Source organism: Xenopus laevis, chromosome 3L (genome assembly GCF_017654675.1).
Source record: "Xenopus laevis strain J_2021 chromosome 3L, Xenopus_laevis_v10.1, whole genome shotgun sequence".
Taxonomy (NCBI): domain Eukaryota; kingdom Metazoa; phylum Chordata; class Amphibia; order Anura; family Pipidae; genus Xenopus; species Xenopus laevis.
The window spans coordinates 53,355,495-53,499,673 of record NC_054375.1 but is presented as its reverse complement, the minus strand read 5'-3'; the positions used below and the strand labels follow the sequence as shown (position 1 = coordinate 53,499,673).

Below are 144,179 nucleotides of genomic sequence, written 5' to 3'. Positions count from 1 at the left end.
TTTCTTTTTTCCCCTACAAAGAGTAGCCAGGGAAATGCTGCTTCCTGCCCTGTACTTTCATTTATCACATCCAGTATTGTATTAACAAACTACCAGAGCAACACACTAATTACAGCAAGATTATATGAGAAATACTAAGCTCTCCTTTCTAGTTGGGAAATAAATGAGCACAGTGCACAAAGTAATGTAATGGGATTAATAGATGTCATCATGGCTTCCCCAGAGAATGTATAATGTATATAATGTATAGTCAGGGATCTACAACAAACACATGTCCATATGTATATTTGCCCAGTACAATACCTTAGACTAAGTTTACATATTTAGACAAAAGAAAGTGAATCCCAGATGGAAAGATTTTCAGAACTTTCATTAGTGCCTGGTTATATGGAAATAATCCCAAGCATGAAGGCAATGTGCATTTTATGTCCCAAGCTTGGCAATGGTTTATAGTTTGGATCAGGGATTTTTAAGGGGAAGGGGGCAAGATTTTGCTGTCAACAGGGACTAGGTGACTCTGCTTGTGTCTGTCCAATCATTTTATTAGGTGCTGCATCCAAATATCTACAGACATCCAAACAGGCATTTTGACCAATACTTATCATAAAAGTGGAAATCCCAACATTGTTTCACCCCTGTTATTTAATCTTTTGCCTGCCTTGATTATACCTACACCAGGAAAGTGTAGGTGGTATAACAGGAAGGTGTAAGCATATAACAAGAAGGTGTAGGCATATAACAGGAAGGTGTTAGCGGTATAACAGGAAGGTGTAGGCAGTATAACAGGAAGGTGTAGCCAGTATCACAGGAAGGTGTAGGCAGTATAACCGGTAGTATAACAGGAAGGTGTAGGCAGTATAACAGGAAGGTGTAGGCGGTATAACAGGAAGGTGTAGGCAGTATAACAGGAAGGTGTAGGCATATAACAGGAAGGTATAGGCAATTTAACAGGAAGGTGTAGGCGGTATAACAGGAAGGTGTAGGCGGTATAACAGGAAGGTATAGTCTTATAACAGGAAGGTGTAGGCATATAACAGGAAGGTGTAGGCAGTATAACAGGAAGGTGTAGTCATGTAACAGGAAGGTGTAGGCATATAACAGGAAGGTGTAGGCAGTATAACAGGAAGGTGTAGTCATATAACAGGAAGGTGTAGGCATATAACAGGAAGGTGTAGGCATATAACAGGAAGGTGTAGGCAGTATAACAGGAAGGTGTAGTCATATAACAGGAAGGTTTAGGCATATAACAGGAAGGTGTAGGTGGTATAACAGGAAGGTGTAGGTATATAACAGGAAGGTGTAGGCGGTATAACAGGAAGGTGTAGGTGGTATAACAGGAGGTGTAGGCATATAACAGGAAGGTGTAGGCATATAACAGGAAGGTGTAGGCATATAACAGGAAGGTGTAGGCGGTATAACAGGAAGGTGTAGGTGGTATAACAGGAGGTGTAGGCATATAACAGGAAGGTGTAGGCATATAACAGGAAGGTGTAGGCAGTATAACAGGAAGGTGTAGGTGGTATAACAGGAAGGTGTATGCATATAACAGGAAGGTATAGGAGGTATAACAGGAAGGTGTAGAAGGTATAACTGGAAGAAGAGCCTAGAGTTGCAAGCCATTTTGCTTAGAAATGAAAGTAGAGGGATTTTCATAGGGTTGTTTGTGAAATGTATGCCTGGGATAAGTTATCCACTAAATTAAACTTCCTGTAAATAACTGTATTTCCAGTGCATGAATACAATGGAAATATTCCAGATGGCCTCATGAGAGGGTTGGTTAAACATTTATACTAGAAACACAAGGATTTTTATTAACCCTAAGGACTTTTCTGTAACAGTACATTTTCTCTTTTTACATTGGCCTCTTATTTTTAGAGCTTAGCTCTAGCGCTGTACAGCTAATGTTTCTACTTGTTTTAGTACCCCTAGTATTAATCTAATGAATTATTTATCATGTACTATGCATGTAAGGCACACTGTCATGGCCAAAAGTATGTGGAAACCATTTCTAATTATTGGAATTGGCTATTTAAGCTAGCTGCTTAGGGACAACATTGTTGGGATTGTGGTTAGAACTGGAGTGACGAGTAATATTTTAAAACAAGCAGAGAACAATAAAACTTTGCTCAGAGCTTGGGCTGACATGTTTATTTCCCTGAATTATTCACTATTTTGAAATCCTTTGAGGCTTGAGTGGGACAGAGAAGGTTAGAATTAGCAGGAATTGGGGGAAGAAAACTAGAGTATTACAAATTTACCAGCCGTATATAACCAGTAAATAATCGTCCCTGCCTTGGCTGCTATATTACCAGCTGGCCAGTTACATACCAGAGGATGGCAACCAGAGAGATAAAAAGTCTTCATTTAAGGGCACTTCTTGTTATTGCACATGTGCAGTACAGACCTATCTAAGAATTTTCGTACCACATATGTACTCACCCAGGGCAGTGTGAAGGACGCCGGGGCACTGGAAGTGTATGGCAGTGCGATGCTGAACTGGCCCAGAATCTGAAGTAAATGGCTAGAATCCCTGGGGGGTAACTAACAACTTGGCACCCCCCCCAATGATTCTACCTTTCCTTGACCTTTAAAGGAGAAACAAACCCCTTATTTAAAAAAACCCTACCCCCCACCCCACATAGACCCCCTCCTCACCACAGCCTAGCTGCTACCCCGGGCAAATTCCCCAAACTTTTTACTTACCTCTCAGTGCAGATTCAGGGATCGGAGTTCACGGCAGCCATCTTCCGGGTCTTCGGTAATCTGAGAATGAGACCGGCGGAGCGGCGCATGTGCAGTTGGAGCAATTTCCCGTTTTTTGGGTGTATGTTTGTACAAACATTTTTTTTTCATGAAAGAGTCCTCCACCCAAAACCCTTTTGAATAATGAAAGAAAAATGCAGTTGTAAGCAACTTTCCACTATGCATTCATTAAAGGGCAGCTATAAAGAAAAGCTCGCTTCCCTTACTGAAGGTATGTCATCAATTATCCAGAAAGCTCAGAATTACAGAAAGTTTGTCTCCCATAGACCCCCCGGGCCTAGGGGGGCAGAATTTTAGGGGTGGTGGCAAGCACACCCACATTGGTTCGGAAGCACTGGTGATTCGCAGGAGATACAATAATAAGAATAATTTCTTTGTACCTGCTCCCAACTAAAACAACTAAACATATTTAGAACATCAGAACAATCCTATTGGGTTTAATTGTTGTTTCAGTGGGGTCCCTCAGCATTCTGGATAATAGGTCCCATACCTGTAATAGGGGAAACATTTTTTTCATGATCGGTGCCCTTTAAATAATTTCAATAGTTTTAAACGTATTTTGTAAATGCTTTTCGTAAATTGCTATTATAAGCAGTATTTGTCTCTTGCACTGCGGTCTACATTGCTTCAAGAGTCAAAACCAGCAGTGCATAAAATAACAGGTATAGACACATATTGGTTTCAATAGCTAATACATTTACTATACTGAGATGAAATTTGGCTTTAAGTCAATAGATTTTAAGGGAACTTGTATAAACACACACAGACACACATCTACTTCTTTCCCCCGTCAGTTTGCTTCAAATTGATACTTTAGTGTACAGGAGGCAGCCTGAACATATTCATATATCCATATAACACTGACCCCCAGGTATGGTGTAAATAAAGAATATTAAGTATGGTTTTGTATTACCTGTATAGTAAAGGTAAAATGAAACCATTCTCAACATAAACACATTTTCCAAAGAAAAAAAAAATTCCCCACAAGCCCCAGATACCAGTTTTTTTTTACTGGAATAATGTGTATATAGACTTTTACAGTATCAGGCGTTTAACAGTCCCCAGTTACCTCGGCATGAGAGAAGTTGGATGCTCGGCTATGGAACTGATGAGTTGCAGACAGATCTGTATGTGGATAACAACCATAGAGACACTTATGTGTCTCAGCCCTTACAAGGGAAAACAGAATATGTTGAAACTGGAGGATTTATAGGCTCTGGCAGTTCCATCTAGTTGTAAACATGTTATAAAATGTTATGTTCCTGTGATCACTAATAGAAAGGAGTAGAGCTTATCTAATGTCCCAAGAATAAAAGACAATACAGTGCCCTTGCTAACCTCTTCCAGCATTTCCTAGGAAATAATCAGTCATGCAATCAACATTACAACATCACTTTCCCAGTACAAACCTATATATATTTAAACACGATTGATTTACATTCGATTTTATGTGTCTTGACTAAACTATGCTCAGATATGCAGGCCTAGATTTGTGGAAAGGCCAGAAAGGCCCGGGCCTAGGGGGGCAGAATTTTAGGGGTGGTGGCAAGCACAGCCACATTGGTTCGGAAGCACTGGTGATTCGCAGGAGATACAATAATAAAATGTGCATTAATCCCCAGTACTCCGGACCACATGTGCACAAAGGAAGAGGAGGGGGCAGGGGCAATGAACGGCAGAGGGCCTAGGGGCGCCTGCTATGTAAATTTCGGCCCTGCAGATATGTGTTACAAGCCTGTACTTAAAGGATATTCCGAATATACCTGCCAACCACAAATACACCATAGGGCTAATTTACAGTTGTCCCTGCTGCAAGTTTGGGCTCATTGATGCTGGACTTGCGTCAGGGGCAGTGTTCCACACCACTTGCCATATGGTGGTAAGTACAGGGCCCCATTGCAGACTGTACCCACTGTCCATTCTGCGAGGCTGTATTACAAATGTTTCGGGGGCCTCAGTCACATTCCCTTTCTCAATCAATGTAACAGTCTGAGACTGTTACATTGAGAAAGGGGGTGTCAGGTTTTACATTGGTATATTCTGCCGAAAGCTACGGCATCTTGGTATGTATTTACTGTACTAGAGACTGTCCAAACAAGAATTTAAATGCACATCAATCATGAATTGCATTCAGCAGCACTGGCTTCATAGAGGTAGATTTAAATCTCTGTAGTCAAGAGATGTGGTTCTGCTGGCAGTTATCAGTCTTTGACACCTTTCCTCCAACCTCCAATCAGTGTAAGGCATTCACCCAGTTTTTCACATTGACACCTTCCTAAAACAAACGCAGATTAGGAACCCGTGTGTCACCGTGTTGACCATAGTTTACCAAAATGGATGCTAATGTGCACCATTATATGGCGGACAAGGGCTCACAAGTTGTGGTATATACAGCTTAACTTGTGGCTTCAATTATGTCGCATTGTGAATAAAGATGGCCATAGACGCAAAGATCTGATTGTACGAATCGAGGATTCGTACGATTTTCGGAACGTGTGTGGAGAGTCCCGACATTTTTCGTCCGGCGGAGATCGGTCGTTTGGTCGATCGGACAGGTTAGAAAATTTCTGTCGGCTGCCGATAATATCTCTGCGTGTATTGCCGATCGTACGATTTTCATTGGGAGACTGTCACTAGCTTTGGTTGGACATAGATATCGTACGATTGCTGTCAGGGGCAGAACATTGCTGATCTGTTCTTTAACTAATCTGACTGGTAAGACTTTGATCTGAATGGTTAGTGGCGGGTCGGGAGATGGGATAGTCCGATCGTACGATGATTCATACGATCAGATCTTTACATCTATGGCCAGCTTAAAAGCCAGCCAACAACTGCACTTTTTGCATTTGGAAATAAGCCTTCATGTGAGTCAGTCAGGGTGCTCTCCAACAGGAGTGGTGATGGAGAACATTGCACCAGGGGTTACAAATTCATAGTGGAGGTTAACGACTCAACTTGAACACTGCGAAGATCGCAATGGAGTTGCCCTACTTGAAGCAAACACCTTCAGCAAACCAGCACGTTCATTTGCTTTGATAAATATATCACTTCATTAAAACAGTTCTAAGTGTCAGGAAAGTGTCCATACTGATCTGTTAAGATGAGTCTAAACAAAATTCTTAGAACCACAGCCCCAGCACAGCCTGGGGGTGGTATAATCCAGTGAAATGCCATTTTAGAATTTTAGCTTGTTTAAGGGTTTTAATCAACATAAATAGTCCAAATGTAATAAGGACAGTTAATGACTATTTCCTGCTTGATTTATGGCCTGTATTAGAATAAACTACAGGCCTGGTTGACAGCTGCTTAAGCATACACTCAGGTCCAGATTGTGTTTATATAGGCAATAATGTTTCCCAATTGTGAAATACAAGGAGTTTACAAATCAAGAGTAGTTCTATGACCATATTGGAGACATATCATAGAACTCTTTAGTGACTTCTAATATCCTCATTTTTTTATAACGGGGTATACTATTTTATTAAATTTTAGGACTGGTGCAAATTCAGTCACTGAGCACTGACTTTAACTGATAACATCACTAGTGTCAGGGAGCCGGGAGCTCCCTCCAGGGAGGTTGTCTGGATCAAGGAGGAAGCCCTCTTGAGGGAACAAGATCGCGGTATCCAAAGGGTTAAACGGAGAATAGTCAGGATCAGGCAAGAGTTCACAGGCAGGCAGAATACAATCAAAGTCCAAAGTCCAGGCAAAAGGGTCAGGATACAAGGCAGGAACAATATTAGGCAATAAGGCACACAGGAAACCCAGGACATGCTTCAGGAAAGTAATCCTATTCTTGGGCGCCATTCTGGCGTCTAGTTGGAGTTTTTATTTTCAAATTTGGCACCATTCTGACGTCATTGACGCACTTGCGCCGACGTCGGCGCGCTGACGTCATCACCCGGCGCCGCTACCCACGTGGCGGCCATGGGCGCCGCCATTTTGGGAGCGACGCCGGCGAAGATGGACGCGCCGCCCGGAGCTCCTGGGCCTGCTCCGGGCGGCGATCGTTACAGTACCCCCCCCCTCACGGGGGGCCTCTGGACCACCAGGACTTGGCTTCTGGGGAAACTTGGAATGGAACTCCCTCACCAGACGAGGAGCGTGAACATCACGGTGTCCTTCCCAGGAGCATTCTTCAGGGCCAAAGCCCTTCCACTGAATGAGGTACTGAAGGGACCCTCTGGAGATTCTGGAGTCTAGGATTTTCTCCACCTCGTATTCGAGTTGACCCTCCACTGAGATGGCAGGAGGAGGAGACTGACCGCCAGAGAACCGGTTGGTGATGGCGGGTTTCACCAGAGACACGTGGAACACGTTGGGGATTCTCATCTCTGGTGGAAGCTGGAGTCTGACAGCCACAGGGTTGATTATCTCCAAGATGGGAAATGGTCCCACGAATTTTGGACCCAACTTGGGAGATGGTATCTTCAACCGGATATTCCTGGAAGAGAGCCAGACATTATCACCCACCTTGTAGAGAGGAGAGGATCTTCGACGACGATCCGCGAAAGTCTTATGAACCAGAGCACTCTTCTCTAGGTTCAACTTGGTCGCAGCCCAAATAGCAGACATATGGGCTGCGGAGTCGTCGGCAGCCGGGACGTCAGATAGCACAAAGTCTTGGGGAAAAGCTTGAGGATGCTGACCATACACCGACATGAACGGAGACCTTCCTGTAGAGGAATGACAAGCATTATTATGAGCGAATTCCGCCCATGGGAGGAGATCAGACCAGTCATCCTGGCAGAGGGATACGTGGTTCCTCAGGAACTGCTCCAGGGCTTGGTTGACACGTTCAGCTGCCCCATTCGTTTGCGGGTGGTATGCAGATGAAAACTGAAGAACAATTCCCAGGTCTTTGCATAAGGAACGCCAGAACTTGGCAGTAAACTGGGTGCCTCTATCGGAGACGATCTCCACCGGGAAACCATGCAGGCGGAAGATGTACTGGATAAAAAGCTGGGACAACTCCACCGCAGAGGGCAACTTCTTCAGAGGGATGAAATGGGCCATTTTGGAGAAGCGATCAATAACAACCCAGATCACAGTATTCCCACCGGAGGGAGGAAGTTCGACAATAAAGTCCATAGAGAGGTGCGTCCATGGACGAGAGGGTACCGGCAAAGGCTGTAACAACCCACTGGGGCGGGAATGGCTAGGCTTAGAAGTGGCGCAGACATTACAAGCAGCCACAAAGTCCTTTACATCCTTGCGGATATCAGGCCACCAGACTAGGCGTCTCAGGAGTTCAAGGGTCTTAGCCGAACCAGGATGTCCAGCTTGCCTGGAGCAGTGGGTTTGTTGCAGGATGGCCAGGCGAAGTTCTGGAGGGACGAAGGCCATGCCAATCGGAGTATCTTGAGGAGCCGAGGATTGCCCAGCCAGAATCTGGTCGGCAAATTGAGGATACAGAGAGGCAATGATCTTGACTGGTGGAATGATTGGTTCCTGTCTCTCAGGGTCACGGTCCACCGGAGTGAAGCTACGAGACAAGGCGTCGGCCTTCAGATTTTTGGAACCTGGGCGATAAGTCAAAACAAAGTTAAATCGGGAAAAGAAAAGGGCCCACCTGGCTTGTCTGGGATTTAGCCTCTTGAGGGACTGTATGAACTCCAGATTCTTGTGATCAGTGAAAATCTGGACAGGAATTTCAGAACCCTCCAGGAGGTGACGCCATTCTTCAAGGGCAAGCTTGACTGCCAAGAGTTCTCGATTCCCGACGTCATAGTTCTGCTCTGCGGATGAGAACTTCTTGGAGAAAAACGCACAGGGGTGCAATTTTCCATCAGAGGAATGTCTCTGAGACAGGATAGCTCCGGCTCCGACTTCAGAAGCATCAACTTCGATGCAGAAGGGTAGTGCAGGATTGGGATGTCGAAGAACAGGAGCGGACGTGAAGGCCTCTTTCAAGGACTGAAAGGCTTCTATAGCAGATGGAGGCCACAGGCTGGGTTTACCCCCTTTTCGGATGAGGGCCAGGATAGGTGCAATGCGGGAAGAGAACCCCCGGATGAACTGTCGATAATAATTAGCAAATCCGATGAATCTCTGGATTGCTTTGGTACTCAGTGGGAGAGGCCACTCCTGGATGGCCGACACTTTCACGGGGTCCATCTCAAATCCCTCTGGAGAGATAATGTATCCTAGGAAGGGGATCTTGGATACCTCGAAAACACACTTCTCCAACTTGGCGAAAAGAGAGTTCTTCCTCAGACGAGAGAGTACCTCCTTCACCTGGGAGCGATGACTTTCAAGGTCCTTGGAAAAGATCAGGATGTCGTCCAAGTATACGACTACGAACCTTCCTAGGAGATCTCGGAACACATCATTCACAAACTCCTGGAAGACGGCAGGGGCATTGCATAGGCCGAAGGGCATAACGAGATATTCATAGTGCCCATCCCGAGTGTTGAATGCCGTCTTCCATTCGTCACCCTCCCGGATGCGAATGAGGTTGTAGGCCCCCCGGAGATCCAACTTGGAGAAAATCTTGGCCCCTTTCAGCTGGTCAAAGAGCTCGGCAATCAGGGGCAGAGGGTATCTGTTTTTCACGGTGATCTTATTCAGACCCCGATAGTCTATACAAGGCCGAAGGCCTCCGTCCTTCTTCTCCACGAAGAAGAACCCAGCCCCTGCAGGAGAGGTAGAAGGGCGGATAAACCCCCGCTGGAGATTTTCTTGGATGTACTCCTTCATAGCGGTAGTCTCTGCAGGAGAGAGAGGGTAGGTACGCCCTCTGGGGGGCATAGCTCCAGGCAGGAGTTCAACCGGACAGTCGTAGGAGCGATGTGGGGGAAGGAACTCTGCAGACTTTTTACAAAACACATCGGAAAATCCCTTGTAAGTGGAGGGCAAAGTCTTTAATTCCGCAGAGGAGACATTCACTTTCTCGAGGGGTTTTGGCGGAAGGCAATGTTGCAGGCAAAATAAACTCCAACGAGAGATCTGCCCAGTGGACCAGTCTATGGTGGGGTTATGCAGACGTAACCATGGAAGACCCAATATCACTGGAGTAGAAGGACAGGGGATGATGAAGAATGAAAGTTTTTCTTGATGCAGCGCCCCAACTTGTACAGATAGTTCCGCCGTGAACTTTGTGACGAATTCAAACTCCAGGGGTTTGTCATCTATGGCAGTAATTCGCAGGGGAGAAGACAATGGAAGCAGAGGAATCTTCATGCGTTCGGCAAAAAAGGCATCCATGAAATTGCCATCCGCTCCGGAGTCGAGGAAGGCCCTTTCGAAGATAGACTTACTTGCCAGGTGAATCTGCAAAGGAAGGAGAAGCCTGCGTGAATTTTCTTGATACTTCTCCAGAGAACCTCGAGTGATGCCCCCTACATAAGAAACCTGAGACATACCTCGGGGTACAAAACTCTTGGCTTTGGCAGGACAGGCGTTGGCAAAATGGGAATGCCCACCACAGTATAAACAGAGACCTGCCATACGTCTTCGGAGTCTTTCCTGCTCGGAGAGGCGAGTCTTTCCTACTTGCATGGGTTCCTCCAAGGGAGACATCGACACATGGGTCACAGGAACAGCGGGTGTTTGCAGAATCGGCCTTTGAAAGCGAGGGGCCAACATGGGAGAAAATCGTCTACTGCGCTCTCTCTCCACCTGGTGCTCTCTGAGACGAGTGTCCACCTTAATGGATAGAGCGATCAACCCTTCCAGGGTGTCAGGAGTCTCTCTGGAGACGAGATCATCTTTGATGCGAATGGATAGGCCTTGGTAGTATACAGCCTTGTAAGCGTCATCACACCAGGAAGTCTCCGCCATCAGTGTTCGGAAGTCTATAGCATACTCATTGACACTGCGGCTTCCTTGCCGGAGCTGCAAGAGACGGGCAGGGGCGTTCGTAACCCGACCTGGAGCATCAAAGACTATACGAAAAGCTTGGAGAAAGTCTTTAACATCAAAAGTCAGCGGGGAATTCTTCTCCCAAAGAGACGTTGCCCACTCCAGTGGCTTGCCTTCCAATCGAGACATCACATACCCCACCTTGGAACGCTCGCTTGGAAACTGTGTGGGTTGGAACTCAAATTGAATTTGGCATTGCGTGGCAAATCCCCTGCAGGCTTGTGGGTCCCCACTGAAACGAGGGGGAGGTGGAATGCGAGGCTCACCTGTCGGGTAGCTTGTGTTCGTGGGGGCTGCCGCCATGGGGGGATCCCCAGTAGGTGGAGCAGTAGAGGACGCAGAAGGCACTTGAGCCAGCAGGACATCGAGTGCTTGCCCAATGCGAACTTGCTGGTTTTCGTAGTCCTCCATGCGGGATGCCAGTCCGCGGAGCGCTCGTCCGACATGAGGTGTGGCTTCCTCAGAAGGATCCATGGCCCAAGAATAATGTCAGGGAGCCGGGAGCTCCCTCCAGGGAGGTTGTCTGGATCAAGGAGGAAGCCCTCTTGAGGGAACAAGATCGCGGTATCCAAAGGGTTAAACGGAGAATAGTCAGGATCAGGCAAGAGTTCACAGGCAGGCAGAATACAATCAAAGTCCAAAGTCCAGGCAAAAGGGTCAGGATACAAGGCAGGAACAATATTAGGCAATAAGGCACACAGGAAACCCAGGACATGCTTCAGGAAAGTAATCCTATTCTTGGGCGCCATTCTGGCGTCTAGTTGGAGTTTTTATTTTCAAATTTGGCGCCATTCTGACGTCATTGACGCACTTGCGCCGACGTCGGCGCGCTGACGTCATCACCCGGCGCCGCTACCCACGTGGCGGCCATGGGCGCCGCCATTTTGGGAGCGACGCTGGCGAAGATGGACGTGCCGCCCGGAGCTCCTGGGCCTGCTCCGGGCGGCGATCGTTACAACTAGGCACCACTTTATTTGAATATAATACACAAAAGTCATGGATATCCTGTAAATTATATCCTTATAATACACAAAAGCCGTGAATATCTTGTAAATTATATCCTTATAAACGGTGAGTTCAGATGTCATCAGTTATAAACGGTGAGTTCTGATGTCATTTCTGTCACAAGACTGAAACTTGTGCATTATAATAAATAAAGTACCCCCAGTTGCAAAATATGAGGATATTAGAAGCTCCCTCAGAGTTCCAGGACGTGTTCCATCTCATGAAACTCCTCGGTAACTTATAATATTCTTATATTTTACAAGACGGGGTACTTTATTCACTATATAAACAGCACTTAGTGATGTCATTGCTTATAGTCGGAGCTTAATGATATCATTTCTGTCACATGACTCACTAAAACTTGTGTATTATATTAAATAAAGTGCCTTTTGTTGAAAAATATGAGGATGTTAAAAGTCACCTCTGAGTTTCTGTGTAAAAATACTGTTCGTGTTTTTATATGGTCATGGAACTCCTTGGTAACTTATAATATCCCTATATTTAACAGCAGGGGGTACTTTATTCACTATATAATTTACAGGATATCTCTATATATATTATATAAAGCTATAAATCAGTTATGTTTTGTACTGGAGACTGCAGAATAGCTTAATGAACTCCAGTAAAATAACAAACAAAGTTTAGAGCTGCTTAGTTCCTGTTGGAGCTTGGGGGCTATTTAGCCTGAAATGATTGGCTTATCAAGCTCAGAGTATTCACGTCACAGTGGCTGAAGCCTTGGTATGTTTCTTTAGCCATATTTATTGCTACAGTACCAGATCTATCAAACAAAAGACATATTGTTTAGATTTATAGCCTGACTGGGAGGATTTAAATTATTTTTTTCAGGCTAAATTAAAACATTTTGGTGCCATTGTGCTTCAGCATGATAACTTACAAAAAATCCCTCCAAGTAATATGGGATTTGTATTGGTTTATCCAGTTTAAATGTACGTAGCAGTAAGTACTAAGCTAAGATCAGTCAGATGTTACAAAATAAATGGCTTTCTTTTAGGATAATATTTGTGGAACTTGTATACCAAAGGGGTAAAGAGGGGGATTTATGCTTGTTCATAAGTCTACAAATCATAAGAGCTCACTTACCGTCTGACTGACTACATTGTAGGTAATAGTTGTACTGCTCTGCCAGTAAATTGTTTGGTAACTCCCAAAATTACGTTATTTTGATAAACAGGATAAAAGTAAAGTAGAAGCTGAATTGCATATGCTCTCTTTAGGGCAGATCTGTAACAAAACAGATTTTGTTTGGAAGAAGACACTGCAGTAGAAATTTCTAGTAGGAAAGTTTTGTGCCATCCGGGACTCTTCTGTTGCTGCACTCAGGGCACCATCAGGGGGCACCGGGTGTACTGTTGTACCACTCCTAAAGGGGGGGGGCTGTGACAAATTAGTCGGATCCCCTTGACAGCGCTGAATTCACGCGCCAAAGATCTGAAGTGCCGAAGGCCCAAAGCTGAGAATGGTTCCAAAGCCACAAAAAGATCCAAAGCTACGAAACAACCCAAAGTTGAAGTCCTGAAGCCGCTAAAAGACCCAAAGCCACGAAAGGAGCCGAAGCCCCAAAGCTGCAAAAAAAACCGAAACCACAAAAGAAGCTTAAGGTAAGTTCCACTGAACACTAATGTGTTTTTTTTTTTTTTATTAAACCCCTGGCCACCAATGCATTATTTTAATATTACATAGGCCCCTGGCCACCAATGTTTTTCTTAAATATTCTATGGGGCCCCTGACCACCAATGTTTCCATTTAACTAGTATAGGGAGGGGGCCATGGCCACCAATGGTTTATTTTAAAAACTTTTATGGGGGGCCCTGGCGCCAAAGTTTTTTGTTTTAATTATGGGGGGCCCTGGCACCAATGTTTTGGTTTTTTTTACTGATGGGGGTCCCTGACCACCAATGTTTTTTTTAAAAACTTTTATGTGGGACCCTGTCCGCCAATGGTTTTTGTTTTTAACTTATAATGGGGTCCTGACCACCAAGGGCTTTTAATAACTTGTGTGTGTGGGTTTACTGTTTTTAACCATGATGTCTGTGTAACCTTTTTACTGTGGTGTGGGAGGGATCTGGGCTGGGGCTTGGGGGTGGGTGGGGTCCAGGGGGCCCAGAAAGTTTTCCTGTCCTGTGATTTCTGATGGCGGCCCTGCATACATACTTTCTACACATACAGTTACTGTCAGTATCCATTTCACTGAAGGAAAGGACCAAATTACCTTTACTGGTGATTTTCTGCCATTTTAATTGATAGCTGTATTCCAAATGCAATTATTCACACGCATGGTGTTAATTACCTCCCTATGTGTTTATTGTTAGAACCAAATTGGGCTGGTATCATATTAGTGTGTTGTTCTTGGTGTGACTATATATTGTTTATATGGAATTATACCTACTAATTTGCAAGGAGATAACACAGAGATGTCGCAATGTCCCCTTAATGAAGTCCTGGGAGCAACCATATAAATTGGGGTTAAAAGATCAAGCCAACAGTTGGTTTGCTGATTTAACTTTGGAAGACCTACAGAATAATCATAGTCACAAGTAGAATATTACTTTAGTGGAATTATGTACTTGTCATGGATCATTTCTTCCTCATGGTGGAGGCTCAGTGTTAGGAAAGGACCAGTCATGATGGCAGAGCTCACCAAAGAAACTGAGCCGAAGAGAAAGGAATCATCAGAAAATTCCCACACCCAGGATCATAAAAGAGAGACTAATCTCTGTAACCAACATAAGGAAGACCACTTTACCATAGTTACCTTTTAGTATGTTATATGGCTGATTTTAAGTAACTTTTCAATTGGTTTTCATTATTTATTTTTTTATCGTTTTCTTTTTTAATTATTTGCCTTCTTCTTCTTCTGACTCATTCCGGCTTTCAAATGCCCCAAATAATAAAAAAAAAAAATGAAAATCAACTGGAAATTATCTCAGAATATCACTCTGTACATTATACTAAAAGTTAACTCAAAGGTGAACAACCCCTGTAAGAGAAAGAAACATTTTTAACTATTTCTATTCATAGTCATCTCTGATATGTTTAGAGAGACAGACACCTTCATTCTGCAATCTTAACCTACACAATAAACTTGCCCACAAGAGATGTCACTTTCTTCCTGTGTCAACAACCCTGAATACGTTTTTAAACTTTCCCAGATGTTCAATATTGCAGTTTATAAAGACCTTATCTTTACTAGCAGAGCTATCAGGAGTTATTCTACACCAACGTGTGCTAGTGTCCATCGCTTTAAGGAGCTTTGGAAATGTTCCATCTTCTGAGCATGCAGCTCATTATAGGGATTTGTGTCTGGGGGAAATCATTTATTTCACCATATTCTTTACAGATATCTCAGGGGTAATAGTGGCGGTAATGAAGACAGAAGATTTCCAGCTCACAGTGTGACAGCAGTCTGGGCAGTGTCTAAATCACTTCAAGAACTCTCTTTGAGAAATGTGAATGGCCGTACAATGTGGCTTATATTAGGGGTGATATGTATCGCAAGGGGGCCTTTTAATGTGGAATCTTGTTTTTTCAGTCACTGGAAGGCTTTTCTCCCTATGAAATGACTGATGTTTCAGTTATTCTATATATATCATTGTTAAACAGCTGTATTTTATGTCGGTTGAAGAAAGACATTTAGATTGCATTGCCTTGATAATGGCTCACCATGACATTTAAGCATTTAGCTTGTTGCTTCAAAACTGGCCCTTACAAGACATACAGTAACAGCTCAAGGGAATGGTGGTCAATTTTGTTGCCCTGTCTAAGGAGCTACAAAACCAATGGATGTTAGAATGCCCAGTGGATGACAGTGGAAACATAACACGCATGAGCAATGTACAATTGTGCTTGGAAATACACAAAACAACATCAATTTGTAGCCATATTGTGTCAGCCTGACAGTTTTCCTCTTAAGCCTTTACTACCAAAAGGAGTGCTAGAAATTCTATTTAAGCAATAAAATTTAAGATTTACAATAAGCTATCCGTCTGGGGGCCTGAGAGCCAGATGTGGCCCTCCAAAAGATTTTTTAATGGCTCTGTATACCCTGAATCTCAATATGACCTTCTTCTGTTATAATAACCCAGTCCACAAATATGTGAATTAGAGAATAATCTTGGGACAGTACTGATTTAGAGAACCAAATGAATATAAAATATACCAGCTGCAATAGGCTCACATAGTATGTTGCATTTAAGGCAGTAGACAAAGTGCAAAGAAACAGGCACAACTGGCCATGTTATTTGCACTTTACACCCTGCCTTCCTCTCTTTCTGAATAGCTGCAGGTCTCTGCAGTTCGGAGCACAGAGGTCTGCGGCTGATCGCATGGATAGAGCAGTGTGTTTGACAGTGCATAAGAGGCAGTAAAGGATTGGTACATAGGCATGATCTTGCACCCATTAGTGCTCTTGCACATCATTCTTCGTAGAAAACCCAAGAGATTATGTGACTTATTTATTTCTTGAAAGATAGTAAAAGCTTTATGGCGCCAGGCAAAATCAAATACCGTGGGGTCAGCATCAGACCCAAGGGACAGAGGTCCACCCCCTTTAAAGGGATACTGTCATGGGAAGAGTTTTTTTTCCCCAAAATGCATCAGTTAATAGTGCTGCTCCAGCAGAATTCTGCAGTGAAATCAGTTTCTCAGAAGAGCAAACAGATTTTTGTGGGGCTAGACATATTGTCAGTTTCCCAGCTGTAATGTGACTTGTGCTCTGATAAACTTCAGTCACTCTTTACTGATGTACTGCAAGTTTGAGTGATATCACCCCAACCCCCAGTAGCCTAGCAACAGAACAATGGGAAGGTAACCAGATAACAGCTCCCTAACATAAGATAACAGCTGCCTGGTAGATCTGGTAAAACATCACTCAATAGTAAAATCCAGGTCCCACTGGGGCACATTCAGTTACATTGAGTAGGAGAAACAACAGCCTGCCAGAAAGCAGTTCCATCCTAAAGTGCTGGCTCTTTCTGAAAGCACATGATCAGGCAAAATAACCTGAGATGGCTGCCTACACACCAATATTACAAATAAATAAATACACTTGCTGGTTTAGGAATGAAATTTTATCTTGTAGAGTGAATTATTTGCAGTGTAAAAGTGTAATTTAGAAATAAAAACGACATCATAAAAATCACGACAGAATCCCTTAAGTTAAGTTTTAGTATGTTATAGAATGGCTGATTCTAAGCAACCTTTCAGTTGGCCTTCATTTTTAAAGATGCCATAGACAGTCACTATTATTATTAATATTACTAGTGGGCTTGTGGGGGCTGTTTGGGCCTCTGTGTTCTTGAAATGCCAAGGCCTATTTTGAATACCAGTCCAGACACGATTACATAAAAGGGCTCATTTATTATAGTGCACAAGTGCAGCTGCCTATAGCAACCAATCATCTGTCTGCTACAGAAAATCAAAGATCTGATTGGCTGCTAATGCTAAGCACAATTGCACTGGTGTCATTTTGCACTTATTTTTGTAAATCAGCCATCTAGATTTTATAGCAGACACGGTAAGGCAAGTATCCAACTATTCCTAGCCCTAGCATTACTAATATGTATTATATAGGGAATCCTATTACTATTTTTTGCAGGAGGAGGAGGAGGAAGGATATGGTGGTCAATGAATGGGATCCCTGGAGCCACTAATCCCTTAAAGCAGCCTGGATCAGAGAGGCAGATATAGCATGTGTTAAATGCATTTATTGCAATAATCCTATAAACAAAGTACAAGGAGCGGAAAGTCTAAATACTGTTAAAGCTATCATGTGCAATGCAATACCTCTTGGCACGGGGTCAGCTCTCTGTGCTTTTAATTTCATTAAATTAAGACAAAAACCTAAATCTCCATTTATGGGTTCGGCCCACAGATACTTTGGCAATGTCAGTGAAATACAAACTCGGATTGAAGCCTCACAGTTAATCAGAAATCAGATAACCCCCCAATAATGAGTCATTCTAATATAATATCATTGCTCCCTATGGGAAGCTCAGAGAACAGAACAGGGGGAAGGGAAAATGAAACATTACTTCCATTAATGATATAAAAAAGCTCAGTTATTAAAAGCTTAACTCCCCAGTGTTGTACTATCAGCCACACACAAACAGTACATTTAGCAGCACTTTTTTCTTCACTCCTCAGTGCACTGAGATTCAACTCTCCAAGGAAACAGTCACTTAATAAATGAAATAGCTCTCTTATTTCTTATATCCATATAATCTGCCCAGCGCATTTCTGCAATCCCTCAGATATTATCAGTGCATATGGGGAGAACACGCACAATCACTAAATTGCTGAGACATACACTGTATTGAGCTTGATTGTTATTTAAAGGGAAACCACAATAACCCCAAGGCACGGTATTAGCATAATTTAGCCTTAATCAGTGTCATATGCATGAGTTTATAACCATATGACACTAGGGTGTATCTCTCAGCTTTTTAATACTGATAATCCAATTTATGGTTTTGATTTTCTGTTTCTTTAGCCTTACCCTTTGAGCTGCCACCTGGAAACAATAAAATGCTATTAGCTGCTTCCTTATAATCCTATACATTATAGAGTATAAGAGAGTGCACTCATGTACTGTATCTAGTAAATAGAAGTGCAGTTTATAATACACAAAAGCCATGAATATCTTAATATCGTAAATTATATCCTTATAAACGGTGAGTTCTGATGTCATCAGTTATAAACGGTGAGTTCTGATGTCATTTCAGTCACATGACTCATTGAAATTTGTGTATTATAATAAATAAAGTACCCCCAGTTGTAAAATATGAGGATATTAGAAGTTACCTCGGAGTTCCATGACCTGTATAAAAACACTCGGCCTGAATGAAACTCCTCGGTAACTTATAATATCCTTATATTTTACAAGAGGGGGTACTTTTTACACTATATATGAAACGTATTCTGTCAAATAATAAGCCTAATATAGTTATCAGTTATTTCTACAAGGCATCCCACCTCGAACACATGGAAACTGGGGTGTTACATACTTAGAGTACAGGTATTGGATCTGTTATCCAGAAACCTGTTATCCAGAAAGCTCCAAATTATGGAAAGGCTGTCTCCATAGACTCCAATATATCCAAAAATTCCAAAATTTTAAAAATGATTTCCTTGTTCTCTATAATAATAAAACAGTACCTTGAACTTGAGCCAAAGTAAAATATAATTAATCCTTACTGGAAACAAAACCAGCCTATTGGGTTTAATTAATGTTTAAATGATTTAATAATAGACTAATGTATGAAGATCCAAATTATGAAATGATCTGTTATCCAGAAAACCCCAGGTCCTGAGCATTCTGGATAACAGGTCCCATACTTATAATGTGCCACATCAGTGAGGTCTGTATGCTTTATTTCTGACCCGCTTTTAGCTTCTTTGGGATTTAGGTTGAAACTAACTTACCTTTATTAGCTGGGCATAAACGCCTCCATGTCTCTAAAGAGGTGCATGGTCTTATAGCAGATTATTATTTTAGGTTCAAGAATTTAAAAGGCCTCAAAGTATTCAGTACACCAGTAGGTTAGTTGAGGAGTCACAGGAAAATGAAGGGCAATGTCGTGACACATAAGCTACCCGATGCACCAGTTTAGATGATTTGACCTCAATTTTTAAGTATTTTTAAGTATTAAATAAACATATTTACATAGAAAACAGAAGATTGATAAACTCTTTGCACAAATGGTGGCTGTATCTCTGTAATTCTCTAGCGGCAGGTTAACAAAGGGGTGGTTCACCATTAAGTTAACTTTTAGTATGTTATAGAATGGCAACTTGCAACTTTTCAATTAATCTTCGTTATTTTTTTTTTTTATCGTTTTTTAAAGGTATTTGCCTTATTTTTCTGACTCTTTACAGCTTTCAATTAAGGAGGGGGGGGGTCACTGACCTCATCTAAAAATCAAATGCTCTGAAAGGCTACAAATGTTTTGTTATTGCTACTTTTGATTGCGACTCTTTCTAATCAGACCCTCTCCTATTCATATTGAGATTTTTCAAATCAATGCATGGTTGCTAGTGTAATTTGGACCGTAGCAACCAGATTGCTGAAACTGCAAACTGGAGAGCTTCTGAATAAAAAACTAAATAAATACAAAAACACACAAAATAAAAAACAACTGCAAATGGTCTCAGAATATCACTATCATTTTTCAATAGTTTTTATTGCAATTTAAAAGAATAAACCACCAGCTTTATAGAAGACAATGTTAACGATCAAGATCTTAATACACATGTCACACATGTTTGTGGGTATAGATTGAGTTCAAATAGTATTAGTCAATGACAGAACATAATGAATAAAATAATACATCCAGTGAAACTTGTAGTATCAATAATGTAACATGAATAACCAAGAAAAACAAATAAAACCAAACAAAGCAATGTCATAACTTCCAAATTAAATCTCAAGGTTAATAGTTATATCTCAAATAAGAAATAGTATCTCTTTCTTTTTTGTGAACGTCACTATCTACATCATACTAATAGTCAAAGGTGTATATTTTAAAGGTGAACAACCCCTTTAAAATATTGGCTAGACAATAAAACCAGAGATTGGCCGAGTACAGACTATTATCTCTATTTTGTGTACACATACACTCCAAAACACAATGTGACACATACAAACACAATGGGGCTTTTACTTACAATAGACAACACAATAGTTGGTTGTGTTGACATTGTTTTAGCTACAGGTGGCTGAAAGGTTATCAATACTTAGTTGCAAGAGGTTATTGCCTAAATATATTGTCACACAATGCTGACCCCTTCACTTCCACCCCATCTTAAGTATGCAATGGCATACTTTCATGGAAGCCATAAATGTGAATACTAAAGATAAGGTGTAAGGCAGCAGAATGCTATTAGATGCCAATTGCCCAAGTAAACTCAGAGCCCTGTGCCTATTGTGCTTTATCATCACATAACAAAATGATTCTGGTTGAATTTCACAATATTGATAATATTAGAGTGTGATCAATAATTTTACTTATTGCTATTCTGAAAAAAAGAGCAAAGCTATACAGTCACACATGCAAGAGTGTACTTTCCTTGTATGAGCAGTGTCATAAGCTGTAAGAACACAAACAGTTATGATATTCTTTGTGATCCAACATAACTGCTGCCGTATACTCTAGGGCAGGGATCCCCACACTTTTGAACTGTGAGCATCATTCAGAAGTAAAAGGAGTTGGGGAGCAACACAAGCATGAAAAATGTTCTTGGGCTGCCAAATAAGTGCTGTGATTGGCTATTTGGTAGTGCCTATGTGGATTGTCAACCTACATTGAGGCTTTGTTTGGCAGTACATCTGGTTTTTATATAACAAACTTGCCTCCAAGCCTGGAATTCAAAAACAAGAACCTGCTTTGAGGCCACTGGGAGCAACATCCAAGGGGTTGGAGAGCAACATGTTGCTCACGAGCTGGTTGGCGATCACTGCTCTAGGATATGGGTACCCAAAATTTTTTACCCGTGAACATTTAAATATAAAAGAAGTTGGGGAGCGACACAAGCATGAAAAAAGTTCCTTGAGGGTGCCCAATAATGGCTGTGGTTATTTGGTAGCTCCTATGTGGACTGTAGACTTCAGGTGGGTCTGTTTGGCAGTACACATGATCTTTATTCCCACCAAAACTTGCCTCCAAGTCAGAAATCCAAAAATAATTACCTGCTTTGAGGCCACTGGAGCAACATCAGAGGGCTTGGTGATCAACATTTTGCTCACAAAACACTTGTTGGGGATCATTGCTCTAGGGTCTATTTGCGATGGACGAATAAATCCAATTAAAGTGTCTTCAGTATTTTGTTACAGAAAGGCCATTCAGCAAACACCACTAGAATAGTTGATAAAGGACTACTTCACCTTGACACACCTTATTAGTTTCCCTTTTACATTCCATATTCAGGTATAGGATCCATTATCCGGAAACCCATTAACCAGAAAGCTCCAAATTACGGCAAGGCTGTCTCTTATAGACTCAATTATATCCAAATAATCCAAATTTTTAAAACTGATTGAATTTTTCTCTGTTATAATAAAACAGTCCTTTGTACTTGATCCAAACTAAGATATAATTAATCCGTATTAGAAGCAGAACCAGCCTATTGGTTTATTTAATGTTTACATGATTGTCTAGTAGACTTAAGTTATGAATATCCAAATTACAGAAAGATCTGTAATCTGGAAAACCCCAGGTCCAAGCATTCTGAATAACAGGTCCCATACCTGTACTATAGAAAGGCTTTGGCTGCGCTATTTAATTACGAATGCCGGACTTGAAGTATATGAATGTAAACGTGAAAGGATGAAACTGTCTAATAAACTACATAAGAACTTATAGAACTTATTTAATTAAAAGCCTTACATTTTCCCACATCTACATGTATGGGATCTGTTATCCAGAAAGCTGGAAATGACAGAGAGGCCGTCTGCCATTGACTCGCTTCATCCAAATAATCCAAATTTTTAAAAATGTTTTCCTTTTTCTCTGTAATAATAAAATAAGAAAGAGTCAGAAAAAGAAGGCAAATAACTCAAAAACTATAACAAAAAGAAATAATGAAGGCCAATTGAAAAGTCGTTTAGAATTCACCTTTCTATAACTTACTAAAAGTTAACGTAAAGGTCAACTACCCCATATGAAAGGCTTTAAATGTTTTTTGTTAGCGTTCAAGCCAATCATTTGGCTATTTTTGCGAGGGTATTGCTTTACCCAACAGTAAAGTAAACAATAACAAACATTAGATATATATTAAATGAAATGATTTGTAATAATATTTTGGGTTCTGAGATTTCTTCCAGTTGGATTTACCACCTTACTGACCTCCATGAGTCCATTAAACACAGTCCCTGACTTAGTACACTTGCTATTTAGACTATAATAAGATCACGCCTATGGTTCCATTAAAACTACTTTGTATATTTGTGTGTCCACAGTAATTGGATCATGATGTGTGATTAAATGAAACGTACACATGAATAAATAAAGTCTACGTTGGAAAAGAAAGTCCTTCTCCAACAGATGTTCTGATTCCTTTATCGGAGCACCAGGAAGAGAAAGCAGATCACCCTGTTTATTTGTATAGGTGTGCCACATGTGAGCTGAGTGACTGAAACCTCTGTAGGGGAGCATGAAATCTATCCCTTCTGCAAATAAGAGATTGGTATTACTTACATAAATATTTCTAATAATTACACTGTTTAGAAAATAATAACATTCCAATGTGAAATACACTTGCATTGTTTTAATGGTATCAACAACTTGCTATAATATGGCACTAGAAAGCTAAAGGAGGTTGGGGGGTAGAAGGCATCTATGATTTTTGGAGTTGCATGACACCCCCACAGGGCTTTTATCTACAGTTTCCAGGAGGCCAAAAAGGATCCGTGTGGTGGCCCTAAAGGTATGAAGGCATTGCAGGAGGTTAAAGATGCTGACAAAAAAGTGAGGGGGGTGCAGCTGACATTAAGCAGATTTCTGACCAAGGGGTTAGATTGAGTTTATGAAAGTTCAGTGAGCAATGGAATGTTACAAAGCTAGGAGAGAGGTTGCGGAAATCAGGCTTTCATCACTGAATACAGGATGCTGCTAAGAAACAGAACTGTAGACTATGAGGTTTGCTAGGTGTGAAAACAGGGGCTTTCCTCTTTTAATCTTTTATCACAGATGCTGCTTATTAGGGCAGAGACGCACAGGCAGGTCCGGGGAGATTAGTCGCCCGGCAAAAAATCTCCTCTTCTTCGGGGCGACTAATCTCCCTGAACTGCCTTCTCTGCCTTCCTGTCAGCTAGAATTAGTTTTCTGAAGTCACCCGAAGTTTTCTCATGAGGCAACTTCGGGCGACTTCGGAAAACAAATCGCTCGGAGTGCTATCTCGTCGGCAATGTTCATTCTAGCCGGCGGGAAGGCAGTTCAGGGAGATAAAGCAATCCGAAGAAGAGGAGAATTGTCGTCAGGTGACTAATCTCCCCGAATCTGCCACTTTGTCTCTGCCCAATAAGGCTAGGCGAGTCTCGTTTCCAACAAGGGGTTTATTTATCGTGTTGTGTGAAAAGTGGAGTGAAACATTATCAGTGATGTTGCTCATAGCAACTGTTGAAATGTAATTGTTGATTGGTTGCTATGAGCAACATTACCAGCAATGCTTCACTCTACTTTCTACACAGCAAGATAAATAAGCCCCTAACTATCTAGTTTCTTGCCTGGGCAGTATTGGGAAATAGCAAAATAAAACATAAAATTGTTATTGGCTGAAAGTATTGTATATATACCATTCAGGAACTTTCTTTTATTCCCCTAATAATTTCATTAACAGGTGCAGGAAGCTCTCATCCAGAAAAAAAACATATTTACACTCAAAAACCATTGGTTATTTATTAATTTAGTTGTTACATCACTGTAGTTGCCTAAGTGACCATTTTTAGCTTTCATTTTCTAACTTGTAGTAAACTGTTCAAAGTTAATTCCTGACTAGTTGCTCTTGGCAAATGTTCTTGTATAATTAATTTTTTCAGATGCATTTTCTTGTGCTTGACGCACATCCAGAAACCAACCAATTTAGCTGCTTTTTAAAAAATGTTTAAATAAAAAACACATAGAAATGCAATGTATCCGTTTTTATGCATTTATGTTTAAAAACACATTTAAAATGGCCTGTGTGTAGGAGTCCTAAAACGACCATCTCTTGGACCAGATTATCTGTAATTCACATGATTTTGCAGATTAATGAAAATCAAAATGGATATAGGGGAACATCCATATACTTGGCAAAGAGAGCTTCCATAAAATTCCTGGCAGCCCCAGAGTCGATGAAAGCAGAGCTGAAAACCGTCTTTGTGGCCAGCCGAATCTGAAAAGGCAGAAGAAACCTGTGAGTGTTCTTTTGAGATTGAGAAGTAACGCCCCCTACATGCGTTAACCTGGATTTACCTTGGGGAAAAGAACCCTTAGGCCTCACAGGACAGGTATTGGCAAAGTGAGATTGTCTACCACAGTACAGACATAGACCCGCCACCAGGCCCGGACTGGCCATCTGTGAGATCGGGCAATTGCCCGTTGGGCTGCCCTCTTCCTAAAATAAATGGGCCTCTGGGACCTTTCCATTATACAAATAGAGATAAAGAAGACTGATGTAATGTGACAGCATGTAAAAAGAATCGGAACATCAGTACTGACTTGAGCCTGTGCAGCAGGAATTGTGTGTGTGTGTAGGAGCCGATTGCAGACTGAGAAGAATTCCCTCCCCCTTCCTGGGTCCTGAACTGCTGCACATTTACATAATCACTACACAGTCAGCCCAGCCAATGCTTTCTATAGGTCAGTTGTCTTACTCACTGACCTATAGGAGATGATACAATAGGCGCGCCTCCCTGTTTGAGAGCCTGCAGCCAACATCGGGACTGGTGCTGTGTGACCATACACTGATCGATTAACCCTCTCAGCCTGGATCTGCACAACGAGGTGATGATCAGTAAAGCAGCTGAGCATAGCAGGCAGGTTGAAGACTGACAAAACTGTAAGAACTTTTACCTGTAATTGGCAGCAAGGGCAAAATGCTCAAAATAGGAGATGTCTGCCTGATTTTTTATAATATAACTCTGTCATTAAAATAAAAGAAATGTTCAAGCGTCCATTGAATTGCCCTCATTTTAATAGAATAGTTACCTAATTCAGCACATGCTAGCAGTGATTGTGTACATCATCCTGTTAAATGTGGTAGAACTACAGCTCTCAGATTTTGCGGGTATTCTAGCCTCTAATTCATTATTTAATCATTCTGCTTCCAACCACAATGAATTATCTGTAAAACCATTTGGAGGAACTGGAATATCGGTTAATGTTGTCCACCCATAATTAGAGAGTTGTAGTACAACCATATAAGGTATACCTTATTACTTCCTCATTAGGTATTATGTGTTGGTCAGACGCAGCCAGAGGGTCTTTAGGGAGAGTGTATTGCCTGCAGATAGAGATTTTTAGTTGTTTTGACTTCACTGTAATCGTTGTTGAATTTCAAGTCGCAGCATTTTATAGCAGCATCCAGTAGCGTAACTAGAGGGGGACGGGCCCTGGTGCGTGACATGCAGCCGGGCCCCTCCCCCCTCCGTACCGCCCGCATTTTCAGTGGCGCGCGGGCTGCCGGGGGGCCCTAAGAGGGTGCGGGCCCAGGCCCACTCGCACCCCTTGCTCCCTCGGTAGATCCGCCACTGGCAGCATCTGAGGACCTGATGCTGTATAGCTAATCTATTTACTGCACTTGATAGCCCACTTTTCAAAGAATGTTTACAATAATGTCTTCTGTTTATATAGCCACTTATGCAGGGTGTTGATAAAGGCTTAATGGTTCAAAGGATGCAGCAGGTAATTACCATACTATTACTCACAATGCCTGTTATTTTAGGTGGTTTAAACTCTCTTGGTTTTTGGTGAATTTATACTTTATGGTGACCTTGTTATATTCAGAGAAATTCCACTGTGACTATGGGATAGCAGGTATAGTAGGGAGAGATGGTGCCTATAGTAACAGTGGATAATAGTCTCTGGGAAGGGAGTGTGACTGTGGGATAGCAGGTATAGTAGGGAGAGATGGTGCCTATAGTAACAGTGGGATAATAGTCTCTGGGAAGGGAGTGTGACTGTGGGATAGCAGGTATAGTAGGGAGAGATGGTGCCTATAGTAGCAGTGGATAATAGTCTCTGGGAAAGGAGTGTGACTGTGGGATAGCAGGTATAGTAGGGAGAGATGGTGCCTATAGTAACAGTGGATAATAGTCTCTGGGAAGGGAGTGTGACTGTGGGATAGCAGGTATAGTAGGGAGAGATAGTGCCTATAGTAACAGTGGATAATAGTCTCTGGGAAGGGAGTGTGACTGTGGGATAGCAGGTATAGTAGGGAGAGATGGTGTCTATAGTAACAGTGGATAATAGTCTCTGGGAAGGGAGTGTGACTGTGGGATAGCAGGTATAGTAGGGAGAGATGGTGTCTATAGTAACAGATACCCTACAGTAAATAATAAGGATATTAGAAGGGGTTCTGGACCATATAAAGACACAAGGCTGCAGAATATTTAACATATTTTACATGAATTACACAAGCGAGAAAGACAGCTCTTTATGCACATAATTCTTTGCAGTTTTATCCCAATAAATGCGTGGATGTGTACAAGATGATCATAAGTTTACATGTGGGCTGCTTTGATGTTTTTGCCCGGGCTTGCTTCTTACTCCCAGTCCGGCCCTGCCCGCCACCAGTCTACGAAGTCTTTCGTGATCGGAGAGACGAGCTCTTCCAACTTGCATTGGCTCCTCCAGAGGAGTGGTCGAAGACTGCTGGGACGGTGCAGGCAACAGAGGTCTTTGAAAGCGTGGGGCCAGTGTAGGTTGGAATCTTTTACTGCGCTCCCTATCAACTTGATGATCTCTAAGACGAGTATCCACTTTAACGGTGAGAGCAATTAAATCCTCCAGAGAACCAGGTCATCTTTAAGTCTCATTGACAGCCCTTGAAATTACACGGCCTTGTATGCCTCTTTATTCCAGGAGGTCTCAGCCATTAAAGTTCTAAAGTCAATAGCATAATCACTAGCACCACGGTTTCCCTGTCGGAGCTGCAGGAGCCGAGAAGAGGCATTAGTGACCCGTCCTGGGGCATCAAACACAGTGCGAAAAGCCTGTAGGAATGCTTTGATATCAAAGGTCAATGGAGAATTCTTCTCCCAGAGACATGTTGCCCACTCGAGCGGTTTGCCTTCCAAAGGAGACATCACATATCCCACCTTGTCACGTTAACTGGGGTAGTGCGAAGGTTGAAACTCTAATTGGATCTGGCACTACGTAGCAAAACCTCTGCAGGCGTGTGGATCCCCATTGTAACGAGGTAGAGGCAGAATACGTGGCTCCCCAGCCGGAGAGACAGCAACCGGAGGAACAGGGGCCGTGGGGGGATTGCTGGCAACTGGAGACACTGGAGGCATACGAGAGAGGAGAGTATCGAGTACTTGCCCAATGCGGAACTGTTGAGCTTCATAATCTTCCATGCGGGACGCCAATCCCCGAAGTGCTCGTCCGACATCAGGCGCAGCTTCCTCAGTGGGGTCCATGGCCCAATTATAATGTCAGGGGGCCTATCGGCTCCCAGCGGGGGAGTCAGGACCAAGGGTCAAAGTTAAGGTTCAAGGTACAGACAAGGGTTAGGCAAAATCAAGGTCAAAGTCCAGGCAAGGGTTCAATGGCAGGCAGAATGGAACAGAATCAAAAGTCCAGCCAGGAATAGCAACAATAAAGCACCCAGGAACACTAATAAGCAAATCCTATAATTGGGCAGCGTCTAGGTGGCCAGGGCGCCCTTTTATTTTCAAATTTGGCGCCATTGGTGACGTCACTGTGTCAGCTATCAATGCGTCGGCATCCGCTCCGTCGTCGTCATGCTGACGTCATTGCTACCCACGTGGTGGCCATGGGCGCCGCCATTTTGGGAGCCACACCGGCGGGGAAGGAGCTCCGGGTGGCGTTCTTGACAATGACACTAATTTGGATAAGCTAAGAATTAAATTTTTTCACTAAACCATATGCATTGTTTTCAGGCAAAATAAAATAAAATAATGTATTGTTTTGATGGTATTCCATTAACAATTTACCCTTTCTCCATTTAACATAGTCAGCAATGATATCTTATGATAGGATTAGGTATGCAAAATAATATATATAGGCAATGATTTTTATGGGAGGAGTTGACTCTTTTTAAGGAAGGGGGGGTTGGCTGTTGACAGCTTCTGAGGAAGTGGCGTGAAGCCACAAAACACGTAAAGGCAACAGCCCAAATTATGTTTGTGGCATGCTAAATATGATTTTTTATATTGATAAACAGTGATGTTTTATAGACTTCAGTTTCCTCGGTCCTCCGTTCTTTGAATCATAACCCTTTCTCCCTCATACATAGACTTTGCCTACTTTGCTTGTATTTGACTATGCACAAATTGACAATTTTACGTGCCATCTCTTGATGATGACTCACAGTGGCAGTTTTATCAAAAAGTGAAAGGACAGTTCACCAGAGATTAATAAAGGAGAGCAAGATCCTATACAGACAGCTAAAGAGTTCTCTAGAAAACTAATAGAAACTTTCACTTCACCCTTTGAATTGCACCTGTATTATCCCTTTCTGTCACCACACTGGGACATTATACTTAAACTAAGGGTTTTCTATTCAAGTTATACCTGACAGGATAAGAAGGTCAGGGATAAAGGATATTCTTGTTTAAACACAGGTGTTATAGACAGATGGTAATCAGGTGCTAAGTCATATTCATGAAACCTGTATTTACACAAGGATAACCATAAATACTGCTCTATTGTGTGTGATTGGAGGGAATTACTGAAGCCAGTGGAAAGGGAGGATTACAAATGATGTAATTTCCATGGAAAAATAACGGTTCATGCATTTGCATATACAACTTCATGAAAAAACAACAGTTCCACTATACTTCAGTTACACATTTGCATAAAATAATTACACAGCTTTATAAATATACACAATGGTGTACCATGGCTAACTACTAGGGTTGCCACCTTTTCTGGAAAAAAATACCGGCCTTCCTATTTATTTATCTTTTTTCCCTATTAATAACATTAGGATCAACCATCATTTTTACCGGCCAGGCCGCTACAGTGTCTTAAGCAGATTTTGTATACTCCTAGTTATGGCTTTATCTGTCTTGTTGCTAGGAGCCAGGGACTTCAATCCATTGGCAGTCTTTTTAACATGGGTCTGCAACTAGGTAAAATATATCAACCAGAAACTTTAATAAATCAGTGTGTGTGTACAGCATGTATTTCTCGCAACTCTAGCACAGTTTTGCTCTTTACATATATACTGCAAATGGCAAGAAGAGGAAACCATTTTTCATGAGCTTAAAAGGGTTGCTTTAAATAAACTTTTAGTATGATGTAGAGAGTGATATTGGCTTTTATTTTCTATTATTTGTGTGTTTTGTGTTATTTAACACATTATTTAGCTGCTCTCCGGTTTGCAGTTTCAACAATCTGGTCACTAGGGTTCATATTACCCTAGTAACCATGCACTGATTTGAATAAGAGACTGAAATATGAAAAGAAGAGGGCCTGAATAGAAAAATTAGTAATAAAATGTGGCAATAACAATACATTTATAGCCTTACAGAGCATTTGATTTCTAAATGGGGTCAATGACCCCATTTAAAAGCTGGAAAGAGTCAGGAGAAAAAAAGCAAATAATTAAAAAAATAAAATGAAGACCAATTGAAAAGTTTTATAACATACTAAAAGTTAACTTAAAGGTGACCCACCTCTTTAATAACAGCCAAACTGCAGACTAATATAAAACTAACCCTAAACAGTGAGTGTCCCCAGGAGTCAGTGCACCTACAAAGAAATGGAGGTAGTAATCTACACGGGTTAAGTCTCCAAGGCAGGGTTGTCCGAGTTTAGATTAGCTCCACCAGATGATGTCACACAGCTAGGTCCAGGCATGTCAGTCCTGCCATACATGTTTATGATTCTCCTGTATTTATATACTAGGCTTGGTAGAAGCAAAAATGTGGTGTGGGCATAACTGTAATGGAATCCGAAGGTTCTTACCTGCATGGCGTCCAAGATGGCGACCAAGATGGCGTCCCCCTGCTCCTCCATGTGGTCCCTGCTGGTCGCAGGCCATCAACGTCAAGATCGAGTCGCCCAGGGATTGGTCGCCGGCGACGGAACGGACGCCAGCGTCAGAATCGGGCGCCGGCGTCAGGACGTCAGCGTGGGGACGCTGGCGTCTGCGTCTGACGCCAGTGCGTCAGTTTTTGGCGCCAAGCCCAGGACTATTTTAACCCCATTCCCCTTTTCTTCATTGCCCGATTATAGGTTCCTTTACTGTGTTCCTGGGTGTTATCATTCTGCTATATTTTCCTGTGTACCGTTTATTGCCTGTTTCCTGGACTTTGCTGATTGCCGCCTGAACTGACCCTTTTGCTTGTATTTGACGATTCTTCTGGATAAACCCTTTCTGTACTGCGAACCTGGTCTGGTCTCCTCTTTGGTCCTTACTATTACTGTGCCTTCGGGCCCGTTACAGTATAATCGGGCCATGGACCCTGCGGAGGAGACGCAAGTTACGCCCGATGTCTACCAAGCTGTCCGAGGATTGTCTTCTCGTCTTCTCTCTTACGAGGACCAGCAATCTCACTTCAGCCAAGTCCTTCTGGCGATTCAGGAGAAGCTGTCCGCATTCCCGTCAGCGGCCCACGCCCCTGTTCCAAGACCTGCTACACCGGTATGTGTCCCTGAGCCCCGCATACCTGCACCCCCTCTGTATTTCGGCGATCCGGAAGCATGTCGCGGATTCATCGTCCAGTGTGAAATCCAATTTGCTCTGCTTCCCGGCCAGTATGTCTCAGAGCGTGCTAAGGTGGGCTTCATCATCTCCCGGTTACAAGGGAAGGCTCTGGAATGGGCATCACCACTCTGGGAAAAGCAAGATCCAGCCATTGACGATGCAAAAGCCTTCATCCGGGATCTCCGCACTGTGTTTGACGCGCCAGGTCGGTCTGCCTCGGCTTCTGCTCGGTTGTTCCAGTTACAGCAGGGAACTCGCTCTGTGACGGAATACGCCATAGAGTTTCGTACCTTGCTGGCAGAAACATCCTGGAACAACGACAGTTATCACGCTGCCTTCTACAACGGCCTGGCAATGCGTATCAAGAATGACCTAGTGTCCCGCGAGATCCCTTCTTCTTGGGAAGATTTGGTTTCCTTGGCTGTAAGAGTCGATACCCGGCAGAGGGAACATCTTGCTGACTGTGAGCGGGTCTGGAAATCGCAGAGGCCTCAACCAGCTTTAGCTCCTCGCTTCCAGAGACCCATTCTACCTCCCCAGTCTACTTCTACTTCTTCTGTTTCTCCTCCTCTGCCCGCCAAGAAGCAAGTACAGATTGGTCGCTCTCATCTGTCTGATCAGGAGAAACTTCGTAGAAAGGCTACTGGACTTTGTTTATATTGTGGGGGCAAGGCTCACTTCGCTCTGGAATGCCCCATTAAGCCTGGAAACGCCAGAGCCAAGGTTGGGGAAACTTTTCTGGGAGGAATTGTCCCCTCTCCACAGTCTTCTGCCCATCGATTTCTTCTTCCTGTGCAAATCCAATGGGGCCCCCGGAAAGTCTCCCTGCAAGCCTTCCTTGACTCTGGGGCCGCTGGAAACTTTATGGACAAGGTCTTCGCTGCTAATCACGCTATTCCTCTTCAGCCCATGGCGAATCCTCTTCGAGTCCTTGCCATCGATGACCGTCCTCTGTCTTCTGCAATCATTTCCTTGTCTACACAAGAACTTTCGCTTAAGGTGGGCACTATGCACTTGGAGAGACTGTCCTTTCTTATTATTGACTGCCCTTCCACTCCAATAGTTCTGGGGCTTCCATGGTTGTGTACCCATAACCCAGTCATTGATTGGACCTCCTCACAAGTCTCCCATTGGAGTCCTTATTGCCAGCAGAATTGTTTGCCTGCTGCGCCCCTTGTCAAAGTTTCTTCTGTGTCTTCGAATCCTTCTCTTCCTCCCGTATATCAGACCTTCTCCGATGTCTTCAACAAAGGCTCTGCTGAGACTCTCCCTCCTCACCGTCCTTACGACTGCCCAGTCGAGCTTCTTCCTGGTTCCATGCCTCCTCATGGTCGCACCTATCCACTTTCTCCCTCTGAGACTGCCGCCATGAAGACCTATATTCAGGAAAATCTTCAAAGAGGTTTTATCCGCCCTTCTTCTTCCCCTGCGGGAGCAGGGTTTTTCTTCGTTGAAAAGAAAGATGGAAGTCTGCGACCTTGCATTGATTACCGGGGGCTTAATAAAATTACCATTAAGAACCGCTATCCCCTCCCGTTAATTTCTGAACTTTTTGACCAGTTGAGGGGCGCCAGTCTCTTCACCAAGTTAGATCTTCGGGGCGCCTACAACCTCATTCGGATCCGTGAGGGGGATGAGTGGAAGACCGCTTTTAATACTCGTGACGGGCATTACGAGTACCTAGTAATGCCATTCGGTCTCTGTAATGCCCCTGCGATCTTCCAAGAGTTTGTAAATGACATTTTCAGGGACTTATTGGGGCAAAGTGTGGTCGTTTACTTGGATGACATCCTTATCTTTTCCAAAAATCTCCAGGAACACCGTTCTCAAGTCAAAGAAGTTCTTCTTCGTCTTAGGAGGAATAATCTGTTCGCCAAATTGGAGAAATGCTCTTTCGAAGTGCCTACCATTCCCTTCCTTGGTTATATCATCTCCCAGCAGGGTTTCAAGATGGATCCCGCCAAAGTCTCTGCAATTATTGATTGGCCTCTTCCCACCTGTGTCAAGGCCATTCAGAGGTTTATTGGCTTCGCCAATTATTATAGACAGTTCATTAAAGGTTTTTCTTCCAAGATTTCTCCAATTCTTGCTCTAATCCGTAAAGGGGGTAGACCTCAACACTGGCCCCCTCAGGCTCTGGAAGCTTTTGAATCCCTTAAAGAAGCCTTTTCATCTGCACCAATTCTCAGGCACCCGGAACCTCTTCTACCCTTCTTCCTCGAAGTCGATGCCTCTGATGTGGGAGCGGGAGCAGTTTTGTCTCAAAGGTCCTCTTCCGACGGTAAATTACATCCCTGTGCTTTCTTTTCCAAGAAATTCTCTTCTTCTGAGCAAAACTACGATGTTGGGAATCGTGAACTACTTGCTGTCAAGTTGGCCCTGGAGGAGTGGAGGCATCTACTGGAAGGGTCTTCTGTTCCTGTAACCATCTTTACCGACCACAAAAACCTCGAATTCATCCAGTCCCTCAAACGTCTCAATCCACGACAAGCCAGATGGTCTTTATTCTTTTCCCGTTTCAACTTCATCATCACCTTTCGTCCTGGCTCTAGAAACAGAAAGGCTGATGCCCTGTCCAGAAGTTTCATTTCCGAAATGCCTAGTTCCGAGGTTCCTGAACCCATTGTGCCTTCTTCCAAGATTATCGCTGCCTTATTTCCGTCCTTGGCTTCGCAACTCCTCTCTGCCCAGACCTCGGCTCCTGGAAATGCCCCCTTGGGGGTTGCTTTTGTTCCTCCAGATTGTCATCAGTCCATTTTGTCCCAAGTCCACACCTCTAAGCAAGCCGGTCATCCGGGAATTGAAAAAACCACTGAACTACTTTCACGCCTGGTGTGGTGGCCATCCATGAGAAAGGACGTCAGAGACTTTGTTTCTTCCTGTGCCACCTGTGCTGTCTCTAAATCTGGACATTCCTCCCCCAAGGGTCTTCTCTTGCCATTACCCATCCCATCTCGCCCTTGGACTCATTTGGCGATGGATTTCATTGTCGACCTGCCCTTATCCTCCGGCCACACTGTCATCTGGGTGGTGATCGATAGATTTAGCAAGATGGCCCATTTCACTCCTCTTCGAAAATTGCCTTCTGCTCCTGAACTCGCTGAACTGTTTATTAAACACATTTTTCGTTTACATGGTTTCCCTGCCGAGATTGTGTCAGATCGAGGTTCTCAATTTGTCTCTAAGTTCTGGAGAGCTCTGTGCAAGGTTCTTAATATTTCTCTTCAGTTTTCCTCAGCTTATCACCCTCAGTCTAATGGTGCCGCTGAACGGGTCAACCAGGCTTTGGAGCAGTTTCTTCGGTGCCACGTGTCCCTGTGCCAGGATGATTGGTCGGATCTTCTTCCCTGGGCTGAGTTCGCTCATAATAACGCTTTGCATTCCTCTTCTTTGAAATCTCCATTCTTCTGTGTATATGGTCGGAACCCGTTGGCCTTCCCTCAGGATCTTCTCCTTACCAACGTTCCTGCGGCCAACGACCAAGCTGCTCACATGTCGGCTATCTGGCAGGCTACTTCCTCTAATTTGGAAAAGAGTTCTTTGGTTCAGAAGAGGTTCGCCGATAAGAAGAGAGTTCCTTCCCCACCATATGCTCCTGGTGACAAGGTTTTTCTTTCCACCCGCAACATTCGCCTCAAGATTCCCACTCCCAAGCTTGGTCCTAAATTCATTGGTCCTTATCCTATCATCGAAGTTATCAATCCGGTGGCGGTCCGTCTTCAACTTCCTCCCGAGATGCGGATTCCTAATGTCTTTCATGTTTCTTTACTTAAGCCTGCCATGTCTTGTTCCTCTTCTTCTTCCCCCCCAGCTCCTGTCCTGGTTGATGGTCATCAAGAGTTCGAGGTCAAGAGGATTCTGGATTCTCGCTTTTCCAGGGGCACTCTTCAATATTTAATCGAATGGAAGGGTTTCGGTCCAGAGGAGTGTTCCTGGGTAAAAAACTCGGATGTCCATGCACCTACCCTGGTCCGTAAGTTCCACAGACTGTTCCCTTCTTCCCCCAGTCTCGGTGGTCCTGAGGCCCCCCCTAAGGAGGGGGGTACTGTAATGGAATCCGAAGGTTCTTACCTGCATGGCGTCCAAGATGGCGACCAAGATGGCGTCCCCCTGCTCCTCCATGTGGTCCCTGCTGGTCGCAGGCCATCAACGTCAAGATCGAGTTGCCCAGGGATTGGTCGCCGGCGACGGAACGGACGCCGGCATCAGAATCGGGCGCCGGCGTCAGGACGTCAGCGTGGGGACGCTGGCGTCTGCGTCTGACGCCAGTGCGTCAGTTTTTGGCGCCAAGCCCAGGACTATTTTAACCCCATTCCCCTTTTCTTCATTGCCCGATTATAGGTTCCTTTACTGTGTTCCTGGGTGTTATCATTCTGCTATATTTTCCTGTGTACCGTTTATTGCCTGTTTCCTGGACTTTGCTGATTGCCGCCTGAACTGACCCTTTTGCTTGTATTTGACGATTCTTCTGGATAAACCCTTTCTGTACTGCGAACCTGGTCTGGTCTCCTCTTTGGTCCTTACTATTACTGTGCCTTCGGGCCCGTTACAATAACCTGGCATGATAAATCCTTCCAAAATTCTCATCTCTGCAGATACTTTACATTCCATCAGTACAGGTGGTGCATGGTGGATTTCCTACTTGGTATAGTATAGTATCAGAAACCCCTTTGGGAGAAGTATGGGCATATATTCAGAGGCTGGAGTAATGGTGACCTTACTTAAGCTCAGGTGCTCTAGTCATTTAAAGTAAAGACTGGACAGCCCAATTCTTCCAAGAAGAGAAGGCCAATATTTTTTCCAATAAAATGATTCAACCATAGGCCTTGCTCTATGTACTGTATGTAAAATCTATTTGTAATCTTTCAAGACCATAGGGCACATGTACCGTACATCTGCAAAAGCAGTTGTGGTCCCCACACTTTTCCTCCATTCAAATGCATGTAACACCACTTCCATTAAAGGGGTTGTTCACCTTTGAATGAACTTTTAGTATGATGTAGAAAGTAATATTCTGAGACAATTTGCAATTGGGTTTCATTTTTTATTATTTGTGGTTTTTGAGTTATGTAGCTTTTTTTATTCAGCAGGTCTCCAGTTTGCAATTTCAGCAATTTGGTTGCTGTGGTCCAAATGACTCTAGCAACCATGCATTGATTTGAATAAGAGACTGGAATATGAACAGGAGAGGCCTGAATAGAAAGATTAGTCATAAAAATGAGCAATAACAATAAATATGTAGCCTTACAGAGCATTTGTTTTTAGGTGGGGCCAGTGACAACATTTGAAAGCTGGAAAGAGTCAGAAGAAAAAGTCAGATAATTAGAAAACTATAAAAAAAAAAAAAACGAAGACCAATTGTAAAGTGTCTTAAAATTGGCCATTCTACAACATACCAAGAGTTAACAAGATACTTAAGAAGGACTGCATGAGAAAAATTATAGAAAAAAAAAACTTTACTAACACTATCATAACCCCTAGTGTAGAGTATTATGTATTAGCCATGGAACATTGTTCTACCAAATGATCTAATTCAATGGAGTATGCAACATAATGTGGAAATAATAAATACAATGAACATTTTCCTAGACAAGTGGGTATCAGTCTCAGATAGTACTAAAAAGACACTGGGGAAATAATATGTGACTTACAGACAAACATCTGTTTACTGGTAATATTACAATTAGGGACCATAGCAAATAGGCCACAGTGAGACAATTTAGACATTAGGGTATATTAATGTCATCTGTAGAACAACATGAATGACCAGAAGAGAGCAGCAAACTCATCAAGATGCATATTTCTTTTTGTATAGGTATAGGATCCCTTATCCGGAAACCCGATATCCAGAAAGTTCCGAATTACGGAATGGCTGTCTCCTATAGATTCCCTTTTATCCAAATAATCCAAATTTTTAAAAATGATTTCCTTTTTATCTGTAATAATAAAACAGTAGCTTGTACTTGATCCCAACTAAGATATAATTAATCCTTATTGGAAGCAAAACCAGCCTATTGGGTTTATTTAATGTTTAAATGAATTTCTAGTAGACTTAAGGCATGAAGACCCAAATTACGGAAAGATCCGTTATTCGGAAAACCCCAGGTCCCGAGCATTCTGGATAACAGGTCCCATACCTGTACAAGGAATAGCCATGCACACTTTAGACTGGTTTAGGGTTTCTTTTAATTTGCTTGATGCCTAAATCTTTATTTAAATATCATACTTATCAACAGGCATAAGTAATATTAAGATATGGCCCTTCCCTGGCAATGAACCTTCCTGTATGTGCACCAGCCTACCTTTGCCTCAATACCTAGGGCAATTCGCATGCACATTACAATAACAAATTGCAGTTTGTTGGTGTCCAAGCATATGGGCTGACATAGAATTTCACCAGCAGCAGGAGGCCATACAAAAGCTAGTATAAAAGGTAGCAAAATAAGGTAGTAGTGCCCTATCTTATGTAAGGCTGCTATGATTAGTATGAACTACAACTGACTGATGCCCTTTAACAAGCCTATAAGGACAAATGCTCTTTTCCTTTAATTCAATAAAACTATACTTTTATTTATTTCAAGAGCAAGAAATTGGTGATTTCCCTGCCAATTATGACTGCAACATAAAGATAGATAAGTATATCTTTTATAGAATGAAATGTTATAAATCACCTGTGGTGGAAAGAATCCACTGTAAATAGATTGGTGGATAGAATCTGACGGCTGATGTTAATCGTCTGACTTTGTGCTAGTGAGGCTTAATTGGTCTCGGTACAGTATATGAGTAGCAGAATGTGAGGAAGGATAAGTGGCAAGATGCCATTTCGATAAGAAGACAAAGAATGGCAGCCAAGCAGAATGTGACCTCTCTCTGTCTTTGATATAACTGCTATGTGTTCCAAGTATTTCTGGTTTTGTACAGAACTATTTCCCACCCTCCAGGGCACAACACACAGTCATAAGGCAAGTATGAATTCCTAGATAGAGAGGCCCAGCAAATCCAGCATGCACAGACAGCACACTGTTTGGCAATGTTAACCCGCTGGTGCCTTCAGCTGAGGAAGCTTTCCAATAGAATGCATATCCGTGGAAAATTAATGTCTAAAGTTATATGTAGGGAGAAAACTCTAAAATTAACCAAAAGGGAAAAACTTTCGACGCAGTCCAGCCAGCAAAGAAATCATACAGCAGTAGGCTAGCAAAAGTATATATCAGCAGAAAGATAAATTCACAGCTTGTGTATCAGCAGCCATATTGCTTTAGTTGCTGTATCAGTCTTAAGGACAAGAGATGGGAAATATAAAGAAAATATATCATTTAGCTTGTTTGATATCTATGGATGCATTTGTTATCACAGAAATGCTGGAAATATCCATTAGTCTATTATATCATGGGTGAGATAGATACACTTGGTATAATCGTGGAGAAATGACTCCGACCTACTTTATTTTTAAGCACAGCCTACAATAAACCTAGAAATGCATCAGAACAGTGGCTGTAATACTAATGTCATATTACTAGCATGCCAGTCATTTTACACAGGATGTTTAAGGTTGGTAGGGCATAGATGGGGCACATGCATTCCCTAGTCATACTGCCATGCAAATCTGTCCTGCACATTGCTTTTATCTGTTGAAAGCCAAATACCAGACCTGCTTCATGCAATGGCATCAAGTCAGCCTCTACTTTTTCTCTGTGTATTTTGACATTGGATACTTTGATTAATTTTTTTGAAACAATTAAGAATATTTCCATCTCGATTTAAATTCTTCCAACATGCCCTCCAGACCCGGACTGGCAATCTGTGGGTTCTGGCAAATGCCAGAGGGGCTGCTGTAAGATGCAATAGACAGTCACTATTTATTGGGCTGGTGGGGGGATGGCACTTGGAACACTTAATCTTCCGAAGTCGCCCGAAGTTGCCTCACGAGGAAACTTCGGGCGACTTAGGAAAGCAGAATCGATCCGAGTGCCGTCCCGCTGGCGATTTACAGTCTAGCCAACGGGAAGGCAGTTCGGGGAGATTAGTCGCCCGAAGAAGAAACGATTTGTCACTTGGCTGGGGAAATGGCAGCGTTTGTCTCTGCCCTTAAGGTATGGAGATCCAAATTTTGGAAAGATCTCTTATATGGAAAACCCTAGGTTCCGAACATTCTGGATAACAGGCCCCATACCTGTAATCGCTTTCTTAGGCACCTACAAGCTCTTTCATTACATTTGTCCATTTGTAATCCCTCAAACAGGAACCCACCCACTCACACAGATCTGTTTTGAATGTCACATGAACCAATGAAAACAAACACATGAGAATTAGTATGTGAACCCTACTGTACTTCAGTATTCCCAGTCTTATTTGTACTACAAGGATACACGATAAAGACAATTTATCTTTAAATAGACCATCACTGTGTTAATTAGAAAGGTTAACATTCAGCACATTTACATGGCAACGGCTAAAAATGGCCATTCCTGTGTGAGCGCACAAAGAAATACCTGACATGCCTTTCTCACGATGATATAAAAGAAGCCAAGCCCGCTGTACAGCTAATGAGAATACTTTTCTCAATCTCTCATAACTATTCATATCTGTTCAACTCTATAGTCAAGGAGCACGTATGCCATTGCAGCTTCTTTCAACCAAGTGCTACAGAACAGAGGAGAAAAAGTACAACACTCACCTCTAATCTTCTCTATCCTGCCTCTAATCTTCACTATCCTGCTTACAGTTTAGACAGGGTATGTGATAGGATAAGAGAGGGACTAGTAGCACTTTGGAATGCAGTATTTTCTTTTGGGATGCACTGATTCCAGCATTTTCGCTTGCTGTGTATGGTCATTTTTAATCCTTTATGAAAGATTTGATATTTTGATAAATTTGGTGCATCCCTAATTTGCTTTTGCCTTTTCTGCTCTCTGGTTCTGTCTCTCAATGTAGCAGAAGAACCCTCCAGCTTCTGCTACATTGTTTCAGCAAAGGAGATAATATGAACAGCTAGACAAATTTTATTTACAAATAATTAGAAAAAAAACCCACTGAAAATCTGTAAATAACATACATAGGAAAGTTGCTTACAATTACAAAGACAATATTGGCTAGTACTGACAAAGCCCATAGGGCCAATCATACCATTGTTGTATTCTGCTGCACCAACAAGGCTAAACTTTACATATTTACAATTTTATAAATTATAATAAAGCATGCTGTGGTTACATGATTTTCAAGTGCAAAAGTATTGATTGGCCCCTTCTAAACCTGCCCTGTCTGTGCTGCATGTTACCCAGTCAAATTGCAAAGTCCTGCCTGCTTCAAATGTGGATCCTATTGGAAATGCTATCTGAGCCTTGGAATACTCCTTGCACAAATATATACTGACAAGAAACTTTAGCATATATTATTGGGTTTATTATAAACATGCTATGACCTGATTATTATGTGTTCTATTATGTATAAAATGTGCATGCAGTTTGGTATGCCTCATCTAAATAAACAGAGTTTAGTGAGAGTCCCCTTCTGTTCATTTCCTATGGTCTTGTGCAATGCATTGTGCAATGCCCTCAAATGCCTGGAGATAGTGCATACATTGCAGTTACCATATGATTTCTGGCTATTTTTTTAATTTATGCCACATATTTCATGGTGTCCATCACTTTCTAATTTATTTCAGTACACAGTCTCTTCTGTAATCATCTAAGGAAAACGACATCTATCTTATCCTGACTCAATGGCCCTATCCTCTATATATAGAAAAAATATGCTTCCCAGACAGAATGGGTTCAAGCTGTAGGTGCTCCACTACTGTCAAACTATGCTAGGATTCTAACATCAGTGAATATTCACCTCTGTTACATGTTCATAGCTGCTCTTTTTTTCTCTGGAGGTGGACCCATTTATTTAACAGAGGTGTAATGTATCCAGAATCTGTTATTACAGTGTGGTGATATGACTAGCTTTTGGGTTGTGCAACCAGTGTTGTGGAAAAGGTGCCGCTCTTAGAGCTCATGATCCAAGGATAGTCGTAAGACTTAGTGGTAGCGAAAGCCTAACTAATTGGCAACAGAGAATTGGGTACTTTAATTTGTTGGTCAATATTTTATGCTTAGGGGTAATTATATAATTTTGTATTGGGAAGTCAAAATAACACTTTATGCTGAGGGTGTTTATCTATTTAAAGGGGTTGTTCACTTTTGAGTTAACATTCAGTATGATGTACAGAGGGATATTCTGAGACAAATTGCAACTGGTTTTCATTTTTTTATTATTTGTGGTTTGTGGAGTTATTTAGCTTTTTTTTCAGCAGCTCTTCAGTTTGCAATCTCAGCAATCTAGTTTCCAACCATGCACTGATTTTAATAAGAGTGCTTGAATAGAAAGATGAGTAGTTAAAATGTGTAACAATAAGAATACATTTGTAGCCTTACAGAGCATTTGTTTTTAAAATGGGGTCAGTGACCCCATTTGAAGGCTGGAAAGAGTAGGAAGAAGAACTATAAAAAAAACTATAAAAAATAAATAATGAGACCAGCTGAAATGTTGCTAAAGTTAACTTAAAGGTGAATAACCCTTTTAAGTGGAAGTCACAGTACCATGTTGCAACTACCATTTTCTGTATACAGTCATTCAACCATTTGCAGGAGTTTGCTCTACCATTTAGTGTCCACATTGTTCACACTTCATACAAACTGCTGGAGGGGCACCAGCATTGTGTTACTGCATGTAGTACAGTATAAACTGTTCATCTTAGAGTGGTCCTGATAGGTTTCCCGGTCTCCTGCTCTACTCTGCCTGTCCTATGCTCCCTGTGTGTGCCATACTCTGTCCTCCCTATGCTCCCTGTGTGTGCCATACTCTGCCTGCCCTATGCTCCCTGTGTGTGCCATACTCTGCCTGCCCTATGCTCCCTGTATGTGCCATGCTCTGACTGCCCTAATCTCCCTTTGTGTGCCATACTCTTCCTGCCCTATGCTCCCTGTGTGTTCCATACTTTGCCTGCCCTATGCTCCCTGTATGTGCCATACTCTGCTTTCCCTATGCTCCCAGTTTGTGCCATGCTCTGACTGCCCTATGCTCCCTGTGTGTGCCATACTCTGCTTACCCTATGCTCCCTGTGTGTGCCATACTCTGCTTACCCTATGCTCCCTGTGTGTGCCATAATCTGCCTGCCCTATGCTCGTTGTGTGTGCCATACTCTGCTTGCCCTATGCTCCCTTTGTGTATCATACTCTGCCTGCCCTATGCTCCCTGTGTGTATTATACTCTGCCTGCCCTATGCTCCCTGTGTGTATCATACTCTGCCTGCCCTATGCTCCCTGTGTGTATCATACTCTGCCTGCCCTATGCTCCCTGTGTGTGCCATGCTCTGACTGCTCCCTGTGAACATGACATTCAGGGCTTACTGTCACGAAATCTAACATTTTATAGTAATTATTTAGGCCTATGGACTAGCAAAGTGTTGGTAATTGTCCTTGGCTGGAGCCCACTACAGTCTGGACTCACCATTGGATCCTCTGGTAAAATGGCAGGCCAATGTGATTGCACAGGATTTCATTTGAAGTATAATCCTGTGTATTTTATACATGCATCTGTGTAAACCATTTCTAAATGCTTGAACATGAGCATAATTTATTTTATCCAGAATAAGTAAATAAGAAACAAATTCCCTAAAAACAGTGTAATGGTTCTTTTAGCTTTTTTTCCCTACCATGTAAGAGACATGACTGCTTGCTGAACTTGCAGTAATATTTGGCTTTGTTTTTCCATGTTCTTTTTTGTACATAATCTTATTATGAGGTAATTCAGTATGCTGGGAACACACACTATAAAGCAAGCTGTATGTATGCTGATTGCCAGAACTGCTGACAATTTGCAGCCAAGACAGTTTTATCAGTGGGGTGTTGAGGCCTTCGGTTTCCTGTGGGTGTTTGAGAGGATGTTTTAATACAGATAAGGCTGCTAACTAGAATCCATTTGTGAACTGTTTTGGCAAGCTCAAATGGCATATGGGCCAGCTATACTCTCTTTTACTCACATAAATCAGCCTGCCCGTCTCACTCCAAGAGTAGCACGCAAGCAGATAACACTTGTGTACAGATTCACACATTTCACGCCTCTCTATCCAGGAAGGACAACAGCATGGCTCCAATACTGCAGCTGATTTGAGCTACAAATAAAAAAAAAGTTCAACATAATTACACTACACCATGTGTCACTAGCATGCTAATTATGGAAAGGTGAAAGAAGCAAGGCCATGCATTTGAATGGCAAACTGTGGTGATTCCCAGAAAAGAAACAAAGTAGGTCACTGCGCTGAGAAAGCGAGATCACTCCTTACCAGTCAGATATCCCCAGACATTGCTTGTAGAGGAAGAACTTAGTGTCTTTTAAATTGGCACCATCATAGGATAGAAAATTCCAATGGCACACAGGACTAATGCAACACCTTAAGTGTTTATTGTGGAGTGCAGTGCAACGTTTCGGGGTGGACCCCTTTGTCAAGCATGCTTGACAAAGGGGTTTACCCCGAAATGTTGCACTGCACTTCGCAAGAAACACTCAAGGCTGTGATTCCAACCTTAAGGTGCAACTTAAGGTGTTGCATGAGTCCTGTGTGCCATTGGATTTTTCTGTTCGGGTTACCATTGGGAGGCGGCCGGGCCTCCACCTGTGTGCGCCAGGCATCTCTGCCTAGCCAAGTTGGTAGGGTGTGAGAGGGCCTAAACCATTTGTATCTAGCACCATCACAGGATGCCATATTTGTATGCCCTGCTACAGCAGCTCAATCAGTTGTATATGGTAACATGCAGAACTGTAACTTCACCCAAACAATACGCCTGATTCACCCCCATCTGGGGACAGATGGTTGATAAGTCTAAGTATGGAATTCCAGATTCTAAACATGATAGGTTTCCATGGGTGTGCCACTGCACACAAGCTTAATATCACTTTAAGCAATGCCAAATGTCAGCATTAATGACATCTCCACTGGGCAAGCTCTGGACACTCAGGAATTGCATCTGGATATGGCAATAAGGCAAAAACAAACCACAATACTATGCAGAATCTGGCACCTGAATTAGCTTTATTGTACATCAGCTCTATGCAAGCACTGAAAATAATACCCAGTCCTGAAAATATATATATAACACAAATTTAGTCACCCAATAAGTTAACGCATAACATAAGTTAACATAGCTTCTCTATGCATAACACCTCTAAATGGGGATGGGGTATTTATAATTATAGTGACGTGCTTGCCACGTGCCACTAGGGCCAGTAAAAATGTTGCTTGATGCCAATGTTATTTATAGGGAAAAACCATAAAAATATAGGAATATTTTTTTCCAGAAAAGGTGGCAACCCTAGGTGCCACCCAGATGGAATTTCACCAGTCTAGCTGGTAAAACACTTGCCAAGGCCTGGGCCAGTGTTACCAGTAAATCTGCAATACCCTGAAGGTCAGCCCCTGGCCCACCCCTGACCTGCCATCTTAAGCCTCTGATACAACCAGAACCCACCCCAAACGTATTCTTCCACTTCCTTTTTCTCCTTCTGCCTATCATAACCCCACCCTTTTCATCATCAACCTGCCCCTCCAACATCACAAACCACCCCTTTTGTTGCCACCTCCCTGCTGGCTGGTAAATTTACTCTAAAAAGGTGGCAATCCTAGTGACACTTAAGGCGACAATCATGGAGGTCCTGAAGTCAGGAGCCCTATAGCAGAGGTGGCCCCAAGAAAGAAATTGCAGATCATGAAAGGGGTGCAGATTCCATTATTGGGCAGGGTTTTTGGGGGGCAACGGCTCTGCTAATGTAGTAGTATGTTGTCCCATGATTACTGATGGCAGCCCTGGTGACTTGGTAGCCTGGTAATTTTACATGTCCCTGAAAACCTTGTATAGTGTTAATAGCAATTTAAAATGTAAGTTAGTGTAAATTTAAAGGAATGCTAATTTACCATTTGTGATATTGTGGAAAAAAAAATCATATCCATGCTGTAATCAAATGCCTAGATCAATTTCCTTCCTGTCAAACAACAGTCCATTCATACATTGTCAATGAGATGCACAGATAAAGCACTGGAGCGCACAGTCGGCACATATGGAATATTAACGGATATAGAAAATTAATGGCAGGGATATTTTTAAAATGTATATTTTTAATGCAATTTAAATTCCCTGTGCATGCAGAACACACCATTATATATGCAAAGATGGAAGGGTAAAGATGGTATCCCTTTAAATGGTCGGGTTTAATGCATTTTAAATAAAGGTAGGTATGGTAAATGTAAATGGTGTCAGACAGCTGGCATCTCAGAAAGGCTGGCGATTTCCCTAGTTTATTATTAATGTGCAACTCTCAAGCTCAGTGATAAATTTATATATAAAACAAAGGCATTGGGTCTCAGTCTGAACATGTTCAGCTCAGACAACTCAATGATAAATGCTCCCTATTGTATCTCTGCAGTGTACAAAAACAATTACATATGTTCTTCAAGAAGTTCATACTCAAAGAAGCAAATGATAACAGATGTGAATAGTCTCAATTTAAAAAAATGGGAAGTGATTCCAGAGGTTCTGAAAAAAAGCCTTATACTGTGAGTATCAGACTGTTATGAAGATACAGATCCTTGGATAGGTTTTCTTTGGATCTCATGCACTAATAAAGGTAACATTGGCACTACAGTTATGAAGATAATAGGAAGATTTATGAGAGATTAAGGTATTTAGTAGGATAATAAAGGGGTTGTAAGGCTAAGAAACTGGAGAAGTATGATGTGGTGCTTGCAGGTGAATGATGGAGATGTTGTAGAAGATGTGGCTATAAATGTACAATGGGGGCTTATACAAAATGGTTGGGAATTTTAACACATATGTAAAAGGGTGATGGGGGATTTGTAAGTATGAGAGGTGATATAAAAGTATGATGTATATATGTAAGAGCATGATACCTTTTTTACTGGTATCATGTTAAACTACTGTATACTCTCTTCTTTATACTTAAATATCACTTGTTATAAAAATGCCTTTTTTTTAGGATTGTAGTCAATAATAGATTACTGCCTTGTGTTTTGGAACATTTACTCTGGGACCTTTCCCTGCACTGGCACCATCTGGTATTATTGTGTGGTTGTTTTGATTACATGCAAAACTGTGAATACACCAAATAGTTTGTGTGAGGGACTTAGTGAATGATTTTTATTTACTGACTCCTGCCAAGATATTCACTTGCATTCCATGCCAGAATCTGCATCAAGGATGTATTACAACAGTTGCCATGAGTAATACTGAACTTGCCTTGGATTTCATATAGGGATGCACCGAATCCACTATTTTGGATTCGGCCGAACCCCCGAATCCTTTGTGAAAGATTCGGCCGAATACCGAACCGAATCCTAATTTGCATATGCTTATTAGGGGTGGAAAGGGGAAAACATGTTTTACTTCCTTGTTTTGTGACAAAAAGTCACGTGATTTCCCTCCCCGCCCCTAATTTGCATATGCAAATTAGGATTCGGATCGGTCAGGCGGAAGAATTTGGCTGAATCTGAATCCAGCTGAAAAAGGCCGAATGCTGAACCGAATCCTGGATTCGGTGCATCCCTAATTTCATTTACCGCTTGCTCACACCTGTTTTTGTATGGTATATCCAGGTAGCGGATAGGTTAGGGGACCAACCAATCCGTTTAATATGAATTTCCTTTATGAATAGCAAAAAGAAAGTCAAAGGATTTGGTCTGACTGTTATGCCTGATTCCCAGACTGATGTATTTTGTTGAGCTAAGCATATGAATGGGATCATCCGTTGATTATTTTTGTAGTTCTTGATGGAAAACTATTTCATTAGCATGAGAGCAAGACCCAGGTTTATTAACACATGTGCAATTATACACTAGTGCTGTAACACACTAATCAATAGCATCCATTGTCATTATTTTTTATTACACTTAACTGATAAAAGCTAAGGCTAGCCTTACATAGAAAGATCTGCTGGTTTGATGGCACTCAATATTTTCCCAGATTTGCCACCCAGTTTAAAGGCAGCTCTGATTGTGAGAGGCTATTGCATAAACATACAACATAGATCATAGATACAGACCTGTTTTTGGTACAACTACTTTATTGTCAGCTAGGGAAAATATTAATATATCTTTCTTCCTGAAATAAACAGAATATTTTCCTTGATCAGAATGAAAGACATGCAAAAAGCCATCAGGGTACTAAATATTTTACTTTTGTCTCAGGCTATTATAATTGCTGGTGAATAGTAAAACACGCCCCATGTAGTGATTACATGCAAAGCTTCCAAGCTTACCACACATTACAAGTCTATGACTTGCTTTAATTGCTATGTATCTCTTCTTAATTCCATTGCCTTAGCTTGTGGCAAAGTGTTTAACACAATGGTGGGTGGAACCTCTTGTACATAAAAACTGACATCACCTTGGAAGCACATGTCAACCATCCATGAGTTACCTTTCATTATACACGTATTGTTTCTTAAGGTGGCCATAAACATTTCAATTTTTAAAATATTTTTTCACTTTAGTACTATCGGGCGTTCAAGTGATATCGTCTAGCTGAAGCCTAAAGTGGACAATTTTATAATGTCCTGTGAACAATTTAAAAGACAATGTATGCTGTATTGTTCAGTTTTCAAAACGTGAAAAAAAAGTTTAAAAAAAATAAATAATAAATATATATATATATATATAATATAAAACACAATAAACTGCATCTCATCCCTTTTTATTGGGGTGAGGCTTGATAAACCCTCACCTCACCCAAACTTTGTTTAATTTATATATATATATGTAGAAGTTATTGGCACTCACCATTCATATGATCAATTGCTGGGTGCTAACCAATCAATAATTATTAAAGTCCACGAAAGCACTCACAGCAGACGCCATCCAGCGTGTATCAAAAGGTTATTTATTGGTGCATGGTGTATCAACCCACGCTGGATGGCGTCTGCTGTGAGTGCTTTCGTGGACTGTAATATATATATCTTTGTAATTCCTTTTACGTTTGAGGCGATATATATGTATATATATTTACTGCTGTAATTTATTGAAATGAACATTCTTGCCAAATGTCGAATGGTTGGTACATGAAGTCTCTGACACCTGTCATCAAAGCACAGCCCCACAAATGCGCAGTTTCCAAAGTGGTAAAAATCTGTCCATCCCATGGATGGAATTTTTTAACCAATTTTCTGACTGATGCCAGAAGAAATGATCATTTGGTGCACACCAACTTTGTGATAATTATTTAACAATTTATCGGATCTCACTAAAGCTGGTCGTTAAGCAAAATTGTTAAGTGTGTGGCCTACTTTAGGCTAATGGAAGATTTGTTGACAGCAGTAGCGTAGATTTAAACAAGTCTGAAAAATCTCCCCATGACCCTAATATTGTAGTTCCACTGAAGTAAAGTAATAATGCAAAGTACCATTACTGGTTAGCAATGTGTTCAGGACTGAGACTGAATTCATCATTGTCTACATTGTCCTGTACTGGGTCTATGGAGTCTGCTAGAACCTGAACATCCTCCTGGAGCTGTAAATGAGTATTTAAATAGTTATTTAAAAATGATCTGTAACTTCTGATAAACTTTGGGCCAATACAATACAGATTGTATACAAAGTATCACGTTAAAAAAGAAGCAAATGTTTACTGTCAAAGTCTTTACATAAACAAGAAATATCTCCATTTTATTGCACAAAAGAGAGAATTTAACTGAAGGGTTAAAATACTACATTGCTGTGTGGGTAGAGAAATACAGTGCCTAAAGCAGCAGCTGGGATAAAGCTACTGGGAAGAGGCTGTGGAATAACTGCTACTGTAGGGCAGGATTGATCCAGTAGCAGTAATGGAAAACATAGCCTTTGGTAAGGGACAATGGGAGTGAGATAGTATCTTTAGCAGAAGGGATAAAAGCTTCCAGGAAAACACTGTAGTAGCAGGTATAGTATACGAAGCAGTGGGGATAATAGTTTCTGGAAAGGAGTCAATGTTGTGGAGCAACAATGCAAAAAAAAAAAAAAATGCTAGCCTCCAAGTTTTTATCCACTTGTGATGGATAAAAAAAATCAATTAGTGATGATCTCGTTTTGATTTGCCGAAAATTCTCGAAATGGCAAATATATTCACCAAATGCATTGAAGTCAATAGGCGTTTATTTTGTACAAACATTTTTCAAACCGTGCAACTTTTTTTTTACTAAACAATCTATGGGCGTTTTTTTCATGCTAAAATGCAGCAACATATTTTGTTCATCCCTACCCACAATACAGGTACAACACTAGGGGGCAGATACACTAAAGGGCAAAGTGGCTGACGCTAGCGTCAATTCGCCAGAAATCTCATCCGCAGGGACATCACCAATTCACTAAAAGGCGTAGAGGACAATTCGCTAGTGAGCGAGACAACTGCTAGCGTACGTTTGCACCCTATCGCCAAAAGACTTTTCGCTCTGGAGAACGGTCAATACTTTGCACATTTGTTTTAGGGCTTATGTGTAGGGCATTAGCAGACCTCTTCTGTCTTTATTACGGTTCCTTGGACATTTGTAATAAAAAGTGGCAACTTCAAGCATTTGCACCAACATCACTAATAAAGACGTCCATGACTTTTATGTACCAGCCCTATTCAAATTGACCTAGGTGTAATAGTACTAACAAAGTTTCGCTGGCAAAAATTCGCCCTTTAGTGAATTTGCCCGTAGGGCTCACACTTACTTGCAACAGCTGCCATATGCTTCAATTAGAAAGCAACTGGAAAATCAGCACTGGAAACAATTTCAAATGAGTGCATATAGGTGCAACACTGGGCAGTGGCGTAACTAGATATTACTGGGCCCAACAGCAAATTATTTTTCAGGCCCCCAAAATGATTAAAGATTGATTTGTTTTACCAATTTATTGAAACTATATATGAATTAGGGCCTCATGGGGCCCCCATACCTCCTGGGCCCCCCTGCAGTCGCAGGGTCTGTTTTCTCTATAGTTAACTGAACATTGCAGTACATTTTCTGGATATTAGATTGCAACCAGTTTTATACCTAGTCATATATACACACACATAACATGTACAGACTGCCAAACAAGCAAACAGAGCCTACTCCTTCATGAAACTTGGTTCAGAACTCATACTACAGTTATCTATAAAAAAAAAACTAACTTTTTTACCATACACGTCTAGCAGAATAAAGGTCTTTAACTGAACGCTCCTGGGACATCTTTGTCAAGTGATGATGATGACCCTTGGGGCACTGCTCAGTCATTACTCATGTAACATTTGGAATTTCCATTATTGGGTAATAGCAGTATTATATGGAATTATGCTGTGTGCCGACTATAAAGTTCCAGTTGTTAATATTTTGGTTTTGTGGATATTTTAAAAATATTCCTTAATTACCGTGCACAAGTTTTTTCTTTATTTCCACTTTTTTGTCCCTTCTTGTTAGTGATCTTGTTAGTGACCACATTAAACCTGCTAGATAAAATCCCCTGGCCAAAAAAGCCACATATTAAGTTAGATGGAAGCAAAATATCTAAGCAGGAAACACATGCATGTTCTTACCCACAATCCCCAGCTGCGGCAGAATCTTTGTAACACCTGTGATTTATGTAGTAAGGCAGGTTTGTGGACTTCTCTCTGGGGCTTTAACAAGCTCTGAAGAGTCATTAATCATTTCTATTGGCATTGCGTGAGTTAATTGTGTCTGTCTGCCCTTGTATCACCTGTCTGCTATCCAATCTCTTTGGTGACATTGCACTGGAGCAGAGGACATGCATGATCGTGTCAGCACTGATGTTAATATGATCAGATTCATTTTAGAATTAATTGGAATTTGTTTGCAATCTTGGCAGAGGGAGCTAATCTTCCCTAAAGAAGAAATTCTTACTTAAAAATGCACACTGTCATGCAGTGGTGTAACTGGGCACCACAGCAATTCATTTTAGGGTCCCCAACCAGAGGTTCTCCTGTCTTACCAATATATATTGAAATTGCTCATTAATTAGGGCCTTATGGGCCCCCTATATCTCCTGGGGCCTCCTGCTGCCATGTTTGTTGGCAAGAACTGAGAGACATTGGGGCATATTCACTAAAAGGCGAATTCTCGCCAGCAAACGCTCTGCGCCATTTCGCCAGTTGCAAAACAATACCACTACTCTAATTCACTAAAATACGAAGTTGCATCTCAGCAGCCAAACGCTGGGGAAGTTTCGCTAGCGTTAATTCGTCAGCGCGACCATTTCTTAGCAATCTTTTGCCAACGTTCAATTCTGCCTAGTAAAAAACTTTTTTAGTACTCTTACACTTAGGGGCAGATTTATCAAAGGTCGAGGTGAATTTTCGAATGAAAAACATTTCAAATTTCGAGCTATTTTTTGTGTACTTCGAATATCGAAATTTATCATGTACTATCTCTTTAAAAATTCGACTTCGACCATTCGCCATCTAAAACCTGACGAAATGTTACCATTAAGGCTGAACCCCGCAGCACGCCAAGGAGCGATCTTTCGCCATGAGATGACACACGCGATGTGTTGGATGTCCAGAGGATTAGGGCTGAACTCCATGGCACACCAAGGAGCAATCCGTCGCCATATGAGGACACGCATTCAATATGTCGGATGTCCAGAAGAAAAAGGGAGTGAATGAGAAATTGCAGGTAAAAACTACATCTATCCGACTGTCTTCTGGTAAAATACAAACCAAATAACCCCAGGGACAGCTGAAAAAATGTAGTGAATGTGAATTAATCATTCTCTTGCCCATATGTCATGCAATACAAATGTTCTCTATAATACTGGAAAGAGGGGGGGGGGCATGGTATGATCAGATTTATTTGGATAAAGTAACAAATTCCTTTGGAGAATTTGATTCCATTTTCAGACTGCAACAAAAATGCATCAAGTAAAAATGCTTTCGCTTTTTCGCCCACTGTTGTTACCCACTCAGGTGTGGTGCACTTAAGAAAGTTTAAACTTTTCATAAATGACAGTAAGGGGACAGATCAAAGTGTTAAATTGTGCCAGATCAGTACTGCCAGTGAGAGACAACCTATCATACTTTGACCTACCTCAGCCCAGTGCATTTCAGCTCTGAAATTCGCTCCACGTGCCTGCACCCCGGCCATCGCAGTGGATCAGACAAAAAGCCTATGTGGCATAAGCCTTAAGCTGGCCATAGACGTGCAGATATACCATCAATGTGAAGCGAATGATTGTGCGATGTAATCTCCCGACCTGCCACTAACTATCCTGATCAAATAAAGTAGTAAAATAACAGATCAGACAATGTTCTGCCCCCGACAGTAATTGTACGAAAGTTATGTCCGATAAAAGCTGGTGACAGTCTCCCACTGATATTGTCAGATCGGCAGAAATACTGTAGCCGACAGAAATTTTCTAACCTGTCCGATTGACTGAACAACTGATTGCCATCGCACGAAAAATATCGGGACACTTCACATACTGCCTGAAAATCGTACGAAACAGAGATTCGTATGATCAAATCTTTGCCTCTATGGTCAGCTTAAGGAGCAGGAAATGCTTGCTTTCATATACTGTAAGCGACCCATAAATGCTGCCTTCTGATTTGTATGGATTTCTTGACCTTGTGAAAAGTTTGCTTCATACTATACCGGCCCTAAAGTCTATTTTGTGCTTGCACAGGCAAGTATATAAAGATTTTTTAGTCTCCTTACACTCACAAACAAGCTGATCTCTCTTTATACTTTTAACTGAACAGGGTCTCATTCACAGATCCTATTCAGGTGTGCATGAACCAATTGCTAAGCCTGAGAAGCTCCACACAAGTTCTTTGGAAGGCAGTTACCTGATTTTTTTAATAAAGTGGCCCAAACACTTGCTCAGTGTGGTCTGCCGCTGATACTATTTAAACCCCATGGTTTGCCTCACTCACTGTAGTATAGAGTGCATTACACAATTCATTCTCAGAGAGGTAAATGGTGAAAATGTAAAAAATACAATGGAAAATGACTTTATAACTTAGCAGTAGGTAAGAAACAAAGCCAGAGAGCATCTGAAGAAACCCCACAGAACCAAATGGAGACCATAAACATTCATGGCAGATTCCATAAGTGAGGTAAGGGAGACAATTTACCAACACTTGGCAAATTTGCACTGGGCATAAAGGTGGCCATACATGTTACAACTACGATCTTTCCTGCCAGGGACAGTGGGACACTGAGTAAAAAGCCAGTGGGCCCCGCCGACCACACCAGCGCCCATCTGATGCCCGCACAGGCCTGTGCTGCCCCAGGATCTCCCCAGCCCCAAAACTAGAGGACAGGCACACGTGGCAAGACTTCTGGAGAGTAGGGTTGCCACCTTTTCTGTAAAAAAAAAATACCGGCCTTCCCATATATTTATCTTTTTTCCCTATTAATTACATTGGGATCAACAATCATTTTTACTGAGGGGTTGCAGCTGGGGCCCCTGTTGCGGAAGCCCTGGTGGCCCTCTGACCCTCCACTCTGACACGGTTTCCTGCAACCATTGGTAAAGGGAAAGCGTTCATTTTCGCTACTAACATTAAGCGCTGAATCGTCAGATATGCCGGTAGAAACAAAAGAATTCTACCTCTATCTGACAACTGAAAACTAAGAATTGGATAAAAAAATTTCCATCCAATCGACAAGATGACAGGTACCATCATTCATGGATACAGGGCTGCCATCAGGGGGGGACTAGGGGGACAGTTGTCCCGGGCCCCGTGATTTTTGGGTCTTAGGGGGGCCTGGCCGCTGTACTCACGCCTCCACTGCTGTCAGGAAGGACTTAATGTTTTTGGGTTTTTTTAGTTTATGGAACCCCTGGCCACCAATGATTTTTTTTATTATATTCTACGGGGCCCCTGACCACCAATGTTTTAGTAAAACTTTTATGGGGGCTCTGTCATCACTGTTTTTTTTTTTTTAATTTATTGGGGGACCCTGACCACCAAATTTTTTTTTAAACTTATAGGGGGGGCCTGACCACCAATTATTTTTTTAAACTTATGGGGGGGGGCTGACCACTAATTATTTTTTTAACATATAGGGGGGGCCCTGACCACCAAGGATTTTTTTTTAACTTGACCACCAATGTTTTTTTGGGGGTGGGGCTTGGGGGCAGGATCTGGGGTGGGCGGTGCATGGATATCTCATGAAACCTAGATTTGTACAATAATATTGGTGCTTGTATGGCTACCTCAACACTCAGTGACCAATCAGCGATGAACTTTGTTCCCCCCAAATACTTGTAGGTACGAGAATGAAAGTGAATATGTTGTTGGTAGTGGATGCCACGAGGTACTTCCCAGGGGCATGTGATGATAAATGAGCAGCACTATGATTAGTTTGGTCCAGCCTGGATTTGGTGCCAAGTTTGGTGTCAGTTGGATGGCACCCTCGCTTACATAGCAGTTCCTACCTTGTCCCTTTTGGAATAGCAACGTATACTCGTTGGCTTTTAGGGTTTGGCGAGTTTTTACACGGATACCCAGTCATTCCTGCGCTTAATGCCTGTACCACGGGGCACGTCTCCTAGGAGACGCGAGGCACCCACCCTTCCATTTCATGGAATGATCCGTCTCCTGACTAGCCAGTGCCAAGCTCCCATTGGCCGACGCCGGAGAGCCGCTGTGTGCGTCCGTGTGAGGAATGTGCCCGCGCTCTAATCTCTCCCCCCCTTATTGGGAGCTGGGAATGTGCAGCCTGGTCCCTCCCAAAGCCAAAGTAGTGATTCATTTCCCTGTATCCCCCGGCCCGGCACGGGTGTCATCTTACACTCCTTATATAGGCTGAGAGCCGGGGAGCGCTGGCAGGGCTCTGTCCTTCTTCCGCCCGCTACTATTACTGCCGCTGCTGCCCCGGGTGAGACGCTGAGCTGCATCAGATACTGCTGCGTTAGATACTGCTGCTAGTGGGTGACCTCTCTATCGCTTGTCCCGGGGAGTTGGGTTGATAGGAGTGAAATGTAGAACCTGTTGCTCATTCTATATAATGGAGTTCACAGGAGATGGGGGAGACCAGTAGATCAGGGAATCTAAATGGAGCTTTTTTAAAACTACAACTCCCAGCATTCTCTATTCAAGTCCTCTCTGACGTAGAATGCTGGGAAATGCAGTTCATCAGCCGTTGGCAAAGGAGTTCTCTGGGGGTACCTGCCATATCCTTGTACATCTATAGTTCTTCTAGTGCATTTATATTTCGCATAGCTGCTTAGAAACCATTACAGCCTCTGGCATGTGTCTAAACTGGCTAGTGGTTAGCCCAGTGCATGTGTATTCCGAAGTGTCTGGGTTGAATTCAATGGGAATACTTGAATACACAGGATTTACGGTGTTCTGATCTTTGGGTGGTCTCCTTCAGCCCTCTTACATTCCTTCTCTTGCTTGCAGTTTGGTGACATGGAGGAATACAAGGTGACTCTGGATGGGCCAGCGCCCTGGGGCTTCCGACTGCAAGGAGGCAAGGATTTTAACATGCCCCTCTCCATCTCCCGGGTAAGTGATTGGCAGCATTGTGTGTGGTTGGCAAGCTTCTCAGCTGGAGGAATTGCATCTATTGTATCCATGCAACCTGGCCTACTTCCCTACAGCCTATTGGAGATATGGAGAATTAACCTGCCTGATGCTGGAGCCTTTTTTTTTTTTAATGTCATACTTTTGTTAATTTTCATTGATGCTATGCCTGTGTAATCGGCGCAGTGATTGGACTAGTTTAGTTGTGTCAGGCGATCACCCTCTTGGTGGTTTAAAGCCGTGTGGTGTTTATGTAGACATTTACAAATGGTATACGTTGCATGATAGCTTCAACTTCATAAAAGATACAAAAAATCCTATACAAGTAGTGAAACTCCCCTCTGGCAAACTGTGGCCGGCTCTATGTTCACACTTAGGTAAACATGCTCCTTAGTGTGAATAAGGCCATTTAGTTCCTTCTGCAGGAATGTTGACACTACACTACAACTCCCATGGGAAAACTGGAAGCTGTAGTTAAAAGCAAGGGGAAGACTATAGCTTTGGTATACCTGTAGTGGTGGCTACTACAATAATAATACTTTTATTTTGTTTTGCTCTGCTTTTTGGCTCTGCCAGGCTCCTAATGTCATCAGTGACCAACATTGTAAAAGGGCTCCTACACCGTATGAAGAATAAAATAAATTGTAGTAATAAATTTAATTGCTATTAAAAACTATATCTGCGTATCTCTTTTTGCTCTGCTGGTTCTGACTACTGAAACATGGTTCTGACTACTGAAACAACGTAGCAGAAGCCAGTGGATTAACAGATTCCTCTGCATGGTTTCAAGTGAAGAGAAAGGGTTACACAAATAACTCCTTTCAGTTGCAATTACAGTTGCAAAGAACTCTAAAGCCATTGAAAGGAGTTGTTTGCTGCAGTTGAAATTTGAGACAGATGATTTTTTTCCATACTCTCAGAAGCCTGGCATGGAAATGCAGGTACACATGTATTTGTGAACTGTATGGAAATGAGTTACTAATGGATGTGTTTAATCTTGTTGTCACTGCAGTGTCTGATCCTTTCAAAGCTGTGAATTAAAGGTGATGTCACTTTTCACCCACATCACACCCTCCAGTCACTGCCTAGCCTTGAGAGGTATCCCATGAATGTCTGGATTTCTGGTTTTGAATGGGGGAGAGTGGTGTGACTAATGTGTGCTCCTTTGGGCTATTAGTTATGGGTCAGTGTGAGTTCTAGCAAGAAGAGGTGAGCTGGAGTATGTTGTGTACATGCACATTGTATGAATTTTCCTTATAAAGGCTTAAGAAGCTGGTGGAGGGGCACAGCAGTGTAGTCTCTGACATTTGCTTCACACCCTCCTCCCTGGGTGGGGCGGCTTTTGTTCCTCACAGTGTTGGTTTTGCTTATGTGCCACGCTTCAGACAATCATTTCCCTTCACGTAACACATTTTGTTCAGACTTTAGTTTGTGTTTGTTTCTTGGGAGGTTCTGCCCAGACAAGAGTACTACATAGGGTTGATGTTAGGGGCTGGGCGTGAGACTGATGTTAAAAAAGTTTTACTCTCTGTATGATTAACCTGCTCCAGAAAGTTGGGTTTCAATAAACCAGTCGGTAGGTATACAAAGAGCATTCTGGGATTGGTAGCCATTTTACTTTCTATTTTAAAGAGATGCTAAATGTAGGGCTATCTTAATTTGTCCAAATGCCAGTAGCTATTTTAAGTTGTTGAAGCTCACCCAGGGCCTGTGCAGATAACAGCTGTTTGTATTACTGGCTCATGGCTTGGCACCCTATTGTGACTTCATTGATATCTGTACAGTTCCTAGAGGTGTAGACTGCCCTTTCAACTGCTGACTCTGCCACACTAGATCAGGTATGTTCCCCTGATAGTTTTACGCTGAGTGTGCAAACCAGGTTGAATATAATTACAGCTGTGGGATGGCAGCAGTATCCCTGACTGGAACAACATCATTTTCTATGCATCTGGTGCAAAACAGAGTGCAAGTATCACTACTATCCAATGAGAGCCTGCAGTTACCTCAGAAGACCCCCCCCCCCAAGTTAATAACAGAGCAACAGTTTCATTCAGTCAAGTAGCCAGACCTGTTTTGTGTAGTTCAGAGACAAAAAACAGAATTCTTATGACCGAAAGCTTTGAAGGCCAATGTCACACGCTGTACTGGTGTGATTTAATATGGAGCACACAACCATGGGGATTTATCTGGGGGATGTTAATCTAATGTGTCTGTTTTAGAATGTAGGTCAAGGCCAATCAAGAACTCAAGTGGATGAAAAATAGGGAATAGGGAAGGACATTAAGATGATGCTGGAAGGCATACAAGGCATAAAAGTGAGCAGTGCTGTCCAACTGGCTCCTGCATTGTTTACATCTCAAATTTAGACAGAAAAATCCTGTATTGGTCACACACGTAATGTCCCCCTGTATTGTTCACACCCCTAGAACCCTCTACTGTTCACACTTGTAAAGCCCTGCGCTGTTCACATCTCAGACCCAAACTGAAAGTGCATTGTTCACCTGTTCACACCTCATACAAACTACTGGAGGGGCACCAGCATTGTGTCAATGTATGTAGCACAGTATGAACTGTTCATTTTAAAGTGGTCCTGAAAGGTTTTGTATTCTGCCTTTCCTATATTCCCTGTGTGTACCTTAATCTGCCTGCCCTATTCTCCATGTGTTTGCATTAATCTGCCTGCCCTATTCTACTTGTGTGTACCATACTCTGCCTGCCCAATGCTACTTGTGTGTGCCATACTCTGCCTGCCCTATGCTCCCTGTGTGTGCCATACTCTGCTTGTCCTGACCATTATCGGGCCTAAGGGAGGCTAGCTATTGATTGGGCAGGTTTTAAAATCCGATCAGATCAAGGACCGCATTGGTTCCTTGATGTGGTCCTTGCACTGACCACCTGCATTCCCGACATAGTGATCCGATCACTGGAGCCCACAATTGGATCAGCCTATCACTCACTCAAGTTGGGCATATCTGGGCAAGATCCGCTTATTTGGCAACCTCTACAGATAAGTGGATCTGCACATTGTTGGCCACCTTTACCCATCCAAAGGTAAAGTACCTTACCCATTGTGTCTTTTAAAGGAAAATATTTGTTTTAGCTCTAGTTATCCTTTAAGCCAGCAAAGTTTACTTGATATTGTATTATATTTATCCTGTTTATGGGCCTGTGAAGATAAGGTGCAATGAGTCTTAACAGGAAAGCCTCACAGATAGCAATAAAACCAGATACAATAGGGAGCAAAGGCTTGGTCTTTGAATGTTTGCTCAGGGGTGGGGGAAAACATAATACTGTTTAAATGTTTACAGAGAAGTGATGTACCAGAGCTTTCAGGCTATGGCGCTATCTAGTGTGTTGGCCCTATATAAATAATAATAAGCTACACCAGCTTGATGATTGGATACTGGGCAGGCAGGGGAGGTGAGCACCTTGTGACTTATTGCTATTGTGGAGCAGTCAAGCTCTGGTCTGTGAAGTGATCATTGGGAACTAGTGTTAGATTAGAGTGTCTGATGACATGGGGAAAGCCACAAGCCTACATTTTAGTTTGTAGCACTAAATGAAGCCATATATGTGCATACTTAGTAACTAGAGACTGGAAAAGGTTTAGAGCTTAAATATAGAATGATCTTTCACACTAATCCAGCACAAAAAAGGCAGGTGGTACTGCAATTAAAAATTCTTTATCAAAGATTTAATGTACCAACATTACAATATATATGTCAGTACATGACCATGTTCATTATGGCCATAACAATACATACCATCCAGCAATAAACAGCAAACAAGTATGAAAGCAGATACTCTGAATGAGAGAAATAAAGTTTTGGCAAGAACGCCTAACGTATAAATCTTTGATAAAGCGTTTTTAATTGCAGTACTACCTGCCTTTTTGTGCTTGATTAGTGTGCAAGATCATTCGGTGTTTATCTGTGTGATATGAAGCCTGTAATTATTGGGGAGATTATTTGTTTTTAGCACCTTAAATACAAATTTGTTAGAGAATATACATGGGCAAGCTTTTCTAGCCCACAGTGCCTCCATTACCTTTGATTTTATAGATTCATAGCTTGCAAGAAGGCAGCCAACAATTTCATCTACAGTTCACTGATATGAGAAATTCCACTTTAGGAGATGTGAGAGAAAGTGAAGGGCAACTTGCTTTTCAGAATATAGGTACCAGTGGGATCTGAATGCTAAAATGTCAGCACCCTTTTCAAACCTTTCACCCTTATATATATATATTTTGACCGAAGGAGCAGCAGGAGAATACTTATTTTGATTGGCTCCACCCTTTGCCTGCTCCCAATCTAGAGTCCAGGATGTTATATTAAGCCTCAAAATACTACAGCCCAGGATAAAATGTTTAAATAGACACGGGCAGTTATGTGCAGCTGTGTGTGTCTGTCTTGTTTCCTTGAGCGATTGCACTTGCTGCAGGCAGGAAAGAAGCTGAGCCAGGCCTGTCTCTCTTCAGGTTTATTTTGCTACATTATAGGTTCCCAACCTGTGACCCAAAGCAGTTCATACAGGGTCCATTAAGATCAATTAGGGACTAATATTGGGTAAAGATTTATTTGGATACTTGCAAAAATGTATGGCGGGATTGAAATAATGGGGAGAAACCTGCATCAGCTATTTCCCTTAAATGTTTATCACATTAGTATTTCATTGATCTCTAATCTAGTTATGAACTAAATGAGTTGAACTTAAAGGGGTTATTCACCTTCCAAGTAATTTTTTCAATTGAAACTTCTGTAAAGCAGACACTCAAAAAGGCAAAGGTTTTCAAAGTGAAAAGTGATTTATTGTATCCATGGCCTTAAGCGTTTCGTGTTAACAAACACTTAACCATAGGCCTATGGTTAAGTGTTTGTTAACACGAAACACATAAGGCTATGGATACAATAAATCACTTTTCACTTTAAAAACCTTTGCCTGGTGGAAATCTGCCTTTTTGAGTGCCTGCTTTACAGAAGTTTCAGTTGTCCGCTCCCTATGCTGAGGGCTCAGGGAGGTGCACCTGGGCCACTTCCCAAATGTGGTGAGTTATTATTTTACTAACTTGGAGACCCACACCTCACAGTTTCTATACTTTTTCAGTTGAGTTGTCCTCCGATTGTTTACCAGAAATAAAGACTTTTTCCAATTGCTTTCCATTTTTTATTTTTTGTACTGTTTTTCCAAAATCTGGTGTTTGAATCTCGCAGCTCAGTAATTCAGGCGAAGATTCTGAACGGTTACAATTTTGCAATATTTAGTTGATACATTTCTCAGCACCAGCTCTGGAGCATTAGCAACTATTGTATCAATTCTAACAGCTGCCTTTAATGAAACTCAGGGATTCTGCTTAGCAGAGACAAAGATAACAAATGTATCAATTTAAACCAGTTTACAGGGTCGGTGACCCCCCCTCCCTTCCAGAGCTGCTTTACAAGGTGAAAGATGACACTTAACACTTCAGTCAACGGTCACAAATAAAGTACTTGGGAAAAATCTTTATTTCTGGTGATCTATCGGAAACCAACTAAACTGAAAAAAGTGTTGGAAGGGGTACAACCCCTTTAAAAGGTCTGAAAGCTTATGCTCAGGATTTTTGTATTAAATTTTTGTGTTCATAGTTTTGTCCTTACCAACCGTATGTAAGTTTTTAGGACTAACAAACAGGCCGTGGGATAAGGTTACTGAATAATCCTTCAGGCGTAAAGGTCAGATCAGCCTGTACGGGGCCCATGTGTGTGCGGCTTTAGTTACCTTAGTTCCAGGATAATGTTACCAGACCGCCTGTAAAACTTGGGTCATATAAAGAAAAATGCAGATTGCAATGTTGCACTGATTGCAAATCGACAGCATTACCTACAATCCATAGTCATAAAATGGCTTATGATGAGCCTGATGTCACCTGAGTTGGCTCTTTAGAGGGAGAATGCAGGGTGGACTAAAAAAAAAAACTTTTTGGTCCCTGGCACCCCTTGAGAAAAACCTTAGCGCCCTCCTTTTTTTTTTTTTTGCTCAGTTACAGTATGTGTTTCTTGAGAAACAGCCAGTGAATATATTGTTACATAAAGTAAAGAGTATGTACAGGCAGACAATCAAAAAAACCAAAAGGCCTGAAACTAGACTTTCAGGGGATATCACACTTATTGGGGGAACGTAAGCTATACCCTGCCATTGTTAGATATACAGCAGAACTAAAGAGATTTGGTGCATTTAGTTGACCCTTATGAATACAATAAATCAGCCTTAACAAACAAGATCACTTTTATAGAACCGTTTTGGAAAACAAACTTTTGGTATGTTATGGGCAGTTATATTCCAAGATACTTTGCAGTTAATTTTCTTAACTTCTGTGATTACTTTTTTGTTCTGTGACTCTCCAGTTTGGTCCCACCTAACCCCAGAGCCGGATTTTAACAATTTTAACAATTTTAACTCCTGCGCATCACCAGTGTTTCTGAACCAATGTGGGTGTGGTTGGGCAGCATGCCACCCCCTAAAATCCTGCCGCCCTAGGCCCGGGCCTTGGTGGCCTTTCCACAAATCCTGGCCTGCCTAACCCTAGCAACAAGGCAGGGGTTTGTATTGCAGACTGGTTGCAATATAGGAGAAGGCAAATAAGGCAGGGCTTGCACAAAAAGGAAAATAATAGAAAGATAAGGTACAATAACAATAAAGCCACAGCTGCAGAGTGAAGCTGGTCAATGGGTGTCACTGACAACATTTACAATACAGTTGATACCAAGATGAAATTCCCCTTAGCTGTGATATGTTTTTAAAAATAGCAATGACTTAAGGTTTGCTACCTGCTAAATGTTTTTTTTTAATAATGAGAATAATTAATGATCTCTCAAGCACACTAACAACCTCTCATGCAATGATTTGATTGTGGTGAGAAAGGAAAATTCCTCATTTACACCCTTTTATATAGTTATTATATAATTGTATTAAAATTCTACATTCATTGTTGTCTACTTTCATTAAGAACAGACGTTTAAGCCAATGGAGTACAACTTTGCCAAATAATAGCGTAACCAGATACTTACTGAAAACTGTGAAAAAAATGTGTAGGGGATCTTTTATCTGAAAACCTAATATCTATAAAGCTTTGAAATACAGGACCGCCACCTCCATAGAGTCAACAGTACCTTGAACTTAAGGGAACAGTAAAACCAAAAAATTTAAGTATTTTAATGTAATGAAAATATCATGTAGTGTTGCCCTGCACTGGTAAAACTGATCTGTTTGCTTCAGAAAAATGACTATAGTTTATATAAACCAACTGCTTGTGTAGCAATGGCGGAAATTGAAAAAAGGCTATATGACACAGGTTAAATAGTATATAACAGATAATACCATTATGTTCTTCAGAGCTTATCTGCTATCTGCTGTGTAACCTGAGCCTATTCTCCTTCGAATGGCTGCCCTCATTGCTACATAGCAGCTTATTTATTTAAACTAGTAGAATTTCTGAAGCAAACACAGCAGTTTTATTAGTACAGGGCAACACTGCTTTATATTTCTATTACTTTAAAACACTTTCATTTTTTGATGTTACAGTTCCTTTAATGGTCACTAAGCTAGCATTGATCCATCTTGATGGCAAAACCTTTTGGGTTTATTTAATGTTTAAATGTTTTTTTTATTAGGCTTACGGTATGGCTATCCAAATTGTGGAAGAAACCCCTATCCAGAAAACCCCTTGTCTAAAACATTCTGGATACTGGATCCCATACATTGTTTTTTTTTTTCACAAGTACAGATTCTCCAGGTGGGAAAAATCACACATAGATATTAACCTGTGGGCTGGAACCCAAAATGATTTTGTTGGGTCTCTATTGTCCCCTTTAATAATGTGTTTATGTTAAATGTGTTTAATGTTGTGCTTTATTTAATCAGGGCCAACAGGGAAATTGAAGCTACTCCATGTTTGGTCCATGTGAGGTAGATAATAGATTGTATAATGGATTTATAGCCCGCACCTCCAGTAGGGAAACCATTTTTTTTGATGATTGGTGCTGTGAATGGAGATATGCAGATTCTATTTTAAGAGCATGTTGCCAGCTGTGCATCCTGAACCTCAGGTTTAACAGCACAGATACATCCTAATAATTCAGAACAACATATCTAAACTTGCAGACAGCCTGCTCAGTTTTGTTCGTTCCCAGCAGTGCACGATATTGGAACGTGAGTCAGGGAGGTTCGCTTTAGATCTTCAAACACATTCTAACATTCTAACACACCTCCTAAAGCAGGGGTGTCCAAACTTTTTGCAACGAGGGCCAGATTTGGTGTGGTGAAAATGTGCGGGGGCCGACCATTCAGCCTGACATTCTTTGAAACATGAACATCATTTAACTAATTTAAACAAGGAATCAAGTAGCCGTAGCAGTAATATTTGGGCATATTAGTGAAATTATCTGCCACTTGGTCTATACTGCTGACTGTGTGCAGAAGGTGTTAGTAATAGACACGTACTGGCACGTAGTGATGCGCCACTCTCACATACTTTTTTAGTTTACTGTACTGGCACGTCAGTACGTCTATTGCACCTTTAGCCCTAAAGAAGTATGTGAGAGCGGTGCATCACTCCGTGCCAGTACGTGTCTATTACTAACACCTTCAGCACACAGGCAGCAGTATAGACCAAGTGGCAGATCATTTCACTAATGTGCCCAAATATTACTGCTACAGCTACGCAATTCCTGATCGCACTATGCTGGGAGGCCTTATTATTATTAATTTCATGATGGAGGCTGAGGGCTGCAGTTGGCCCCCGGGCCTGACTTTGGACATGACTTTGGACATCATAAACACTATTGGATCCAAAATACAGTTTGATTGGTCAAACTGTTGTTTGCCAGCTGATGGAATGATGTAATTTTGTTGAAACATTACCCAATTGGCCAATGTATAGGAAATGTATTTTCTACGCACATATCACTGTTGCATAAAGGAATATAATCCTTTCATTTGCATTATACTGTTAAAACCTATGAGATACTTTGAAGTGGCAATACAATGTTATACAATGGTTTCATTAGGGCAGTGGTACACATAGTATTGATAGTCACCTGTGCAGGAAAGAAGCCATTTTCTTGCTGCAAGTTGATTACATGTATGTGTATGAATAGCATGGTTGTGTCAATGGACTTATCCATGGTGGAGGGGGGGAATACCTGGGTTTTACTGTAAAGGCAGGTGTGCTTTCTCTCCGCCATACTTAATTGTATAGCCATGTGGGAGTACACACTAATCCAGTCGTTTTTAGCATTTTGGTTTTACCTATCCATAGTGCATTTGATTTCTGCCAGCTGCATTAGCACCCTACACTTTTTTGCTGTATGGGAATGTCTCTACTCTCACATTAAAAGCAAAGTTCCCCTCTCTGAACTGTAGGATTGCAGAAGTTGTTATAGAGCTTGGAACTAGGGATGTGCAGCTTGACCTGAAATGATGACCTACTGGTTGGGCGGGTTTGGATTGAAACTTGGTCAACCTTTGCGGGTTAGGGTTGGGTGTGGGTCAGACTGGGGACATACACTACTGCACTGCTCCAGAAGATTCCTCTGTCTTGGAACCAGAGGTGCGCACAGAAGAGCGAGATGCTGTGGTTATGGGTCTAGTGTGGGTCCTACAATGGCAACATATTGCAGGTTAGGGTTGGGTGTGAGTTAAGGTTTTGCGGGTTTGGGTTAGATGCAGGTTGAGTTTCTCTGACCCGCATATATCACAACTTGGAACTACTGGGCCTCACACCACTCTTATCCCCTTTTGTGGAGTGCTAAGCGTTATAGTTCATCAACAGCTGAAGAGTTGCAAGCTGAATATCACTGATGTGAGAATATTTCTCCATTTTGATTTTACCTCCCACCTTGTGGATGGACATTTGTCTGTAAGATGGGAAAGCTTTCAGAACCTGATATGTTTCTTTAAGTGTAGGGCAACTCAACAGAAATCATGCTGAGTCCATTAGCTTGTAAATATCAGATTTTTTTAATGTGTAGATTTCCATGCTCGTCATTTATGTTAAGTGAAAACATTCGCTTTTTGTTTGTATGGCTGCAGAAGTTTTCCTTTAAAGGGAAAAGTATGCCATAAACTTAATTACCCTTTAAGTATATAGATTTGCCTGCATGCCTACTTACATTCTTGAAACCTTAATCATATAGAATAGCGTTAGACTGTGCTCTTTATTTATGCGCGCAATTCTCTTGCTGTATGTTTAATAAATATACACCATCTAGCTACAGTATATTTATGTAGCACATTGTTTTCTCCACCATGGCAGAAAACACTGACATTGCGTACTACCATCCCTTGAGGCATCTAACTGTCAATGCCAGCTGAAGCAGACTTTGGCCACAAATTGCCCACAGTGGGATTGTCGGTAGAGAAATGTGTGCCATTAAATGGGTTGTTCACCTTAAATTTTCGTTTTGATGACAGCATTACACACATAGTCCATCCCATAGGAACTATGTAGCTTTGCTTCCACACATGATTGTTTTAATACATCATTAAATAAAACACTTAGGAACTGAATGTAATTTACACATTATCAAATTATTAAAGGCCTTTTGTATTTCCTTATTTGGTCTCATTGCAAAGTGGTTTTAAGTCCATAGTACAAAGGAGGAAAAAAAAACTGAAAAGAACTGGCAAGATACCTTGCATGCTTGTTCAAAGGAAATGAAATAAGTGCATATTTATAGTGTATCTTTTCCCCTCTACGGCTTTGCAGGAGAACTAGGGAAGGAGTTAATTTATGATGTGTTGGAAAAATGTGTTGGCTCAGACTGAACCGAAAGATTGAAATGGCGACAGCGACACCTTGTGACCTCAATAGCTTTGGATTCCAGAGTTCTTCTACAAAAGCATTTGCATGGTTTATAGTGTTCTACAGCAGAACCACCAATGTGCCCTCATTTCTGTTTGGCTGTGTGCCTAAAAATGTATTCATTACTGTTACTTTATAAAGTGGCTTCCTTTATTACAGAGCTTGTTCAGCATCAGAGATAGCAAGCACAGACATGAGCCCTTGTCAGACGATTTAAGCCGTAGTCTGTGGGCACTGCACTCTGGGAGCAAATAAAGTTCTTTTTCGCTTTACAACTTCTTCTGATATGCGATCATTTGGGAAGGTCAAATTGAATAAGCACTCTGCTGTGGGTAATAAGTTTAATTTTTCCACAATTCTTAAGACCTTAGATTTTCTGGATATGTTTTTTTTTCCATGAAATGAAGCCACACCTTAAAGGGGTGGTTCACCTTTAAAGGGAAACTTTACCCCCAAAATGAATATTTAAGCAACAGATCGTTTATATCATATTAAGTGACATATTAAAGAATCTTACCAAACTGGTATATATATTTAAGTCAATATTGCCCTTTTACATCTCTTGCCTTGAACCACCATTTTGTGATGGTCTGTGTGCTGCCTCAGAGATCACCTGACCAGAAATACTACAACTCTTAACTGTAACAGGAAGAAGTGTGTAAGCAAACGACAGAAAGCTGTCTGTTAATTGGCTCGTGTGACCTAGCATGTATGGTTTGTTTGGTATGTTTGTGTGCACCTTGAATGCTACGATCCCAGGGGGCATCCCTTATTTTTTTATTATGCCAATATTCGATTTAGGATTACCCAATGGCACGTACTACTAAAAAAAAGTACATTATTATGAAAATGGTTTATTTTACACGTGAGCTGTTTTATGCAATGTCTTTTTATAGAGACCTACATCAGGGGGTATAGTTTTCCTTTAAGTTAACTTTTGGTATATTATAGAATGGTCAGTTTTAAGCAACTTTTCACTTGGTCTTCGTTATTTATTTTTTATGTTTTTTGAATTATTGGCCTTCTTCTCTTTCCAGCATTTCAAAACAAATGCTCTGTAAGGCTACAGATGTATTATTATTGCTACTTTCTATCTGTCCCTTCAGTCGCTTGTTCTAATCAGTGCATGGTTGCTAACTTGCTAGGGTAATTTGGACCCTATCAACCAGATTGCTGAAATTGCAAACTGAAGAGATGCTAAATAACTTAAAAAACACACATAATAAAAAATGAAAACCAACTACAAATTGTTTCAGAATATCACTCTCTACATCATACTAAACGTTAACTCAAAGGGGTTGTTCACCTTCCAACACTTTTTTTTTTTCAGTTCAGTTGGTTTCAGATAGATAATCCGAAATAAAGACTTTTTTTCAATAACTCTGTTTTCTGTTTGCGACAGTTTTCCTAATATTGAAATTTAAAAGTACATTTTTCACCTTCTGATGTCTTTGTGAAGCAGCTCTGGGAGTGGGGGGGGGGGTTGCTGGCTCTGTAAACTGCTCTAAATTGATACATTAAGTTGATACATTTCTTATCTTTGTTCCTGCTGAGCAGATTCCCTGAGTTTCATTACAGGCAGCTGCTAGAATTGATACAATAGTTGCTAATACTTCACAGATGCAGTTGATTTAGCAATTACATGTAGCAACTTGTAACAATTTTTACAATTAAATGTTACAGTTCAGAATCTGAACCTGGATTACTGAGCTGTAGTGATATGAGTTCTGTCTTTTGATTTGTACCTTTGCCCTAGCCTGCCCGCACCTGCTGCCTCCCCTCTATTTATAGGCCTGTGATGACCACAGACGATGTCACAAAAGGGGTGGGGCAAGCCCACGCCTATAAAAACAAAAGTAAGAAGCTGGCAGTGTAAGGTGATAGGCTGGGAGAGTGGAGTGCAAATGGAGTGCTGAGGACAGCTGAACCCACCCAATCCCTGGGTCTCATGGGTATTGGGCTGGCCCGCACATCAGCACTGAGCTACCAGACCCGGGGATAGGAAAATTAACTTTTAGACTTCATTTTTGGAAAAACTAAAAAACTAAATGTGATTGAAAAAAGTCTTTATTTCTGATGAACAATCTGAAAACAACTAAACTGTTTGGAAGGTGAACTACCCCTTTAAGAGCGATTTAAAAAATAAATAAAACTAAACAGCTTTATAGTTTTTTTTTTCAATAGTTTTTATAAAACTAACTCCCTTTGTACCAGAAGGATAGTCACTGGGGGATTCTCATGCATTTGTCTGACAAATCTCCACTGACAACAATAGCAGCAGGACCATATGTTTCCAGACATGCTTGAAAATGGGCTGCCTAAGGCAAATAAAATGCCAGCCCGTACTGATGATTTGATTTTTTGACATTTTTGGCATAGTTTTTGTATATCTGCCAGATTTCCCATCATTTCTGTGACCTCCCATCTATCTGTGGCCTCATATATGGACTGAGGATTGGTGATTTTAGTTTAATGGAAATAAAAAATCAGGCATAGCACTGGCTAATTATTATACTATGACATATCATTATACTATGTTCCCTAACCTATCCCAATGGCCTATTAATTTCTTCAGCACCATAGACCAAAAGACTAATGCACTAATTGAAGTGTTAATCATTGTAGTGTCTTAAAAAAGACTGCTTTGTTGTGATAGAAGCAACATTGTTCCAGTGAAGTGGTTATAACGTAGTGTGCTTTGTGCATAATCATGGCTCTCTCTCTTTGCATTGTTAGTAGCTTGCATCCCATGGTTAGGTTCCTTAAACAGGTTTGTTTGCCCAGAGCCCCACAGGTTGCTGTTTTTAAAGCAGAACTATTTTGAGACATGCCATTCTAGTGCTCAGCAGACAAGGCCACTGTTCCTATGAATAGGCGACTGTTGCCAGGAAACCTTTTTATTATATGCTAGATCCTGCCACCACCTCCGCTCAAGCCTTCCTCGCACTGGCCTCTGAAGTGGGAGACTCTTGTTTTAGGCCTGCGTTTGCTGATGTGATTTGCGTCACTGCTTATTAGAAATTGGGCAGTAGTCACTAGGTCTCAAGGGTTGATTATATGTGTGCAGCAGCCAGCAGATCTTTCCATCGGGGGGAGGTCAATGACACAGGCATAAAAGGTGAAAAGAGCTATAAAAGCTTTTAAAATGGACTGCAATTCTAAGCTAAAAGTCTTTTGGTTTGTTGTTCTATTAAAGCTATCAGCAGCGGTAAAGCAACAACGGCAATAAATCTTAAAAGAAACCAACAAATGTTTAGCAGCTGAATCATGTTTATGTCTCCATGCTAATGGCAATGGAATGTTGGCTGAAAGGGTTGGTTTGTATCTAAAAACCATAGCCAGTTCGAAATGTCTCTATTCCAAGCTAAGGGTAGAGGGACACAATGCTATTTGGGGGTGATTAGTCGCCGGGGCAACTAATCTCCCAGAACTGCCTCCCCTGCCTTTCCGGCTTCTAGCACCTGGAGCACTTTGTTTTCTGAAGTCATCCGAAGTTGCCTCATGAGGAAACTTAGGGCGACTTTGGAAAACAAAGCACTCAGAGTGCCTATCCCGCCGGCGATTTACATTCTAGCCAGCAGGGGAGGCAGTTGGGGGAGATTAGGCGCCCCGAAGAAGAAGATATTTGACGCAGAGCGACTAATCTCCCCCAAATAGCATAAGAGGGCTGTAGTTAATTAAAGTTAATTAAATAAACCCAATTGGCTGGTTTTGCTTCCAATAAGGATTAATTATATCTTAGTTGGGATCAAGTACAAGGTAATGTTTTAATATTACAGAGAAAAATCCCATACGAAAGATTTCACGAATCCATGCTTTTCTAGGTATTCAAAAATAGTTAGAAGAAAACTCTAAGGTTATAATGGTCCTTTTAAGGGTGACTCTCTTTACAGTACAGTATGGGAAAGCTCCTTTTGCAGAGGCAGTTTGCAAGCAGCAATGCCACAGTTTAGGGTAGCAGTGACATAGCGATGGTAGGTTAACAATTTATACATGAAGAGTGAAAAAGGGGCTCATTTATCAAGTTACCCATAGCAACCAATCAGTTATTCGCTTTTCAAAGCCAGCTGCAAGTGGGACGATGAATGCAACAATTTGATTTGAGTGTTGATATATATACAGTAGATCACACCTTTGTAAAAAGAAATCGGGGAGAAAAAAAGGGAAACAGATTATGTATGTTGGAAATAAACTGAATAATATCTTTCCATAGCCATCTCCTGCTTTTTAGCTTTCAATCTTGCCTTTTTAAAACCCATCATTTTCTGCTCAATAGAGTACCTGGGGACAGACCCAAAAGCCTGTGAATAATCACTAGCTAGCACAGCAGCCATTAATGGATAAAGTTAAATAGTTTTGAAAATCAGAGAAATAGATTTCATAGTTCAAGCAGCACCCACAGTGTAAGAGCAATACTATTCCTATTAATAACTGCTCCTCTGGGAGGTGTGGCATGTACAGTTTGTTCCTTTCGCTGCTACACTCTCAAGACTTGCTTTAAAGTCACTCTGCAACTGTCCTCCAAACGTTGTAAGCCTTTATTAAATACACTATTTTTACAGATGGTCGTAGGGTACTTGAACACCCTCTTGAGGACACTTGCCCAGATCTTATAAATTGGCAGCCACATTCTCCGTTAAAACATTTGACAGAGTGTATGACTTTATCTTTGTGTGAGCACCCAGTGATTCTTTCCTCTCTGTGACAGGGAGAAAGTTGTCATTTTGCTTTTTGACGGAAAATCAATGTGGAGATCGAATCTGGCCTCCCCCATATACATTGGTTTTTCATTGCACACGCAAAACTGTTTGGCTGATGACCCAGTAGTAAACTGCAAATACACATAGAAGTGAAAGTATGGAATTCCATGTTTAAAAAGGGCTATATTTGTTCTCAACCAGAGCATCATATAGTTCCCTTATGTTGGCAATTTTAATTTGTCATAGGGACACTTTTTAAGAGAGCTCCAGAAACCAGTAGAATTACAGCGCGGTTACATCCAAATCTGAGTCTGTGGCAAGAAAGCAAAGACTTGTGTGTTTTTTGTGTTGCTGTACCCCCTAAAGCAGTGATCCCCAACCAGTAGCTCGTGAGCAACATGTTGCTCTCCAACCCCTTGGATGTTGCTCCCAGTGGCCTCAAAGCAGGAGCTTATTTTTCAATTCCAGGCTTGGAGGCAAGTTTAAGTTGCATAAAAAAACAATTGTACTGCCAAACAGAGAGTCAATGTAGGTTGACAAACCACATAGGGGCTACCAAATAGCCAATAACGGCCCTTGTTTGGCACCCAAAGAACATTTTTCATGCTGGTGTTGCTCCCCAACTCCTTATACTTCTGAATGTTGTTCACTGGTTCAAAAGGTTGGGGATCCCTGCCCTAAAGGGAAATATTTTAAAATAAGTCGGAGTATAGGTCTTTGCTCTGTGACTGGTAACTGTGCTCCATGGTATATTTTGTCAGATGACTCACTAAAACTTGTGTATTATAATAAATAAAGTACCACTTGTTGGGAAATATAAGGATATTAGACGCCTTTGGCTTTGTGCTTTTATATGGTCGTGGAACTTTATTTTACAATAGGGGCTACTTTGTTCACTATATAAATTGTGTTTTATGGCTAGTGAATTGTATGCACCCTGAAATCTAATTTTATAGTGTGGTTTTGCTTTTAGTGGTCTCCCTATAGATGACAATTATTTTGTAGAGTAAATTTAAATGTGTCTTAGAACTCAAGCTGCTGCATTCAGTTTTGGATCTGGCACCCAATGGGACAAACTGTACAGCAGCAGTACTTGGAACATAGAGCTCAGAGCACTTGCCATGTTTGAAGAAATTTCTCCTTCATGTCTGTAATTCACTCCTGCATCTGACTTTACTCCTTCTCATGTTGAAAGTAATGTTGGTAGAAAATAAAAGTAAAATATTTGTGCTCCTTGGTAATTAAGGTTAGTGCTTTGGTGCAGGCCAAGTTCTTGTTTATTGAGGCACCTGTCTAGCATAGAAACCCAGGATTCATAAGCCAGGAGGAAAAAGCTTGCTTTGCACTTACATATGTTACTACATACAATATTTGGGTTGGCAGAACTATGTACAGTCATATGAAAGGGTTTTAAAACCCCTCTTAATTCTTTGGAATTTTGTTTATCATTGGCTGAGCTTTCAAAGTAGCAACTTCCTTTTAATATATAACATGTCTTGTGGAAACAGTAGTATTTCAGCAGTGACGTAAAGTTTATTGGATTAACAGAAAATATGCAATATGCATCATCATATGCAACAATTATATGGTTGCATACATTTGGCACCCCAGAGATATTACATCAATACCGGTACTTAGTTGAGCCTCCTTTTGCAAATGTAACAGCCTCTAGACGCCTCCTATAGCCTTTGAGTGTCTGGATTTTGGATGGCTGTATTTTTGACCATTCGTCCATACAAAATCTCTCCAGTTCAGTTAAATTTGATGGCTGCCGAGCATGGACCGCCTGCTTTAAATCATCTCATAGATTTTCGATTATATTCAAGTCGGGGGACTGTGACGCCCATTCCAGAATATTGTACTTCTCCCTCTGCATAAATACCTTTGTAGATTTTGAAGTGTGTTTAGGATCATTGTTTTGTTGGAATATTCAACCCCTGCAAAACTTCAACTTTGTGACGGATGCTTGAACATTATCCTGAAGAATTTGTTGATATTGGGTTGAATTCAACCGACCCTCAACTTTAATTAGGGCCCCAGTCCCTGAACTAACCACACAGCCCCACAGCATGATGGAACCTCCACCAAATTTGACAGTAGGTAGCAGGTGTTTTTCCTGGAATGCGGTGGCGTTCTTCCGCCATGCAAAGCGCTTTTTTTTTTTTTTTTATGACCAAATAACAAAATTTTTGTCTCATCAGTCCAAAGCCTTTTTGTTGAAAGTGGAGTAAATTATTATGCAGACTGAGAGGAATTCCCAAACTCTATTTGCATTGTGTGGAGATTGTGTATGACTGGAAGTGTTCACCATATTGTTGTCTGATCTGTATGATGCCTACTTAACATAGAATAGGGGAATTTTTTTTATAGTAGGACTATAGTTGCTGTTTAATGATATACATATATACCTTTTATAATGGTCGTCTACAATTTGCAAGTTTTAGGATTTTGGAGTACGATGAATTGACCCCAGGTTTCTGACACCAGAGTTCCGTGGGCAAACAGAGGGATCAATTCACAACTTTGCTACAAAGACAATTGGATAGTTATCAGTTCTCCCTTTGGAAACCCTGACCCTTTTCATATACATAATGACTGAAGTTGGGCTTTCTCTGGGCAGTTCTACTCCACTAACTTGCTGATAGGAGTCATACACAGAGCAGGAAGTTTTAATCAGGAAGTGGGCAGGAACTGCACAGAGCAGAGCAATCAGCAGAGCTACACTCACAACACCTACACATCTGCTCACTCCAAACAAAAACACACAATAGCCTGTACGTCACTGCCCAAATTATTTTATCAAGCAGTTCTTTACTTCTGCATTCTGAATTAGCCAGTAAACATGTTTAAAATAAGATAACTGAGCCCCGATAACTTAATTACCTCTTTAAAATGGTTGCAGCAAAATATACTGCTTGCTTCTTCCTCTGCTCATTTCTTCACTGTACCAAAGCATGGTGTTTCTCTGCCTTGCCTTCACGCAAGCACAAAGTAATGTGCTTATGATGTGCTTATAAGGAATGATGGTCACACAGTGCACAGGAAGATAGCTTTGTCCTTATAGGTATAGTCAGTCTGCCTTTGTGTGTGTCTGAGTTATTAGGGTGTATGTTTGTGTCTGTGTGATCTGAGTATGTGTGTTACTGTACATCTGAGACTATCTGAGCCTTTATAGTCAAATTAAGCCAACCCCTGGCCAGTGTGTCTTTTTTGTGAAGCTAGGTGTGTTCTCTAGAAACAACACTAGTCTGAAAGAATTAGCAGAAAGTAGCGTTTTAGGGTTAGTTCACACGAGGAGATTTCGGGGAGATTTTGTCGCCTGTCGCCTAATCGGCTCTTCTTCTGAGCGACAATCTCCCCCAACTGCCTTTGCGTGTCTTCCCATCCGCTATAATGAAAAGTCGCCTGCGCTAAAGCACAGGCGGCGCTGCGTTTTTCCAAAGTTGCCTCATGAGGAAATTTCAGGCGTCTTCGGAAAGCGAAGCGCCGCATGTGCTTTAGCGCAGGCAAATTTTCATTATAGCGGATGGGAAGACACGCAAAGGCAGTTCGGGGAGATTGTCGGCCAGAAGAAGAGGCGATTAGTCGTCAGGTGACAAAATCTCCCTGAATCTCCTTGTTGTTTATTCATTTTAAAAGAAGTCGGCGTATAGGTCTTTGCTCTGTGAGTTGCAACTGTGCTCCATGGTATATTTTGTCACATGACTTACTAAAACTTGTGTATTATAATAAATAAAGTACCACTTATTGGGAAATATAAGGATATTAGACACCTTAAAGAATGGCAGCTCACTGGGTTGGGCCAAGTATGGGTTGGAAGAGGGCACTTTAGGGTTGGTATGGGTAGACTCATTGTCGACCCACACATCACTACAGGTATTGAGTCCATTATCCTGAAAGATCCAAATTACGGAAGGCCATCTCCTACAGGCTCCATTTTAATAATATAATTATAAATTTTAAAAATTATTTCCCTTTTCTCTGTATTAATGAAACAGTACCTTGTACTCGATATACTGAGAACATACATAGATTACCATTGATGAGCCAAGGAATATGTTCCCTCTGATTTAAGTAGAAAACTTATGTACAGAAGGACAGTTCTACACACACAATAGTTTTGGGTTGCCCTGTTTTTTGGGAAAAAATAGCGTCCTTCTTATGTTTTTAGCAACAGGCTGTGGTGTAGGAAGTGCATTCAACCTTTCCAAACCAGGTGATCGGTTTTCCCGAACCAGCACATTTTAACATGACAATGGAGAGTCAGGGGTGACCCACTGTGTTACCATCGATGTCATATAAAGGCAACATGCAGTAAGTAGTGGGGATTTTGGCTCAGGTTTGTTTCTAGACATGATGTGAGAGAATCAACTTGTTACAGTGAGAAGCAAACTGCTACTCTAGTTAAAGGTCCCTCAGTTACTATAGCGAAGGAAGATGAGGCCGAGCACACTCCTGGAGATTAGATAACGAGAACCCCTGGTGTCCAGTGTTAGGAGTCCGGCGACCTCCAATCTAGCATAAAGTGAGGGAAACACTGGCACACAAGGAACTTTATGCAGGGTTACCCCTTGCGTTTATTAAGTGCGGACGTGCAACGTTTCGGGGCAAGCCCCTTTATCAAGCATGAGCCCTCAGTTACTGTCCCATCCCATCCTTCCTTCCAGCTTAGTAGTAAAAATTACAGGCCTGTCAATTCCCTATGAATAGGAATCTACAGTTAAGATGCTTGCTTTCTCCCAAGGCCACAGTTGATGCTACATCTTGCTTTTAAAGTCCTGTTGTAGCTTCCAGTGTTGATGAGGTTGTCTTTTAATGCTATAACTCAATGTTTTCCTGCAGGGAAGTAGACTTGGGGCTGCAGCGCTGTGACGAATACAGGACCTGCGCATGTTATTGGGGAGTGAAATCTGATATAATACTGCTGTTGGCTATAGTAATGAAACGGGCAGCAACATCTTCGTAGGCCAGTGCAATTCAGATCCTTAGTAAATGAGCGCCCTTTGAATAGAAACAAGTGTATAGGCGGCGCATAGGGACATGCATTTGGAGGCAGTAAAGCATATGTACTGTATGTGTCTAAATGAGAGGAAAATCCTAAGGTCCCTATGAGATGCAAAGCATGTTGAAACCTGAGTGAAGTTGAACTGATGTCAGAGAAATACAGTTGTACTCCTGAAAGTCAGTGCGTGCTGTGTGACTGACAAGGAGGTAGGGAGGGAGTTGTTTGTTTTACGTCTTTCTCCTGTGAGAAAAGGAGACAGGTGGGTAGGGCACCCGGGTGCTGTCATGTGGCTGATCTACTAAAGTGCTGAGCTGAAGTAATTCTGAGTTATAAATACAATCCCCTCCCACCCTCAGGCACAATGCAACCCCCTCCCATCCTCACGCAAATAGACACTATAGAGGCCAAGGGTTTCAATGCTGGAAGATTAGGGGCACCGAACAGGCCCGGACTGGCAATCTGTGGGTTCTGGCAAATGCCAGAGGGGCTGCTATAAGGTTCCATAAAAAGTCAGTATTTAGTGGGCTGGTGGGGGCTGTTTGGGCCTCTGTGTAGGCTGATTGGGCCTCTTTGTACTTAAAATGCATGGGCCTATTTTGACTCTCAGTCCAGACCTGGTACCGAAGCACCATTCCAAAAGGAACCACGCTTGGCCCTATTAATTTATAAATGCTTGTTTGAACAGGCAAAAAATATATATACAGTTAGGTCCATAAATATTTGGACAGACTTTTTTTTTCTAATTTTGGTTCTGTACATTAACACAATGCATTTTAAATGAAACAACTCAGATGCAGTTGAACTGTAGATTTTCAGCTTTAATACAGTGGGTTGAACAAACGATTGCATAAAAATGTGAGGAACTAAAGCCTTTTTTTAAAACAATCGCTTAATTTCAGGGGCTCAAAAGTAATTGGACAATTGACTCGCAGGCTATTTCATGGGCAGGTGTGGGCAATTCCTTTGTTATGTCTATCAATGAAGCAGATAAAAGCCCTGGAGTTGATTTGAGGGGGGTGCTTGTATGTGAAAGATTTTGCTGCTAACAGACAACATGCGGTCATAGAAGCTCTCCAAGCAGGTGAAACAAGCCATCCTTAAGCTGCAAAAACAGAAAAAACCCATCAGAGAAATTGCTACAATATTAGGAGTGGCAAAATCTACAATTTGGAACATCCAGAGAAAGAAAGAAAGCACTGGTGAACTCAGCAACGCAAAAAGACCTGGACGTCCAAGGAAGACAACAGTGGTGGATGATCATTTCCATGGTGAAGAGAAACTGCTTCACAATAGCCAAACAAGTGAACAACACTCTATCCAGGAGGTAGGTGTATCGATATTCAAGTCTACCATAAAGAGAAGACTGCATAAAAGTAAATACAGACGGTGCACTGCAAGGTGCGAGCCACTCATAAGCATCAAGAATAGAAAGGCTAGATTGGATTTTGCTAAAAAACATCTAAAAAAGCCAGCACAGTTCTTGAAAAACATTCTTTGGACAGATGAAATAAAGATCAACCTCTACCAGAACGATGGCAAGAAAAAAGTATGGAGAAGGCATGGAACAGCTCATGATCCAAAGCATACCACATCATCTGTAAAACATGGCGGAGGCAGTGTGATGGCTTGGCCGTGCATGGCTGCCAGTGGCACTGGGACACTAGTGTTTATCCATGATGTGACACAGGACAGAAGCAGCCAAATGAATTCTGACGTGTTCAGAGACACTGTCTGCTCAAATCCAGCTAAATACAGTCAAATTGATTGGGAGGCGTTTCATAATACAGATGGACAACGACCCGAAACATACAGCTAAAGCAACCCTATTAAAGCAAAGAAGTGGAATATTCTTGAATGGCCAAGTCAGTCACCTGATCTGAACCCAATTGAGCTGCATTTCACTTGTTGAAGACTAAACTTCAGACAGAAAGGCCCACAAACAAACAGCAACTGAAAGCCGCTGCAGTAAAATCCTGGCAGAGCATTTAAAAGGAGGAAACCCAGAATCTGGTGATGTCCATGAGTTCAAGACTTCAGGCTGTCATTTGGTAACTTCTGATATCCTCATATTTTGCAACAGGCGGTACATTATTTATTATAATACACAAGTTTTAGGAGTCATGTGACAAAAATGACATCACTACTCACCGTTTATAACTGATGACATCAGTACTCACCATTTATAAGGATATAATTTACAATATATTCATGACACATGTGTATTAAAAAAAAAACTATATATATAATACTTGGATCCGTGAGTGTCTCCACTTTCTACAAATATGTATATACAGCACCCAGGCATCTGTGACTACTACACGAGTTGTGCTGGCTTCCAGACTCTCTCTTTATATATATATATATATATATATATATATATATATATACAAGTGGTGGGTGCTATATCAAAACATGATAAATAGCGATAAGGAAGATAAGCACTCCAATGTTACTGGTCAATAATCTTTTATTCCACTGTGCATACCAACGTTTCGGTCTCGATAAAGGTCCAAACTTGGACCGAAAGTATATATATATATATATATATATATATATATATATATATATATATATATATATATATATATATATATATATATATATATATATATATAATTTTTATACATACACACACACACACATACACGCACATACGTACATATAATTTTTATACATACACACACACGTACATACATTTAATTTAATTTCTTGGTGTTAATTATAATGTATTTAGAAAATGTATTCAGTAAGGGGGGAGCACTCTTTAGCTGCATGTTTGTATTCACCATCCATTTTGTTTGTATGGCTTTACCAGACATCTTATGAAGCTTCCATTATGTACACCAGCCCAATGTCTTGTTTTCAGCACATTTAAAAGAAAAAAGTTCTGTTATTTCTCATACTAGGATGCCCAGTATAATGTCACTTTAACCATATAGTTACAGAGATTAGGATCCCAAGGAGAATGGAATGCTCTCCTATAGACCGTTTACAATTTATCTGACCCCAGTCCAGTGCTACTGATGGATGGTCTTGTCCTTCAGCTAAACATGAATAGCACATTACATGTCTGTGCCAGTGTCTGCTACACTATTTATATTTGCTAGTTGCAGAATCCCTTTAACATCTGGCTTCTTTGACTGGTTGTCTGAATATTCAAGGACAGCACAGAACTAACTGTGTAGTACCCTCTGGTTGGATTGCGTATAGCCGCATTAAAAAATATTAACATATGCGCTGTGTTGAACTAGTACAGTTACCCAACGCAGAAGCAATTTGTTTTGATTGCTATGGATTAACCACACTGGTGCATTTAAATTAGTTATATTAATTAAACCACACAGATGTCTTTATAGCTGGTTTATATAAAATTTTCTTTTCCTGCTCTGTGGCAACAGGTCTGAGCAAGTATGATAATCAGACCCATATAATTTCCCCACTTTCAACATTCCTGAAAACTATGCGGCCTATTTTCCAAGCTGACATGCATTCGTTTGTAATGTGGCGGATAGGTTTGCCCACTTGTCAGGCCTCTCAGTAGGCCTAAATATTCGACAATACATTAGGAGTTACAGTATTTGAACATTGCCATGGGAACATTAGGGCCCATCCACAAAACACTTGTGCCTGTGGGGGTGCTCCTTAAAAAAATCCGGTGATAGGTGTAGAGTGCAGTGCTGTTTGTTCTTTTAAAGGCCTTTTATACATTATTTCTGTGAGAATAATAGAGAGCCGTCACTTCTGATTTGTGGTGCAAATAAAAGTGATTTTTTTTTTAAATTGTTAGAATAATATATTGTTAGAAATTCTCTTACATTTTTCAGTAAAGACTCTACAATATAAATGTATATAGAAATAAGATAAAACAGACCTGTTGATTAGATGGATAAATGAACAACATGGATGTTTTGTGCACAGAACATTTCATCCCTGCATTTTTTTCATTTTATACCTATGCGCAGTAGCAGCCATGTTGCTTTGCTCTCCTGTGTTCTCCTTTTCACACACATCGTTAGCACAATGCCGTCTGTTTATAACTGACAGGTGGTACAGACACTTTTATGTCTATGGATGGACCTACTTGTGACGAGGTGTGGCAACTCCCTTTTATACATATTGAGAAAAATATTCACTACTAACTGACAGGAGCTGGACTGGCCTCTGCAGTGTGCTTTGTGGCCTTAAGGATGGCTGTAGGCGCAAAGATATTTTAGTATGAAACAAAGGTTTGTACGACTTTGGGACTGTGTATGGAGTGTCCAGACATTTTTCCTACAACGGTGATCGTCTATCGGTAGATCAGAAAGGTTAAAGGAGAAACAAACCCGTCACCAAAAAAACCTTACCCCCACCCCACATAGACCCCCCTCCCCCCCCCCAAGGAGAGCAATTTTTGCCTTTGCAAGCACTTTTCCCTTCATCTGATAGTAGGATAACGATTGCAAATTTTATAGTTTGCGCACAGTGTATGTAATAAAAGTTTTTTGCAACAAAATATTTAACAAAACTCCAGAGCAGGTGTTAAAGCTTCGCAATGCGCAATTAAGATTTTGCAATGCAAAAAAAGACAAATGAAGAATATTACATAGCGACATGCAAAGTTTTGCGAATTTTATTACATTTCCCCCTTGGTGTCTTAACAAAGCCAATTATCACTATTGTCTATTTTGTAGTTATGGCAGGTAGTTGCTACTAGTAGCTCTGTGTGTCCACTTTGCCATAAGACACATGTAACTGTGCTACAGTTGCCTGAATACTTGCCTTGCCGTAAGATGTTGAGTAAAAGTTGCCTTAATTACTCTTTTGCCATAAAATTCACCTTCTCTTATGCTTTGTTGCAGCTAACTCCAGGGGGAAAGTCAGAGCTGGCTGGAGTCAATGTGGGTGATTGGCTGCTTCAGATTGAGGGTGACAGCACATCATCAATGACTCATATTGAAGCGCAGAACAAGATCAGAGCCAGCAGCAACAAACTGGGCCTTGTCCTGAGCAGGTATGTTTTGCACCCATTCCTTTGCAGTATAGTACAGGGGCTCATACAGCACATGGCATAACACTATACAACTAAAGGGTAAGATTTTCACTTTTTTATCTTCTTACAGATTTGCTGTAGGTGCGAATCAGCCCAAGGTAAGTATCGGCCACTTTTCCTACACCAAACAGAGTGAATGGTTGTATATGAGTGATGGATACTAGCAATAAATCAGAAGATGTGTAGAAAGGAATTACTCTAGTGAGTGGGATTTCAGACTTTTGGCTTCCTTTTCTTTATCTTTGCTAACATGTTGGAGCACACAATTCTTCTAGTGCCAAAGTGATGTTAATGACTGTGGCTACCTTGTCACCAAACTTCAAGGTTCAGTCTATTTTTTATTGTCCTCCTGTTCTTCATTTCTGGAGCTACTTGCCCCCTGTAGAATAAATAGAGACTGTTTTATTCTGGGCCCCTGGCATGTCTCTGGTGTTCTCAGAGGAACTGCATGAAGATGAATAATCACTAGCATAGTAACACTGTTGCTGTCACTGAATGCTAACCCAGTTCTGAAAGACACTACGGCTCCAAAAACAGAATCTCAGAATAACTCATGCTATTAATATTCACCTGAATATTTCTGAGGTTTCTCGTCTCTCTCCCCTGCTAGCATGATGGAATGAAATTTCCATGGCTTGTGGTCGTGTGATCTAACCTCTGTGTGATCATCATGCCTATCATCTCATCCGTGGTATTTTCAGTTTGCTGAAAAATGTGTTTTCTTTTTGACCTTGTGCATTGCAGTATTCCCCTTTCTATAACCTTGCTCTATATAATAATCTTGTCCCTTGCTGTCCTTTAAACTTCATATGTTCTAGTGTGCATTACCTATTTTTAAAACACCTGCATGATTTTCTTGATGCTGAGTGGGAGATGGCAATGTTCAGTGTCTGTGTGTGAGAGATGGGAGGGCTGGGCATGGGATCATCTGTATTGCTGCATGATGCCTGGTTTGTCCCTGTTTGCTCTTATTCCAAAGGGTGTACACACGCCTGAATCCCAAGGCCGGAAGTATAACTTTGCACCCAGTACGGCTCTCAACAAAAGTGCCCGACCGTTTGGTGCTGGGACACCACCCCCAGACAACTCCCGGCCTGGTCAAGTCACCAAGTCCGTGGCTTACAATCCTCCTCAAACTTCTCATACTACCAGCCAAATGCCACAAGGCCAGCTTCAGAACGGGTATGTGATTGTTTTGCTAATGTTCTGGCTGTAGATTTAGCACAATAGATATAGTGACAAACTTTAGGCTTTAAGTGCCTTTTTAGACTTTTTCAATTAAAAAATTAAAACTTGGACCACCATAACTAAACAAACCATGACAATGTTCATCTATCACTTCTATTGTCTCACTTTCCTGAGTCCTGAGGTCTGGAGGTTTTGCACATTGTTGTAAATTACCAGTAAATCGTCATATAACATTGTGTGCACCTACCAGTTAGTTGCATGACTTAATAAACCCAAAATATACCCAAATTTACATATACAAAAAACATACATTTTAATGTTTCATACATTATAGCAGGGAGACACCATCATTCCAGTAGTGTAATGAGTGTATAGTCCAATTCCTAGCCTCCCTTTGTCCCATGCATAATTGACATACTTATACTTAGATTGGGCAATTTCTGGTTACAAAAGCGAGATACTTTGACAAGGAACACTATGCCAATTGCATATAAAAGTACCATTTGTGTCTTTACCAGTGTTTTAGTGTAGCCACCTGTCTGATCATTTAACTAGAAGAATGATTGTATATTCGGTATGCTTTACTAGTGAGGATCATTTTCTTTCTTGGTCAGCCCTAAAGTTTTGAAAAAGGAATTATCTGCTACTAATAAGGGTTAGTCAGTAATGCTTTTGAAAGCAACCTTGACATTTAAAAATAAATGGAACCTCTGATGGCTTTTGTGAATGGGGTTACATGATCAAGAGTGCACCCATACTATCTATATACTTTCATATATAACCTATATACTTACTGTAGATTATAGAATCACAATAGCCTTAGATATTATACTTGTTCAAAAAATCATACAGGGTTGGCTTGGTCTGCCAGAGAATCTCTGGTTGGAGAGACACCATATACTCACTTGTTGGTGGTTTAGCTTCTCGCCAGAAATAGCTGCACCAGACAGTAATGCTGGGCAACTTAGTCTCTTCGATGACCCTGATCTTTTCAATTGATATGAGTCTGTTACCTGGAACAATTTCTGTCCCAGTTACTAGCCATTCCATTTTATCTGTTGTAGCTTAGGTAATTGTAATATTTCACTTGATTATATCTGTTGAAAATGATGACTTGCTATGCAAGGTATTTAGGGTAACCAAAATCTGCAACCTGAACTGCCCAGTCATGTAAACTATATCTTGCATATCATGTTTACATTCGCAAAGGAATCCTGATGAGTTTACCATGAACTCCTATTCAGCGTGGTCTTCAGTGTGTGAAAGAGCACCAATGGTTCACATTCCGACATGCAGTTATCTTGGATTGATCGCATAGAACCTTTTGGGCAGAGACACATGGTCAGATTCGGGGAGATTAGTCGTCCGGCAACAAATCTCCTCTTCTTCTGTGCGACTAACCCCCCTGCCTTCCCCCCAGCTAGAATGAAAATCGCAGACAGGATGGCACTCAGAGTACTTCATTTTCCAAAGTCGCCCAAAGTTGCCTCATGAGGAAGCTTTGGGCAACTTCGAAAAACGAAGCACTCCGATTGCCATCCTGCTGGTGATTTTCATTCTAGCTGGCGGGAAGGCAGTTCGGGGAGATTAGTCGCCCCGACGAAGAGGAGATTTGTCGCTGGGCGACTAATCTTCCCCGAATCTGACCGTGTCTCTGTCCTTTCTGTGTTCTTGTTTCTAAGCCTAAAGAAAAACAAACCCCCGTATGTGATACAAAACACTATGTTTGCCCAGGTGCAATAGGCCAGATGTTTGCTTTTAAAGGACACCGATCATCAAATAAATGTTTCTTTCCTCCCCCGGAGGTGTGGGGAAACATATTTTTTATCAAAAAATGCTACCTGTAAACACTAAGCTCATCTTGAGAAAGGTCCATATACCAGATTAAAACTTTTGATGCAGAAAATATTCATTTCTAGTAAGGTGCACTTGAACATGTTGTTATTGTGGTGTAGCACCAGGTCAGTAATTCAGTAATGATTAAATACACTGTTGAACTGTTGACTGTGGCATATATATATTTATATATATATATATATATATATATATATATATATATATATATATATATATATATATATATATATTATTATCATTATATTTGGGAATGCAGAACACATACGCAGCTCTTCACATGGAAAACAGTTGCCAAACGATCCTCCTGGATTTTGTTAAAACAGCTGTACATGTGCTACAAGCTACAGTAAACAAGCAAAAGTTAGGAGCTCTCTTCCCGAGCTGGTGAGGTTACAGAACATGTGGCCGATATTTGCAGTTTGTCAGATGATTTGTAAGCTGTTAACAGGCCAGACACCATTTACTCAGTCAGAACAAATAGCTTTCAGTGGACACATCTTATTTCAATTTCCTCCGTCTACAATACAGGGACCCTATCCCCAATAATGATTCATCTCCTCTTGTGAACATCTGCCCGGCAGCACTACTGAGTGCAGGGCAGATGTTTACTTGATAGACTAAATCTTTTCAGCAGTTGTCAAGTGTGCCTTTCACTATTCTCATTCAGTGCAATATTGGTGTGTTCAATATTGCTTAGTGGGTGAATGGCGTGGGCACAGCTGTTTTGTTTACCGATCCTTTATGCAAGCAAAGCAGCCATTGTGTTTTTTAGGGGACATTATTTCTATGCTTTACAGAAATGCCCCTCCCCATGCAAATTAGTGACTGGCTTTAGCTCCAATTTTCACAATTATTTCCAAGAGCTGGGTATACAGTTCAACAGCAGAGCTTGAGGACAGGAGAATTTATACAATGTAAGTCAGTATTGTGAAGGAAATGGTCACCCTGTAGGTTTTTATTTTATATTTTTTAGGGGGTAGTGGGGTACAAAGCATTCCGTCCGGTTTTTCTTTTTCTGTGAAGACAGGCTATGCCGTAGCTGTGGAGCAGCTAAAAAAGTTTTCGGGTGGAGGTGTGGCCATTATACCAGGCTTTTCACAGTGGCGCCTCCTTTGTAAAATACAACATGTTCCCAGTCCTTTCAGGCTCTGTTCCACAAGCCTGTGTGAAATTTTGCAAGCAAACAATTAATCAGTTTAGCGACTTCTCACTTCTATGACTGGATGGATTAGTTTAGAAATAAAGCCACCAGTGCTTGATCTCAACATGCAGAATTTTCTGTTTTGTGTGATTGTTACTGGTTGCCACCTGGTGGCGCTGTTTATCAAGTTTGGCATTAGTTTACATTAGGTAGAATTAACATAGTGATGATGAGGAACGGTATTGCATCGTTTCTAATCTTCTCACACTACTGTCCTTGTGCTGTTGGCAGATGCTTTGGGAACACGAGACCCAGGTTATGTCCTTATCATTGTAGAAATGGTATCGCTGCCTTTATGTAATAAGGGCAGCTCTCTATTGAGTCAGGAGAAGCGCTGCAGAATATGTTGGCACTATTGAAATAAAGAATAATATTTTGCAGAGTATTGTTTAAAGGATTACACAGCAGCTGTGTCTGGTATATACATGCACATTTATCTAACCCCCATTTTCCCAATGAAAGAGTACATTCTATTGCCGATAATAAATTAGGGCTTGCACCTATAATCCTGAATGTGTTTCTTTCAAGCTAAAGTTAATAAATATTTTGATTTTAATTTTTTCGTAGCACTCGTCCTTTAACCTTTTCTGCCAGCAATGTAGATGCTGTGTTGTTCAAAGGGTTAAAGCATGGCAGTTAAAAGGTTAATAAGGTGAACCATTGGGCTGGGATAGAAAACATAAAGCTGTTACTGAACTGTAAATCCCAGAAAACACCTTGGCTGGGCAATGGGTGTTGTATTTTCAGAGTAGTTGGAATGCTGAAGGCTTAATTGTGTATAATAAACAGTAAAATCTGCAACTTTTTACAGCATTTGCTGTTTTTATTTAAGTTATGTTACCCCATATGATGGCGTGGGCTAAGAGTAATAATGTATCCAGTTTATTTTTTAAAATCTATCCGACAAAGTGACTATAATGTTCTTATTGGCGAATAATGTGAATAATGTGAATGCTCTCAATGTACCAGCAGGGAGCAGTCATGAATTCCTAACAGAACGTGAGTGGGAGCAAGTCTAGGAAACACAGAGGGCAGGCTGCTTAATAATACCTTTGGTTTTACTGGCCAAAATCTCACACTGCATGAATGCTGCAGTATCTTTATATATGTGCTCTGTATTATCTTCTAATTCTCTTTACAATTGTATCCTGTCTGCTTTGTTATCTCAACCACAGGATAACAATTACAGGGCAAGCCCCAGTTATTGATGATTTACATGACTAGTCAGTTGATTCAGGTGTTGTGTGGGCATTTACTTATCCCTCCTGGCCTCTGTTCCCAGGGGTGGGATGTCATTCTTGCTGGAAGTCATATGGCCTCACTGGCTGGTAACTTTGGGTTCTTGTCTTCCAAAACTATGAGATAAATTCACTTTATTGCAAATAAATAATTGGATTGGTTTGACTGCATTTTTTCGGATTGCCTGGCTAACGCAAACCTTCAGGAGAGGTGGAAGCAGTGGCAAAACTATAAAAGATGCATACCCTGAGACTGCTTGGGAGCCCTGGAAGGTTAGGGGCCCAGTGGGGCACTGACAGATTAAATATTTTCAGTATGTGTCCGGGGGAACTTGTGTGCATGGCTCTTACTTGGATATCATTCATGGGGCACAAGAGGCAGCAGCTGGGGTGCAAGAATCTGGAACCCTTAGGCTTTGTGTTTTTGTACAAAATATGTAAAGAAAGAAAAAGCATAGGCACAATGCTAATTACATTACCTTTCCCATAGAAAGTGAGTTGTATAGAGAGCCAAAACAGAAGCACCATTTTTATGACACCTAGAGAATGCCTTTGCTGATGGAAGGATTACGGCAGGCCACACACACATTTTTGGAAATACATTTTGCATTGTGAATACAAAAAAATTATGATTTTATAACTGAGGCTTTCTAGTTCTATACCCCCAATGTAAGTTTCCAAAAAATGGAGTTTCCCAGGAAGTTCTTGGTTGCTATGGGGTGTCTATGTTTATTCATTTGGGCTGGGCATATCGAAGGCACAAAAGGGGCACACTGGGCAAATTTGCTCCATGGCAACCAATCAGATAATTGCTTTTTTTTTTTTAAAGGTTTTTATTTTGCATTTTATAACAATAAACAAACAGACATTATATCATGCGTGTTTTCATCTTTTTCTAGTTATGACAGTACAGCATAAGCATTCAATATGTTTGAATCCTGTACTTTTGTATACACTTTAATTCAGTTATATTTTATATTTTGTTATCTGACCCCTAGTCCTCTTAAAAACTGGTATACATAGGTATAGCACTGTTTGCTTTCCCTCCCTGACATTAAGGCTCCTCTGTGGCTTCCAGCCAGTCTCGCCATACCAAATCATACTTCTGTGGGCATCCTCTTGCAGTATAAGTAAGTTGTATTAGGGGGAGTGCTGTTTTTAACAAGTTCAACCAGCTATTAAATGTGGGGGATTGGGGGGACATCCAATTCAGGAGGATACATTTCCTGGCATAGAATAGTAATGTACGGAAAAGTATTCTCCTGACCGCCCTTGGTGACGTCATCTATTACACCAAGAATGCAAACCTGAGGGGTTATTATATTAGGAATTGCAGTTTTGTCCTGAATATAGTTGAGAACCTGAGACCAGAAGGCTTGAATTCGGGGGCATGACCAGATGATGTGTAGGTAAGATGCCTCTGAGGCTCTACATTTAGGACACTGTGGTGAGTCGAGTCTGTTCATATGAAAAAGCCTATTTGGGGTTAAGTGGAGTCTATGTAGGATCTTAAACTGGATCAGTCTATCTCTGGTTGAGACAAGGTAGTCATAGGCCCTATCAGTTGCCTCTTCCCAGTCCTCATCCTCCAATCCTGGGATATCTCTGCTCCAAATTGCACCCGCTGTGTTAAATGGAGGTTTAATAGTAGCTAGGAGAATCGAATACAGCTTGGTAACAAGTTTCTTGGTGGTGGGGGCTCTAAGGGCTGATTCTATCTTAGAGGTTGTAAGGTTCATATTGTTCCCTTGAAATTGGGTAGTGACGGCCTGTCTAAGCTGGAAATCGGAGAACCAGGAAGAGGCTCCTGGGTTTGGACATGTTTAATTTCGGTTCTGGAGCGTACCACTCCTTCCCTAACCAAGTCCCCAAGTGTACGTAAACCCTATTGTGGCCATATTTTGTACTACGCTATGTGCTGCAGATGGAATTTCCCCATAGGGGTAACTGAGGCGACAGGAGGGGTGATGCTATGTGGCAAACTTAAAGTGCTGCCATCCACGCTTTGTATGGGGTGATTATAACTGGGTGGGTTGTATGTAAATCGGGAGATTTACGAAATGGGATATATGGAAGTGACTCTGTTGAGCTTGCCAAAGTGGCCTGTATTGGGAAATTTGGATTATATGGATCTGGATTAAGCCACCAGTGTATATAGTAGATCTGAGCTGCCAATGAATAAAAATACCAATGCGGGAGTCCCAATCCCCCTTTGGGGGAACAGGAGCTTGCAGTTTGGCTCTAGCAAACCTAGAGGGCTTGTTTGCCCAGAGAAACGCTGTTTGGGCCGTATCAAGAGAGGTAAAGAAGGAGAGGGGGATGGGAACAGGGGAGTTGTGAAAGATGTAGAGGAACTTAGGGAGAAATATAATTTTTAGAAGATTGATCCTGCCCCAGATAGAAATAGGTAGGTTAGCCCATACTTTCAGCTTATCTTTCATAGTGGAGAGGATCAGTTCGAGATAGATAATTGCTTTTAGTGGTCAACTCACCACTGATTGAAAAATACTAATCACTGATTGGTCGCTATGGGTTGCTGCCCAGTTGCAAATTTGCCCAGTGTTTATAAATGACCTGCTTTGTCTTTTTTTTATGTAAAGATCTGTATTTGGAATTTCATATGAATTTCTTAACAATGCCATATCTAAATAGCTCTAAAGCTCTAGGAAGTGTACTCTACTACTATTTCTAGTCTAGATGACACTCTGGCTTAAAATAACCAATGTACCTTCCGAGAGATCGACCTCGCTCATTGTGTGGAGATTATTCGGCCTTGATGTATATTTATTTGCGGTAAATTTACCAAGGAGAAAAGTCTGATTATATCATGGGCCATCACCATTGTGTTTATAAATGGGGAGAAAAATGTTGGCGTGTGATGTATTTTCAGCATAATAATTGTGATTTAAAAAAAAAAAAAACAATTCTATGACTCTTGCTTGTTCCGATTTGTTTGTCAGCTGAAGCACAAACCTTGCTCTAAAAACCTCTCTTTTATTCGTATTGATTCCATCGTTATTTTTCGTGATCTGATTTCATTCAGCTTCAGCTGTGAAGATAAAAAGTATAAAAATGAAGTTATTTGGGGAAAATGACCCTCATATTAAACAGCCATTGTTCTGGTTCTCTTTCTCAAAACAGCTGTGTGTCTTTTATAGTATTAAAAGGCAAGGTTATTGCTATGACGGAGAAGTGTTTCATTCCAAAGTTGTTGTTGCTTAGTAAAGCCACAAACGTATTGTAACCGTTTTCTTTAAACCAGTTCCACTCGAGGGCGCAGTTTCTAGAGCATCTATAGATGAGACCAGGGGCACTCCACCAATGAGACGAGGAGACTCTTGCCTCAGGCAGCAGCGCCCCCCTGGTTGCCAGAGACCGCAAAAATGCCTCTCATGGTAATTAAGAGGCGAATTTTCATTTTTTAACCCGGAAATTCGGCTCAATTGCGCTCTCTGCACTAGTGGCGTGGACCGACCCTCTCTGGAGCGATGTGGACCGCCCCCGACCCCCCTCCAGCATGAATATGTTAATAAATTAAGCTCCCAGCGCACAATAGCCTGTGCTCATATCACACTGTGTGTGTGTGTTGGCAGCTTTTAAAGGAATGATTTTATTGACCTTTGAAAAATGTTTGTGAAGATTCTCATTCATCCAGGTCATGGTATATCTGCGGAAATAAGTCCTATCAACTAGGCTTGCTGTGTTTTTTCCTTGAAGACTTTTCACCAGTCATTCAACTGGCTTTCTCAATTCAGAAAACCTTGAAAATAGGATCTTTTTTCAGGAATATATACTCTGTTTATCATAATCCGCAAGGATGTCATGACGTTAGGTGTTGATTGTATTAGCATGATTGAAGTTTGAGGTGTTATTAAACCAATAGACCTACCGATAGACCTTTGAAAACTGTAAGTAATTGAGCATGAGGCATATAATTGTCACAGGAAGACCATGCACCCACCATTGGCCGAAGCAAGACTGCGGCTTTACAAGGAGTATCGGCTATGACACCTGCTGGGAAACATTGCAGACAGCATTCCAGGAACATTATAGGCTTGCTGAGGGAAGATGAAGTTCTGATGTCCATTGCTGGCCTATGGCCAACGATGGTCATCAAGCAGCTTAATGTCATAGTAGGCTAGGGTGACTTTTTGTAACTTTTTCTAATTACAATCCTATTTCCAGGACAACAAGTTAGCTTTCCCACTTGGGGTTACAGCCCCAAAGTTTGCAAACTATGCACCAGGCTTTTTGAGAGCCAAGTTCTTCTCAGAGAAAACCTTGGCAGTGCAAATATCTGGTGCTGCCAGCAGATGTTTGCCGTGCTTATCGTAGGGAATCTCTCAGCTTATGGTAACAGGTGCGAGTATTGTGGACAACCATGTTCTCTCATGAACATCAATAGGCCACGTGTGGGGACCGATTACAGTTGTAGACATGAAAATGCTGAGCTTTTAAGTGTAATACATTTTTTTAGTAAAATCCAATCAGACTGAAGAAATTATTGTGGGTTTATAGTATCCCATAAATGCTGCCTTTACGACAAAGCACTTGTGTCGATGACATAGCTGTGCCTTGTGCTGTCACAACTCAAAGGGGGGATTTTGGCTTCATACATGCCTGCCAGTTGCAAATGTGCCCAGTGTTGATAAATGTGCCTCCAGGTATATTCTAATTTTCAGTTGCATTTATTCTATCAAACACACATTCAGATGCTGCAATCCCAACTTGTAATAACTGTAAGCTATAGGTTATATGTACAAATAGGTACTAAAATAATGCTCATGTAATGCATGTATGTAAGTGTGTGTGTGTGTGCATATATATCTATATATATATATATATATATATATATATATATATATATATATATATATATATATATATAATGCTTTCACTTTACAGTGTCCGCATTTCCAATTTTTTTGTAAGTTCAGCAAAAGGTAAAATTCTATTTAAGTGCTCATTATTGTGTTCCATACAAAATAGTTTGCCCAGCGCCGGGCTAAGTTACATGGGCGCCCCAGGCAACAGGTGCATGTCCCTGCCTCTTCTTCCTACCCCTAGTTCTGGCCCTGGTTTTGCCTAATTATCCTGCTTTCTATTCAGTCCCGGATTTGTTGGAAGACCTAGGGGTGCAAGCTATAGAAATCCAGCCCTGTTTCTATCTGACATGGGGATAATTTTAATAGTGAGTGCAATGTTTTCTTAAGTCATAGTCAACCATAACAACCAATCAACAAGTATCATCTACTGGTCTCCAATTTAAAGCCAAAATGTGATTGGTTTGGCTACTAGAGTCTTGGGTCTGTTATTAAATCTGCTCCATATTCTCTATGTAGCAGTTCACACAGCTGCTTGTACAGTCTGAGGGTTTGACCTGCTGATCAAACTTTTTTTACCTGTTGCCTATGTTTACTGGTTAGATTAATGCAACACTGTGTGGCAGTCAAAGGTGCCCACGTCAAGTGGGTGCTGTCACTTGCCAAGTTTGTGAGGTTCAGCAGGTGGGGGTTAAGGGCTGCCTTGTTTACTCTGGGAGATAAACTGTAATTGGTAGAATGGTGTTCCTCTAACCCCCCCCCCTGCCATGTACCTACTAGTTAACGTATTGGGGACTGGGACACAGATGCAGCTTTCTGGCAGAGCCTTACTAGGTGGTGTAATTTGACCTGTGGTTATATTGGGGCTGGCAGGATAAAGGATCAGTGACAGAAGCCGTTCACATACTGAAGCTGCTAACATCCTCCCTGTATCAAGACAGGTATGAGTGTTTTTCTATAATAATATTTGTCCTGATTAAACAAATTCAGAATTATGCATAAAGAATACACCGTAATAGTTTTTGTTGTTGTTTTTGTAGTAGTTGCTATACAGAAAGCAGAAGTTTTGTAGAGTGTTTAGATCACTAGCAGCTGGGAAGCACACAACACTCGCAGAAAGAGCCATGGCTCTTAGCAATAATATAATGAGAAGTATGGGGGAGCAGGTCATGGGTCACAAATCATCTTTAGCATAAATTGACCGAACTTCCCCTTTAAAATGTAATTCCCCAGGAATGTGCACAGCAGATTTGTCTGTGATACTTGATACTCTCAAACTGCCCAGAAGGGAGACATTACTAGGCTCAGAGCCCATGTGAGGACTGGCAGGTGTTGGGATTGCTAACAAGGAGAGCTGGGATGCCTGTGATGAATGAATCCTAAGAGGGGGACTTGTCAGAACTGTGACACTGACAGCAGGGTTCTCATACATTTAATTGCAGGGAAATTATTTTTTGGGTGGGGGTGGAGGAGAGGGAAAGGAAAATGAAGGCTGCCTTATCATTCTTGATGACTATACTTAAAACTACTTCATTTTCTTCCCTTTCCCTTTATTCTTCTACCTTTGTCTCTCCCATGCCCTCTCTTACCTCTCCCATGCTGCCCTTTCTCTTACAGGTGGAGCCAGTTATAAAGTCAGTAAGCATAACTTCTATGTGTGTGTGTCTTAACTATTGTTTCATGCCTTATCCTTTTACTATCTATATTTAACAATCTTGCAGTTTGACTAAGGATTATATTGTGTGTTTAACTAATGGCTTGGGTTATTGGGTGACTTTTAACTTTCGATACCCTTAGCAAATAATTGTACAAAAATCCATGCATGGTCTTTGCCATTCATTTATAGAGCACCAACAACTTATGCAGCATGTTAAAGTAATATAACAAGGAGGCAGCTTGAAATAAATGAACAAACAAGGCTTACAGAATTATACAATAGCTAATAAAATAAAGTTGAGTGGCCTGGGAGAGACATAGCAAGCAACATTTTTTTTTTGCTCTGATTTTTGAGAGATGAGAAATCCTATACTGATGGCCACAATTTGGTTTAGAAGCCAAACTATTCCTGAGGGCACACTACTGCAATGGTTATGTCAGTGCCTGAAGGAAAATCAATTAGTGGGCTGTACTTGTGGGTTGGGTCATGGAGTAAGGCATACAGGTCAGTTTATTAGCACAGAAAGTTGTACTTGTGAGTCTAGGTTAATTGTATTAATCTTATATCTGTGGTCTGCCCCGATAGTGGGATTCTGAGGCTTGTTTAGTGGGGGGGCCCAGCCTGAAGCCCAGTTAGAAACAGATATAGGGAAAATGCCTATTGGCTCTCTCCTAAGTACTCCTAAAAGACAATCTTTGGGGTAAGAGCAAAATTTGGGGTGAACACTTTTGTGATGTCCCCGATGTTCTAAGAACTATGGCTGATGCAGTAATCAGTGTTTTCATATGTTTACAACCATTTTATGGACTAAGGGGAGCTGACCAAATGTTGGGCTTCAAAGTGGCGCTTGAAGTGATTCTGACAATGACTGCCTTAAAGATATATATATATATATATATATATATATATATATATATATATATATATATATATATATATATATATATATATATATATATATATATATATATATATATATATATATATATATATATATTGCAACTAAACCCAAAACTGTTTAATGTTATGATTTTACAGTGAACAACATTCTGATTTTCCTAGCCATACTTAAGACTCCGTTTTTTTCTATATTCTCTGATCTGACAGGGTTGCCACAAACCCCAAAGTGCAGAATTTGGCCAACTTGAACGGGCTGACCCAATCTGATTTGAACGATTATTTCTTTGATGATCAGTAAGTCCATTGTTGCTGTGTTGTATAATATATTAATATTAGATTAGTAATTATTAACAGCTATTTATAGAGCGGCAACATATTATGCAGCACTGAGCAATACAAGGCCCTTCATATTAGCTTCCATTATAAAAGTTTCTGCCAATGGCCTTGTTTCTAGAGCAGGCATGGAACTGGTAGCACTCAAAGACTTTTAGGTGGGTGTATCTTGTGTAAAGTTTCCCTTTACACAGATCTAGAGTTGTCTGTAGGGGTGTGAAAGAGTGTCTGCCCTTCATCAATAACAATATACTTCCTTGCTCTCTGTCTGCATCATCCTCCTCCATTGTGATAGACACTCTCTGAGGATGGAAACACATCCGGCCAGTATCCCCAATGACTCCAGCAAAAAGAGACTTGTGGAGGATACTCAGGACTGGAAGCCACGCACAGGCACCACCCAGTCCCGCTCCTTCCGTATCTTGGCACAGCTTACAGGCACAGACTTCAGTAAGTGGGCCTCCATGTGTTTGTTCTTAGGTCTTGTGTCACCTAAGCATGTTGTGTAACCGAGACCTAGATAACTGCTACCACGGCAATTATTTAAGATGTGTAATGGCTAGTATGGCAGGCCATCCCATGTTCAACTGTAACACAGTTTAGCTGACACCCTTATTTTAAGTTTCCAATGTATATTTTCTCCAGAGAGTTGTGTGAAGTAGTCCTTTCTGCTCCTGCAGTGTTAGAAGAGCATGAACTACTTGTCTTGAGTATACTAACCAGCCAGGGCCATTTTTATATATTTTTTACATTAGGTTTGTTGTCTGCTTACAGTATAACCATTTTACTTGCACTTGTACAAAGCCTTAATAAGGTTTTAGAGAGGACTCCTCTCAGACTACCATGTAGAGTAGAGTTGGTGCTTGAGTTCATCACTTCTTTCTGTGGTTTGCCATTGCAACAAATGATTATTTGAGGTAGTTTGCACAACTGCCATCTTTATTTCATTCTTTGTATAGTAATGTGAGGTAAGTAAAGGATTACCATGCTAATAACCTCCATGATGGTCTGGAAGCATTAGGTGCAGTTATTCAGTTCTGTTAGCTTTCAAAATTATGAATATATGCAGTTTCATAACGAACAGGCAGATCTGGAAACATGGGACATTACTGATAACCTGACAGGAGTGTGCAAGTTATAGATGGGAATGCTGGCATTTGTACATCTACTACAGCTATTGGCAGCTTGCCATCCTTGATATAATATTTCTGAACTTTCTGAAACTGACAGCATGTGGACGACAGCTAACCTGGTCTGTTTTTGTCTATCTCTTCATGCCTTGACCGAGTCTGACCTTATTTTCTTTCTCTTCTTCACTTCCATTTCTTACTATCAGTGCAAGACCCAGATGATGAGAACATGAAAAGGGTGAGGTAAGCACAGTGATATGCCATCTAGATCAGCAGACCCTGCTGTAAAACTGAAGTGCATATTCCAGTGCTATGGGCACAGGTGTAAAGGAAATGTGCCCCATACCTAGTTATCTGGAATCCCACACTATATGCAAGTACCAAGTTCTTCAAATAGAGCCAGGCCAAGTCCTTGTGTACACCAGCCAAAACAGTTGTGTACACCATAATGATCCAGACCTAATTTTTTTTCAAAACCTAAATCACGCTAAATGCCTCTGATTTAAGGGTTTTTTCTCCCCAGCCATTTTGGCTAGAAGAGAGAGCAGAGGGAAAGCAGATAAATAAAGTCCCAGAATCCATTCAACATGGATGAGGGAGTGGTTGAATTAAGACCTCCATTCATATGAACATGTTGTAGCAGTTTCTCACTTTCAAAATGGTTTTGGAGTCTAAAAATGCTTTCACGAAAATTTTTCTCTCTCCTGAACTTAAATCTTTGAATGTTAATTCACTGAACACTTTACTAACTGTAAACTATAGGGGTTTCCTTTTTTAACTGGAACAGGAGATGTTCCCCCTATAAATAGCCTGTGCTGGGAGCATAAATAGAAGCATATGCTCAGGTTTAACTCCACTTGGAATGTCTGGTCACCCTGAGCACACATTGGCTTTTTTTTTAATTGATTTTGCAGTTTCAGGAGAAAATCCAAACCTAGACCTTAAGCTATTTCACCACATGCGTTTCTCATTCTGTGTGTATAATTGCTCTTAAATTTCAGGTCACGTAAACCTTTTCTTATGAACAAACGGTGAAAACATATGTTATCAATTCCAATACCATCAGTTCTAAGGGGGAGGGCAGACTAATAAATTGCAAAGCTTATTCATGAATGTACAGTTAACAAAGGAAAAAACAAACGAGTTGCTAAATGGTTCAATTTAACTATTATTTAAGATCATATATAATATTTTTCAGAAACCCTCTGGTACTCTCTGTATTATGGAAAATATGACCGTAGCTTACCAGGATATCTGTAGATATACTGAGTAAATGAAAAGTTAAAGGGCTCGAATAACTGTGTATAAGTGCAGTTTTATTCACTTCATTGTTCTATAAATGTCCAGTTAAATAGATTTTATAGGGTATTTTGCACAACAAGCCTTATGTTTTGTATATATCTCTCATTCTTATGGCTGTAGCTACTCTAGTGGATTCTCCTAAGAAAAGAGGACACTGTGCCCTCTGATGCCCCTTTAAACATGAAAAAACGAATCAAGGAGAGCTTTTTTTTTTTGTTCGCTTTAACTTTAAAGCTTTAAACTTCTCCAAACCTATCCCCATTCTATGTCCTCTAATTAATTTGATCTCATTTATTAGCCCTGTTGCATTATGAGGCACTTGAAGGGGCACTATATGGGCCACTTATCCCTGTAAAAGTTTCACAAGGGCTACTTCTTTCTAATTAGAATTAGATTTTCATTGAAAACAAATTAGTCATTTCAGACTTGCCTTTTTTGCCTCTTTCTCTGCTGTTCTTATATCTTCTCATACTAAATTTCTTTCTCTGTTTCCCCCCACTTTTTCCTCTTGTCTGTCTTGTTACCTGTAATTCTACCCTTGCATTTTGACCACCATGCCACCCAGGGAAAAGTTCATCACAGAGATGCAGAGCCCCCGGTACACCCGCTTGAGAGACTGGCACCACGAGAGATCAGCCTGCTCCCTGAATGTGAAGCCTTGAGCGGCAAAGAGGAGAGGGTGTGGGGGAAAGTTGGGAAATATGTTTGGGAGAAGTCGGGAGAGCTGTTCCCCACATGCTTTCTGTTCTACTGATAAGCCACCTCACATAGATACCAGTGCTCCATCTACTTTCTCTGACTAACTGAGAGGCATAAACATTGCAGCCTTCCCAGCTGTATCTCCAATCATGCTTTGCTGCCCGGAGATGCAGTTGCAACCTCTATTAGGTGGTGTGTGCACAGCTAGCTCTGACTCCGGCAATAGACCACGATCAATCTCTTCTCCTCCCTACAATACTCCTCATGTCAAAGTCTTTCCTGTAATTGTCTCCCCTCCCTTGTGACAACACGAACATCTGAAAACCCCCAGGATCCTGGCATTCTCTCTCTTCTATTATGTAAAGCCGTAGGATTCATTTAGTGTACTCACCATCCTTGTTGAGAGATCAGCAAATATGAATGGTTCACTTTGCTGTAGATTGTAGTGTATGAATTCACATCCCTTCCCTTTTTCTCAAGCACATGTGCGATGCCTGACTCCCAGATTTAAGGGATGTAGTCCTCCCATGCATCACACTCTCACTAGTCCCAGTGGTTCAGAGGACCGTTCTTTTATAGCAAGTAATAAACATGTCTATATCAGGTCGGTGACATTGCACTGCCTCTCTGCCCCCCAGTCAGTGTCATGTGCTATTATGGGGAACATGCTGTTTTGTATTTGCGGCAGGTAGATGCTCAGACTTCCATTAAACTGGAGGAAAGATGGGGAAAAAGGATATCTTTCAATAAACATGTTTTTTGTTTGTCGTCCAGCCGCATGGTGTTTTTCTATTTGAAGATATTGGCTTGCATACTTTATGCTTTATACAGGGGTATAACTATGAAAGAAACAGGCCCTTTGACTGCTCGGAAGCCCTGTAGGTATAGGGGGCCCATGGTGCACTGACTGATAAACATCAAAATGTATTCTTAATGGCCATTTGGTTCATGCTCCATTCTTGTGTTGCTCCCAAACTCACTTTACAATTGATTTAGGTTCACTGTAAATAAGGTTGGGGACCCCTGCCCTATGTTCTCTTGGTGCTAGTATCACTTTTCTAACAGTGATTTAAAAAGATCAGCTGCAAAGTTTCATGTTCAGCCAATGTTTTCTATTATTCCAAATTTTCAATGGCGTTCAATGCTCCTTCAGCTTTACTAAAGTTATCTGTTAAGACTGATACAACAGTTAAGGTGGCCATAGACGCACAGATAATATCATACGAAACGAATTTTCGTCCGATATTCGTTGCGTGTATGGTGGAAAAAGAGCCTGCCGATATCGGCAGAAAACTTGGATATCGGACGGCTCGTCAATGGGGCTGGACGGAAAATTTTGATCGGGTGCCTTTGAAGGGACCCAAACATCGCCCATTGTTAGTATTGTGTATTGAAACAAACGATCTTTCTTGGAAAGATCTTTTCCAAGAAAGATCGTAATTGTTACATCTATGGCCACCTTTACTGACAGTCCTGTGATGCTGCTGAGCAATGTATCCACTACTATAGCAGAACTGTAACAGTCTAGGCGTTCTGCGACCTGGTTTACTTAGTTGCTACTGGGAAACACTGGGTGGAGGAAAATGAAGCAGATTAAAGGGGTTGTCCACCTTTGAGAAAACTTTTAGTATGACGTAGAGAGTGATATTCTGATACAATATTATTTGTGGTTTGAGTTATTAAGCTTTTTATTCAGCAGCTGTCCAGTTTGCAATTTCAGCAAATTACCATAGCAACCATGCAATAATTTGAATAAGAGTCTGGAGAATGAATAGGAGGGGGCCAGAATAGAAAGATGAGTAATAAAAAGCGGCAATAGCAATACATTTACTATAACATACTAAAAGTTAACATAAAGGCGAACCACCTCTTTAATTTGTAAAATATTGACACTTTTTGCATTGCTGATATAATCAATAATTAGGCATACTTCACTAGTCAAAAGGATACTGGTATGTAAATCTTCTCTCTTTTTTTCACCTGCCATTGCCTTTACAGTTAGTGTCACACAAGGCCTTTTCACCGCTGTCTTTTTTATGCCATATACATTTTTGCGTTGACCTCTACCATGTGTGGAAGCTGACAGGTGGATGCCATGTCTGTCACTACATTTGTAAACACAAGTCATAAGGCAGCTGATCACATATTCACTGCTGTGTATTTATATCCGAGGTGCCACAGGCCTTATGGAAATCCCAGGGAACAGTGCATTGCTTTAAGCTCTATAGATTAGAGATACATGTGAACACTGCTCTTGGCTTTCAGTTTGGAAGGACCCAGCCAAGATTCTACCAATAATGGCCAATAGGACACTCATGAGTGGTACTTAGATGAGTATTATACCAAAACGATGGCATCATTAAATAAAAGTTACGTTTTTATTATCGGTGAGAGTGTTTTTCATCACAGCTATGAAAGATTTAACATGTAATTAAAAGGTGACGTATCACTTTTGTCCTTCCTACTACAAAAAAAAAAATCTATTTCCTTTGGTGCCGGAGGGTCTGTGTCAATAAATCAAACTCTTCCTATGGCAGCTAGTGTCCCAGTAATGATTGCAGGTCCTCTACTGTAACTGCTCATATGGTGTGGGTAATGCAGCTGAGTTGAGATTGCCGCAACCAAAAAAAAAAAAAAGAATATCAAAGTCCACCCAGTTTACAGAAACGCTGTGACTAAGCCTTCCTGTCTCTAAAGCAGACCTCCAATTATCCGAACTAGGATGTTATTAGTCCCAGAATGTCAAACAGACCAACGTTAATGTCGAAAGAATTGTATTGGTAAGAACAAAGATGTGTTCTACACGCAGGAAGAGTGCAGTCATCTCTGTATAATTTATGTTGCCCCATGTTCACTGGAGGTTTTTAACAAAACCGGCAACATTTTGAAATTCCAGGTTTTATGTACATTGTACTGGGACTCAGAGCACAACAATTACTGAATTACTTTGACAGACCTAGCCTTCCATTTGTCCTATTGTTCTGCCAAAGAACAGACCGAGTGTGCCTCTAGCTATAAATAGGCTGATAAAAGCTGCTGACTCCTCCAGAACACACTGGCAGCTTATTGACCCATGTACAAGGCTGCTCCAATGGCCTGCTGACCTGTTTCTGGCCAGTTTAGAAAATCCCATCCGATGAGTATTAATGCTGCTCTTTTCTGAAGTGCCTGTATTGGCCTCCATTATAACCCCCAGTCATTGCCCCAAAGTTAATTTGATAAGATCAGCCTGATTTAGCAGTATTTGAATAGCCAAACTGGGCAAAGATCTGATTGTTTAGCAGAGCTTGCCATGTATGCTTATTTTAAAGGGGCATTATGCACCCACCTTTGCTTAAACTGGGCACAATAAATAGGACTTGTGTTGAAATTACATTCAGCCTATTGTTTTAATTTATTTTAAAAAAAAACATGTTCTCTATTTACACTGACCTTACCCCTTCTTATATAACAGGGCAATTTATTCAGAGCTCCCTATCTACCTTTAAACAAACCTTCCCTTCTCTAAGCAGTATCCTTTGTACAGTTCATTATCAGGGGCTTCTCGTGGACATAGATATTTCTTAATTAACACAATAGGCAATAAGTGTGTTCAGCACAAGCTGAACTTTAAAGGGGAACTCCGGTTTCCAAACCAAAATTTGATAAAGAGGCCCACATAACACAAAAACCCCTAATATACCCATTACCGTTACTTGTTTCTTCAAAAAGTATAAATAAATGCCATCTGGTTAACAGTTCTTGCTTTCTGCATTTGAAATCCTGGCAGGGAAGGAGGGACTAAAACACTGATGTTACGAATTGTAACAACTTCTCCACAGCTTACAGACAGCATGCAGGAACTACATTACCCACAATGCATTGCACTGTGATGTTCTGTTATGAATTGAAATCACATGTGCAGGGAATTGTGGGGTTTGGAGGATGCAGGCTAAGGACGGATGGCTGTTGATACAAAGTAACAGTAGTCAGACAGCTTAGCAAAGTAGTCGGAGAGATCAGCAGGGGGCTAGGCTTAGGGAACTGTTCCAAACCATTAAAAATCATGAAAAGTCTGCATATTTTTTAATTGATGTATATTGCAAAGTTCCTTGAAATTATGTTTACTTTTCAAAAAGCTTAAGTTATGTTTTTGTGGAGTTCCACTTTAAGAATGAAAGCTCCACAAATCAGTATTTTGGTGTAGGACCAAATGTGGCCTGAAGGGCTACTTTGGGTTCAAGTGTTAAGTGTAGTAACCTGTAATGGGATTTTCTTGATTGTCAAAGATGACAATTTCACAAAGATAGACTCATTTTTAGCCAGTTCAGCCTGTGTGTGCCATAAACACTATTCTTCCCATAGTCTGTAATGGGAAGCTGTCTGAGAGCATTCCTAGCACCTTGCATCATTTTCTTTAGAAATAATAAGGTTCAAAGACTTCATTTGTAAGACTGCCTTTAGGGACTGAGGAACTTGCCCTGATTCCTATACACAGATAAGAACTAAAGAGTGATGTCAGTGTTATTCTATGTATAGATATAAAATGATAAATGCAGCTTAGTTTAGTAATACAAATTATACAAATTGAGATGAGGTCATAGGCCTGCTGGCGAGAGCAAAGTTTAGCAATGATTTGTGTTATGGAGAATGCTGGGGGGAGGGTGGTCAGCAGAAGAAAGGTATGAAGTGGGGCAGATAATTCAAGCTATACTCCTATGGTTCAACAGAAATGATGTTTAAGAACTAGCAGCTGCAATTACACTTCTTCCCAACAATTTTCATGATAAAGGGCAAACATTTCAGGCTGACTGAAAAGTCTATTGGGGAGACACAATTATTAAAGATCCAATAGAGTTTGGGTATGTTTTATAGCTTTTACACATCAAAAAAGAAAAACATCGCAAGCAGGTGCATTTGTTTTTCAAAAGAGTCCTATTTTCCCCTGTGATGTATGCAATCCTTACAAAACTAACATGTTCTGGCAATATATCTGGAAAACAAGACTTCTCTGACTTTTGGGACAAAAGTTTGTTAACTATTTGTGGGTGAACAGAATGTGCTATAAAGTACACACTGAATGTATAGATGGAACTCGACAAAATAATTTACAGTGCTGTACACAAATTATACACATAATTTCCCATCAGTTTTGGCGCCAGTGAAGGTTACAGTGTGAGTTTCCTATCACTCTCACCTTAATATGGTCAATTTATTCAGGAACTAGTTAACTTCCCTGTATGAATGTGAGAAGAAAAACAAGAGTACGAAGAGAAAATGCATGTAAGAATGAGATTGAACATACAGGGAGTAAATTACGATATCCCCTGCTGCAAGTGCTAGAGCACGAAGTGGTGCAAAATTGCTCTCCTTACTACATCGTAACAAAGCAAGGGATTTTGGTGTTGCCTGTGCCTTATACCTTGCCCTGAATCCACTGCAGAGTGTGGGCACAGTGCTGGTCTGTAATTCCATTGTGAAGAGCAAATAGAATGCCTATGGGTGCTCACATGGTGATTTTATTATAGCACTTTGCACCCTGCTTCTGCTGGTATTAAACCTAGGACCGCAGCATTGTAAGGCAACAGTGTTACTCGCTGCCCCATCTTCTAGGACCAAGATGTCACCTTTGTCTCTCTTACGAAGAACATGTATTTTCATAAAAATGGAAGAAAAGTTGTATGGCAAGTAGGGCTATTTAAAGGCACCTGTTTCCTGTTCACTCAAAATGAGTGCTTTAAGCTGACTTATTTTGGAAGTGCTCCCCTTTCTCTAATATGCATCTGGTTAGAGAGAACAAACACTATAGGGGTGCAAACAAAAAATGAAGATCAATCTCCAGTGCGGCAGTTACGTGTTTCAAATCTGGAACACCTCCACCGTTTAGAAAAAATGCCTACTTACAAACCACTCTCGTGGTCAAGCATGTCTATCAAATCCTCCTGTGCGATCCTAGTTTGACCTTGCACCCTCTATGGACTCCAGAGCAAGGATAAAAGCCGGAAATAGTATAATACCGTTTTATTTAAAATGACTTCTTAAAAACATCAATAAATACACTCACATTACTTTCCCTTAGTATGATCGCATTCAGTCCAATTTCTGTAGTTACAAAGTCCCAGAGGATAGTGGTTACCAGCCGGATTCAGACCTCCACGTGGTGCTTGTACTGGACCGATGTGCGTTCTCCTTTACCTAACGCGTTTCGCTGTTGTTCACAGCTTCATCAGAGGCTTAATTACTAAAATCCATGTTGCCCCTTTTGTATATATTTCCCTGGAAGTATACACATTCGTTTGGACTCCTATTATAACATCTAAATCATAATTAGTCACCAAGGAGAATCATAACCCCTCATAAGAGAGGGGGGTGTGTATGGATGCTGGATTTTCATTTGGAGGGGTTGAACTTGATGGACTTTGTCTTTTTTCAACCCAATTTAACTATGTAACTATGTAACTATAACCAAATATAAGGCAGCACTGCTGAGTCTTGTACAAGAAGTTACATGAAAAGTGGTGTCACATTTCTCTCTCCTGTATTCCTTAGATTCCCTTTTAAGGCAAATTACATGATTGCATCTGTTTTTCATTTGATAGAAATATGATATTACAGATGTTTCTCCCAGTTCCCGTCATGGACAGGTTTTATAGGTTGTAATCTCTCAGATCAGGGACCTCGTGTTCTCTTGGCCTGCATACAATGCTCCATGCCAGTAATATTGTTCTACAGATCTTGGTAGGTATGTCACTGGCTACAACAGAGGTTGTTTAGAAAACAGCAATATGACATGTTACATAGCCTGCCTGTTAAGGTGGCAATACAGGGGCCAATAAAAGCTCAGGTCAAAACCGGACAGGTGTCAACTCTATCATGCTGTCATTCCATAGAACGCATATTTCATCGGATGCACCAGATAATCCATTCTGATAATTATATTACATTAAGGTAAGTTAAATTACTAATAAGGGTGCTAATTGCAGAAATGCAATTATCAATAGCAAACAATCAGCATGTCCATCCGTGTATGGGCACTGACTAGAAAATGTAAGCAAAGTTCTGTTTGTTGGTTATGGATAATTTTCCTCGAACAATTAAGCATTTATGTTTGTAAATCAGCCCCAGCAAACGCAATTCAATGTTGGGTGGCTATGGAGTAACTAGATGGAATAGCGGGTCTGAATTTATAACAGGCACTACAGTGCACCTGCACAGTTATGCATAAAGACCAAGCAAACATTTTCATTGATTTTCTAATTGGTGGTAGACTTATCAAAACACATTGTGATTTAGCACCCTATGACTGTTTTGTTTCTGATGATTTGCCCTTCAGACATTAAGGGTATAGGTGTATGACTGCTTCCTGGGCTGTTTGGGGAATTTATTATATGTGGCACAATAAGCTCTTTAAAGGGTTTAGGTTTAAAATACTTGCTTTGCAACTGAATCAGCGTCTTTCAATCCCCCGTCTTAATTTATGCAGTCCTTACATTTGGAAGTGGATCTAAAAACTGCTGGATACTAAAGCTTAGAATCTACATTTTTGTCTAATATGGAAATGACTGTGCGCAACTTTACCATTAGTGTGCCGACAACACATAATATGCACACTTTACAATGTAAGCACCGTTCCCAGCTCCCAAATTAGTGCTGTGCCTCCTTCCGTCAGCTTGTTCTCCTGCTAGGCTCCTCTACTCCCATTAATACCTGAAGGCAGTTCCGCATGAACAATGCCAGAGAAATTGCACAAGTACTTATAACCAGAAATCTTCTCCCCTGATTCTTTCTAAAGCTGTATTTAAAAAAAAAAAAATCTGATCCATTTTGCAGAAATTTCTAGTGACATTTTTAATAAATTAGCTGTCCGTGTGGATTTGCACAAAAGAATATCTGTGCGTTTACATATTTTGGGAGTAAATTGCTGCATCTTTGTCTGCACGCCCTGTGATTCCAAATCGAGCCCCAATGGAAAAGGAGTGTGCATTGTGCTTTATAGAGTTCGCTTTTAGATATGGATTTATAAAGACATTTCTCGCCAGGCACTGAAAATGCTGCATTAACGCTGCGGCTGCTGGTCCTGGGCAAGAACAGAATATCAGTGTATAGCAGCATTATAATAAAGGCGCTAGTCCGAATTAGAACCTATTACTACTTAGCTGACCATACCATGCAGTTAGCACAGAGGACTCCATGAATTCAAAAGTGTTATTTTGTTCCCTAGGGAATACATTCTAGTATAGTAAAGGGTCTCAGGGTCTTAATGTTTTCCCTTTGTATTTGTCTAATGAAAGGGAATAACAGTTTTTTTTTACCTTTATCACCAAAGCTTGTATGAAGACATTACTAATGGCAATCTGAGCTAGGATTGCCAACCTATTGGCATTGCTGTTTTAAGATTTACCTACCTACTCATGCCCACTAGATGGCAACAGCACTCCTTTCCCCTCTTGATGCATAGCTGCCAAATAACTGGGCTGAATGGGGCAAAAATAGCAACGTTCAACCTCCTGCCCCTTCCATTCAAATCTGTGTATATTAACTGTGTGCCTGTGTTCAGCTGCTGGATTCTGCTGGCTGGCCAATTGTATAGCAACCAGAGGTGTAGAGGCTTTGTTTCTTATAAAAGAGATTATAATATTTTATAATATGCCATTATAAAATATTTACGGGGGAGTTCACTTTTAGTATGTTAAAGATGGGCCTATTGTAAGACATTTTTCAGTTTTTCATTATTATTATTAACGTGTATTTTTAGGGCACCAACATATACCGCAGCACTGTAAAATAAATGTGTGATACCAATAATGTACAGAATTACATATAGTGATCAATAACCAATAAAAAAAATGAAAACTGCCCTGCCCAATCAGCTTACAATCTGTTTTCCTGTTTCCTCTCAATGTTGTTCATGTTCTCTGTTGTTGTTCATGAAAAGCTTTTGATTGCCAGGCTGCCGGTTCCTATTCTGAAGCCATTTCTTGTCTAATTACCACCCTGGGTCTGAAGTAGTGTAAATACCCATTCCCTAGGGTGCCTTAGGAAACATGCATTATTTGGGCATGAAAAACAGTCCACACCAGCTTTGGAAAGGTAGTCTGTCAGTTCTGTATAAAAACAGTTTAGTCCCAGCTAGAGGGGTTAAGTTTTGGGTCTGTTCAGGTCCAGCTGTGACAAAGAATCCTCCTTTCTATGTACAGCCCAAGGCAGCTGGTACAAAGTCCAGGCTAAGCCTTTGTGTTGCCGTCTTCCAGCAAGGACTAATCCCTATGTCTGCCCCCACACCACTCCTCACCAAGAGCAGGACAGATGTTCAACAGATGTTGGCTCATTTGGAGGCAGACTGGTGGTCTCTTAACCCTTATTTGGCACCCAGCAGAAGGGATCATATTTTAGACGGCTAAAAGCAAAGCCGGTAAAACTGTAAATCCACAATGCTAATTTTGACAGATAAAGGCAGAGCTTAACAGACTGAACTAAAGGCTCTTATAATTCTGGACAACGTTAACCAAAAAAACAAGTAATTAGCATACCCCACAGACTCATCCGCTGCAGCTGGATAGAAACAATTGTAATTTCACCCCCCACCCCCCCGTAGAACAGTGAGAGACAGGGCTGACAACTGGAAATATAGCACCCCATAACACATACCCCAACCCCCATAACACATACCCAAAACCCCATTGGGGATAATTGGGTCAGACCTTACAAAACCTTCCAAATCTGTTTCCTTGTAACTGAATACACTGGAATGCATTCCTTGTGACCCCTGACTAACTGACAAGCACCAGAATGGGATGGATCTTGTGGGACTGTACAACAAAAATAAATGCAGAATTGGACAGGGATCACAATTTCCTAGTTACAGGTGTGGGACCTGTTATCCAGAATGCTCTGTACTTGGGATTTTCCAGATAACAGATCTTTCCATAATTTGGATCTTCATATATTAAGTCTACTAGAAAATCATGTAAACATAAAATAAACCCAATAGGATATATATATATATATATATATATATATATATAAAAACCCACTACGGTGCACTCATGACCCAAAGGCCGACAGCCTGGGTGCAGGTCAAACAGACATGTAATCGATACAAAAAAGCCGCACTCCTAGGTCTTATTCGATGAAAAAAATTCATCAAATTCAAAACTTGAATTTTTTCATCGAATAAGACCTAGGAGTGCGGCTTTTTTGTATCGATTATATATATATATATATATATATATATATATATATATATATATATATATATATATATATATATATATATATATAAAGCAGCAAGAGTGGACGATACCTGGGTGCTCATGCATACGAAATTGATAAAGGATACAAGGTGATGGCACTCACAGCGACAAATCTCCTCTTCTTCGGGGCGACTAATCTCCCCGAATCGCAGCGTGTCTCTGCCCTTACTGAGCATTTGTTTTTAGATGGGGTCAGTGACCCCCATTTAAAAGCTGGAAAGATTCATAAGAAGAATGAAAATAATTAACAACCAATTGAAAAGTTGCTTAGAATTGGCCATTCTATAACATACTAAAGGTTTTAAAGGTGAACCACCACTTTCAAATCAACTCTGTGGGAAATGACCTTCCCCAAATTTGGAGATTTCTGTATAATGAGTTTCTGGATAAGGAAAACCTGATACTCATATTGGGTTTAGATACATTGTCGTGGTGTTTTCCTTTATGGATACTAGTAATTTATTGAATTGTCTGCCATCTTCTGAATTGCAAGAATTGTAGGGGCTGTGCATAAGAGTCTTGCATCTAACTACTGGTAGCAAGCTAATAATAGTGTTTCTTAAGGAGACACAGTGCTGCTATGACTACCTATAATTATCAGCTGCAGAAATTGTAGCTCACTAGGTTCCCTATTCGGGGCTTCCCAGCATGGGGCCCAGGGGCAGCACAGATATTTAGCAACAGCTGCCTACATGCAAAATCTGAACAGCAGTGTCCTACTTGGTTGGCAAACCTATGATGCATTTTAGAAATTTAAATGGCGGTTGCCAAGACAGATGGGCTAAGCCACTGGTGAATGAATACCTTGTAGTGTACAAAGTGTTGCAGAACTTCAGCTCTCAGTATGATGTGCTACTGCTGTTGGAGGATTCTGGAAGATCCATTTCAGTAGCTCCATTAGGCTTTGTGGCAGCATATCTAATTTACCAATAGACTGTTTATTTAGGAACCCCAGAGGCAAGTGTTACATGGATATCTATTTCCAGCAGGTTGTCTGAACCTGTTTGGAAGATCTCTGCAGTGATGAACATTACCAAGCTTGTCCCAGCCAGTAAATTAGAATTCCTCCACTCTTTAGTCACTTATACTGTATAGAATCTTTGGGGGGTATGTTCATGAAAGGTTTAAAATAGAGTTTGCTCATGTCTCTAAAAATCGTGTGATTACATTTCCCTGGGTGAACTGTGGCAAGCTCTGTGGTCACCTTTTCATCAATATGCCCCAAAATATGCCAGATTTGTCATACGACTACATCCCACCTATTGTACAGTATGGGGAACCTCCTGTTACCTGAACAATAAACTTAGTAGAGAATTTTGGCTTAATAAACTGATCTTCAACATAAAGCGCATTATGAGCCATTCATTGCTGACATATTCACTGCAGACAAATAATCCAGCAGTTCTTTGCCTCCATCCTGTTGTAATGGATCAATTATCCCTCCTGTTCTCTGTACCATGTATTCAATGCAGAAACAGAAGGGCAATCCAGCCTTTCCTATTGCTGTCTAGCTGGCTTCACTTTATACTGCTATAGTTTAAGCTTTATTTAGTATTTATGCCCAGGCAGATCAGATTTTGTAGGCCTCTATCCTATTCGCCAGGTGGTGGAACTACATATCCAATCAATCCTTGCAAACTCCAGATTACTGAGGTTTCTGGGAATTGTAGTTCAGCATATAGCAATGGGCCGCAAAACTGACATTGATGCAGTAGAGAAATATCACACATTTGTGACCCTTGTGCTGACGGAGCTGCAGGAAACTGTGCCCCCCTGTTACACTGTCTGACAGATGACTAGTGACTAGATATATGTGCAGCCCAAGTATCTAATCATATGCATTATTGTGCTTCCCATCACCTATCTCTAGTCTCAGAAGTTGATTTTCCTTTTTTATGTTGACATTCTAATGCAAACCAAATAGGCCGACATGTTTATGGTCCTTGGCACCAGCCCAGCAATAAAATGGCTGTATTACATGCAGTTCCTGAAATTCATGTTCCTTTTTAACCTAAAGAATTTGAATACTGCATGGCTGAGCCTCTGCTGGACTCGCAGCATTGCTTATAAGTGACATTTGCCAGACTTGGCTGTTTTCTCTTCATGTAACAGATCGCCAGGCTGCAGAATTTAGTCCCATAAAAGGAGCGTCCTTATCCTTCAGCGCTAGCATTACTGCACTCACTTGGAACCTCCTAAATAAGAAGGGGATAACCAGCCATGCAGACTTTTTGCTCTGCAACTGCATAAGCAGCTCTAATTGGAGAATGAAAATATTGATCTTGTATCTGCTGTTGTGAGGGGGGTGAATAGTCGTGTGGAAAGTAACAGATGTTAACAAGAGCTGAATGCAGCTCCAAAGCCCTGCTGCTGTGGAAACGATGTCCATATAATGGCCTATGAATGGCATTGCCAGAAGCAGCAGCACCGTGCAGTATATACATTTCACACAATTACCTTTAGTTCAGTCACTCTGAGGTCTAGTTTCAAGTCATTCTGTGCTGCTAAAAGGCTGTTTTGCTTTTCATTGCTCCCTTAATAGTGGTGTCTTCTGCAGGGAGAATTATAAATTAGTATGTGGGTGCTAGGAGTCCATCGCTCCAGACCTCATCACGTCTACAAATGGTTTGTCAGCAGTTATCTGCACTAAGCCTAACTGCACACTCTGCATTTGTCACAACCATAGATCATTCCCATCTTGGGCCCCCATGGTGACTGAGCCGAGGGCTTGATGCCAAAATGGCAGAGTCAAGATTTCTCTGGCATAAGAGAACGAGGGGTCTCCACACAGTAACTGCATTGAGAGCTGGGTGTCAGCAAGCAAACGGTGTTTAGTTTAATTGGCCACCAGACTGCTGTGATATTCATGCTAACTACATTATGTGAGCACTTTGAATTATATGCGACATTCAGGGCCGCACAATGTTAACTGCAGTGACATTTCCGTGCCTCTCAATAACTGCAGTGACATTTCTCTGCTGCACTATTACTTCAGGCACATTTGTGTTGGACACTGTAACTGTGCCAGTCATTGTTGGACTGGCATCCTAGAGCCCACCAATCATCCACAAACATTAAGGGGGTCCGAATGGCAAAACATTTTTTTTTACTATAAAATCTGAATTTTTAGTGGAGAAAGAACTCAAATTTTTCGGGATTTATTAACAAAAAATCAGAAGCCAAAAATCCAGCATCTCAGACCTGCTGAGGTTGTATATGTCAGTGGAGTGGTCCCTATCCTATTTTGCAGTTTCTGTGGTCTGCGCTGGAAAGAACCGGAAAATCTGATTATTTCTGACTTTTCATCGAGTATTCGTAAAAATCGTACGATTCTGGAAAAATCACACAAAAAATGTACAATGCGATATTTTGTATGATTTTTTTTTCGTGCTTTTTTTTTTAATAGTAGATTAGGTAAAATCGTGGATTATAGTTTGATCACACGTTTTTTTTCATTTAAGACCCCCCCTAAATAACCCCCGAAATGTAAAACATGCAAAACTGTATGGATTTTAAATAGCTCTGTGATGGTAAATTTGTGTGGCGGGGGTAGGGGGCCAATTATGCTTTGGGATCCCTTGAAGATTCCCTGGTAGGCAAGGCCCATCCTGGTAATTCTGTGAGATTTGGGATCCCTTGGCCACTCTCACCTACACCCACAGCCCTGCCCACCCTGTGCACCATTAATCCATGTAAATCATGGGGTAGGTATGGTGATTTGGGAGCCCCATGCAGTAGCGTAGTAATGCATTCTTACTGAGCCCCCCTCCTATATCTGCAGGCCCATGAATGTCTTGGGCTCTGCTTCCCTTCTAGCTACGCAAGTCCTTACAAGGACTGAGCTGAAAATGCCAATGCCACACAGACACGGAGTTGTTTTTTCCACTGGCATGTAATGATTTGTAAGTGCTTCACAAACAAATAGTATGTGGGTTCCAGAGCCTAATCGCTATGCTGTAGTATCTGGCTCAAGACAGTGCAGCGGATAAGAAAAGGGCCTAATGATTTAGAATCTTCAGAGCGTGCTCCTTTTTTAACAAAAACTTTGCATAGAATATAACACTGGTTTAAACAGACTTAAAACAAATGGGCCTTATTAATATTATATATCATTGTTTTCTAGAACAGAGCCGGTAGATTCGCTAGTACAATATGCAGGAAGAAATGCGATATCTAGGTTAAACATATGCTAGATGACAAGTGCACCAAGCTGTATTGGAGGCTGGGAGACCCAGGGGAAATACACGGTAGTACTTCACTAGGAGGCAAAAGCTCCTGAGGTTCAGAGAAGGCAGAATAATTTGGGAGTACTAGGTCAGCCAAATGGTATCTCCTTTTCTGCACCTGTAGGCAAATCCAAATGGGATAATCTTATAGTGATACAGGTTTGAGTTTGGCTCCTGTATTTATATTTATGTTATTTGTATTTTGAGATATATACTGTGTATGTGTGTGTGTGTGTACACACACACACACACACACAGATTTGATGGAAAGATTCTGGATTGGAGTGCGGCTGCCACAAGTTGACTATATATTGATTTGAAAAGTACCTGCACTCGTACGCTGTTTAATGGTGGGTGCTTGGTCAAAGCATAGTATGCAAAGTTCAAATTGGACCAGCACTCCGATTATTTTTCAAATGATTATATTGAATCATCACTCATGTTTTCAATGTTTTGGCCCTCATTGGGGCCTTTATCAAGTGTGCTGGTCCAATTTGAACTATATATATATATATATATATATATATATATATATATATATATATATATATATATATATATATATATCTACGATAGCAGTGAAATGGAAGTAGCATGGTGCCACATTTCCCTTGTACAACATAGACACATCCATATACGCTGCATACATATTGCATTACCACCCCAGCTCCAGATTCAGCAAAACACAAAGGCATAAAAGCTAAAGGTGTCCTACAATGACAACTCTGCTGAGAATAAGTATTGTAGCAGGCAAAAAATAGAGTGCTAATTTTTATCATTCATTGTAGGATTACATTTTCATGTATGTATGTATGTGTTAATTAAAATGTGTGTACAGGTATGGGATCCGTTATCTAGAAACCCATTATCCAGAATGCCCCAAATTACGGAATGACCGTCTCCCTTAGACTCCATTTTATCCAAACAATCCACATTTTTAAAAATGATTTCCTTTTTTTCTCTAATAATAAAATAGAACCTTGTACTTGATCCCAACTAAGATATAATGAATCCTTATTGAAAGCAAAACCAGCCTATTGGGTTTATTTGAAGATACAAATTACGAAAAGATCCATTATCCGGAAAAGCCCTGCTCCCAAGTGTGTCTGTGTGTATATATATGTATGTATATATATATATATATATATATATATATATATATATATATATATATATATATATATATATATATATATATATATATATATATATATATATATATATATATAAAATAATGAGGGGTGCACATCATCTCCAGCAAATATTTTATTGCCTGATTCTTTCTCTTCGCCCATGAAATGTATCAGCCTTTGCATCTCTTACATCAAACACATACACTCACCTCTGAATTCGACCCTTAACAAATATATCTGCATTTGCATCTTTCTCCCCATAAATTCTGCATCTCTCCGCATCTCATACACCATCCTCTGCACTCCCCCCCCCTTCAAAATACATTCAGAGGCTTAATTTGAGATTAATTAGCCGAGTGCCAAATATTGTTTTGTCTACACATCTATGCCCATCCACAAATTGTACCTGGCATTATTTTTAATAAACCATTATGCAAATGGCTAATATGTTAAACCTTTCTCTTTGACAGGCAGGAGAGCAAGACAGTATCCACTGTATCTGGGAAAGGTGAGTGAGTTATTCTTTTAATTCTTTTAGAACTCTGATAGGCACTAGTACTGTACAGTATGGGATCCTTTTTGCAGAAACCTGTTATCCAGAAAGTGCCGAATTATGGAAAGGCCATCTCCCGTAGACTCCATTTTATCCAAATAATCCAGATTTTTAAAAATGATTTTCCTTTTCTCTGTAATAGTAAAATAATTGGTCTTCATTGTTTATTTTCTATAGTTTTTGAAATTTTCCTTCTTCTTCTGACTTTCCAGCTTTCAAATGGGGGTCACTGACTCCATCTAAATAAATGCTCTGTAAAGCTACACATTTATTGTACGCATTTAAATCAATGTATGGTTGTTAGGGTCAGTTTGAACCAAGCAACATGATGGCGAATAAAAAGCTAAATAACTCAAATAATGTAAAATGAAAACCAACTGCAAATTGTCTAAGAAGATCACTCTCTACATCATACCAAAAGTCATTTAAAGGTGAACAACCATTTAATAGCACATTATTATCACCGATTTTAAAGTAATTATTATTGTAAGTATTTGCAGTGGAAGGCAATATTTGCTTATCCCTTTTTGTTTTCTGCATTCGCTACCTCTAATTCTAAAACTTCGTAGAAGCAACACAGGTGCAAATAACTTGAAAAAATGGTTAACAAATAAATATTGCTCAGAATTACATTTTCTTTTTATGATGGAAATATAAACTTTTAAAATCAGGTATATTAAACTTTGGCTAGCCATTTCATCTGATTCTGGTTTCTGCGTGGCACATACTGGCATGTTAACATTACAGTTGCTGGAAGCATGCCCTTGTAGGGAGAAGCCCCCTGTGTAGGGAGCATAAAGGCAATTATACATCCAATCTGTTAAACCACAAGACATGTCAATCCATATTACACTTTCCCGCCTATTAATGATAAGGATTAATTATATCTTTGTTGGGATCAAGTACAATGTACTGTTTTATTATTACAGAGAAAAATGGGATACAATTTGGATAAAATGGGAGATGGCCATCCCATAATTCAGAGCTTTCTGGATAACGGATCCTATACCTATATATGAATACGTACCTAACTGCTCCTTTGATTCCACATTAGCAATTTGCTGATTGTCTCTCCCCTTCTCTATTGCCTAATGCAGAGGCCTTTCACTCTATAACAGCATGAGCGCTAACGTTTTTATGTCACCACAGTTCCTGTTCCCTTTACAAGGTCATTCTCTCAAATGCAAATTGTTGTAATATTTGTGAGCAAACTGCATGGAGTAGATAAGTACTTAGCTTCTGCTGGACACATTCCATTATTTACAGTTGTTTGATTTTTACATCAGCAAGTCCTTGCTGGCTTCATCAGGGGACTCTGGACTGGTCAATGTACGGAAACAAAAAGTATTTCAAGGCCACTGTACACTAGGGGGCAGATTTATCAAGGGTCGAATTTCGAAGTTAAAAAACGTAGAAATTCGATAGTCGAACTTTTCTTTTTGAATATTTTGTTAAATGGTTCGATCGATCGTAGAAATAGTTTGAATCGAACAATTTAATCGATCGATTGAACAATTTAAAAAAAAACTTAGACTTTTTAAAACTTAGCCAAATTTTGGTTCTAGGAGGTCCCCATAGGCTAACATAGCAATTCGGCAGGTTTAAAGTGGCGAAGTGTCGAAGTCGAAAGTTTTTTTCTTAAAGACAGTACTTCGATTTTCGAATGGTCGTATATTCAAAGTATTTTCAATTCGAATCGAAGTCGAAGTTGGCCTATTCGATGGTCAAAGTACCCAAAAAATACTTCGAAATTCGAAGTTTTTTAATTCGAAAATTCACTTCGACCCTTAGTAAATGTGCCCCTATGAGTCTTGCTGAGTAGTGATTAGGGTATCGGAATACCTATGCTATAGTTTTACAGTATCTTTCTACCAACTAATTTAAAGGGACAGCATACAAACATGAAAACAAACATAGCACATGACTTCCATGTTCTTTTGTGCTGCACTGAATTCATCTTCAAGATTTCTGTATTGACTGTGGCTTTTCCCTATGGGGTGTCTGGCCTCTTTGCTCATTGTGGTTTTTTATTGACCTAAAAAGAAGGTTAGCATTTCATTTTAGTGAGGTGTTTATCAGTTCTCCTTGGCAAGCTAAAATGATGATGATATGTTTTCTTTCAGAAACCACATTGTTTATTAACACATAGCCACAAGTGCCTGGCCTCCCACTCCCTGTTGTGTCTCTTTCCACCTCTACAATATCTGTTATTTTCTCACTCTCTCTTTGCATTTTTCATTGCCCCCCCTCTCTCTTCCACTCTGGGTTCCATAAATAGAAATTTTAACCTTCCATATAACGAACTCCCACATAGGAAGTCATTTCAATTAAAATCGACTTATTCTTAAGATGTTGTTTCCTTATACTTTAACCAAATATTAATTTGAAATCCTTTTTTATTACTTATGGGAAGTGTTTAGTGTAAGCCACCTATTCTTGCTTTTATGTTAAATAGCAAAATGTAGATTCTTGCATTAGCCCACTCTATAATTCCCTTCTATAAACCAAATGCTTTTCTTTTTATATGTAAATGCATTTCAAGCAACACCGCACCACACACGTTTGGGTTTTTTTACCTAGACCTTTAACAACAATAAAAATCTATTTCAAGGTCAGGTGTTAAAATTTCAAGTGCACAAATTTTGGTTTACACTGAACTCTTATTTACATGTTGCCACTGTTATTCATTTTTGGCTCCATTTTTATGTAAAGTGGGGTGAGGGTGTGTGACACAATGTCACCAAAATGTTGGGTTTCTGGTGTTATTGAAAGGACCTGCAGAGTGTTGTACACACACCTATACTAATATTCCTTAATTCAATCATTAACCAGAAAAATTCTGGGAAATTGAGTAAAGAGGCTTGGCAATTAGAATTAGGCCTGTTTTATAAGGAGATCTTCAGCTGGTTCCTTAAGGCCCCCATACACGGGCCAATAAAAGTTACCAACATACCGAGGAGGCAGCTTATTGGCCCTTGTGTGGGGATTGGCCCGTCGGATCACGGCCACATCTGTATTGCCTCCATTCTGATCCGATCCTTGGGCCCTAGAGCCCATGATTGGATCAGCCTGATATCGCCCATCTCAATGTGGGCATATCGGGGAGAGATTTGGATCTCGCTTGTGTGTATGGCTGCCTTTAGTTGTGTACAAAGATGAAGAATAGCAGATCACAATATCTTCTTTTCTCTGCTCTCATCAACAAATTGTCCTACCTCTGATACTATGGGTCACACCCTTCTTGCTTCATTTTTAAACAAATTATTTCAAAAATTATTTTGAATTGATTTCATACTTGCTGCAATGCACTTTTCATTCTCTATTTTAACTTGTTTCATAACTTAATTGACCTTTTTATACCCAGCTAATTTGAATTCCTTGAAATGCAATTTTTCTTACCAACCTCATGCTAATCTTCCTATCTAACCATAATCATTTTGCAATGCTACGTCTTACCTTGCTTATGTACTGCCCATATTTTACATAATACATAAGTGCAATCTATATAACATTTAGGAATGCATGTTCTAGGAGTCATTTTGTTGCATGTGGACTTGTGTCTCTTGGAAACCTTGCAACTGTAATGCAAATGTAGAGCTTGACTCTTGGTTAATTAGTACATGTTTCTCAGATACAACAGATCATCCCATTCCACCTGCACCTTCTACTGGGCCTGCTGTACGTCCACCTTGGACTACAGATCCCACTTTTGCTGATCGTTATGCTCCTGACAAGACAACCACCGTTATGACCAAGCACACACAACCAGCAACACCAACTCCAGCCCAGAGCCGGAACTCTATCCTACAGGCGGCACAGGTCCCTTCTTCCGGAGACAAGACTCCAGTCTGCTCTCAGTGTAATAAGATCATCCGGTGAGTGACAGCAATCTACTCTTCCCCTTGTTTTTGGGGAACTGCACATTGCAACAGGGTGGGACTGTCTGGTTGCCATTACATAAAATTAATATGAAGAGAGTAAACATCAGTCTGTGACACTCCCAACTATTTTATCTTGTAGTTTAGCAAGCTTAGAATCTTAAATTGTATAGCTCACTAATGACTAGCAGCTATAAGTTCCTGAACCAGGAACAAATGCTCTTTGTAACCAATTTTTTCTGTTTCACTATAATATTATAATGTGTTTGTGTTTAACTGTTTCATTACTAAGAGGTCACCACAAGCGTTAATAAACAAGCCTGTTGCAGTATTTTGTTCTGCATCCAAAGTTCACAGTGTCTTGCTTTCCTGCAGAGGTCGGTTCTTGCTGGCACTGGGGAGATACTACCATCCTGAGGAATTCACTTGCTCACAGTGCCACAAAGTGCTTGAGGAAGGAGGCTTCTTTGAGGAGAAGGGTTCCATATTCTGTCCACACTGCTATGATGCCAGGTTTGCTCCCAATTGCGCCAAGTGCAAGAAGAAGATCACAGGGGTGAGTAAAGTATCCTTTAGGTTACACCAACCTCATAATATTACATCATTCCTGTATGATATTCTATTGAATATATTGTCTCACACCAACAATTCTCATGTAACATATGATACCACATTGACTGGTGCATTGGAGGGTGCCCCTTCCAGTTATTGTGTATTGTACTTTCCTGCTGCAGTGTTAACAATATTTTCCTGCTGCAGTGTTAACATTTTAACACACTTTTCTGCTATGAGATGTCCTATCACCTTGTAACTACGATGACTGGAAACTAATAACAGTGTTTGACATTTACACTGCTACCTTTAAAAACTGTTACCATTAATGAAACCACATGATGTGATTGCACATCCTTATTTTCTCTGAGCTTAATTTTTATGTTTTGATCACTTTGCCCTAAATCTGTTTACCGTAGTTGAAAATCTGAATATGATACATGTGTTGCACTTAAAGCTGCTAAAATAAATGTAAACATTAGAAAAGAGCATTAACATTTGTTGGATGTTTATATGATTTGCATGTATTAAACTGAACTATATTTGAATGTGTGGTCCCAATAAAGCGTATTCAACCCATGGTGTGTTTTACAGGAAATCATGCATGCATTAAAGATGACCTTCCATGTTCCATGTTTTACTTGTGCATACTGCAAGACTCCAATACGCAACCGTGCATTTTACATGGAGGATGGGAAGCCATACTGTGAAAAAGGTAAAGCAGTGTGCATGGGAAGGAAAATATATTCAAGCTGCAATATCATTGTTTCTTTAAAGCAAAAATCACATCATAGTAACTAATACTAGCCATTTATATGTTTATTCCAATACATGTGTTAATTTCCATGTCATCCAATAATGTGTAATTAGTGGGTCGTCAAAATGTGTCTGCATCGTTGCCAGTCGAACTGGGGAAAAACAGATTGTCCCATGACCCTGTTATTATAGGTTTGAAGTGATCATTCAACCAGGAACTGCGAGTGCCAAGCAATTAATGCAATTTGGCTATTTAAATGTTTGGTTACATAGTAAAATATGCGACAGTCAGATATACAAAGAGAGTGGGCAGATGCAAGGTGTTGATGTGCGAGACGTAACCATGCTTTTCTCGTGCAGATTATGAGCAGATGTTTGGCACCAAGTGCAGAGGCTGTGACTTTAAGATCGATGCCGGCGATCGCTTTTTGGAAGCCCTGGGATTCAGCTGGCATGACACCTGCTTTGTATGTGCAGTAAGTACTCTTCTAGGAGTCTCTGGATGAAATATACAGTTTGCTTCTAACACATTTGTGTAACAAGAATTAGACAATGGGGAGAACCTTGTGTACTACAAGCAGGCAAAGGTTGGGGTCAGAATATGACATTACAGTTAACAGAAATAAGGCAACTGGTTAGTTGGCCCATTACAAAATGTCGGGAATATGAAGAACAATGTTTTGTCTGGATAACACAAAAGAGCAGGTCCGGATTTTTTTGGAACAGGAGGGGAGCTTGGCTGGCAAATCCAGACTTGGCCTTGGGGCATCCAGATAGTAAATCCGGGTCTGTGAAAGAGATTACCCTCAGATATTATGGGGGGATGCAATGACATTCAGTAGCTACTATTTACTGGTTTGTCAAAAGCTTATCCATTTCTACATTTCTATGGGTGCAAACTTTGCACATTATTCCACTGCTACACCAAAAAGCCATGGCATGTGGTTATATGAATAATAATATAGGAGTTATAGGAATGGGAGACCTTGAAAATGTCAGTAGGTAAGGACCATGCAGGTGTTTGCGTTTCAGGAAGCAAATAGGAAGGGCCATCCAGAATTTTGGGCGTCCGGTAGTGGTAATTCAATGAAAGCATTTATGGAAACTTTAGGGGCTTATGAGAAATAAGAGGTGGGAAAAAGAGAGAAACCATTTATTGCCAACAGTGTTTGTTTTCTCTTTTATATAGATCTGCCAAATGAATTTGGAAGGCAAGACATTTTACTCCAAGAAAGACAAGCCTCTATGCAAGACTCATGCCTTCTCCAACGTCTGAGCCACCAATCACTCTAACAAAGAAGCACACACTCTCACTCACAAGAGCAGACATGCACACTCACAGACATGTACACTCATGCACACTACAGAGAAGTCCCCTGCTGTTCCATTACTTCTATTTAGATTATCTTTAGCTTTAAAAGGAATCATTTTGAAGGGCCTGATGAATAGAAATTCCATCTGCATACAGCAGCACTGTCATGAAACACTGAACTTTCATTTTCAGCAATATATTTCCTGGAGTTCAACTATATGAGCCTTTAGCTTTAGGTGCTATAGAAGAAGCATGTAGTCCATTATGGATCTTTTTCCCTAGATTGGAGGCTCATTAAAGTTGGCTTCAGGGGATCTGGTGCAATTGACATTTAAAATATTTGACAAGAAGATCAAGAACAGCCTGGACTGAAGAGATTAAGTAATCTGGTGGACTTTCACCAGCTGTAACCATATGACAAAGCAGCTGGATTTTGGAATTTTTTTTTATTGTACTCGGGAATAGTAGAAGAGAAAAATCCTGCAAAAAGGTTTCTTTATTATTTTAGTTATGGGGAAGGCAGTTCACAGAATGTTCAGTTGGCTTTCTTTCATTTTAGAGAGTGAGGTAGTTTACATACTCTGGGGGAAGAGTATAACCAATAGAAAGGGTGATGACAGGGAGAGTGAGTTTACATATATATTTTTTAATACACAGAACTATTCTGGTTCAAATTTTCTGTATATTCATGTGTTGCAATATTGCATAAAGTGTTGTTTCTACACAGTTGTGTTACAGTTTTTCTACTGCACTGCATAAAATGGCAGAATATAGGCCCTTTGGCTCCCTAGAGAGGAAATCATGTGCCCAAACAAAGAAGCCTGGGATCCGCAGCCGCCTGCTGTTCGTAGGGAAAGTCTGTCAGCAAACCGTGCAGTAGAACAACACTATTTAATGGCACTGTCTCCTGTTACAGTGTTTACATGACTTTCAAACGCCAGTTACCAATTATCTCGACAGTCTGCAAAAAGTTTACAATCTCAGTTTCCCAGCTCCAGTCTTGGAAGCACAGAAGAAAATCATCTGTACTGTAAATGTCTTTTTTTAGTATGTGCTAGTTCGGGGGGGGTAGGAAAGCTACTGCTGAAGATTGTGTTAAAAAGTTGTCTAGCTGAGAATGAGGGTTTTAAATGAACAAATTTACTACTGTAGGTTGGCTGACATCTGATGTGTCTGTATAGGGGAGACAAATCTAAACCTGGGCATATGATGTAAGATCTGCTCATTTGGCAAAGTTACCGATCTTTCACCCATGCATTATGCCAAATTGTGATGCTCCTGGACCAACAATCAGATCTTAATGGGGGCACTAGGGATACAAACCGGGAGAGGACCGCATTAATGGATATTTACCTGCCTGAGATCTACCCAGTGTTCAGCCAGATATTTGTTGAGAAGGTGCCATACATGAGCAAATAAGCTTTTATCAACCCTTGTACAGCCACCTCTGTACAGAAGTGCACTGCCTGTACACTATAACTATTTAATGATTAAGGAGAAAAACACAATAGAAATCAGTGGTTGGCCTTTGCCTTAGTATGCATACTATTGACCTTTAGCATGTTCTGGCCTAATGCACCCACACAAACACAATATGGATAAAGTCATGGTTATGGCTTCTTTAGTATAAATAAATATGGGCCCCAAACTACCACTGGTAATTATTCCATGAATTCTTCTCTTACCAAAAGTAATATATACCCAAATAACTGGCACTGACGGTCCCCGTATATATCACCACAGATTGTGGGCAGTCTTTATTGCCAAGTCTGTTATTTTTCAGTTGTTTATACTATTCCTTATGCTTCCTAAGCAGGTACATTTTGCACAGAGGGGCAACAGTTTCTACTTATGTGTTAGAGGGGATCTACCATAGCGTTAGCGCATATACAGTACATGCCAAAAAAAAAAACAATTATTGGTTTTTATTAAAAAGTAGCAATAAAGAATTTCACTGGCCCAGCGTGGCTTGTTTCTTCAGTGTGGAGCCATTTAACATGGTGTTATTTACGGAGAGACAGTTTAGAGCAAACTACTGTTGGATTACATTTAGAGTACTTGTATCCATGCTAAGAAAGACTAACTTTTGTGTTGGACATATTTCCAGTCCTAATACAAGTTAACTCTATAGTAAATTATTTTAATGTTCTTATCAACTCTGCCATTTAATTCCCTATCAAGCAGTTTGGATAATGCTTTTCTTTTCCAAGTTTAGTTTGTTTTTTTTTTAATTTTATTAGGAGCAATATCCATAATGTTTAAAGTTGTTTCTGTTACATTTTGGTTTGTATGCATTGTACCTTTAGCGTGCTATTAAAATATCACAGCAAAGTCCATTGTGTATGCTTGATGTTTGGATCATACAGCTGCTGAACTTCTGGAACTATCTGATTGCTGGTTCTAAAAATAGGAAGTAACCCGTAGAACGGGTTCGTCCTTCTAAAGCAATGGGCTCTCCACTTTCCATTTCTTGGTTGATGGTTGACATATTTGCTATATTGTGTCTTTATCCATGCATGGGCCAATCACATGCAGCAACTCATTGTTATGTGTACAGAGAACATACCAGGGGCTGAACATTTTTATGGCCACTTTTCCATTATTTTATTGCTGACAGCCAAAGCTTCAAACCTGACTGATCAGCAATACAACCAATATCTATAAATCATACATATCTGTCAGGCCAGCATACAACAACCAAAAATCTATCTTGTGCAATTGTATCTGTATGTCCAGCTTTTCTTCTTTCTTTTCTAATCTACTCCCAGGTCTGAAGTCTTCTCTTCCTTTCTTGTTATGCCTCACTGAAAGCTTGTGTGGTCTCTCGAACTACTCATAAAATGGCAAAAATGAACTGACTGTAAATTCCACTCCGTGCTAGGAGCGCTGTACTGTAAGGTAGAGAAAGCATGTGTGATTATGACAAATGCTTCCAGGGGTATTGAATATCATTATTGACCACTGATGATGATTTATCATCCTAACCTATTTTTACCTGTAAGCAACATTCAGATGTAAAAAGAGTTGGAGAGCAACACAAGTATAAAAAATGTCCCTGGGTGTTGCCAAAAATAAGTGCTGTAATTGGCTATTTGGTAGCCCCTAAATGGACTGGCAGCCTACAGGAGGCTCTGTTTGGCAGAACACTTGGTTTTTATGCAACTAAAAATTTGAGGCCACTGGGAGCAACATCCAAGGGGTTGGAGAGCAACATGTTGTTCGCAGGCCACTGTTTGGGGTGGATCACGGATAGAGATATAGATATTGTATTAACTGATATATATGATTTATCAAATTTTCTGCTTTTTTCTAGCATCAGAAGTTTTTCCCTAGAAACTTTTGGATATATTTAATCTGCTAAATTAGGATCAAATATTCTTTTTGTAGCATTGATAAATACTTTCCACCTTAGATTATGGTACAAATATATATACAAATATGGTCAAGATGGTTCCAACTCAACTTGCCACATCTTCCATAGACTCCATTTTATCCAAATAATCCAAATTTTTAAATAATGATTTCCTTTTTCTCTGTAATAATAAAACAGTACCTTGTACTTGATCCAAACTAAGATACAATTAATCCTTATTGGAAGCAAACCAGCCTGTTGGGTGTATTTTATGTTAACATGATTTTCTGGTAGCCTTAAGGTATGAAGATCAAAAAACAGAAAGATCCATTATCTGGAAAACCTCAGGTCCCGAGCATTCTGGATTACAGGTCCCATACCTGTAATAGTAAAATAATAGTTAAAAAATATTCATTGGGAATAAAATAATTCCCTACATGTTAAATAGAGAATTTATTCAGTGTTGAATATTTATCATGCTGCGAAATATACTGGCGCTATATAAATAAATGCTAATAATAAAATAATAATACACATGAGAAAGGAAAGTTGTGTTCAGCTGGTACAGAGAGAGGAGGAAAAGAGTGGATTGATCATATAAAACCCATTGTTATTAGAATAGAGCTCTACGAGTTTAATGGTTAGGACCAGGCAGTATTTGGAGCATTTCCTTTTTTTTCAAAATGAATGATTCCTTTTGCTTTCACCAGAAATTCCCAGCTGGTCAGGACAGAGAGTCAGAGCAATGAGCAGTGATGGATGCTGAAGCAGAGTTTACACAGCTGAGAATGGAAATCAGCATCTGTTGCAGAGAAGAAGCTTTGGCCAATACTAAGCCCATTCCTTTATTGTCAGAAAATACTGAATGCTGTAGTCAATATTGTTTTCCAAACAGAAGGTCATTACTGAGTAATGGCTGTCAAAAAGTGTTAGATTGCTATGCAAAGGGCGCTTATGGTGTGCCTGGTAGAATCATAACCCGAGTCCCAGATGCATACATGTTCATTGCCACAGAATTTATGGCCTGGTTTTATATGTCCATTGAGAGGATCCACATAGCATGACTTTAAGAACCAAATACCTTTTGTGTGGGAAATGCAATGATGAAGTATCGGGCCAGAACAGGGATGTAAGTACTCTTCTCACTTTATGTCAACATCCGCACCCCTGCTTTGTCCATAATTCAAATTATTTGGGTTACAGTCTCCCAGGGGTACCTGAGACATCAAATAAGCATTAAACCTTCATTGCTCCACCATAGGGGCAGAGATAAAAGTATAAATCTGTTGAATGAAATACAGAAGTTTATCATTTGCCACATCTAACCTAGGCCATCCCGAATCCACTGACAATAGTGGCACTTTTTTTTTTTTTCTCTTTTAGGGCCTGTTGATTCGGCAGGGAGATGCTCTTCCACTTTGCGGCTCTTAACGTTTTTGCTGCCGTAAGTATGTGTGTCGCCAGTTTGTTAGAATCTGAGGTCTTCAGTGTTGTGATAGGTAGACCCAAGAGGAATGACAATGGATCAGGTTCTATGGAGTGTTTAAAAATGATAGAGTGTGGGCCACCATTTTCCAGAATTCTCTGACCATCTTGCAGGTCCACCACATGTGGAAAAATGTACCTCTCTCTGTGGCACTTTTGAGACACATACATACCTGTACATTAAAGGAACAGTAACACAAAATATGAAAGTGTTTGAAAGTAATTAAAATATAATGTGTTGTTGCTCTACACTTGTTTGCTTCAGGTAGACTACTCTAGTTTATATAAATAGGCTGCTGTGTAGCCATGGGGGCAGCCATTCAAGCTGAAAAAAAAAAAGAAAAGGCATAGCTAGCAGATAACAGATAAGCCCCGTAGAATACAATTTTGGTGTACTGATGTTTTCTTCTATCCACTGTGTAACCTGTGCCATTTAGTCATATTTCAGTTTGAATAGTTACTCCCATAGCTACAGAGCAGCTATGTTTATATAAACTACAGTAGTGTTTCTGAAGCAACACCAGTTTTATTTTGCTAAGTTTGATACACTTTTTTGGTATTACTGTTCCTTTAACAGAGAAGAATGCACAACAAAAGTTTAAATACATAGTAACATAGTAACATAGTAAGTAAGGTTGAAAAAAGACAAATGTCCATCGAGTTCAACCTTTTTTTTATTTATTTTTTTTATTAACTACCTATCTGCCAGTTGATCCAGAGGAAGGCAAAAAAAAAAAACATCTGAAGCCTCTCCAATTTGCCTTAGAGGGGGAAAAATTCCTTCCTGAGTCCAAAATGGCAATCGGACTAGTCCCTGGATCAACTTGTACTATGAGCTATCTCCCATAACCCTGTATTCCCTTACTTGCTAAAAAGCCATCCAACCCCTTCTTAAAGCTATCTAATGTATCAGCCTGTACAACTGATTCAGGGAGAGAATTCCACATCTTCACAGCTCTCACTGTAAAAAACCCCTTCCGAATATTTAGGCGGAACCTCTTTTCTTCTAATCGGAATGGGTGACCTCGTGTCAGCTGGAAAGACCTACTGGTAAATAAAGCATTACAGAGATTATTATATGATCCCCTTATATATTTATACATAGTTATCACATCACCCCTTAAGCGCCTCTTCTCCAGCGTGAACATCCCCAATTTGGCCAGTCTTTCCTCATAGCTAAGATTTTCCATACCTTTTCATCAGCTTAGTTGCCCTTCTCTGTACCCTCTCTAATACAATAATGTCCTGTTTGAGTGATGGAGACCAAAACTGTACAGCATATTCTAGATGGGGTCTTACAAGTGCTCTATACAGTGGAAGAATGACCCCCTCCTCCCTTGACTCTATGCCCCATTTAATACAGCTCAAGACCTTATTTGCCCTTGATGCTGCTGACTGGCATGTGACCAACTATGTTTCCTGTGGTTAAAGCTAGACTGAAATAGTCTTTAATGTGTATACTTGAAAATTAGTGGTAAAGTTTTAGTTTATACAGGAGCAGTGACCAGCTCCATGTTGTAGCTCCCACCCTTCCCAGCTATATTCAGGTGATCCCAGTGGTGGCCAATAAAAGGGCAATATGGGAGTTTTAGTCCCTGTCTAAAAATGTATAAAGAAGCAATAGAATTCTTAATGAATCAGATGAAAATGGAGCATAGGACTGGCCAGATATGGGATGACTTTCACGTAGTTGGCCAGCTTAAAGGGCATGTAAAGGCCAAAAAATAAAATCCCATTTTTGCTTTCCTTAATGAAAAATAAACCAATATACTTTAATTAAAAAATGTGTCCCATTTTTATAAGAAACCTGACTGTATGTAATGAAATTCTCCCTTTGTGGATAGGAATTGTCAGACAGTCCCTAACTGCTCTACCCCCGCCTTACTTCCCAGCCATGCAGAACTCCAGCAGCTTTGTTTGTTTCCCTGTAGAGCAGTCGGTGACTGTGTAGATTTGTATTGGATTTTATTTTTGCCTTTACATCCCCTTTACTGTTTCCAACTCCAGCTGCAGGGACAAAGATCATGGAGCCAGATTTAAACAGATAAACTCGGATTCTATTATTTTGCAACAGCCACTGGTTCTGCAGAGTTGGAGAAAGTTTGTATTAAACAATACAAAACTATAAAATCCACATGAGATTACATGACAACACATGACCCAGTGCAGTCTGTATATCGTAATTATTAATCAGTCTTGCTGTATTGGCTTCTGGCAGATATTATTTGACTTGTGTTGTTTTGATTATTTTTGATGATCCCTAAGCAGCCCACACTGCACTGAGCATGTGCACAGTCTTGGTCTTGCAAAGATGTTTAACAAAGTTACAAGATGATGACCCCCTGTGGCCAATCTTGAAAACATAATTCATTTGTTTTATTAGGCTTCTGGTGCACTAAGTTGATGTTTATATTTGGTATACAAAATACAGAATTTCTAGCCTTATTCTATTTTAGATTTTACTTTCCCATTAAATATATTGCAATATACAGTATATATAATATAATATCACTGTTAAGGAAGACATCTGGTCTTATTTATTGTTTGCAGGTAATTGGTTTCTTCAGCCCAGCAAGTCTAACAGATGAGATAAATGAATGTTATTGGTTAATGGATGAGTAAAGAATAAAGACAGAGTTAAGGCTTGTTGGCTAGGCTTCAAGGTACAGTAGCCATGTTGCACTTCCTTTTGAGTATTGACCCTATCCATATTAAAGAGGAAAACCATAGGGGGTTTTCTGTTTATTTACAGTATGTGCATGGGTGAGCGGGGGAAGGGAGTTGGTGGATCCACTGGGATATGGTTGATTTCTTGCTCCTAAGGATTGTATGATCAATACCTTATTTGGTTCTGAAAAGTATCTTGCATCAATCTACCTGTCAGTCTTGCATAAGCATGAGTGTAATAAATACAAGATAAATCAACTCTACATTGTGCTTTAAGGTTTTGCCAAAAATGAAAATCCTATCTTTGGCAAGACTCGTACAGATTGGCTGCTCCATTATGTATGTGCGTGTTGCTACAAACTAGCAGAGCAACAGCCAGTTCCAGGCCTGTGACATTTCTCAATAGTCTTAATCATTCCTAATGCCATACTTAATTGTGATGAACCTTTAAAGGGGTTGTTCACCTTTGAGATAACTTTAAGTATGATGTAGAGAGTGATATTCGGAGACAATATGCAATTTGTTTTGAGTGATTTAGCTTTTTATTCAGCAGCTCTTCAATTTGCATCTTAAGCAATCTGGTAACTAGGGTCCAAATTACCCTAGCAACCATGCACTGATTTGAATAAGAGACCGGCATATGAAAAGGAGAGGCCTGAATAGAAGCATCAGTAATAAAAAGTAACGATAACAATACATTTGTAGCCTTACTGAGCATTTGTTTTTTTAGAAGGGAGTCAGCAACGCCCATTTAAAAGATGCAAAAATAATGAAAACCAGTTGAAAAGTTGCTTAGAATTGGCTGTTCTATAACATAATAAAGGTTACCTTAAAGGAGAACCACCCCTTTAATATACAGAGCTGCCAAACATTACAGGAATACTCCAAATCACCCTACTCACTGTTAAGGTGGTCATACACGGAGAGATCCGCTGGATCTTTCCCCGATATGCCCACCTTGAGGTGGGCAATATTGGGCTGATCCGATCGTGGGCCCTAGGGCCCAACAATCGGATCCGAACAAATGGTAACAGGCAGTCGGATAGCGGGACCGCATCAACGAACATTCGGCCGCGTTCCGACGGGATTTTTAGTCCCATCTGATCGAGATCTGGTCAACTTTTGGCCAGATCTCGATCGGGGAAGCCCGTCGGGGGGCCCCATACACGGTCCAACTTTCTGGATAACGGTTGCCATACCTGTATGACATTCACATTGTAACTGCAAATGTTTCACACAATAAAACTGCGTATGTATTTCTGGTTAACAAAATCATGATGTATTGGGACAAGTTACTTGACTGAAAAAAAAGGAGGAACATGATTTCCTTAAGAAAACAATGACTAATTGCTGGACACAATTTCTATGTTTTGTTCCTGTAATGAGTAAATTACATAATATATTTGAATCTTTAGCTATGCCTTTCACTGTGGTTGGCTAGCTTAAATATATTGCAATATATGGACAAACAATCCCTGTGTTGTTTAAAGGGTAAGGCATTTTTTAGTAGCAGTATGCACAAAATGTCTCTGTCTTAAATATATTGATAATGGGTTGAGTGCAGAGGACCTCTTGTAGTTGACTATATGTATTTTGTGGTCACACCCTCATTGCACCCCCGCCTAATGGTTTTAAAAAATAGTGGTGAGCACAACTTTCCCTTGTTTGTTATAGTTATACAGGAGCAGTGACCAGCTCTATGTTGTAGCTCCCACCCCTCCCAGCTATAGTCAGGTGATCCCACTGGTGTCTAATAAAAGGGCAGCCAAGTTTGGGAGTTTTACTTTGAAAGCAGCTAGTAAGTTGCAGGTAAAACTTAGTCCCTTTGTAAAATGTATAAGCAATTGAATTCTTAATGAATCAGATGAAAATTAAGCGTAGGACTGGCCAGATATGGGATGACTTTGACGTAGTTGGCCAGCTTAAATATATTGCAATATATGGACAAACAATCCCTGTTTTGTTTAAAGGGTAAGGCATTTTTTAGTAGCAGTATGCACAAAATGTCTCTGTCTTAAATATATTGATAATGGGTTGAGTGCAGAGGACCTCTTGTAGTTGACTATATGTATTTTGTGGTCACACCCTCATTGCACCCCCGCCTAATGGTTTTAAAAAATAGTGGTGAGCACAACTTTCCCTTGTTTGTTACCATTATGCTACTTGTTTATATTCATAATACACACACCAGTGCATGACAATAAGTAAAGGCTAGTGCATGTAGAAGATCAGGAAAACAGTGGTTCTCTATGGCACCTGCACTTCGTCATTTTTATTACCGTTTATGACCGTTTTAATCTACATTTCTGTGCCCTAGATGGCTGCTTATTTAAAAGCTACAGAATGGTCAGTACACGTGATGTTTCCAGTAAATTGATCCTGTTTATTTTGATGACTGTGTCTCTTTAAATCACAGCTTGTTTTTAAACGGGTTTTGGCACATGCAGTAAAATGTTTATTAAAATCAAGATTCTAATTAACACAGAGGAATGTGTGACTGTCTAAGCGTAACCTAATGCTTGCTCCCACATATCAATAAGATGCAGCTTGACAAATGCCAAAATATAAAAACAGGGTGTTATTTTCCTTGTGTTTATATCAGTTCATTCTCACAGCCGGAATTGTGAGTTGGTGGTACTCCGTGTCTGTCTCTTAGTGGGGCCTTTCACCGTCATGATTAAACTATTGGTATTGGACAAATACAAAATACAATCCCGGTAATGAGATCTGACATCCGGAAAGTGCCCAAATACAGCACTGCCATTTTCTATAGAGTCCTGATTGATTGGCGGTAACGTTACTCCTTGTACTTGTTGATAACTGAGCTAGCTTAAACGCTTGTTAAATAAAACAAATCCCAATGTCCCATTCAACATGCCAATAAACAAAAACTACATATTTTCAGTTGTCTTACAATTATTTGTAAACTGCTAATGTGAGCTGTATGTGTCTGTCCCTTTCTGCTGACTGGGTTTGACACTGTAACAGGAGTCCGTTCTTCTTCAGGGAAAAAAATACCGCAAAAGTGGAGTAAGTTGAAACTGGAAAAGGAAATTTTAGTTGAATTTAGGTGGGGTTAAAAGAACTTCAGCTTAACAAAAGCCTACTCCATTGCCAACTTCAGAGCACTGCTGTAATGAATTTGGAATATGAGATTTCTCCATACAGCCAATATGTGTGTTTTGAGATTGTTCACTCCATATACTGGAGTAAATAAAATCAGATTCAGAATTTAGAAGCACTTTAAAGTGATTGTTCATTATCATCACTCCCTGCTCCAGTCTAATGTCCTTATCGTATAATATAATAATCAAATAATGGCTGTGATTGGCTATGGGTAGCCCCTATGTGGACTGTCAGTCTACATGAGTCTCTGTTTGACAGTGCATGTGTTTTTTATGCAACTAAAGCTTCCCTAAAAAATAAGCACCTGCTTCAAAGCCACTGGGAGCAACATCCAATGGGTTTGTGAGTAACATGTTGCCCGTGAGGCACTGGATGGGAATCACTACTCTACAGGATGAGAAAAAATAATCACCATAGATAGGTGCCAAGTATCTGTTGGGTTCCATCCATGGTAGGGTCAGAATGATAACGTAACAGCTTGTGAGGCCTGGGTAAGAAGTTGAAAGAGAACTTCTGTCCTACAGACACTCTAGAGAATGAGAGAATATAAAAGGAGGAATCACCATAGATTTAATTTAATATTTTAGATGAATGATTAGAATTAAAGTCAATTAAGAGTAAGGAAAAGATTTGTGTTTAGCAACAAAAAACAACAAAAGCATCTTACAAATCCAGTTGCAGTAATAAAGGATAAATGCAAATTGGGCAAAATTCAAAAAAAAATTAGGCTAGAAATGATACCATCGTGTGCTTCTTCACTGGCCTGAGGCCACTACCATTGATAGCCTCCCGAAACTGGCTAGCATCTCTAGCAGTAACCCTCTGTAGCTAGGGGAACAATTCTAGCCGAGGAGCTTGTGATCAACACACTATAGTAAATATGCAATTATGGCAGTATCAGTAAAAACTTCTGATTTTATTAATGTACAACTATGTATGTGACAAATGAATCAGAAACTATTATATGACTTGAGTATAAAAAAAAAAGACTGTATAAATGTTAGGAAGATATATTACTGTATAGATGACTGGTGTATGTGTGCTTCAACTTCATTACTATTTAACTGGTGTGAATAAATGTGTATGAGTTTCCTGTTTCAGCCTGCCTAGAAAACATGATATAATCATCTGGGTAAATCCATTTCTGCAGGGGAGACATAAGCTACCAGGGCTAATATATTTCTGTTATGATAGAGCTTATAATATTTCTGTGCAGAAAGGCTGTGAGACACATTTCTGTAAGGAAATTTTAAGAACTATAGGGCCAATGCAGTTTTTGTAGGAAACATTATAACCATCAGAACCAACACACTTCTGTATTCTGCTTAAATGCGGATTCATCCATGTATATTGAATGGGGGGCGTGAGCAGAAATAGCATATGGAAACTATTTAAAGGGGAACTGTCGTGAAAATGAAAATTTAATATGAGCTTCAGCACACCGAAATAAGAAACTTTCTAAAAACAATTAGATTTTGTACCATTTCTAAAATAATCAAGTTTATTTTCACTATTCCTCTCTCAGCATCTCTTTCTCCTCATTCTGTCTTCATCCAGGAGTTGGTTGTCAGATTGACATAGACAGTTTGATCCAATATTTCTTATAGGGGGTTCCTTTTGCCTAGAAGATGTACCGGTATTAGCGCTCAGTCTATTAAAATCACCAGCCATCAGGTCTCTCTACATGCAGAATTTGTGCTCTAATACATCTGCTAGGAAAGGAAGCCCCCCTATATATATTATCTGACACCCAAGTGCTGCAAGAAGACATAATGAGGAGAAACAGATGCTGAGAGAGGAGTAGTGAAGATAAACTTGATTATTTCAGAAACGATGCAGAATTTTTAGTAGATTATATTTTAGTATTTTATCTCAGTATGATGAATCATATATAAATGTTCATTTCCGCAATAGTTCCCCTTTTAGCTGAATGACATTTTGAGGGCCTGTCATTATTGCACCAATGCATATAAATAAGTCCCTCGTAATTCAGTCAGAAATGCGATCGTGTCTTTTTGAAGCAGATAGTTCCTTTCTATATTCATACTGCCAATATTTTACATGGGTGTTTGTTTTTTTTATTTTAATCATAAACAGTGTTCCGAGGCAATTCTTTATTCAAGTTTTTATCTTGGAAGAGTTGTAAACAAGGGACAAACAAATGAGGAGAATTAACAGCAAGGTGTTAACATTTACTAGACCCCCTTATGGTGAAATTGCAGGTTTCATTCCAAAGAGAAATCCCCAGTTCATATGTCCTAGATGTGATTGGTCACATATGTTGTTGCTTATGTAAAGTTTAAAGCCCATCAGTTTTGCAACCCACAAGACAAAGGCTACAATTAACTTTAGCCCGCATAACAAAGCCTTAGAGAACAATAGGACAGATGGCCAAAAATTACCCTTGCTGTACCTTTAGTAAGGCGAGTGTGAGATGTTAAACTAAATCCCACTAAAAATCCTACAAGATGTAGTGCTGGATAAGAATAGTACTATCCTATATAGAGATATTAAAGGAGGAACGCAATATGCGTAATGTGAAAAATGATTGCTTTGCATGAAAAGTTACCTTTGCATGAAGTTAATGTAACTTTTGCAAACCCCATTGTGAAATACATATTTTTGTTCCTGTGAATGTAATTTTTTTTTTACGTTTACAACTTTAATTACATTTCCCCCCCAATCTTAAGAAATGTAGTGCTCCTCTTCTTAAATCAGCCTCTCTCCTAAGGATCTAACATCTTGGCAAGCAGGGGTGCCAGGGTTGTCAAAAATCAAGATGCAAATTAAATGAACGAAAATATTATTTCTTTCTCCTGCAGCTTTATTTTTCCATTGTTCTTGCATCTTCTTGCTGGCCTTTAATTGACTAAAATATCCAGGAACTTGAATCAAGATCCAGAGATTCCAGACCAATGGTCAGATGCTTGAGTGAAAATATTTCTGTGACTCCTGATTTTCTTTAACATAATTCTAGCCTTAGCACTATTTTTAAGAGGTTTCTCAGACATTTCCTAGTATAGTACTCCAGCCACATTCTTACTTGTGTGTAATAAATACATTTATTGAAAAATAAATAAAAAGATTACCTTGGAGATCTATAAGATAGTATATAATAGTATAAGTATTTGGGAGCTTGTGCCTTTATTGACTTTTAAATCCACCTATTGGGAACCTGTATGCTAGTCTTGCCATCTTGGTCATGCACCCTTTCACCAAACAAACAAAGCTCAAAGCCTTTTAACCTTCAACTGCTGGGTATTTAGGTGCAGTTTGGCAAATACTGGAATTACATTTGGCAATAATAAAAATACAAATGATGATTTCCTGGACCCATGGACCTATGCAGCTATACACTGTCCATTGGTTCTTCTCTAGTGGATGTGCTGATCATTTGCTGCCTGGAATTACTGTCAGGGGATGTTAGAAGCTCTAGTTTTACAGTCGAGGTAATAAGTCAGAGTAGACAACACTGATATTAACATTATATTGACTACATCTTGCCTTACTTTACCCACTATCCCACAATTTCGCCCTGAGATTATCATGCTTTACTGTATACATTGTACCACTCTTGTACCCCGTTCCCACATTATATTGCCATAATATACACATTAACCACAGCTGCTCCCACACTATCAACAGTTGCAGACCATTCCCTGAAAAAAATAAATGTATCAATGTCCAGCTTACTGATTTATTTCACCTGCTTATACCCGCTTAAAATAGCTCTGCATTCTATATTGCAGGAATATACAATACCTGTGCCTCTGGGCCCTGCGTGTAGCTAAATCACATTAGCATACAAGAAAATTAGACTTGTTTGCAGTGACCCAAAAATGTAAAACGATATATATTTGTGGGAATTCACCATGTGCTCATGAAATATATTGTAATATCCATTCACTGCTTTGCCATGAATTGCTGCATAATATTTTTGCTTGCACAAAGGAACTCCACCAATCGGTCCACAATAAAGGTATCAGTCACATGAGACCAGTATAAAATCAAAGGCATAAAACCCCACATGGTTCATATCTCTGCTATTCCAACCCACCACTATTACTATATTTTGTGGAACAAACTTTGGCAGCAATAACAGCTTTTGGGGTGAGTATGTACAGGTATGGGACCTGCAATCCAAAATGCTCTGGAACTGGGGTTTTTCGATAACAGATATTTCCTTAATTTGGATCTTCATGTTTTAAGTCTACTTAAAAATCATATAAACATTAAAGGAAGAGTAACACCAAAACATACAAGTGTCTAAAAGAAATTTTATGCAGTGTTGTTCTGCACCAGTAAAAGTTCTGTGTTTGCTTCAGAAATACTACTATAGTTTATATAAATTAGCTGCTGTGTTGCCATGGGGGCAGCCATTCAAGCTGGAAAAAAAGCGACATGTTACATTGCACATAAACGATAAACCATGTAGAATACAATGATACAATGGTGTTTTATCTGATGTGACCTGTGCATTTACTCCTTTTTTACAGCTTGAATGACTGCCCCCCCCCCATGGCTACACAGCAGCTTGTTTATATAAACCAGGGGTCCCCAACCTTTTTTACCCGTGAGCCACATTCAAATGTAAAAAGAGTTGGGGAGCAACAAAAGCATGAAAAAGTCCCTTGGGGTGCCAAATAAGGGCTGTGATTGGCTATTAGTAGCCCCTATGTAAACTGGCAGCCTACAAGAGGCCCTACTTGACACTATACTTAGTTTTTATGCAATTAAAACTTGCTTCCAAGCCTGGAATTAAAAAATAAGCCCCTGCTTTGAGGACACGGAGAGCAACATCCAAGGGGTTGGAGAGCAACATGTTGCTCACGAGTTACTGGTTGGGGATCACTGATATAAACTATAGTAGTCTTACCGAATCAAACACACCAGTTTTAATAGTGCAGAGCAACAGTACATTATATTTTCATTTCTTTTTTTATTTTTTGGTGTTAATGTTCCTTTAAATAAACCCAATAGGATTGTTTTGGTTTCAATAGGGATTCATTATATCTTAGTTTGGATCAATTACAAGTTAAAAAAAAAAAAGATGTGGATTATTTGGATAAAATTGAGTCTATGGGCCCTTCCCAAAGACTAATGGCCTTTCTGGAGCATTCTGGATACGAGATCCCATACCATCTTTGCTCTGTTTGTAAGTAATTTTGTCCCAATCTTCCAAGCAGGTTTTCTCCAGTGTGTTCAGGTTAGTTGGGTACAGGTCAGCTTTCAAAGAGAGCTGCAGATTCTCAGCTGGATTGAGGTCAGGGCTTTGACCGGGCCATGGCAGGACATTCACCTTTTTGTTTTTGAACCGCTCGTGTTATGGGATCATTGTCCTGCTGAAAGGTGGCTTATTGCAGGAAGAAGAGCAAAGCCATCAGTGATCCAGCACATCCAGCACACAAACTGCAAATAAGATGCAATTTGCATTGCAAAAATTCATTTGGGTCTTGTTCAGCATGGCCACTCCAGGTTAATTCATGTTCTCGGCATGCATTGAAACCTCCACAGATCCAAACACTGGGGCACAAATCATTTAACTTGAATAAAAGAAATTTCTTGGGCAACTGACTGCAGCCATTTTCACAGCCCTGCAACTGCACTTGTGGCTGTAAATGACGTCTCACAATACAATATGAAATGCAAGATACCATTCATAAAATAACATATACAAGATGCAGGAATAGTTTCTATCCTATTTCTATAACTGCAACTGACAAAAACCCAAGGTTGCCTAAGAGCAAATGACAATAACCCATAAGGACTAAGGTGATATTGACTGCCCTTCTATATTATCCTAATATACTAAATGTTGACTTTTTATGCTGATTATATGTTGTATTGAGTCTGTTCCACAACTTTTCCTATATAGCTAGCACACAAGGCAATAAAGTACTTGACTGGACTTAACCTGACCTTGAGATTTTTTTCTCCTTTCAGTATTCTATTCTCCACTATAATTACCACCACTATAAGTATAGACAAAGATATTGGACCAGATGCCAATATCTCCTTATCTATTGGTTTTTTTTTACCTTGTGTTCCATATTTACCATTATTATGATTACCATTTAATATAAGTAATAAGTAATCATTTTTTTAGAAACAGGGGGAACAATCCTACCAGCAAATGTGGAAGGGAAACTATTACATTTTTGGGCTGATGGGAAAGCTTACTTTTAATAAGCCCTTCCCAATTTACAACACCCCAAATATGTAACAGACTCCCTTCTACATTAAAAGTAAGCCCCAAAAATGCTACATTCTCCTTTACCACGTTTGCCAGTGAGATTATTTATCCCCTTTCGTTGCTTCTTTTACTCTACACCCAAAAGCTGCAGGCTCCTAAATACTTGGTCCTCCAACACTTCATTGCTTGGCAATGTTTTATCATTTCACTTGGTGGCAGATTTTATTTCTTTGTCAATGTAATAAATTTCTTGTAAATTTTCAATATGGCATGAACACAAATGAACCGATGGAAGTGCACTGTTTTGCAGTATAGATTTGCCACAGTTCCCTCCTATAACACTCCATGTTCCCAACATAAATTGAAACCTTCACAGATGGCACAAATCATTTTTCTGTCTTTATTAGTTTTCCCATCCCCAGTAAAACCAGTCCATAAGTTTTAATTATGACAGTCTCGATAATAATCTTTCCTCCTGATATGGGGCACGGAATGCAATGATGTACAGAAGCTGTACTGTAGTGGGGTATAATAAAGAGGATCATATATCATCTTTTGCTGTTTAATTTTAACTTACATAAGCCGGTAATAATGGCATTGAGTTCAATAGCCATAGTTACAGGAACATCTAAATGAGATGGTTCAAGGGCAAGATCTAATGAAGCAGTCTAGGTACCTAAAGGCTCTATGGGGGGGGGGGCAAGGGTGGGTGACGGAAAGGGGCTGCAACTTTCTTACCTTCACCAGAACTATTCTAAATATTATCTCTATTTCTTCCCTAAATCGTATCCAGTTCACTTTTGTGATGAATTAGTTCTCCCCTGGAGGAAAGTTATACAAGCATTTAAGTATTTTAGACCTTATTACACATTCCATCTTCATAGGAACGTTCTGTTCTTTCAGGTATTTTATGCTCTAAGGGCAACTACTACTACAAAAGTTATTAATGCTGGTCTGTAGAACATTGTGCTGCCTAGAACACTCTGGCCACTAGAGAGATTGTCCGCTGTGGTTGGCTTTCAGCCAATCAGGGACGTTTCTGCAGACTTCAGCCAGGTTACCAGCCTCATTCCCTTTTGTGAGCAAGTGCATTACCTCTCCTCTTCAATTCTTAGGGGACCAAAGGAAGAAGATCCTAATGATCTATTGTCATATCTGTTCATACATTGTATCTTCTATACATTGCTGATAACTTCCCTACGACTTGCACTATACTACTTAATTTTAACATTTATAATATTTTCAGAGGAAATAATTAAAGGCTTGGATATGGGGGATAATTACTAATCAAGGCAAACTAATTTACAGTACCAACAGATGAAGTAAATTGATGAAGATAAATTTGTTGCTGGACTTGATAGAAGACAGATGACAAGGTTTGCTTTGGTTCTCTAGAAAACAGCTGTTTTGAAGCAAACGTCTGATTGGTTACAATGTATTACTAGACAAGTAGCAAGCTTTGCCCCTATTATTAATAAAAAAAAGTTACATGTTTTGCAACCAATCAACAGGTAGCACTGGCTGGTCACCTGTTTGTAAACAAATATTTTTGTTTGGCGTCAACTATCGTATTATTGTTGGGCAACATATATCCATTTCCAAGTGTACCTACCACGGAATGTGTTTTGTTGCAGGAAACATACCATTACCGGCCATCTGAATTCCTTTCTATTGTTTTTATTGACCCAGTTTGAAAGTTTAAATTACTTGTCAGTGGAACAAACAAGGCAGGTGTGGGTTTACATGAATCTTATGGCTGAAAACTTGCCATGGTTGCATGGTATTAAATACCACGGGATTATTCATGTAGTGTATTAGTGCATGTAATAGATATTTTTCATTCAGGTGTAGAGCAAATTCTTCGGCTCGGTGCCAGTCTGTTGGAGTGTTTGTGCCATCCTGCCCACTGCAGTTCTAAGCATGCCAACCACATATTATTTTTAGATATCCGGAAAGTTGGCATATGCCTCTATGTTTTGTGTTTTGTTAATATCATAAGATTTATTTTAGACATTTTTGTACCCTACTATCAGTCATTATTACATGTTGCTGTTTGCATTTTATGCCATCTGCATGGAAACTGTCTTTTTGTGTGGTTTTTATTGGGCTCTATATAAAACTAACATAAAAACAGATGGAGATAACTGACCTACACTATTAAAGTGGCACAAAAACTAACTCTTAAAGGGGTTGTTCACCTTTGAGATAACTTTCAGTATGACGTAGAGAGTGATATTCTGAGACAATTTGCAATTGGTTTTCATTTTTTATAATTGAAGGTTTTTGCGTTATTTAGCGTTTTATTCAGCAGCATTTCAATTTGCATCTTAACCAATCTGGTAACTAGGGTCCAAATTATCCTAGTAACCATGCATTGATTTGAATAAGAGACTGGAATATGAATAGGAGAGGGCCTGAATAGAAGGGTCAGTAATAAAAAGTAACAATAACAATACATTTGTAGCCTTACTGAGCTTTTGTTTTTTTAGGAGGGAGTCAGCGACGCCCATTTGAAAGCTGCAACGAGTCAGAAGAAAAAGGCAAATAACAATAAAACTATAAAAAATAAATAATGAAAACCAATTGAAAAGTTGCTTAGAATCTATAACATGATAAAAGTTACCTTAAAGGTGAACCACTCCTTTAAGATTTACAATATTAACAGCATAAATTCAAAAAAGAGAATATATTATATGGAATAATGTAGAGTAAGAGAGTGGACAGGGGCAGAAGAAGGAGTAAGAGAGAGGACAAAGGCAAGAGGGCTAGAGGGCCCACTGGTCTCATTTCCAATGTTAAATGGCATAGTTATCATTTTTTTAACTTGTCTGGACTCTGGAAGCTGCTGGCTTGTACACTAACTTTGCTCCTAGTGTGCAGCCTGGTACATAAAGTGCATCTGACAGGTGTCATTTATTAATGCATAGTCCTAATTGCAGGCCTTTGCCCAAGGTTGTTTTGGAAGCCATCAACATCCCAGCTTTATACAGTCCCATAGTTAGAAATATGGAGGCCCTTGGACATGACAAAAAGCCTCAGGACACAATTTAAAAGCAGATAATGTCATTTAGGGATGACCACCCTACAGCTATTGTTAAACTACAGCTCCCACAATTTAAATTGTTGGGATACTGGGATGGACATGCCTGCTGTATATTCTCAAAACAACTTATGGTTATTACACACAGCTTAGTAGTTCCTCTATGATTTTATCAACTAATTTTTCCCAAGGGGACCCTGCAATTTTGGAGGATGCTTCTTTTATATTAAGGCAGTGCTTTTACAGAGATTGCTCATCAATCACTACTTAGGGTTCCTACATCATGCTGTCTATATAGTTATTCCGGCTTGCAAATATTAACATTGCATCTCTCATCCCTCATCTCTCTAAATTACCTACAGAGAAGTCAGTGAGTGCATTCTTCTATCTCAGGTGCAATAATGTCTATATTTCAGGTATCTACTGATGTATCAAAAGACTAGCATCAAGTAAGCATATGCTCAAACCCCTAAGAGGTCTTTATCTCAACAAATCCAGGCTTGCAGGATCCTAACCAAAGTGATCCTAACCTTATAAAAAGAAGTAGCACATTTGTTTCTATACTCCTTTAACACATGTATAAATGCTATTTTTCTGCATTCCCCGTATCTGTTTGGTTAGGTGGTAGCCCTTTTACTATAGCAGGCTCCATTTCAGAGGCCATTTATGCACAGCAATTGTCAGATATAATATTGTGCACTGTTGCAATAAATTTGCCAGATCATTTGGGGCAACCACATGATCATTGATAATTGTAGGAAACAGGGAAGAATACATTTGCTTGTTTTATTCATTGAGGTTCCTTTTCTTAGATCATGATGAAATAATGAAAAGCCAGACAATGAAAAGATTTCCTCCTTTCAAAATATTCATATAACCTGCTTTTATAAAGATCCTCCCTTGAGTCCTATGTTGCTGAAGAATTTAAGGAATCCATTACTGGCTGATGAAATCTTGTCAGCTCAGGGAAATATACCTCCTGTGAAAGTATGCTGAATTTATATGGGTTTCATTGGCACCTTGCTAGAGAGGTGTCTTCACAACTCTTACTTGCAGCATGGAGGTTAATTATAGAACTTGGATAGAAAATTCCCCCCTTGGCTTTAGGTAACATGACAGAGTAAATGGAGCTAAAAGGCAAATGAGATCACCGGCCATTTTATTTACTGTATATGTGTCATGCATAATGAGGCATGTGTGCACGTCCAACATTAAGAAGAGCAATGCCATGACTTGAATTCTAAAAAATATATTTATTGCAGCACACTATTTGAACAGACCAGCTACTTGTCTCTCCTCACCACTTCTGTGTCACCTTGTCTGTGTTGACCACTAACTGCCCCAGACAGGGATAATGGTGTGGTGGGACTTGCTGATTTATATACCTGTGCCTGCCCCATCTCTGATGTCACTAGAGGAGTCTGGGACAGTGGCAACAGAGGCCACCACCCACTGGCAATTGGTCGGTCCCAACTTGACCAACCTTTGCATCACTACTACCATTGTCTTTGGTGCAGTTCTGCAGGACATTTGCTATTTCAAAATAAAAAAATGGTTAAGATGGCATCCCAGAAGATAACCTTCTCATCACTTATCTTTTTAGGTCATTCAGTGAAGACCTCTAATGATAAAGGAGTAAGGACAAATGGAACCTTATTAAAAAAATGGTTAAAAAAATGGTTTGGTTTAATGGTTTGTCAAAGGCAATATCAATATATCTCTGAGAAACAACTTGGATTTGGCTATAAAAAAGGTTTTATTGGCCCATGTATCAGGCAGGTCAGAAAATGCTGTTGTTGGGGGTTTTCCGGATAAGGGATCTTTCCATAACTTGGCTCTTCGTGCAGTAAGTCTGCGTAAAATAAATTTAAACATTAAATAAACCCAAAAGGGGTTGGTTTGCCTCTAGTAAGAATTATTTCTTAGTTTGGATATTGTTTCTTACAACAGAGAAAAATTAAATTATTTGATTAAAATGAGGGTCTATGGGAGATTGCTGTCTGCTGTAATTCTGAGCATTCTGGATGATAGGTTTCTGGATAACAGATCCGCACACACACAAGATTATGCAGTCCTGAACCCCCCGAAATGTTGATATTTTTGGTAGCACAGTAAAAGGTGTTAACTCCCCGACTGCATAATCTTGTGTGTGTGCAGATCCGTTTCCAAATGATTGCTGTTGCTAAGGGACCCAGCCGGGCCAACGGAGGACCAGCACCACCATTCCAGCTAAAGTAAATTGCAGGTGTGCAACGGAATAATTACATTTCGTTCTGGATAACAGATCCCATCCCTGTACTACAATAATGGTCTTAAAAATGTATCCTGCAATTACAGAAACCAGTTCATGAAAAAGTGGTACTGATGTATAGTTTATTCTGTGTCAGTGCACACTGTACATAGTTCTTTCAGTTGTAATCAGGAATGTAGGAAATGGGAGAAACGACTACAGCAATTGCCACAAATGGAAATGAAAAGAGAGTGAGGTCATCTAGATCAGAGGTTTGCAGAGTCTTTGCCTTCAAGCCCTCTTGAACAGAACAAAATCAGTTTGGTAACCACCCCCCTTTGGTATTTAGGTCAAAATACGGTTAATAAAAGTCTTTCTGAATCAACATACTAAGGAATTAAGGATTATTAGCCGGGAGAAAATAAGAATTCACCCCAGGTAGCCTTTAGGCTGGGCCCCCTCCCTCCTTTTTGAGCTCCACAAGCAGGAACTGACCCCACAGGTTGGTAACCACTGATCTAAATGAATAAACTAGGATTAAGGATAAAATCCTGGAGGATGGAATGCTGATCCCGTTTAGTATTATAACAGCTAGGAATTCAGCTTGATTTTGAAGATACAGTATAGTGGCAATATTTTCTTCATGTATAGTGGGATTTCAGTAATAAAGTCAAAGAGAGGGAGAGAGAAAGAATGAAGAGTCGTGTGCATTAGCTGTATCAAAAGGAGCATAGTCCTGATACAAACTGTTGCCTGACATCAACTTGTCTTGTCGTACTGTAAACCATAAATGTCCACATTTTGGGGAGTAGGTTGAAGAAGGTCTACTGTTACTGACGTTCCATCAAGATCTACCACTGCTACAGCAATGTGAGTGATCTGGTACAGGTCCATGGAAAATGCACAGTATTATTCACATGTAGACAGTATAGTTTTAAATAAAAATTTAAATAACAAGAAAATAGGTAATCTAATGAACTTCTTTGTAGACAATGTCTGGTTCTAATGAGCTCTACCAGGAAATCTATTGGTATACATGATCAACTTTTTGGGCCTTTCTCTTCCACAGATGCAGCCCCCTCCCACGACAAAACAGATACATATTTGCAGTCCAATGGAGTTTGATTGTGTTCTGCCTGCATACAACTGGATCTCATAGAATAATAATAATAATTTAGATTTTTCATGTAAAATGCCAATAAAGGTTTTCTAAGGAGAGAGAAAAACTAGGACACAGTGGTCTTATGAAATACTGAAATATTGATGCTTTATTTGTTCTACATGAACGCTTAAAAAAAAAGGAACATTTTCAGCAATGATGTAAATAAGCTACAATGGAGCATAGCTAAGCGTGCAGTATAGCGAATATCTTCTCTGACTTAGGCTATTATATTGATCTGTTTTGTGGAGGCAATTTTCCAAGCTAAACAATTGCCAACAAGAGAAGGTGCACAGACAAAAGTAATTTAGCAGGTTTGAGTTATTTTTATTATTTATTTATTGAGTAGCTTTATTATCCATTCTGTACAGGTCTGTCCAAAATGATGAACAAAACTGTGAATTGTGTATAAAGTGTAAAACTTTGCATCTGGAATAATGAGGCAAGCCGTTCGTTCATCGCCCGGTGGTGTCCTAGAAAATGCTGCCGATGCTGTATGTGGATGAACATTTTGTATCATGACTGCTAATTTGCATTCAGAATGCCTTCTAGTCCAGAATGCCCACTTACTGAGGATACATGCATTCACCCTTTCTCCTCTGACTTTTCCAAAGCTGAGCTTATACAGCTTATAGGAGAGGCACTGCACTAATACACAATCACAAACTGGGTCATCCCCCCAGAACACATTGGCCTACACAAGCGCAGTGCCTATAAATATCACTGAACAGTCTGAGGCAGTTTCGCTATTAGGCATGAGTGAGCTAGCTATTGTGTCAGTGGAGGATGTGATACTCAAATTTACAGCTGTCTTTGGTT

General features: G+C 40.4%; 1 protein-coding gene and 2 long non-coding RNA genes across 4 annotated transcripts; 2 read left to right on the top strand and 1 right to left on the bottom strand.

Moving 5' to 3' along the window:
• Positions 1–23,765: 23,765 nt before the first annotated feature.
• Positions 23,766–24,948, bottom strand: LOC108710582. Its single transcript, XR_001934759.2, has 2 exons — positions 24,600–24,948; positions 23,766–24,519 (listed from the first exon to the last, which is right to left on the bottom strand). It is a non-coding gene; the product is annotated as an uncharacterized LOC108710582 (long non-coding RNA).
• Positions 24,949–54,730: 29,782 nt separating this feature from the next.
• Positions 54,731–122,439, top strand: LOC108710972 (PDZ and LIM domain protein 7-like). 2 transcript variants are annotated; one of them, XM_018252230.2, is made up of 11 exons: positions 54,731–54,914; positions 55,442–55,546; positions 80,948–81,099; positions 81,209–81,236; positions 82,118–82,320; positions 113,528–113,565; positions 117,242–117,485; positions 117,864–118,044; positions 118,635–118,755; positions 119,157–119,272; positions 119,986–122,439. In XM_018252230.2, exons 2-11 carry the CDS (start codon positions 55,451–55,453, stop codon positions 120,070–120,072), a joined length of 1,266 nt encoding a protein of 421 aa, XP_018107719.1. In that variant the 5' UTR covers positions 54,731–54,914; positions 55,442–55,450; the 3' UTR covers positions 120,073–122,439. The 2 variants fall into 2 exon arrangements, with proteins under 2 accessions (XP_018107719.1, XP_018107718.1); XM_018252229.2 differs by having other exon boundaries at positions 54,731–54,963.
• LOC121401477 lies at positions 91,484–94,296 on the top strand. The gene is made up of 3 exons (XR_005966276.1): positions 91,484–92,386; positions 93,063–93,079; positions 94,210–94,296. It is a non-coding gene; the product is annotated as an uncharacterized LOC121401477 (long non-coding RNA).
• Positions 122,440–144,179: the final 21,740 nt, after the last annotated feature.

What these genes read in the sequence shown, in the direction of transcription:
- LOC108710972 (XM_018252230.2), top strand. Translation starts at nt 55,451, where the DNA reads ATGGAGGAATACAAGGTGACTCTGGATGGGCCAGCGCCCTGGGGCTTC. An exon ending in ATCCACTGTATCTGGGAAAG is followed by an intron (nt 113,566 to 117,241) that starts GTGAGTGAGTTA and finishes CATGTTTCTCAG; the next exon opens with ATACAACAGATCATCCCATT. An exon ending in GCAAGAAGAAGATCACAGGG is followed by an intron (nt 118,045 to 118,634) that starts GTGAGTAAAGTA and finishes TGTGTTTTACAG; the next exon opens with GAAATCATGCATGCATTAAA.